At 33.0% G+C, this 144,179-nt stretch overlaps 5 protein-coding genes across 11 annotated transcripts; 3 read left to right on the top strand and 2 right to left on the bottom strand.

The window, feature by feature from the left end:
* The first annotated feature begins 41,936 nt into the window (after positions 1 to 41,936).
* LOC119605892 (serine-rich adhesin for platelets) lies at positions 41,937 to 63,936 on the top strand. 6 transcript variants are annotated; one of them, XM_037959235.1, is made up of 6 exons: positions 41,937 to 42,532; positions 48,065 to 49,102; positions 50,329 to 50,544; positions 50,846 to 51,642; positions 61,957 to 63,107; positions 63,199 to 63,936. In XM_037959235.1, the coding sequence occupies exons 2-5, from the start codon at positions 48,168 to 48,170 to the stop codon at positions 62,001 to 62,003; spliced, it is 1,995 nt and encodes a 664-aa protein (XP_037815163.1). In that variant the 5' UTR covers positions 41,937 to 42,532; positions 48,065 to 48,167; the 3' UTR covers positions 62,004 to 63,107; positions 63,199 to 63,936. The 6 variants fall into 6 exon arrangements, with proteins under 6 accessions (XP_037815163.1, XP_037815160.1, XP_037815161.1 ...); XM_037959232.1 differs by lacking the exons at positions 61,957 to 63,107; positions 63,199 to 63,936 and having other exon boundaries at positions 41,938 to 42,321; positions 42,437 to 42,532; positions 50,846 to 52,584; XM_037959236.1 differs by lacking the exons at positions 61,957 to 63,107; positions 63,199 to 63,936 and adding an exon at positions 51,777 to 52,584 and having other exon boundaries at positions 41,939 to 42,532.
* Positions 58,431 to 59,951, bottom strand: LOC119605895 (Bardet-Biedl syndrome 5 protein homolog). The gene is made up of 5 exons (XM_037959239.1): positions 59,768 to 59,951; positions 59,561 to 59,709; positions 59,316 to 59,505; positions 58,998 to 59,235; positions 58,431 to 58,934 (listed from the first exon to the last, which is right to left on the bottom strand). The coding sequence occupies exons 1-5, from the start codon at positions 59,833 to 59,835 to the stop codon at positions 58,470 to 58,472; spliced, it is 1,110 nt and encodes a 369-aa protein (XP_037815167.1). The 5' UTR covers positions 59,836 to 59,951; the 3' UTR covers positions 58,431 to 58,469.
* Positions 63,937 to 64,034: 98 nt separating the features above from the next.
* On the bottom strand, positions 64,035 to 68,314 carry LOC119605894 (mannose-1-phosphate guanyltransferase beta). Its single transcript, XM_037959238.1, has 4 exons — positions 67,960 to 68,314; positions 67,607 to 67,879; positions 67,006 to 67,540; positions 64,035 to 65,031 (listed from the first exon to the last, which is right to left on the bottom strand). The coding sequence occupies exons 2-4, from the start codon at positions 67,781 to 67,783 to the stop codon at positions 64,631 to 64,633; spliced, it is 1,113 nt and encodes a 370-aa protein (XP_037815166.1). The 5' UTR covers positions 67,784 to 67,879; positions 67,960 to 68,314; the 3' UTR covers positions 64,035 to 64,630.
* A 1,679-nt stretch (positions 68,315 to 69,993) lies between these two features.
* Positions 69,994 to 75,050, top strand: LOC119605891 (checkpoint protein HUS1). 2 transcript variants are annotated; one of them, XM_037959229.1, is made up of 2 exons: positions 69,994 to 70,125; positions 73,964 to 75,049. In XM_037959229.1, the coding sequence occupies exon 2, from the start codon at positions 74,004 to 74,006 to the stop codon at positions 74,853 to 74,855; it is 852 nt and encodes a 283-aa protein (XP_037815157.1). In that variant the 5' UTR covers positions 69,994 to 70,125; positions 73,964 to 74,003; the 3' UTR covers positions 74,856 to 75,049. The 2 variants fall into 2 exon arrangements, with proteins under 2 accessions (XP_037815157.1, XP_037815158.1); XM_037959230.1 differs by having other exon boundaries at positions 70,008 to 70,125; positions 73,984 to 75,050.
* LOC119605890 (E3 ubiquitin-protein ligase TRIP12) lies at positions 69,997 to 140,934 on the top strand. Its single transcript, XM_037959228.1, is given in 11 exon segments — positions 69,997 to 70,125; positions 113,905 to 114,806; positions 116,523 to 118,238; positions 130,883 to 134,694; positions 134,774 to 135,113; positions 135,180 to 135,460; positions 135,462 to 135,986; positions 136,057 to 136,716; positions 136,785 to 136,973; positions 137,038 to 137,239; positions 139,408 to 140,934. Coding segments are annotated over 10 exon segments (8,688 nt in total). The 5' UTR covers positions 69,997 to 70,125; positions 113,905 to 114,301; the 3' UTR covers positions 139,866 to 140,934.
* Positions 140,935 to 144,179: the final 3,245 nt, after the last annotated feature.

Genomic DNA, 144,179 nt, shown 5'->3' with positions numbered 1-144,179 from the left:
CTAGTTTCTGTTCTAGTTCTGTTCTAGTTCTGTTCTAGTTCTGTTCTAGTTCTGTTCTAGTTCTGTTCTAGTTCTGTTTCTAGTTCTGTTCTATGTTCTAGTTCTGTTCTAGTTCTGTTCTAGTTCTGTTCTAGTTCTGTCTAGTTCTGTTCTAGTTCTGTTCTAGTTCTGTTCTAGTTCTGTTCTAGTTCTGTTCTAGTTTGTTCTAGTTCTGTGCTAGTTCTGTTCTAGTTCTGTTCTAGTTCTGTTCTAGTTCTGTTCTGGTTCTGTTCTAGTTCTGTTCTAGTTTGTTCTAGTTCTGTTCTAGTTCTGTTCTAGTTCTGTTCTAGTTCTGTTCTAGTTCTGTTCTAGTTCTGTTCTAGTTCTGTTCTAGTTCTGTTCTAGTTCTGTTCTAGTTCTGTTCTAGTTCTGTTCTAGTTCTGTTCTAGTTCTGTTCTAGTTCTGTTCTAGTGTCTAGTTGTGTTCTAGTTCTGTTCTAGTTCTGTTCTAGTTCTGTTCTAGTTCTGTTCTAGTTCTGTTCTAGTTCTGTTCTAGTTCTGTTCTAGTTCTGTTCTAGTTCTGTTCTAGTTCTGTTCTAGTTCTGTTCTAGTTCTGTTCTAGTTCTGTTCTAGTTCAGTTCTAGTTCAGTTCTAGTTCAGTTCTAGTTCAGTTCTAGTTCAGTTTTAGTTCAGTTCTAGTTCAGTTGTAGTTCAGTTGTAGTTCAGTTCTAGTTCTGTTCTAGTTCTGTTCTAGTTCTGTTCTAGTTCTGTTCTAGTTCTGTTCTAGTTCTGTTCTAATTCTGTTCTAGTTCCTTTCTAGTTCTTTTCTATTTATGTTCTAGTTCTGTTCTAGTTCTATTCTAGTTCTGTTCTAGTTCTGTTCTAGTTCTGTTCTAGTTCTGTTCTAGTTCTGTTCTAGTTCTGTTCTAGTTCCTTTCTAGTTCTTTTCTATTTATGTTCTAGATCTTTTCTATTTATGTTCTAGTTCTGTTCTAGTTCTATTCTAGTTCTGTTTTAGTTCTCTTCTAGTTCTGTTCTAGTTCCTTTCTAGTTCTTTTCTAATTTTGTTTCTGCTTTTGTTCTATCCGAATTCCATTACAGGTCCATTATATGTAAAACGTATCTAATACCTTCCGCCATTTTTTTGACTTTTTGCTCTAAACATGCTTAAGTACATTTATCTGCTAAATATTAGCAACAACTCCTTTCACAAAGCATAAATAGTAATACAAATTTTTAGACACCTTTTCATCAAATTTACAAAAAAGCGGGCTGGCAAAACATGAAAAACAAAATGTAGAAAAAAAATTGAATTTTCAAAAATTTAATAATGTTTATTAACACCACAGGACACGTTACTCCAAAAGAATTTTACGCCTCTTTAACGAAAATTTATTTAAAATAACTTTTTTCATTGTTGACGCCATTTTTTCAAAAATTTAACAAAAAAAATTGCAGAAAATCTCAACATATGTGAGGACACACAGTGAAATTTCGCGCTCATAATTTCAAACAACAGAATTGAAAAAAAGTACACAATAATGCAGTTGGTTGGGTTGGCTGATTATTATGGAAGCTATAATTACATTTTATAAATAATAACAAAAACAACAATAACAAAAAAAATCTAATGAAATTCAGTTGCCACCACAACGGTTACTTCTGTGTTATCCCTTGTATATAGTGTTTGGTTTGTAGATGTTGACTTTATGTCAACATCAATAACTACTATAGTAACAACATCTGAACAATTGTTGCTGCTACACTAGTGGAACGAGTACGAAAACTCATATTAACATCATCATAATCTTCATCATTATGTTTATCGACTTCATCATCATCGCCATCGTCATCAATGCCAAACCCCCCATTGATGTTGCTAAAAAAGCATTTCAATGTTTTGCCAGCCACCATGTAAATGTTCACTGGGGCGTTCACAAAACTGAACAAAAACAAAATGTTTAAGAACAATTTTAGTCCGTTTATGAAATAATTCATTCCCTTTACTTACCAATTCATTCGCATGTTTAATATTACTTCGAATCCTTTTTGTTGTTACTAAAATCTAATGAATTTAAATGCCCTACACTTCTATTTTATTTACTGATGCACTTGTGAAGTAGAACTTTACTTACATTGAACAGAAATCAGGAACCGAGCTAGAACTGAACTAGAACTGAACTAGAACTGAACTAGAACTGAACTAGAACTGAGCTAGAACTGAACTAGAACTGAACTAGAACTGAACTAGAACTGAACTAGAACTGAACTAGAACTGAACTAGAACTGAACTAGAACTAGAACTGAACTAGAACTGAACTAGAACTGAACTAGAACTGAACTAGAACTGAACTAGAACTGAACTAGAACTGAACTAGAACTGAACTAGAACTGAACTAGAACTGAACTAGAACTGAACTAGAACTGAACTAGAACTGAACTAGAACTGAACTAGAACTGAACTAGAACTGAACTAGAACTGAACTAGAACTGAACTAGAACTGAACTAGAACTGAACTAGAACTGAACTAGAACTGAACTAGAACTGAACTAGAACTGAACTAGAACTGAACTAGAACTGAACTAGAACTGAACTAGAACTGAACTAGAACTGAACTAGAACTGAACTAGAACTGAACTAGAACTGAACTAGAACTGAACTAGAATAGAACTAGAACTGAACTGGAATAGAAGTAGAACTGAACTAAAACTGAACTAGAACTGTACTAGAACTGAATTAGAACTGAACTAGAACTGAACTAGAACTGAACTAGAACATAACTAGAACTGAACTAGAACTGAACAAGAACTGAACTAGAACTGAACTAGAACTGAACTACAGCTAAACTAGAACTGAACAAGAACTTAACTGGAACTGAACTAAAACTAAACTCGAACTGAACTAGAAAAAAATTAAAATGGCTTAAAGATAGGGTATAATAGATACGCTATTACCAACAACTTTTTTTATGATATTAATCCCCCTTTATTACACTTTTAAGAGTTTTTGTTGCTTTTATTGTTACAACGTGTTGCATTATTTTGTTTCTTTCTTCTAATAACAGATTTTTAATACTCTTCTAGTATAGAATAAATGAAATAATTTGGTTTGTGGCATAATTGACTGACTCGACTCCTTTTACCTAATAATGTTTTGTTATGATCTCAGTTGTTTTTATCAAGGTTTTGATAATAGAGGACCTCTTGACTATGTTATTATTTGTTCAATAACTTTTATAAAATTTTAAACAATAACTGAAAGTATTTGTTGAAATTAAAGTTTTTAAGAGTTATTATTATCTAGTTGACTAATTTTTGAAGTGTTTCAAAAGATTGTTGAAATATTCCTATAAAAGAAAGCTGCACAAAATTAGAAATTTTATTAAAAACCCGAAATAATTGAAAACCTAATAAACTTTACTAGTAAATGAAAAACCCATTATGCCACAAAAACCAACAAGAGTTCCATAGAACTTAAGACTCCTACTCCTTCTCATTCCTTGTCGAACAAATACACTTCTCTGCTAAAAATCATTCAACATAAATCTGAAGAGTTTAAACATTTAAAATGATTGCATTTAATCGTTCAACGTCACATTTTAATAATTTCATGTGTGCGATCAGTGACCAGCCCCCAATGGCGCCCTTTGGCTAAAACTCATCAATAAATCTCAGGCTAAACTAACAGCGACAACAACTACTATAACAGAAGAGTAAAAAGTTTTTTTATTTTCATCTTGCAATTCTTTTAGACGCAATGACCAAATGGCTACAAGAACAACACGACCAGAGTCTTCGGCCAGACAAGAAGAATGTTTGCAGGCTGGATGCTTTGGCTGGTTCATTTCTTTGGAATCTGTGCATTAGTTCTCATCAATAGTCAGTGAAAGAATTAATGTATGTACTAGAAGACTATAGGGGTTTCAAGTCAGGGAAAATGTATTTGAATAGTATTAGAATTAGGGAACAGAACTACAACGACAACGAAACAAGACAATAACTAGAACAGAACGAGAACAGAACTGGAACAAAACTGGAACAGAACTAGAACAGAACTAGAACAGAACTAGAACAGAACTAGAACAGAACTAGAACAGAACTAGAACAGAACTAGAACAGAACTAGAACAGAACTAGAACAGAACTAGAACAGAACTAGAACAGAACTAGAACAGAACTAGAACAGAACTAGAACAGAACTAGAACAGAACTAGAACAGAACTAAACAGAACTAGAACAGAAACTAGAACAGAACTAGAACAGAACTAGAACAGAACTAGAACAGAACTAGAACAGAACTAGAACAGAACTAGAACAGAACTAGAACAGAACTAGAACAGAACTAGAACAGAACTAGAACAGAACAGAACTAGAACAGAACTAGAACAGAACAGAACAGAACAGAACAGAACTAGAACAGAACTAGAACAGAACTAGAACAGAACTAGAACAGAACTAGAAACAGAACTAGAACAGAACTAGAACAGAACTAGAACAGAACTAGAACAGAACTAGAACAGAACTAGAACAGAACTAGAACTTAACTAGAACAGAACTAGAACAGAACTAGAACAGAACTAGAACAGAACTAGAACAGAACTAGAACAGAACTAGAACAGAACTAGAACTAGAACAGAACTAGAACAGAACTAGAACAGAACTAGAACAGAACTAGAACAGAACTAGAACAGAACTAGAACAGAACTAGAACAGAACTAGAACAGAACTAGAACAGAACTAGAACAGAACTAGAACAGAACTAGAACAGAACTAGAACAGAACTAGAACAGAACTAGAACAGAACTAGAACAGAACTAGAACAGAACTAGAACAGAACTAGAACAGAACTAGAACAGAACTAGAACAGAACTAGAACAGAACTAGAACAGAACTAGAACAGAACTAGAACAGAACAGAACAGAAAAACTAGAACAGAAGTAGAACAGAACTAGAATAGATCAGACAGACAGAACTAGGACAGAACTAGGACAGAACTAGAACAGAACAGAAACAGAACTAGAACAGAACTAGAACAGAACTAGAACAGAACTAGAACAGAACTAGAACAGAACTAGAACAGAACTAGAACAGAACTAGAACAGAACTAGAACAGAACTAGAACAGAACTAGAACAGAACTAGAACAGAACTAGAACAGAACTAGAACAGAACTAGAACTAGAACAGAACTAGAACAGAACTAGAACAGAACTAGAACAGAACTAGAACAGAACTAGAACAGAACTAGAACAGAACTAGAACAGAACCAGAACTAGAACAGAACTAGAACAGAACTAGAACAGAACTAGAACAGAACTAGAACAGAAGTAGAACAAACTAGAACAGAACTAGAACAGAACTAGAACAGAACTAGAACAGAACTAGAACAGAACTAGAACAGAACTAGAACAGAACTAGAACAGAACTAGAACAGAACTAGAACAGAACTAGAACAGAACTAGAACAGAACTAGAACAGAACTAGAACAGAACTAGAACAGAACTAGAACAGAACTAGAACAGAACTAGAACAGAACTAGAACAGAACTAGAACAGAACTAGAACAGAACTAGAACAGAACTAGAACAGAACTAGAACAGAACTAGAACAGAACTAGAACAGAACTAGAACAGAACTAGAACAGAACTAGAACAGAACTAGAACAGAACTAGAACAGAACTAGAACAGAACTAAACAGAACTAGAACAGAACTAGAACAGAACTAGAACAGAACTAGAACAGAACTAGAACAGAACTAGAACAGAACTAGAACAGAACTAGAACAGAACTAGAACAGAACTAGAACAGAACTAGAACAGAACTAGAACAGAACTAGAACAGAACTAGAACAGAACTAGAACAGAACTAGAACAGAACTAGAACAGAACTAGAACAGAACTAGAACAGAACTAGAACAGAACTAGAACAGAACTGAACAGAACTAGAACAGAACTAGAACTAGAACAGAACTAGAACAGAACTAGAACAGAACTAGAACAGAACTAGAACAGAACTAGAACAGAACTAGAACAGAACTAGAACAGAACTAGAAGAACTAGAACAGAACTAGAACAGAACTAGAACAGAACAGAACTAGAACAGAACTAGAACAGAACTAAACAGAACTAGAACAGAACTAGAACAGAACTAGAACAGAACTAGAACAGAACTAGAACAGAACTAGAACAGAACTAGAACAGAACTAGAACAGAACTAGAACAGAACTAGAACAGAACTAGAACAGAACTAGAACAGAACTAGAACAGAACTAGAACAGAACTAGAACAGAACTAGAACAGAACTAGAACAGAACTAGAACAGAACTAGAACAGAACTAGAACAGAACTAGAACAGAACTAGAACAGAACTAGAACAGAACTAGAACAGAACTAGAACAGAACTAGAACAGAACTAGAACAGAACTAGAACAGAACTAGAACAGAACTAGAACAGAACTAGAACAGAACAGAACTAGAACAGAACTAGAACAGAACTAGAACAGAACTAGAACAGAACTAGAACAGAACTAGAACAGAACTAGAACAGAACTAGAACAGAACTAGAAACAGAACTAGAACAGAACTAGAACAGAACTAGAACAGAACTAGAACAGAACTAGAACAGAACTAGAACAGAACTAGAACAGGAACTAGACAGAACTAGAACAGAACTAGAACAGAACTAGAACAGAACTAGAACACTAGACCCTAGAACAGAACTAGAACCATAATGGAAAAGGATACGGTTAGTTAGGAATTAATTTTTCCTTGTTACAGAACCCCTATTTGGATAGTTATATGGCGTCTGAGAAACTAAAAATTATGATTTGTTTCCTTTTTTTGCTGGAAACTGGTATTAAAGGCAAACAGTAAGTAGTTTTTGTCCATTCGCAAAGTCTTGTAAAACTTAAGTGTTAAACAAACAAGTCCCTTTTCTTACGCTCCTTTCTCGTCGTTGCCATTATGTGATGTCTTTGTGGCTATTAAAAAATGCTGGCCAGTGTATTTCAAATGTTTACGATTACTCATTTCTCTGCTCTGGTTTTGCAAGCAGTCATGGATGGTACTTTGGCTAAATGAAAAAATCCATAACAGACTTTTATGTTTTTCCTTACGATGTATTATTTATCATTTCTTTAAGCAATTTTTCATGTGATATACATTTATATAATAAGAAAAAAATGAGAAAAAAATTCTCACTACAACAGCATCTTGGTCCAGTTCCAATATTAACATGAATATTTCATATGGAATATTAAGGATTGCCAAGTGTTCTTTTAACCTTCTGCAGATTTAAAAATGATATGAATTCCGCGAAAAACTTACGGAATAGTCTACTTAAAAAAGCAAAGTATAGAGTTTTTAGATGAACATAAATAGTTCAAGATTAATTATTTTATCTAATTTAGAATTATGTTTCCCACGTAACTAAACAATTGTGTATATTGACAACTCTGTTTACAAACATACACTTATTTTTTACGTTGGTGGTCTACTACCATCCTGTTTCCTCAGGATTTCATTATTTCAAATTCCTCTATGTTTTTTATGGTGAGAATGAACTCATAAAACTTAACGTATTGTTTGTATTTTGTTACGAATAGTATGTGATAAATATATTCCAAAAACCAACAGCAGAAACTCCATAAAAATCGAAATGATGCATAAACATTGAAGACACTACTTCTTATTCCTCAAAAAAAGGAAAAAAACTTTTGTTTCTTCGTTTATTTGTTTATTTATACATATAGTTGCGTGTTTATGGCCCATAATTCACTATTTCGTTGATTTCACCATACAATTCATACGGTTCGGGGTGAATAAATATAAATGTCAAAAATTGCCAAGTTATTGGCAGAACTTGGATACGAGATGTATTTTTTTCTTTAATTTTCTTAAAATATTAAAGATGTATTTTTAAAGAGTAAAGTGAATATCATCGCATATAAGACAGTTTTAGAATCTTGAGTTTGCTGGTAGTAGACCTTTAGATGGTACCACCGATTAAAGTAGTGCCATTATAACTGAACTAGATCTGAATTAGAAAGAACTAGAATACAAAAAAAAAGAACTAGACTTGAAATAGAACTGAACTAGAACTGAACTAGAACTGAACTAGAACTGAACAGAACTGAACTAGAACTGAACTAGAACTGAACTAGAACTGAACTAGAACTGAATTAGAACTGAACTAGAACTGAACTAGAACTGAACTAGAACTGAACTAGAACTGAACAAGAACTGATCTTCAACTGAACTAGAACTGAACTAGAATTGAACCAGAACTGAACTGAAATAGAACTGAACTAGAACTGAACTAGAACTGAACTAGAACTGAACTAGAACTGAACTAGAACTGAACTAGAACTGAACTAGAACTGAACTAGAACTGAACTAGAACTGACTAGAACTGAACTAGAACTGAACTAGAACTGAACTAGAACTGAACTAGAACTGAACTAGAACTGAACTAGAACTGAACTAGAACTGAACTAGAACTGAACTAGAACTGAACTAGAGCTGAACTAGAACTGAACTAGAACTGAACTAGAACTGAACTAGAACTGAACTAGAACTGAACTAGAACTGAACTAGAACTGAACTAGAACTGAACTAGAACTGAACTAGAACTGAACTAGAACTGAACTAGAACTGAACTAGAACTGAACTGAACTGAACTAGAACTGAACAAGAACTGATCTTCAACTGAACTAGAACTGAACTAGAATTGAACCAGAAACTGAACTGAAATAGAACTGAACTAGAACTGAATTAGAACTGAACTAGAACTGAACTCGAACTGAACTAGAACTGAACTGAACTGAACTAGAACTGAACAGAACTGAACTAGAACTGAACTAGAACTGAACTAGAACTGAACTAGAACTGAACTAGAACTGAACTAGAACTGAACTAGAACTGAACTAGAAACTGAACTAGAACTGAACTAGAACAGAACTGAACTAGAACTGAACTAGAACTGAACTAGAACTGAACTAGAACTGAACTAGAACTGAACTAGAACTGAACTAGAACTGAACTAGAACTGAACAAGAAACTGATCTTCAACTGAACTAGAACTGAACTAGAATTGAACAGAACTGAACTGAAATAGAACTGAACTAGAACTGAATTAGAACTGAACTAGAACTGAACTAGAACTGAACTAGAACTGAACTAGAACTGAACTAGAACTGAACTAGAACTGAAATAGAACTGAACTAGAACTGAACTAGAACTGAACAAGAATGATCTTCAACTGAACTAGAACTGAACTAGAATTGAACCAGAACTGAACTGAAATAGAACTGAACTAGAACTGAATTAGAACTGAACTAGAACTGAACTAGAACTAGAACTGAACTAGAACTGAACAAACTAGAATGAACTAGAACTGAACTAGAACTGAACTAGAACTGAACTAGAACTGAACTAGAACTGAAATAGAACTGAACTAGAACTGAACTAGAACTGAACAAGAACTGATCTTCAACTGAACTAGAACTGAACTAGAATTGAACCAGAACTGAACTGAAATAGAACTGAACTAGAACTGAATTAGAACTGAACTAGAACTGAACTAGAACTGAACTAGAACTGAACTAGAACTGAATTAGAACTGAACTAGAACTGAACTAGAACTGAACTAGAACTGAACTAGAACTGAACTAGAACTGAACTAGAACTGAACTAGAACTGAACTAGAACTGAACTAGAACTGAACTAGAACTGAACTAGAACTGAACTAGAACTGAACTAGAACTGAACTAGAACTGAACTAGAACTGAACTAGAACTGAACTAGAACTGAACTAGAACTGAACTAGAACTGAACTAGAACTGAACTAGAACTGAACTAGAACTGAACTAGAACTGACTGAACTGAAACTGAACTAGAACTGAACTAGAACTGAACTAGAACTGAAGAACTGAACTAGAACTGAACTAGAACTGAACTAGAACTGAACTAGAACTGAACTAGAACTGAACAAGAACTGATCTTCAACTGAACTAAAACTGATTATAATTGAACCAGAACTGAACTGAAATGAACTGAACTAGAACTGAATTAGAACTGAACTAGAACTGAACTAGAACTGAACTAGAACTGAACTAGAACTGAACTAGAACTGAACTAGAACTGAACTAGAACTGAACTAGAACTGAACTAGAACTGAACTAGAACTGAACTAGAACTGAACTAGAACTGAACTAGAACTGAACTAGAACTGAACTAGAACTGAACTAGAACTGAACTAGAACTGAACTAGAACTGAACTAGAACTGAACTAGAACTGAACTAGAACTGAACTAGAACTGAACTAGAACTGAACTAGAACTGAACTAGAACTGAACTAGAACTGAACTAGAACTGAACTAGAACTGAACTAGAACTGACTAGAACTGAACTAGAACTGAACTAGAACTGAACTAGAACTGAACTAGAACTGAACTAACTGAACTGAAGAACTGAACAAGAACTGATCTTCAACTGAACTAGAACTGAACTAGAATTGAACCAGAACTGAACTGAAATAGAACTGAACTAGAACTGAATTAGAACTGAACTAGAACTGAACTAGAACTGAACTAGAACTGAACTAGAACTGAACTAGAACTGAACTAGAACTGAACTAGAACTGAACTAGAACTGAACTAGAACTGAACTAGAACTGAACTAGAACTGAACTAGAACTGAACTAGAACTGAACTAGAACTGAACTAGAACTGAACTAGAACTGAACTAGAACTGAACTAGAACTGACTAGAACTGAACTAGAACTGACTAGAACTGAACTAGAACTGAACTAGAACTGAACTAGAACTGACCTAGACTGAACTAGAACTGAACTAGAACTAAACTAGAACTGAACTAGAACTGAACTAGAACTGAACTAGAACTGAACTAGAACTGAACTAGAACTGAACTAGAACTGAACTAGAACTGAACTAGAACTGAACTAGAACTGAACTAGAACTGAACTAGAACTGAACTAGAACTGAACTAGAACTGAACTAGAACCAGAACTGAACGAGAACTGAACTAAACTTAACTAGAACCTGAACTAGAACTGAACTAGAACATAACTAGAACTGAACTAGAACTGAACTAGAACTGAACTAGAACTGAACTAGAACTGAACTAGAACTGAACTAGAACTGAACTGAACTAGGACTGAACTAGAACTGAACTAGAACTGAACTAGAACTGAACTAGGACTGAACTAGAACTGAACTAGAACTGAACTAAAACTGAACTAGAACTGAACTAGAACTGAACTAGAACTGAACTACCAACTGAACTAGAACTGAACTAGAACTGAACTAGAACAGAACTAGAACTGAACTAGAACTGAACTAGAACTGACTAGAACTGAACTGAACTAGGACTGAACTAGAACTGAACTAGAACTGAACTAGAACTGAACTAGAACTGAACTAGAATTGAACCAGAACTGAACTAGAACTGAACTACAACTGAACTAGAACTGAACTAGAACTGAACTAGAACTGAACTAGAACTGAACTAGAACTGAACTAGAACTGAACTAGAACTGAACTAGAACTGAACTAGAATTGAACTAGAACTGAACTAGAATTGAACTAGAACTGAACTAGAACTGAACTAGAACTGAACTAGAACTGAACTAGAACTAGAACTGAACTAGAACTGAACTAGAACTGAACTAGAACTGAACTAGAACTGAAGTTGAACTGAACTAGAACTGAACTAGAACTGAACTAGAACTGAACTAGAACTGAACTAGAACTGAACTAGAACTGAACTAGAACTGAACTAGAACTGAACTAGAACTGACTAGAACTGAACTAGAACTGAACTAGTAACTGAACTAGAACTGACTAGAACTGAACTAGAACTGACTAGAACTGAACTAGAACTCAACTAGAACTCAACTAGAACTGAACTAGAACTGAACTAGAACTGAACTAGAACTGAACTTAGAACTGAACTAGAACTGAACTAGAACTGAACTAGAACTGAACTAGAACTGAACTAGAACTCAACTAGAACTGAACTAGAACTCAACTAGAACTGAACTAGAACTGAACTAGAACTGAACTAGAACTCAACTAGAACTCAACTAGAACTCAACTAGAAATGAACTAGAACAGAACTAGAACAGAACTAGAACAGAACTAGAACAGAACTAGAACAGAACTAGAACAGAACTAGAACAGAACTAGAACAGAACTAGAACAGAACTAGAACAGAACTAGAACAGAAGTAGAACTAGAACAGAACTAGAACAGAACTAGAACAGAACTAGAACAGAACTAGAACAGAACTAGAACTGAACTAGAACTGAACTAGAACTGAACTAGAACTGAACTAGAACTGAACTAGAACTGAACTACAACTGAACTAGAAATGAACCAGAACTGAACTACAGCTGAATTATAACCGCACCGTTTTTGTTTTATTATAATTAAGATAAACTGTAGAAAGTAAATACATACAGATTCTTTTGAATGATTCGTTTTATACCAGGAAATCAAGTTAAAATGATCATTGTTTATGTAACAATTAGTCGCATGTGGTACCAAATTAATTTTTCTAAATAAATTTGTTAGCAATTGTCATAGAATTTATATTAAGAACCCTAATAATTGTGCAACAAAAGAAAGCTGAAAATTTGTTTGCCATTCAAATTTATGATCTTAAAAACAGCTGCTAATTTAACTATCGTGCTGGGCTTTTTCTAACCCAATACAAATCCAAATCACAAAAACTGTGACTTATTTTTGACTACGTACTCAATTGGCCGTAAAATCAAAAAATAAAAACTACAAAACAACAACAGTTTCAATTTAAAACAAATTCCATTTAACACTTATTGAAGATTTCCGGTTTCCTGTTTGGTATTTAGTTTAGAGTGTTTTGTATTTGAGACAATTTGGCTCATTCCAAGATAAATTCCAGTTAAATGGCCTAAATATACTATGTTTGTTGTTGGTGAGATTGTAGACAAAATTTTGACACCTTGTTAAAATTGTACAACCAACAGGATATTTTGCACATGCCACAAACTGCGCAATTATGGTTTTGTAGTTATTAGCCCACTACCACCACCAGCATACAAACGCTTACCAGCAAACGGACGGACCCTCTTGCTGATGGTGTGCGTGTTGCAAGAATAACAAAGAATGGCCAACCAAAGTGATACATAAGCAAACCGGCCGGCCATCCAGTCAGATGAAGTAACAGCCAACCAAGATTCATAAACATTTTCTTTTTAGCACGCCTCTGCAAAAACACTCGCACACACACTTTGTTTGATATCATCATGTGGCTCCGTTTATAGCTCATACCCATTTGAAAAACCAGACTGACTATGCGGCCAAAAACGAAGAAACACAATAAAATAAAGAATGCAAACAAACACCCCAGCTAAAGAAGCTGTCTTCTTTCTTTACGAGCACATTTGTTGGATATTTTGCCAAAATGGAAATTTTCTATGTGTTTTGTCTCGTTTCTCATGTGCAAAGACGACGCACGCGTTTCATAGCGGGTGTTTTTTTATTTTTGTACTTTTCATGTTGTTTCATTGTATGCTGGTGGAAGTGTGCGTGTGTATGTTGGTGTTTGTCAACTCCTTGCAACAAATCCTTTTTTTGCGAGTTTTTAATTGAGGGGCATTTAACCGATGTTTTGTTCGTTGTTAAACAAACCTTTAAACAACAATTGTTTTATTTCCGTTTATTCTGTTACCATGGCCTTTAGTGTATCATTGTCATTTGTCATAGGTTTTGTATAATTTATCATTTTCTTTTGAAAACCCCTGTTAGTTGGTTTATTATATTTAGAAATCCATTAGATAAACTCGATTTTATTGAGTAATTTAGTATGCTACTTTTACTGACACTTCAATATACATGCCCTAGTCGGCAGGGCGGGAAGTAATTAGAAAGTAATGGATCTAGCTTCCAACTTCACTTCACGTTTCTATGACTCTAGCTCCAGCAGAAACAATAAAATGAATTTCACTACCAAGATCCACATAACAGATCATCAGTAGGTATCGGTGCAATCATTGAACCTACATATTAAATACATAACCATTCTCTTTACCCCTCATTTTCCAAAGAACGGTAACAGGGTTCCTACACTTTAGCCATTAATTGCCTGAGTTTTTAAATGTCTGAGTGTTAAAGATCTAAATCATACTAATTTAAACCTACTTGTTAGGAAATGTTAGGAGACTGCTTAATCTCAAAAACAAGGAATCTCGGTTTTTACTTAAAATTCCAACTTGGTCCGAAACAGTTCTCAACTAAATGTTAGGATGAAATATTACAACCCATTTAAGAATTAACGGACAATTGTATCTTCACTCTCAAATGACCCGAAATTCAATCAGCCAAATATTGTCAACCCATTTATAATTCTGAACAATATTGAACAAGAATTGAACTAGTACTGAACCAGAACTGAACTAGAACTGAACTAGAACTGAAGTAGAACTGAAGTAGAACTGAAGTAGAACTGAAGTAGAACTGAACTAGAACTGAACTAGAACTGAACTAGAACTGAACTAGAACTGTACTAGAACTGAACTAGAACTGAACTAGAACTGAACTAGAACTGAACTAGAAACTGAACTAGAACTGAACTAGAACTGAACTAGAACTGAACTAGAACTGAACTAGAACTGAACTAGAACTGAACTAGAACTGAACTAGAACTGAACTAGAACTGAACTAGAACTGAACTAGAACTGAACTAGAACTGAACTAGAACTGAACTAGAACTGAACTAGAACTGAACTAGAACTGAACTAGAACTGAACTAGAACTGAACTAGAACTGAACTAGAACTGAACTAGAACTGAACTAGAACTGAACTAGAACTGAACTAGAACTGAACTAGAACTGAACTAGAACTGAACTGAACTGAACTAGAACTGAACTAGAACTGAACTAGAACTGAACTAGAACTGAACTAGAACTGAACTAGAACTGAACTAGAACTGAACTAGAACTGAACTAGAACTGAACTAGAACTGAACTAGAACTGAACTAGAACTGAACTAGAACTGAACTAGAACTGAACTAGAACTGAACTAGAACTGAACTAGAACTGAACTAGAACTGAACTAGAACTGAACTAGAACTGAACCAGAACTGAACTAGAACTGAACTAGAACTGAACTAGAACTGAACTAGAACTGAACTAGAACTGAACTAGAACTGAACTAGAACTGAACTAGAACTGAACTAGAACTGAACTAGAACTGAACTAGAACTGAACTAGAACTGAACTAGAACTGAACTAGAACTGAACTAGAACTGAACTAGAACTAAACTAGAACTGAACTAGAACTGAACTAGAACTGAACTAGAACTGAACTAGAACTGAACTAGAACTAGAACTGAACTAGAACTGAACTAGAACTGAACCAGAACTGAACTAGAACTGAACTGAACTAGAACTGAAGAGACTTTCGGCTAATGCTGTATTTACACGAATCAATTATATTCTGTAGAGATCTCTTGCGATCGTCTGATCAGATTTCATGGAATGGTGGCATATTACATCTTCATTTCCAGTCGCCCCTTTTTAAACGAATCTCAGAATGACTAAGTCTGAGGTATACAGGCACGACTATACAAAAATGTGCTCTATGCAAAGGTGGAACATGCGAAGGGGACATTGGAACGCTGAAATTTTTTTCTCTATCATTAAAAGTCTTTCGCAAAAATTAGATCCAAATAACTTTTGAGCGATATTATTCCTGATATTCCCTCGGGAATACTGATTAGAAATTTAAAGGAACTAATTCCAGGAAACTAAATGTCTGAACAATGAACGATAATTTTTTTCATAGATCGCTATCTGTTATTATGCAGGATCGTTAAGACCCTTTCTAACATTACTAATAGAAAAGCATCTATATATTCGTAATCTTTAGAACTAAGATCTTGATTAATCAGATTTGTACTTCACAACTTTTCTCACCTCTTGAAGGAAAACAATTTTGTGGTTAATTTATGTTTCTGCTCTGGAATTGAAAAAGTAGAAATAATAATAATAAAAAAACAATTAAAAACATGTCACCCAAACAAATAAACAAACTTGTCAACCTTTATGCTAATAATTATCACATCTTATCTACTACCTTCACAAACAAATCTGCATATCCTTTTAATGCTTCTTTTTTAATTTTTCTCACTCTTTCTCTTTTGTAAACCTTTTTTATTTCCTTTTATCTTTCACTCTCTCTCTCTCTCTCTTTGCCTTGGCTCTTCCTCTTTTCTTTCCTTTGACGCTTGCTGTTTATGAGTTTTGCTTAACCCATGTTTGCGTTGACATATTTATTGCTCAGCATGATCTAATATTCGCAGTTTTGCAAGTTTCTTTGTGTCATCTTTATTATTGTCATTTATTACTTTTTGTTCTTTTTTTCCCTTTAACTTTTTTTTCCTATTTGTGTGAGTGATTGTATCCTCTTTTGTTTGAGTTATTGTTGTTGTTGTCTCTTGTAATTTGTCGCTGTGGGATGTTGTTTTGGCTAAATTTGTTTTTCTTTTTGTGTCATGACATTTGGATTTCTTTGCAGTTGAGTTCAATCCCATGTCCTTTTCCTTTGATGTGGGGTGGGAGTTATATTCTAATACAAATGTAATTAGTTTTCCATGTAATTGTAATTAAGGTTTAAAAAAGGATATTAACCTTGGGCTTTCCAATTGAAAATTAAATTTTGAAAAAGGAATATGTGTGAGAGTATTTATGTTTAGGAAGTGGTTTAAAGATAATTACTAGAATTGCATTTGAGAGTACAATGCTGGAACTTCCATATTTTGGAATATTCAAAAGTTGCTACTCCAAATCCGCAGAAGATGTTTGTCTTTATAATAACGAAGGCCATTTCGGTGTTTGCTGAACTAGAACTGAACCTGAACTAAACTAGAACTGAACTAGAACTGACTAGAACTGAACTAGAACAGAACTAGAACAGAACTAGAACAGAACTAGAACAGAAACTAGAACAGAACTAGAACAGAACTAGAACTAGAACTAGAACTGAACTAGAACTGAACTAGAACTGAACTAGAACTGAACTAGAACTGAACTAGAACTGAACTAGAACTGAACTAGAACTAGAACTAGAACAGAACTAGAACTGAACTAGAACTGAACTAGAACTGAACTAGAACTGAACTAGAACTGAACTAGAACTGAACTAGAACTGAACTAGAACTGAACTAGAACTGAACTAGAACTGAACTAGAACTGAACTAGACGACTAGAACTGAACTAGAACTGAACTAGAACTGAACTAGAACTGAACTAGAACTGAACTAGAACTGACTAGAACTGAACTAGAACTGAACTAGAACTGAACTAGAACGGAACTAAACTGAACTAGAACGAACTAGAACTGAACTAGAACTGAACTAGAACTGAACTAGAACTGAACTAGAACTGAACTAGAACTGAACTAGAAACTGAACTAGAACTGAACTAGAACTGGAACAGAACTAGAACTGAACTAGAACTGAACTGGAAACAGAACTAGAACTGAACTAGAACTGAACTAGAACTAGAACTGAACTAGAACTAACCTAGAACTGAACTAGAACTGAACAAGAACTGAACTAGAACTGAACTAGAACTGAACTAGAACTGAACTAGAACTGAACTAGAACTGAACTAGAACTGAACTAGAACCGAACTAGAACTGACTAGAACTGAACTAGAACTGAACTAGAACTGAACTAGAACTGAACTAGAAGTGAACTAGAACCGAACTAGAACTGAACTAGAACTGAACTAGAACTGAACTAGAACTGAACTAGAACTGAACTAGAACTGAACTAGAACTGAACTAGAACTGAACTAGAACCGAACTAGAACTGAACTAGAACTGAACTAGAAACTGAACTTGAACTGAACTAGAACTGAACTAGAACTGAACTAGAACTGAACTAGAACTGAACTAGAACTGAACTAGATCTGAACTAGAACTGAACTAAAACTGAACTAGAACTGAACTAGAACTGAACTAGAACTGAACTTGAACTGAACTAGAACTGAACTGGAACAGAACTAGAACTGAACTAGAACTGAACTAGAACTGAACTAGAACTGAACTAGAACTGAACTAGAACTGAACTAGAACTGAACTAGAACTGAACTAGAACTGAACTAGAACTGAACTAGAACTGAACTAGAACTGAACTAGAACTGAACTAGAACTGAACTAGAACTGAACTAGAACTGAACTAGAACTGAACTAGAACTGAACTAGAACTGAACTAGAACTGAACTAGAACTGAACTAGAACTGAACTAGAACTGAACTAGAACTGAACTAGAACTGAACTAGAACTGAACTAGAACTGAACTAGAACTGAACTAGAACTGAACTAGAACTGAACTAGAACTGAACTAGAACTGAACTAGAACTGAACTAGAACTGAACTAGAACTGAACTAGAACTGAACTAGAACTGAACTAGAACTGAACTAGAACTGAACTAGAACTGAACTAGAACTGAACTAGAACTGAACTAGAACTGAACTAGAACTGAACTAGAACTGAACTAGAACTGAACTAGAACTGAACTAGAACTGAACTAGAACTGAACTAGAACTGAACTAGAACTGAACTAGAACTGAACTAGAACTGAACTAGAACTGAACTAGAACTGAACTAGAACTGAACTAGAACTGAACTAGAACTGAACTAGAACTGAACTAGAACTGAACTAGAACTGAACTAGAACTGAACTAGAACTGAACTATAACTGAACTATAACTGAACTATAACTGAACTAGAACTGAACTAGAACTGAACTAGAACTGAACTAGAACTGAACTAGAACTGAACTAGAACTGAACTAGAACTGAACTAGAACTGAACTAGAACTGAACTAGAACTGAACTAGAACTGAACTAGAACTGAACTAGAACCGAACTAGAACTGAACTAGAACTTAACTAGAACTGAACTAGAACTAGAACTGAACTAGAACCGAACTAGAACCGAACTAGAACTGAACTAGAACTGAACTAGAACTGAACTAGAACCGAACTAGAACTAAACTAGAACTGAACTAGAACTGAACTAGAACTGAACTAGAACTGAACTAGAACTGAACTAGAACTGAACTAGAACTGAACTAGAACCGAACTAGAACTGAACTAGAACTGAACTAGAACTGAACTTGAACTGAACTAGAACTGAACTAGATCTGAACTTGAACTGAACTAGAACTGAACTAGATCTGAACTAGAACTGAACTAGAACTGAACTAGAACTGAACTAGATCTGAACTAGAACTGAACTAGAACTGAACTAGAACTGAACTAGAACTAAACTAGAACTGAACTAGAACTGAACTAGAACTGAACTAGAACTGAACTAGAACTGAACTAGAACCGAACTAGAACTGAACTAGTACTGAACTAGAACTGAACTAGAACAGAACTAGAACTGAACTAGAACTGAACTAGAACTGAACTAGAACTGAACTGGAACTGAACTAGAACTGAACTAGAACTGAACTAGAACTGAACTAGAACTAAACTAGAACTGAACTAGAACTGAACTAGAACTAAACTAGAACTAAACTAGAACTGAACTAGAACTGAACTAGAACTGAACTAGAACTGAACTAGAACTAAACTAGAACTGAACTAGAACTAAACTAGAACTGAACTAGAACTGAACTGCACTAGAGCTGAACTAGAACTGAACTAGAACTGAACTGAACTAGAACTGAATTAGAACTGAACTAGTACTGAACTAGAACTGAACTACAACTGAACTAGAACTGGAATAGAGCTAAACAAGAACTAGCCTAGAACTTAACTAGAATTTAACTATGTATAACTGAACTAGTTTAATTAATCCACCATTTTCTCAAGATTTAATTGACTGATTTATTTTATTAACAAATTAATTTCTTTACATAAAATTCACACTATTTAGTAGTGATTAGTGATTGTCTCCTCACTCCCCACCTCCTCCTCCTGGTTGCAACCCCTGATCAAGCGTTTCTTTCTATTTCCTACTTTTATTAATTAATTTTTAACCATATTTCTGGTGTTAACTGGTACTTTTTTAATTATTATTTTCAAATATAAATTGTAAACACACATTTTTTTTCGTCATAATTTATTACATTTTCTAGCTTATAATTTTTCATTAGTACACCATACAGCCAACAACATGCTCTTGCGTCGCAGCGGCCAACTAGGAACGGGGGGGCTTATACATAGCTACGAATGTATGCAAGTTTAATTTTGTTATGATGTTCCATTTAAAATACGAAAATTATTTCCATGAAACCCTAATAATTGTCTACGAAATGAAACGGCAAATAAAAGAAAAAAACCTAAACAAAAGTTTCAAACTGTGAAATGCATTCTTATTTATGGAAAAATATTAATGAAAAGAATGAACAACAACAGTTCGGGAAGATGGAAAAACATGAAAACTATATAGAATGAAGAAAATACATAATAACAAGAATTTTAATGAAAATGATAAATGCATACAAATTGAAAATATGTTTTATTTAAATATTATGTAATTACATTGATATTTACATTCTATAGAAAATGTAATTAAAAAATGTGTTTCTTTTTTTTTTGTCTGAGTAAGATGATTTATAATTTTAAATGTAGAAACTGTTGATAATTTAAGGAAAAAAGGTTCCATGGACCAAATGTGTTCTAAAATGCTCAGGCTAATAAACTTGCGACTTTTTTAAGGAAATTGTTTGAATTTGAATTTTTTTTTTAGATAAGAGAAAGTGGATTGTAAAAAGGGATCGGGTTCAAGTTAGATTATGTATAATATATAAAATTGGCCCCTTATTGGGCCTGTTATGCGTTCCTTCAAATGGAAAATGTTGGTGGAAAATACGATGTTCAGAAAATCAGTGTCCTGGACGAGGATCTTTAAAATTTTCCAAACAGTATTCGTGTGGAATGTTGCATCTGTAATAACATTGCAAGTTGGGCAATAACTATGACCGTATTAAAAAGTTACGCTATCCTCTTGGCATGTTCTATATTCACCTGAAACCATTCGACCAATTTTGAATAGTTGTGCCCGTAAGCCTACGTAATGTCCACTCAGAATATGTATCATAGTACTAACTTCAGACTTTCTTATTCGGTAGACGATTCTACATAGGGTTAACCCATATGATCTTGTCGGTTACACCCACTGTTTCATTATTGCAAGTGGCCGTATGGGATTCATCCCTCATTGTGTCGAACGATTTTGCAGTTTATACACTCTTTTGTTACCCGATTATTCCCGAGTGGTCTGGTACCCGTACCCTTACCTCTGGAAGAGTATAGACCTTAATAACTTTTGTTTCTTAGTTTACAATATAGACCCGTTAGTCCTCACAGTTTAGATCTATCTGTGCGACAATGGATTCCTTCAGGTATTTGCTCTAATGATTCGCTTAACCATGATATTCTATCTGGAAGCAGTGACTGAAAGTACTCAACAAAATTTGTCTTACTCTTCGCGTAGTGGGGCGCCAGTATATGTTGGGGAAGTTCTCGGTGCTGTTGCCATCACAACAGGATGCATATGGTTTCATGCTACGCGACTTTTGGTTGAGGTGCACCACTCAACTTGTCGGGCAATTATTGGGTTCGAATTGACTTTGGAAATTCCTACATCCTTTGTCATATTATCTGACATAAAGATGGATCCTGATTTATTGGCGTGGTATTTCGGTGTACCAAATACGTCTCTAGGTGCAATTGCTGAATCAACAGAGTCATCGCAGTAGTGTGGTTACGCGGGCTTTAAAAGGTTAAGGAATGTACTGGAATTGGTCATTAGTTCATGGGGATTGCATTTTAAATAATACAATCTTTCATGACATCAAAGGATTTCACCTGATGTTGGCGTAATCTCAAATTCTATTGATTTTAGACCAGTGATTGATTTTTTCTTGTCGGAGTATGCATTAGGATTGATCCCACCCGTTAAATAAGGCCATCAAGGCAGGTGTTCACGTTAAGCACATAGAAATCTCTATATGATGTCTCCATTTCAGTTTTCAGTCAAGGATACATCTAAATAATGAACTCTGTCGGTCAGCGATATCTTCTTGCCCAGGAAATTAGGGTTCAAAGTAATCAGGAATTTTATCATTCTTATGAAAAGAAAGATTTCGATCTTCGCCGGCTTAACATTTATCTACATATATCGGTTGATCCCAGCCGTTCAGTTATTATGACATCCTCTTCATAGCAGACATGTCTAATTAATCGATCTCTTTGATAATTTTCTGATTGTGTTTCGCATTTTCAATCAAATCACGACGAAATAGGCCTGTTGAATTTCCACGGGTGCAAAAATTAACCAAATAAAATCTTACGACTTTCGACCGTAAAACTTTCAGAGAATCTAAGATGACCAACGAGAACTCTATTTAAAGATTCGATTGAATAACGTACATTGAAGAAGTCGGGAAAATGTAAGTTTAGTTTGGAGTTTGTGCCAAAAAAAATGTCCACCGTTGGGGTTCAATAGATATACGCATAGTTAGAACGATGTTAGCAAATCCAACTTTCAGATAATATAAAAGCAGTTTGAAAAATATTGACTAAACTAACAAGGATAAGGCATTTAGAAGCAGTATAAGAGATGATTGATCTGCCAACCATAGTCTTCGTGATAATAAATACGATAAACGATCGTGTACACTGAAGATTCCAGACTGTCATAAAGACTTTTTACCAAAAGATCAAAGAAATGAGTGTTACAAATCTAGATGTCAAGTAGTTTCTCTAGAATCAAACCTCTTGCTTATATAGTTTGTTTCTGAACGCCGTTATTGCAATTCTATTCCACGGAAATTGTGGGTAACTGATTAAGCTGCTTTCAATATAACAACAACGAGTGTGGGTGGGGGTTATCAACTACGTGATCTAGGTGCCAAGTAGTTTCTCTAGGATCAGACATCTTGCTTACATCGTTTGTTTCTGAATGCCGTCATTGCATCAACAAAGATAAAGTACACTGATGTAACTTTGGAAAATTGTCTGAACATACAGGGATCGGAGTTGAAATTATTATCGAAGTAACCGATCTCTTTATTTCTGCTTCTTGAATATCCATAGTGTGAGTGGACTTCAAAGCAGATGCAGTGAGAGTATTAAATCAGCGTTTGCATAGCAGAATAGCGAGTTCTACAGAACGCTGTTTCGGAGATTATATAAACTTATTACCAACATAGAGTTTGTTAGATCTATGGACCTCATCAGTTGCGCCATCTTCCCACAAAATACTACTAACAGTGAGAGTCGTAAATCAGCGTTTGCATAGCAGAATAGTGAGTTCTACAGGACGCTGTTTCGGAGATTATATAAACTAATTACCGACGTAGAGTTTAGTAGATCTATAAACCTCATCAGTTGCGCCAGTTACGCCCACAAAATACTACTAACAATGCTGTGAGAGTTGTGACATTGCAATCTCACTCGAATTGTACGACATGGATTATGTGAAAGATACCCTGATAAGATTCCAAAATGCTAACCGAAATTGCGACACACGTAGCTTGCCAATTACCTCTTCACAATGAAACGAAGATTCTTCTAGTTAAGGAACTTAAAATTTTCCTAACAAAACATTTATCTTGTGCTGTCATAAAAGTGATGTAAGTTTCACGAAGAATATGGGGAAGGATTTTCTATTCACGAAGAAACATACAGAGGACTGTATATGATCTTTTTTAATGATATTATTCTCGATTATTCTAGCTGTTGGTGATACTTGGAACCTATCTATCCTCCTATGACAGGAACAGGTGAAGAATATCAGCTACGAAAACCTATTAGTAGTTTTAGCTCATCAGAGGTCTAAATAAATATTGATCGGTCAAGTATATTTCATGGAATTTATGACGTCATAACAACCTTAACGAAAGTATCTAAACAAATTTGTCAGATGTGGAGATATGTTCTTAGTGGATCCACAAAATGCATTCGAACGACTAAATTAAAGAGGCTAAATACGTTCATAGTATTTACATTAATTTCAACCAGATTTGAAAGATAAGAATCGCAAGGCTAAACTACCAGAGCAATTTAAAGAAGAACACATTTTAAAATGAAAATCGTAAAGATGTAATCCGTTTCATTTTCGATAACCTTGAATTATAGAATGTAAAAAATTAAAACTAGCTAGAAAAGCACAAAAAAACAACAATTTATTCAAGCGGAATTCAAATCAATTTAAAATAAATCAACTCTGCTAAAAAGAAAGAAAGAACAAACGAAGAATGAATGACTAACTAACTAATATGAATGACGACTGACTGATTGCTCACCACGGTTTTGCGTATTTATATATGTATGTGTAATCGAAGCCCTTTCTACGGTATGCATTGTAAACTTAATAATTTTTGTTCACTTTGACAAACCAACTTAACTGTCATTTTGACAGTTCTTTTGAATTTGTTTTTTACAGTCTTTTTTTTTTTGTGTTAATAACTGAAGTATGTTCTTTAAGTGTTGTTATTGTTTTTGTGTTTTTTTCTGTGACTAAATAAAAACAAAACAATCATAATAATGAAAATACAAAAGAAATTTTTATTAAAAAAAAAAAAACGCATTTCTAACTGCGCTTTTGTTTGTTTTCATTAAACTTTGTCGAGCTTTTTCTAAACTCAAGTACTAAAACACTGAAAAAACACAACAAACAAACAAAAACATACGACTCATAACACATTCATGCAGTCGTTCATTCATTCATTCATTGAATTCACTTCACTAAATCATTCATTCTTTCATTTATAGTATTTGCCATTCAAACAATAAAATTTAAACCAAATCATATATAAAACCATCAAACACAAAAACAACAACAACAAGAATAACATATTATGAACTCGTATATAGAGTAGACCCCCAGTGTTGCATTAAGTTCACACGATTTATTTATTATAAAACCGATTATTATTTATTTGCCTTATTGCTGCATAACGCTAAAATCATACGCTACTTATTTCATTATTTAATATTCGTTATTTGTTTATTTATAAGGTCAATTTACAAAAATTAGACTTATAAATAAATTTGTATAAAAAATAAGAAATTTCTAAATGTTTGGGAAAATTTTTATCATGAAAAACTTCTTTTATCACAAAATTACACTTTAAGGTCACCGATGAATTGCATTATACTTAATGTGATCCGATATTTCGAATGTTAAGCTGATCATTTATTGGCATTTTCTTGTTATTTGGATTCTATTTTATCACCCAAATTTGTTTCTAGGTCATTTCCTATTACCTGTCCTATGACCGATCTAACTCATAGGAAATCAGTGCAGATACTATATTGGTTATATCATGATATATGTCTCATATATTCTTGAGAAGTAGGAGTAAATGGACTGGGTTATGCAAACCGAATTAATCTCAGTTCACTCCCGTTCTTTGCCAATCATTGAAAACCTATTAGATAAGCGGTCATCACTCTAAATCATAAATTTGATCATGCAACTCACTCCACAAAAACTTCTCTAAAGGATTAATGTCGAAGTGCTTTCTGTGAACACCTGCCGTGTTGGCCTATTTCACGCTGGTCTTTTTCAGCGACTCACCACCGCCCAATAGTGCTTCTTACACGCCGATGGCAATTTACGTATATTGAATTTCCGGTCCAGTATACGTGCACATTACTCGAGTGCTCGAGCTATCTAATATCTGACCATTACAACCACGTAGATGGGATGGCCTCTGTTGAGTCGGCAACAACACCTAGAGACGTAACAGGTAGACCGAAGTGCTTACAGTGACAAACTGTGGTAAATCTGGTATGAACAGAGTTTACTCTGAACATACCTGGACAAGGAAGGAAAATTCAATGGTATCAACCCAGCAACTTATTTCCAACACTTAGTCCCACAGTCACTCCTCTGTGGGGTATCGGTTGTCAATCGGCAACAGCACCGAACTTATCCCGAAATATAGATTTCACCGTACATCAGTCTTTTAACCAAAGTAACTCCTCCCGCGAATTTGGGTTTAAACCACAGCCGCTACGTGGATCCCGAAGGAACCACAACCCAACTGAGCAGCCAGGACAAGTTCTGCGTGCACTTGGCACCCGTAGTACCAGATTATGTGGTTCTCTGGTTAGACCCCATGTCAAATCATACCAAGGACTAGCCGAGGAGGGAAGTGACATCACCAGTTTATAGTCCCGGCAGACTAGAGGTACTGGTAGCATCTCTTTACCCCGGGATTGCAATACACCAAGTTGAGGGAGGATCTTTCTTCAAGGAAACATGCCCGGGGGTTGTGGTCTCTAAAGGATTGTATAAGATTTACACTGATAGCGAAACATTCCACAATAGGACGGTACTGGAATTCAGGTCATCAACAGATACCTGGCGATATCACTGTGAACTCTCTTGCGAAAGTGTTACTTCACTAGCAAGAGAAGTCAACGATACTTTTCTCAGCATGCCAACTGTAAACGCACGTTTCCTGATAAGCTCCGTCGAGTATTAAGTGATCGACTTACAACCCTTTATGAGCACAAGCCTCGTTATATCTTCCGAGAGCACAGCTACGGAATACAATTGCAGTGGTAGTTGGCTACTGGTGTTTTTGGCTTAATTTCAAAATATTGAATCGACTAAGTAACGACTTCTTCTGAAGCTGGTCAAGAAGAGAGCAGGACTCACTTTCATTATCAATACCTGGCTCTAGCGGGACACAGATTCAATAAGCTTTTTATATACGATTTATCGGATTTATGCGAGATGAATAACCCAAAGATAAAATCTTTTGTTCATGTGGTAAACTGGTGTGGACAGGATTCAGAGTAACTACCCAATCCAGCCAAGCCTCGCTATATCTTCCGAGACCACAATTGCAGGGGTTACCACTGGTCTTTTGGCTTTGTGCTAAAATCTACCAGGTAACTACTTCTTCTAAAGCTATTAAGAAGAAGAGGATATCACTCACTTTTCTGTCAATATCTAGCGGGACACTGTAACAGTAACTAGGTCAAAGTACCTCTCCTTCTCTTATCAAATATCACTTAAGTATCAACATAATGGAGTGAAATAAATACATGGACAAACTGCTTATCTAACCTAACTTTGAACCAGCCATAAGAACAATACTTTTCTAAGGAGTAAATCCTCATACAACAAGGAGTTTTTGAACGATATCGAAGAAGTCTCTATTCACGCTATTGAAGTTGATTCGAAAAGACTATTGGAGTGGATTCGAACAGACTGTTGAAGTGGATTCTAACTGAAAACTAGCAGTGCCTAACAGGAGCATGGTCCTATAAGCCCTACAGCCATCCAAGCATTACAGCTGAGATATCTGATAATATAGACTACTGTACTTCCAAACTCTGTTTCATTAGAAGTAACGGTTTTGAAATTGGAGAGAAGTACCTCTCCACATAGCCTTTCTGTGTATACGGACTGCTCGAAAAGTTTAGAGCAATAGGGGGAGAAGCATATTATTTTAATCTCACAATATGCAACTAGAATCATATTCCGACGTAGGAATGAATGTATCCCATTAAGAAGAACGGCAAAGTGTCTGGATACAGGATATTAAATAGAAATATTCGAGTAATAATCGACAGTCAAGCTGCAATGAAATGACTAACATCAATCAATATTGGTCCAGGGCATACTTAAACACGATGATAAGACATTCAAATATATATGAACGAGGACAAGGAGAGTCCATTGGCAACTTTATAGCCTTAGAGCCTTATTTACCGATGAGAATACCGATTACTTTTGCATAATTCTACTGAATAAATGTAAGAATATAAAAAAAAAAATTATGAACTATTGGATGGAAAACGTCGGGATATCTTCTGAAACTAATACGTTCTCTACTCAGCAACATGATTCATGCAAGATTCATCCATCAGCGATGTATTGCTTTAGTATTCTTAACCGAAAGCATCCGAATTTTTCTTTACTTTGTCGTAGTTCAGCCGATTGAAAAACATTCGTTATCTTAGTCGGGATCAATAGCACCCGTATACTTCTGGACTTCCTCATAGTTTGGCCGATCGCTTTGCATTCTTATTTTAAACAATATCTAGAGCTCCTGAGTTCTTCTTGACTTCATATTGTCTAGCCGATTTTAACTCATTCGTCTTAGTGTAACCGATTGTAGCACATTCGTATTCTTCGACGAGATCAAAAGCTTCCGAATTCTTTTTGATTTCGTTGTAGTTTACCGATCGTTTTGTATTTGTATTTTAGCCGAGATCGCAAATTCGTCTTTATTTCGTTGTATTTTAGGAAATAGTTTTGCATTCGTTTTTTAGCTCAGATCAAGAGCCCCCGAAGTCGTCTTGGTTTCGTTGTATTTTAAACGATTGCTTTGTAAGAGAACGATTTCCGATAGTTCCTCCATTTAACCAACCAATCTACTAGTAGGAGTAGAAATTCTATAATTAAACGAGACATGTCTCCGAAGTTACAGCAAAAACCTTGTTTTTCCCCTCAGCCAACTCACCAGTTTCTACCTATCACTATCAGCTGCGCAACTCGACCATTAAACACTCTACTCCTTAAAATCATCCTTTAACACTCAACTTCCGAATATCATCGCTTATCCCTAAATATCATCGTAAATTAAGGGAGACTATAAATAAGTAGCTTACAGTTTTCGTAAAGCTAAAAAAACGCTTTAAAAGATAAAAATAGCGAAAATCCGCGATCACAAAATCTCAACACTCAATCGGGAAAATAAAGCAAATCACTTTATAGAATGAGCATTTTCATTTTCCACCAAAAATGGAATCTTATATGAAAATTGTAAATTCGGCTGTCGGTCTTTAATCACGCTCCAAATGAGAAAAACAGAGATCTCTTGAATTTTCCTTCAGAAATGGTCCTTAATACGAAAAACATAAAATCACTTGGAAATCCTTAAATAATGCCTCAATTGAGAAAATGTCGGTTATAGATCCTTAAATAACGCCTTAAGAGAGAAATATCAAACAACTGCGATCACTTCAGTCTTCCAACAAAAAAGGCTTTTGTATGAAAAACTTAAAATAGTTTTTAGAGCCTTAAAATAACACTTCAATTTGAAACATAGTAAAAATCCGCGATCACAGTGTGTCAACATCGGGTTCAACAAGAAGATAATGTACTAAAAGTGTATTGTTTTTCAACTTACTTATGATGAATATCTAGATAGAGGTCCCATTACAAAGAACTTCCAATGTGAAGTATTAAAACGGGTTTGTACCCAAAACAAAAAAATTAAAATAAAAATTCCATATTCACAATAATTCCAACATTAATTTATAAACGAATTTATGAACAAACTAAATTAAAAATACAGCTCAGTAATCATAATTTTATGAAAACGTCTGTTGTATTTAAATCTATAAAGTCCAACATAAACGAATGATTAGCACAGCTTGAGTGAAAATTAAATTTAGTTTAAATAATACGTTTAAAAACGCAGGCAACTGAAATACAACCCTGAAATGATCATAACGCAAGAGTCCTTACACGCTCGTTTGTTCGCTCATAACGCATCCGCAAACGCACAAAAGTATGCAAAACTGTGAAGGTTGCTTAAACCGCAGCACACACCGGAAGGAAACCATAAGGTGGTAAATTCAGTTGAAGAGTTGTTAATGAGCACTCAGAGCACGTTTACTCTGTGTAATAAAGGCACGAGTGACAGTTGACACCACAGATGACAGCAAGAAACCAAAACTTCATTTGTGAACAAAAACAAAAGGTACAATCAAAAAATTATTAATATTATTTGTTAAACTATGGATAAAAACAAAAAAAAACAGCCATGTACTTAACTAGTTGGTTAATTCATTCGAAAAAAAAAAACATTCATGGAACATTTATGGCAAACTCTCTTTAATAGAGAGAATTTATTTCAATATTATGCACACACTTTTTGTTTTCCACTTTTTTTTTCTTTCCAGTACGTGAGTGAACTGAAATGTATGCAATCAAAATGGGTACTTTGGGTTTTTATATTTTTATATATTTTTTTTCATATATCGGTTAAGGCGCGTGCTGCGGTGCCTCTATGGGAGGGCAAACAAGCACAAAATCATGTAAAAACCTCAACATTCAAGTTGACGATTTGATGTCCAACGGAGCTGTGCTTCTGTTAACCATACCATCGTAGCAGCTATAACCAAAAAGCAAAATAAAAAAAGTTAAATGCAAAACCAGCAATATTAACAACAACAAAAACGTTAATACTTGTAGAAGTAATCTACATACAACAAAAATATGAAAATTTATTGTAAAATTGTACTTGAAATCAAATTTTCCACTTTTTACTTCAAAATTCAATGTTTAACAGAGTTAAATTAATCCTAGCATTTTTTTCTCTCTTACATTAAAACTTCTCTGCACTGTGCCAGAGTTTAGCTTTTTTACGAGGGCATTGCGAAAAGTTCTTTTAAATGAATTTCAAAACATCCAATAGTATCCGCGTCAGATATTACCTTCTTCACATATAATTTTTTATGGAAAACTGAAGTGATGAATTTACTAGTCTATGTATAAACAAGGAACTAGCATATGGATTCTTGAGTAGTCTATGAACAAGTCGCTCAACTAGTCTCTGAACTAGTTTTTGAACTAGTCCCTGGTCTTGCCTCTGGACTAGTCCCTAGACTAACCTCTAGACCAGTCTCTGAACTTCTCTGCACAGTGTTAGAGTTTCGCTCGACTAGTGTCTGGATAAGTAAATGGACTAGAATTAGAAGTAGTCTCTGGAGTAGTCTATGAACTGAATTCTATGAACTAGTGACTAGACTAATCTTTCGGCACAGTGTTAGAGTTTCGCTCGACTAGTGTTTGGAATAGTCTCTGGTGTAGTCTATGTTGTTAATACAATACTTAGTCTATGAACAATCCGCTCGACTAGAATCGGGACTAGTCCCTGGACTTGTCTATGTACTAGTCCCTGGACTTGTCTATGTACTAGTCTCTGGACTAATTTCTGGACTAGTCTCTGGAGTAGTCTATGAACAATTATATACACCAGTGACTAGAGTAATCTCTGAACTTCTCTGCATAGTGTTAGAGTTTCGCTCGATTAGTGCCTGGATAAGCAAATGGACTATAATCTGGACTAATCTATGGACTAGTCTCCGGACTAGTTTTTCGACTACTGTCTGGTCTAGTCTATGAACTATTGAACTAGTGACTAGACTAGATGTTTAGGTTCTTCACGACAGATATAAGGTGCTTCGCCTACAAGTTTGTCTGGGGAAGTAAATTGATAAATTTACTAGTTAGTTAGTTAGTTAGTTAGTTAGTTAGTTAGTTAGTTAGTTAGTTAGTTAGTTAGTTAGTTAGTTAGTTACTTAGTTAGTTAGTTAGTTAGTTTAGTTAGTTAGTTAGTTAGTTAGTTAGTTAGTTAGTTAGTTAGTTAGTTAGTTAGTTAGTTAGTTAGTTAGTTAGTTAGTTAGTTAGTTAGTTAGTTAGTTAGTTAGTTAGTTAGTTAGTTAGTTAGTTAGTTAGTTAGTTAGTTAGTTAGTTAGTTAGTTAGTAGTTAGTTAGTTAGTTAGTTAGTTAGTAGTTAGTTAGTTAGTTAGTTAGTTAGTTAGTTAGTTAGTTAGTTAGTTAGTTAGTAGTTAGTTAGTTAGTTAGTTAGTTAGTTAGTTAGTTAGTTAGTTAGTTAGTTAGTTAGTTAGTTAGTTAGTTAGTTAGTAGTTAGTTAGTTAGTTAGTTAGTTAGTTAGTTAGTTAGTTAGTAGTTAGTTAGTTAGTTAGTTAGTTAGTTAGTTAGTTAGTTAGTTAGTTAGTTAGTAGTTAGTTAGTAGTTAGTTAGTTAGTTAGTTAGTTAGTTAGTTAGTTAGTTAGTTAGTAGTTAGTTAGTTAGTTAGTTAGTTAGTTAGTTAGTTAGTAGTTAGTTAGTTAGTTAGTTAGTTAGTTAGTTAGTTAGTTAGTTAGTTAGTTAGTTAGTTAGTTAGTTAGTTAGTTAGTTAGTAGTTAGTTAGTTAGTTAGTTAGTTAGTTAGTTAGTTAGTTAGTTAGTTAGTTAGTTAGTTAGTTAGTTAGTTAGTTAGTTAGTTAGTTAGTTAGTTAGTTAGTTAGTTAGTTAGTTAGTTAGTTAGTTAGTTAGTTAGTTAGTTAGTTAGTAGTTAGTTAGTTAGTAGTTAGTTAGTTAGTTAGTTAGTTAGTTAGTTAGTTAGTTAGTTAGTTAGTTAGTTAGTTAGTTAGTTAGTTAGTTAGTTAGTTAGTTAGTTAGTTAGTTAGTTAGTTAGTTAGTTAGTTAGTTAGTTAGTTAGTTAGTTAGTTAGTTAGTTAGTTAGTAGTTAGTTAGTTAGTTAGTTAGTTAGTTAGTTAGTAGTTAGTTAGTTAGTTAGTTAGTTAGTAGTTAGTTAGTTAGTTAGTTAGTTAGTTAGTTAGTAGTTAGTTAGTTAGTTAGTTAGTTAGTTAGTTAGTTAGTTAGTTAGTTAGTTAGTTAGTTAGTCCGCAATCTCGCCACTGATTTTCAAAATTTCCTAATACCTTTCCATCCCAACCTCGTCCACTTACCTCAAACTTTTACCAAAACGTTGAGTACTTTCATTTATCCACCGTTGAATTGTAAAAAGCACTTGGTGTCATAAAAAAAGGAAACCTTAACATCCAAACCAGGAGCAAATCTCGACGCATTTGTAACATGCCGTTTGACATGCCTTCAAAAGTGCTTCTGCAAGCGAATATTCTACGTTCGTGTTCTCAAAGCCCCCCTAAAGAGTTCAACTACTTTTTAACAAATCACCGAGATTTTAACCACAGTCGTTAAACATTTAATTGTACTAGTTGAAAACTTGTGCTGCGGTGGCTAATGGTTTGCGATCCTTTTGTCCTTGTTTAACACTGTCATTTAAATGTAGTGATTAAATTTCGTAAATTATTTTATTGTTTGTTGAAATGCGACAAATATTAAATGAATGCGTAATACTAATATGGTTTCAAGGTTAAATGCGGATGTATTTGAGAAGTAGGGTTTTAAGTTCTGCCTGGGACACAAGAATATCTCGAAAACTTAATGTGATTGAGAAATTAGGAGTTATGTTTTACAAGAAGTATGCAAACATAACAAGAATAGACTTTTTTTGTAGCTTCATAGCAAAGATCCAAATTGATTGTTAGACGAAAAATACTGATCATTCCGATATGTATAAATGTTCGATTTAATTTTGCTAATAAATCAAATAATAAATTAATGATTACCAAATGACTACAATATGAAAGTTCATTAATTTTTGTGTTTTGTTTTCTTTAAAGTAATAACATAAAAATTCATTAAAATTAACTATCAATGATGGAATCTAATGAAGTTTCATCAACCTTTTTCACAAACAAAACAAAAGCAAAAAAAAAATAATAATAAACTTTATAAGAAAAAGAAATAAATGTAACAAATTTGTACATAAAAATATTGAACAAAATAAATGATATTTTATTTGAAAAATAAAAATTAGTTATTAACAAGAAAAAAAACAAACAACAAATACCACAACAATAAAGAAAACAAAAATAGTTTTTTTCTATTATTCTTCTTTCACTCCTTCTATCAAGACGCAACCTATTGAAACTTCAAAATCTTGGCGAAGAAAATTGAAAAACAATAAAATAAATAATAATAGAAATAAACAGACAGACATGCAGACACATATTTGAGGATACATGAGGAAAGAAGAAAAGAAGAATAAAATGATAATAATAAATATCATTTATTATGTATTTGTTTGTCTGTCCGTCCATCCATCCGTCTGTCTGCCTTAGGTCTCAGCATAAGTGTTGAATATTAGTGCCAAGTGTCCCACTGTGCCGCGCCTACAGTATTAACAATAGCAACAACAGCAAAACCCCAAAATCAACATGGAATACCCTTAAAATTTCATTGAATAGTTATTAATCTACTAATGATTTCAGTCGTTTTCATTTTATTATTATTCCTATTTTTAACAAATTTTTAAATTTCTGACAAGAAGTAAGAAAAAAAACACATCAATTGAAAAATAAATTAAGTTTTAGGTTCATTAAAAAATCTTAAATAATACTTAATCAATGTTACACTTTATAATAAAAATAATATGTACAAAAAAACTACAAAATTTTTTTTTTCTCTTAATAGAAATTTGTAAAGTTTTGTTTTGATAATTACCAACGTAAAATATTCGTTCATAAATTGAACAAAATTTTATTCCCCCCTCTCTCTAACACTTTAGCAATTTGAGGAAATATTTTTGTTTTTTTTTTTTTTCATTTAAACATCTATGATTTATGATCAGTCATTTAAATTCATTAAAAATTTATTTGAAATATTGTAATTTTTCACACCTGTAAATTCAATTATAATAAACAGAAAAATTAATAAACATTTAAGGGGGAAAAAAAGCGAAAAATTATTTGAGTTTATGGCAAAATGTTTAAGTGCCCTACCAGCGGTTAGTGGGGTTAATTTGTTTGTTTGATGGACTTGGTTATTGGTTACTAAAAGTACTTGTATAATATTTGTAAACCTGACACATGTTCATCCCAAAAAGATGCCACTTCGGGACCTTATTAAGGAAACGTTTAGGACAGGATACTTTTCAAGACCAAAGTAAAGTTAAAGTTGGACAGTTGTCGTCTAAGGGAGCGGAACTTCAGAAGTTCTTATAAGCGAAGTTCATACTTGAAGAGTTTCGAAAGAGCATTCCACCTCAGACCACCTCTGCAAAAGATTCAAAATACTACGGCCACCGCCGAAGCCGATTAAGTAACAGAATGAAAATATTTGAATAATGTTCGGTACCTTACAAGGAAACACTTTGCAACATCGAGATAAAGATGAAGTAGAAACGTTTTCAAGAGCTCTGGTTGAATCGTTCGAAAGTTCCACTCATTTAGGACATTTAGTACTGGACTCTTTTCAACATCGTAATAAAGACAAAGTAGAAACGTTTTCAAGAGCAGAAGGTAAAGTTAACATGGCGCTATTTTTGGCAATTATCATGGTAAAGGTGGCAATATTGTCTAAGTGCTTAACCTGCACACCTGCCTTGGTGGACTTATTTCACGGTGGTCTTTTTCAACCACTGGGTAGACTTGAGAACGATCTACCACGCGCCCCTGAATCCTTCTATGAAAAACTCAGGTGGCAATTTTTGTACATGGCTGTGCCGGTCCATGTACAAACACTTTGTTGAAGTACTCGAGCTATCTAATCTCTTGCCAAAGTAGCCCGGTTGCGGAATGACAGGCAGTATGGGTTCAATCCCAATGCACCGGAAGGTGACCACCCTTTAGATGTCATGAGAGATTGCATCATTTAAAATACAATCCCCATCAACTAATTACACATTCCAGTACATTCCTACTGGATGACTCTGTTGGCAACAAACAACTCCTAGAGACGTATTTGGTAGACCGAAATACCCAGCAAATTAATCAGGATCCATTTGTATGTCTGATAATATGAAAAACGATGTAGGTATTTACAAAGTCAATTCGAACCCAATAATTGCCCCGACAAGTTGAGTGGTGGGCCTGAACCATATATCGCGGAGCATGAAACAATATGAATCCTGTTGAGATGGCAACAGCACCGAGAACTTCCCAGAAGTAAAAGGTCTACTAAATCAGTACTAGTCTCCTGTCGGGCAGAGGAGTCTTTCCCGATCGTTCACCAACCAACATCAGTTCCATTCTCAGACGATGGAATAACAGGCAATTACCAAGTGTCAACCTTAGAATTCCCCAACCTATACAGGCGCCCTACTACGCGAAGAGTAAGAGATACATAACGGGTTCAGGAATCCAGCATAAGTTGCTCTGTCACATTACCCAGTGACATCTGTTGAGATGATGTCGTAATACTTCTAAAGGGAAATGATCCAAATCACTTGAGTAGAAGAGCTAAATAGGCTTTAAACATGACCCGGGAAAGACTAGAAATCTGTCTTTTCATAAATCACATAGAGAATAGGATCAACAGGCACATCTAGGAGATAATTAAGGAGATATCAGATGATAAGATTAAATGTAAGACCGTATTAAACTTTATGAGAGCTTTGACCAAATACTCTTCCAGAGGTATGCTAGGATCATATGGATACTAGCCTACACGGGGATAGTCGGCAAGGAACGAGAGAATGTACTAACTTTGAAGGGAATGATTAATGGGTAGAACCACAAAGATCCTATGTGGTAACCCTAACGAGAACATGGAATGGTACGAATTCAAAGTGGACACACATTATTACGAGAACAACTATGGACGTGTGGATTCAGACGAATGTAGAGCATGTAGAGAAGATAGTGAAACTCTGGAGCACTTATTAAATCTGAACTAATGATTTCTCTATCTTTATGAAATTAAATTTTAAGGGGCCCTTTTCGAAAATTTACTTCTTTGGAAACTCGACTTTTCATTGTAGAATTCTATAACCTAACTTTATGTTATTGGAAATCCTTCAAAAATTATTTTTAAGTAATTTAGTATGAAATTATTTTTTCCAAAATTCCCATAAATTCAAATATCCTTAAACATAAATTCTCACAAGTAGCTGGCTATACACCGCAGTATTTTGTACATAAACTAAACTAAACTGAAAACCAAATAACATTGAAATAAATTTTAAATTAAACAATAAATATGAGAATGGCGCTACCAAAAAATTTTATGTACGAATGGTACTAAATGACCACTGGTCAACATAATCAATGACAAACAACTACATGATTATGAAAAATGCATTAAAAATGCGCAAACACAAACTGACCAGCAACATACAAACGAAAGGGGCAATGGAAACCACCTTCAACATGTACTAGTCCAACAAAACAACTAACCAACAGCCAAGCAGCCTACCAACTGACCATCCACCACCAGCAACTGAACATGATAATGGCATAAAAACCTCAGACTTTTAAAAAAGCAACACACATATGTATGGTGGAACGAACGAATGGATGAACCAACGAACGATATATGATGACATATCGCATCATAGTTCAAACGGCAGGGAATACTTCGATCAATTTTCTACACAGCAGGCGCCATCTTTGTATAATACTCCAAAAATACATAATTTTGCCAAGCAAACCAAACAAAAGTATCCATGAGAGTTTTTGAGTACTTTTAATGTACAGGTATGGAAAATTTATATTTTGATATAATATTATGTAGTTCCAACTTTTTCTGAAATGAGTACTCTCTTTGGAAAATCGGGTTTTTTTTTGCCGATTAGACCAGTCTACAGACTAAACCTTTGACTAATCTAAAGACTAGATCTTTGACTATAGTATAGACTAAACCTTTTACTAGTCTAGAGACTAGACCTTTGACTAGTCTATAGACTAGACCTTTTACTAGTCTATAAACTAGACCTTTGACTAGCCTAGAGGCTTGACCTTTGGCTAGCCTATAGACTAGACTATAGACTAAACCTTTGAGTAGACTATAGACTAGATTTTTGACTAGTCTATACACTAGATCTTTGACTAGTTTATAAACTAGACCGGCTATACCTTTGACTAGTCTATAGATTAGACCTTTGACTAGTTTACAGACTATACCTTTGACTAGACTATATACTTGACCTTTGACTAGACTATAGACTAGACCTTTGACTAGTCTATACACCAAATCTTTGACTAGTTTATAAACTAGACCGGCTATACCTTTGACTAGACTATAGACTAGACTTTGACTAGTCTATACACTAGATCTTTGATTAGTTTATAAACTAGACTGGCTATACCTTTGACTAGTCTTTGATTAGTCTATAGACTAGACTAGTTTATAGATTATACCTTTCACTAGTCTATACACTAGACCTTGGATTAGTCTACAGACTAGACCTTGGATTAGTCTTCAGACTAGACCTTGGATTAGTCTTCAGACTAGACCTTGGATTAGTCTTCAGACTAGACCTTGGATTAGTCCTCAGACTAGACCTTGGATTAGTCCTCAGACTAGACCTTGGATTAGTCTTCAGAATAGACCTTATACATGACCTTTGACTAGTCTATAGACTAGACCTTTGACTAGTCTATAGACTAGACCTTTCACTAGTCTATAGACTAGACGTTTGACTAGTCTATAGACTAGACCTTTCACTAGTCTATAGACTAGACCTTTCACTAGTCTATAGACTAGACCTTTGACTAGTCTATAGACTAGACCTTTCACTAGTCTATAGACTAGACCTTTCACTAGTCTATAGACTAGACCTTTGACTAGTCTATAGACTAGACCTTTGACTAGTCTATAGACTAGACCTTTGACTAGTCTATAGACTAGACCTTTGACTAGTCTATAGACTAGACCTTTGACTAGTCTATAGACTAGACCTTTGACTAGTCTATAGACTAGACCTTTGACTAGTCTATAGACTAGACCTTTGACTAGTCTATAGACTAGACCTTTGACTAGTCTATAGACTAGACCTTTGACTAGTCTATAGACTAGACCTTTGACTAGTCTATAGACTAGAACTTTGACTAGTCTATAGACTAGAACTTTGACTAGTCTATACACTAGAACTTTGACTAGTCTATACACTAGAACTTTGACTATACTAGACCTTTGACTAGACTAGACTTTTTTCTTGTCTATAGATTCGACCTTTGACTAGTCCATAGACTAGACCTTTGACAAGTCTATAGACCTTTGACTGTCTATAGATTCGATCTTTGACTAGTCTATAGAATAGCCCTTTGACTAGTCTGTAGAATAGATCTTTGACCAGTCTATAGACTAGACCTTTGACGAGTTTATAGAGTTTATATTATTATGTGGACTAGTCCACTGACCAGTTTATTAATTGGTGCAAAAGGTTTTAGTAGGAAAAGGTTCTTAATATATCGTGTGACAACTGCAGTATATTTCGCTGTCAAAAAGTACACTAAAATAGAATTTTCCATCCCTGACTGTACAATTCGTAACAAGTTTTAAGGAAGGATGAAACACAATATAACATCGATGCGATGAATGGCAGATGAATGAATGTTTGAGGTTTCCAATAATAAAATGAACTTAAGTGTAATGGTTATTTAGTACTTTGATGTTTTTAATGAAAAGTACTTTTTAGGAGATATTACCAGAGGAATGACGTTTAGATCAACGTTTGGGAAGGGAAATTCTCGTCGACAATTGATCAATAATATATTTCAGATTATCAGATTGCAATATTATACACAACTTTTTAGGACATACGGCTACAGTTATAAACTTCTACCGTCTGTGTTATCGCTATAGTAATACCACAGATCCACTTTATATAAACTCTTAGTATCGGTGCCTACCCACAGTGAACCAATCATGTCACTAGTTCTATAACATTTAATTCTCCTTCAATTCGTAGTACTTTTGGTTTAACAAAAATATCCCTAACCACGTTGTTTCTGTGCTTAGTACTTTTTTTACAAAATTCCCCTTCTGTACCTTCAGGTTTTATCTCTCTGACAAATATTAAATTCTCTTGTATCCTTTGATATGGTTAAACCACAGAAAGCGCCAACCGAGTGGGAGGAGATGAACGAAGATGTGATAATAAAAAAGAAAAACCCAAAAACCAATAAACGTGACAAAGTACTCACTGTTAGAAATATGTATGAAAATAAACGAAAAAAAACAAATATTCAACACAGTAGACAATGTTTTACTATATGAAGGTAATTTTTCATAAAAAGAACAAATATTGTTGATTGTTTTTTCTCTGCTGTTTTTACAAGTGATAATTTTTAATTTTCTTCCTGCCAGTTGTAAAAGCAAAAGGATGTTTATTTTTAAAAAGGTCCTTAATAATCGATGGAATACATTTAGCAGTAAAGAACTTTTTATTTCAAATTAAAAATTTAATAGAAAAAATACATAAATCTTACTTTATATAAAATAGTTGTAGAACTAATAAAATTTTAAAAATTTACATTGTTTTTTTTCACAAATAAATTTATGTATTATTTTAAAACCGCAATTAAAAATGATATTTGTGGTTTTTGTTTCTTTTTTTTTTTGCAGTTAATATTGTTTTAATTGCAAATGTGGTCATTATTGATGTGTGTTTATTTGAATTGTATCTAGATAATTGAAAATTGTGGTTGAAAATCATGTAAAAATTGTTTATGACAGTTAAATTAATTATAAATTTATAAAAATCGAAAGAACTACAGGAAAAATTTAGTTAGCTAGCTAGCAAGCTTGTTAGTTAGTTAGTCAGTTAGTTAGTTAGTTAGTTAGTTAGTTAGTTAGTTAGTTAGTTAGTTAGTTAGTTAGTTAGTTAGTTAGTTAGTTAGTTAGTTAGTTAGTTAGTAGTTAGTTAGTTAGTTAGTTAGTTAGTTAGTTAGTTAGTTAGTTAGTTATTAGTTAGTTAGTTAGTTAGTTAGTTAGTTAGTTAGTTAGTTAGTAGTTAGTTAGTTAGTTAGTAGTAGTTAGTTAGTTAGTTAGTAGTAGTTAGTTAGTTAGTTAGTTAGTTAGTTAGTTAGTTAGTTAGTTAGTAGTTAGTTAGTTAGTTAGTTAGTTAGTTAGTTAGTTAGTTAGTTAGTTAGTAGTTAGTTAGTTAGTTAGTTAGTAGTTAGTTAGTTAGTAGTTAGTTAGTTAGTTAGTTAGTTAGTTAGTTAGTAGTTAGTTAGTTAGTAGTTAGTTAGTTAGTAGTTAGTTAGTTAGTTAGTAGTTAGTTAGTTAGTTAGTTAGTAGTAGTAGTTAGTTAGTTAGTTAGTTAGTTAGTTAGTTAGTTAGTTAGTTAGTTAGTAGTTAGTTAGTTAGTTAGTTAGTTAGTTAGTTAGTTAGTTAGTTAGTTAGTAGTTAGTTAGTTAGTTAGTAGTTAGTTAGTTAGTAGTTAGTTAGTTAGTTAGTAGTTAGTTAGTTAGTTAGTTAGTTAAGTTAGTTAGTTAGTTAGTTAGTTAGTTAGTTAGTTAGTTAGTAGTTAGTTAGTTTAGTTAGTTATTAGTAGTTAGTAGTTAGTAGTTAGTTGTAGTTGTTAGTTAGTATGTAGTTAGTTAGTTAGTTAGTTAGTTAGTAGTTAGTTAGTTTGTTAGTTAGTTAGTTTAGTTTAGTAGTAGTTAGTTAGTTAGTTAGTAGTTAGTTAGTTAGTTAGTTAGTTAGTAGTTAGTTCGAGTTAGCTTGTAGCTTGTTCATTCATAACTTTTAAAACCATTACATACTCTTAGGAGCAACTTAAATTATATAACGGATTTTGTGGTGGGTTTATTTTGAATATTGTTAATATTTATTACTTAAAACTACTCTTTCCTTCAAATGCTTTCATAAAGACTACGATTTTATTTTTTATGAAATAAAGTTTTTAAAAAAGCTGAGTTAAAAATTTGAAAAAATCAACTTCTATAGATGTTTAAACTTAGGCAAATCATGTTAAATCTTGTTTTTCTCTGCTGGCAATAACAACATGTTAAAGTCAACATTGCCAATATGTTGGTGTTATGTCTAAAATAACTAAAAAACGTTATTGTGTTAACATTTTAACAAAAAAAAAATGCAGATGTTAAATAATAAATATGTAGATTATCGTGATTATTTTATCATGACTATTTATCGTCATTATTTTATACAAATTGTAAAATTTTAAATATAGTATTTAAATTAACAGTTAAAGTTACCACTTCATTTAAATTCTTAACTTGGCAGCACTTTTATTTATTTGCCTGAAAGAAACATATGGCCACCTTATGTGAGTTCACCCACAACAACTCTTCAAGGAGTACAGATATTTAACGTTTTTAAGCTTTAATCCAAAACAAAATCATCAACAATAGAAAAAGTAGTTAAAAAACTATTTATAAACAATTATTAAATGTTAACTCTTAAAATGTAGTCAAGTTTTTTTGCATTAAACAAAAACACATATAAAATCGCTCATATTTGCTGAAAAAATCGCTTTAATTCAAACATTGTTTTTATGTGTGCCGTTGTGTATATCAGCTGTTATACCAAACTTTGGCGAAAGAAAAAACTAAAGCAGAAACACAATTAGAAGAAAATCTCTTCTACTCAGTAATTTTTTTTTCGCAAATCAATTAAAATCGTATTTTAAGTGAAAATATAATTAAAAATAAAACTTTAAAACAAAATTCAATATACAATCTTCAAAATAACTAAAAAATTCAAAAGAAATAACAGAATAAAAAAGGTAAAATATTGATGAGATGAAAATTTTTGCATAAACAATTTCGTTTTTTAATGAAAACAAAGAAGAACAAGCAACAAACGTAAAAGCCACAAAAATTGTATAGTAAACTAGAAGACGAACAAGTAACAAAAAAACCTACCAATGAGAAAAAATCGTATCGTATGTGTAGTAGTGTAAAAAATAGTAAACTAGAGTAAAAGAATGGAATAGTAATTGAAAGAGTGAGTGAAAAGAACAAAAAAATTACGATATTTTAAATGTAATCGCAGAAAGCTATGAATGAATATTTGTGTTGAAAATAATTTTTGTTTTAAAATTTCGAAATTTCTTCCAAAGAGTTTCTTTGGACCAGCAATTGTGATACATATATTTTCGAGAAAAAAAAAGGAAACCGGTTCCGGCTTTCTTCTAAAAGGACGTACTAAAATTGTGGTAAGATGGTCTTAAAATAAATTAAACTAATTGGTGTTGCCAGATATTTGTTAATGTGCTGAAGCCCAATTTATATTTGAAAATGTCTAAAATTAACAAATTTTATGTAATTAGTTTAAAAGAAGGATGTATGTGGACCTAGGCCTCCATTGGGTCTGGTGTCAAGGTACGGGCCACAATTTTAAAGATATTTTGATGAGATTTGAACCATACATGTTTTTCAACACAAGGACAAAGCATATTGGTTTAAAATTGGTCCAATATTTTACATATTCCCCATACAACTGGACTTTCTGATTTATAAATTTTAGCTCATTACAATGACATCTCTTCAGAAATATACAAAACTACGTTTTATATAAGCATAATTAACACTGTACAAAATCTGAAAAGGCCTTAAATGCGACGAAATTAAAATCTAAATAAATTCCCCCGAGATTTTGGTAGTATCGACCAAATATAAATGCTCTTTCAGAAAATTAGTTTTTCAATTCTGAGATTGGTATCTTTATAAAAATGTGGGAACTTTTATGTGAATTTCATAAATTTATGTGAATTATATAGTGGGATTACGTAATTTTATGCATTTGATAGCCAAATTATGGACCCACTTTAATTTTGTTTCGAAATTTTACTTGAAATACGGGATAGCTCCCATGTTCTACGAAAAATCTAATCAGAATACAACGCCTTTTTTTATTAAATTTCCAATAAGAATTATTAAAAATGACTATTCCCAAGAAATTTTTTACTAAATATACGATAATTTCAAACACGTTTCAAGCTCGCGATCACAACTTGAGTTGTCAATAATTCGATATTTTTGATCTCTGTAAGGAAAATTGTATATTTTATAGAATCTTCAACTCTACTACTTCTATATTATACTTGTTCTAGAATGTATGATTATATCGAATCAGAAAGTCCTTGTGAAATATAAATTTTGAGTATTACAAACACTAGCACATACGCTTTAACATTTTCTGTTATGTAGAGTATACAAATACAACATAAACCAACCCAGTTTTTGGTGTAACGATTCCGAAAATGATAAAATCAAAGTCGTATGTTTCATCCACATTTTTTCGGTATTTTTCAGCCGTAGTGGTAGCATACTTGATCCTTTGTTAATTAATTCGGAATATTACTTGTACTATGGAATAGAAAAATACTTTAACAAAAAACTATAGCGATACGACTACCTGATAGGTTTACATCTTAATAAGATAAGATATAAGATATAAACCCAGGATGCTTTCAGGATGACGTAAACCTTTTCTACTATTTAAAAATTCTAAATTTTTCTGATGAAATGTACCATTTCCTCAAAAAATCGAAAAAATCAAGAATTTTACCAATTATAACAGTGAATGTGATTAAGTGATTTTCGGGCTTTATGACCAATTTGGACTGATCCGGAAATCATTCTGCAATGATTTGCATTTGTATATAGAAAGCATAATAGTATTATTGTCGAATTTTGTCCCGATATAATTATTAGTTCATGAATTATTTCAGATTAAAAGATCTTCGGAAGTGGACTGCATATAAGAGCTACTTCGAATTGTAAGCCAATACGGGAAAAAATTCATGGAATGATTTGTTTATGTACAAAACATATTCGAGACGAATTTTATCCCGATACAATTATTAGTTCATGAGTTATTTGCGGTTAAATGATTTTCGGAAGTGGACTTTATAGGGGAGCTATAACCAATTATTAGCCGATCCGGAAAGGTGAATAATTTGTATATGTAGAAGACATATTTGTGTTGTATCCCAATATCGTTATTTCTCAATTAAATATGTATATATGGTTAAGAGATTTTCGTAATTTTTTCATCAATAGCTATTATTATTTATGGACCGATTTTACTGAATTTAAATAGTAAAGTTTCTCGAAAGCATTTTTGATTGATTTGTTGAAAATCTTGATCCTGAAAATGTGTAGGGACTACAGAAAATGTAATTCAACAATAGACTGATGAGCTATTTAATTAGTAAAGTCTGTAGTCGACTTGGCTATCTAAATGTGTACGGTTTACAGAAAATGTTATTCAACAATAGACTAATGAGCTATGTCCATCTGTCTGTAGTCGACATGGCTATGTGTAAGGATATATGTATATATTTAATAGGATCAGAAAATTATATTGTAGAAATTACAGCAATTATATTATATGTAGACTATTCTATAGTCTAGAATATGCTCTAATATATGTTCTAGTCTATAGTCTAGTTTATAGTCTAGTCTATAGTTTGTTTAGTCTATAGTCAAGTCTATAGTATACTCTATAGTATACTAAATAATCTATAGTCTAGTTTTTAGTCTAGTCTATAGTCTAGTCTATAGTCTAGTCTATAGTCTAGTCTATAGTCTAGTCTATAGTCTAGTCTATAGTCTAGTCTATAGTCTAGTCTATAGTCTAGTCTATAGTCTAGTCTATAGTCTAGTCTATAGTCTAGTCTATAGTCTAGTCTATAGTCTAGTCTATAGTCTAGTCTATAGTCTAGTCTATAGTCTAGTCTATAGTCTAGTCTATAGTCTAGTCTATAGTCTAGTCTATAGTCTAGTCTATAGTCTAGTCTATAGTCTAGTCTATAGTCTAGTCTATAGTCTAGTCTATAGTCTAGTCTATAGTCTGGTCTATATAGTCTAGTCTATAGTCTAGTCTATAGTCTAGTCTATAGTCTAGTCTATAGTCTAGTCTATAGTCTAGTCTAGTCTAGTCTATAGTCTAGTCTATAGTCTAGTCTATAGTCTAGTCTTAGTCTAGTCTATAGTCTAGTCTATAGTCTAGTCTATAGTCTATTCTATATAGTCTAGTCTATAGTCTAGTCATAGTCTAGTCTATAGTCTGTCTATAGTCTAGTCTATAGTCTGTCTAGTCTAGTCTATAGTCTAGTCTTAGTCTAGTCTATTAGTCGAGTCTATAGTCTAGTCTATAGTCTAGTCTATAGTCTAGTCTATAGTCTAGTCTATAGTCTAGTCTATAGTCTAGTCTATAGTCTAGTCTCTAGTCTAGTCTATAGTCTAGTCTATCGTCTAGTCTATAGTCTAGTCTATAGTCTAGTCTATAGTCTAGTCTATCTAGTCTAGTCTAGCTATAGTCTAGTCTATAGTCTAGTCTATAGTCTAGTCTATAGTCTAGTCTATAGTCTAGTCTATAGTCTAGTCTATAGTCTAGTCTATAGTCTAGTCTATAGTCTAGTCTATAGTCTAGTCTAGTAGTCTAGTCTATAGTCTAGTCTATAGTCTAGTCTATAGTCTAGTCTATAGTCTAGTCTATAGTCTAGTCTATAAGTCTAGTCTATAGTCTAGTCTATGTCTAGTCTATAGTCTAGGTCTATAGTCTAGTCTATGTCTAGTCTATAGTCTAGTCTATAGTCTAGTCTATAGTCTAGTCCTATAGTCTAGTCTATAGTCTAGTCTATAGTCTAGTCTATAGTCTAGTCATAGTCTATAGTCTAGTCTATAGTCTAGTCTATGTCTCTAGTCTATAGTCTAGTCTAGTCTATAGTCTAGTCATAGTCTATAGTCTAGTCCTATAGGGCTAGTCTATAGTCTAGTCTATAGTCTAGTCTAATAGTCTAAGTCTATAGTCTAGTCTATAGTCTAGTCTATAGTCTAGTCTATAGTCTAGTCTATAGTCTAGTCTATAGTCTAGTTTATAGTCTAGTCTATAGTCTAGTCTATAGTCTAGTCTATAGTCTCGTCTATAGTCTAGTCCAGCGGTTTCCCACCGTTTTTTACTTCGCGGACCCCCTTGAGGAATTTATTTAATTTCACGGACCCCCATACATATTTTGATATCTTATTGTTATAAATAATTGTTCATCCGAAAATTGTCTTAGTCCTGGTCCATAAACCCTATAAAATATTCCCGTACATTGAGAATATTTAGTATTTCGGAGATGTTTTCAATTGCATGGTTTTAAATATAGAATGACTTCTAACATGATGTTTAATTTTATGATCGTGAGAGCTTTTATGTTCATTTCTCGTCAAGGTAGCGAAAAGGTTTCTTTATCAAGTATTGTCGACATGTGCTTAAAGAGTCATGTTTCTAAATTTTTTTGCGATTGCATAGGAGTGAGCTGAGTATGTAAGCGAAGTTTTCGAGAAAATATGTGAATGTTAGACTTCTTCGATGTTGATGCGGAATGCGTTACCCACATAAAATATGACCTGAACTCTTTGCGAATGTACTGTGAATTTGGATCTTAAATTTGAATTTTAAAATACCTACGAATTATTTTACTGCGTGGTTTTGACTATTTACGCAAAACGCTATGAATTTTCTGATGTTGATTTAATAATATTGGACAACAAAATGAAGTTAAAATCTATGTAACACGTCGGAATGGAATATTTATATTTAAAATTAACTAGATTAACACTTTTGCTTACAATTAAAAAAAATATTATGAAATGTGACCTAACTTCATATTCCGGGATACCAGTATCAGTATTTAATTCTAAGGCAAATCATTATCCGTCTGATATAAAAACATTTATTTCGATACATATACATTTATAAAAATTACAAATCACGTAATACTTTACTTTATAAAAGTGAAACAATAAATTTGTAGGACCTAGCTTCATCCTGATAAACGACCGAAACAATAAAATTCAAAAAGTCACCAACAAATCTGGAGATATTTTTAATATTTTCTAACATATAGAGAATATTTATTATTCATGATTTTTTTCTTTTGTCTTCGCGGACCCCCTAGGATTGTGCTACGGACCACTAGGGGTCCGCGGACCCCCTTTTGGGAACCGTAGGTCTAGTCTATAGTCTAGTCTATAGTCTAGTCTAGTCTATAGTCTAGTCTATAGTCTAGTCTATAGTCTAGTCTATAGTCTAGTCTATAGTCTAGTCTATAGTCTAGTCTATAGTCTAGTCTATAGTCTAGTCTATAGTTTAGTCTAGTCTATAGTCTAGTCTATAGTCTAGTTTATAGTCTAGTCTATAGTCTAGTCTATAGTCTAGTCTATAGTTTAGTCTATAGTTTAGTCTATAGTCTAGTCTATTGTCGAGTCAATAGTTTAGTCTATAGACTAATACATAGTCTAGTTTAGAGCCTAGAGTCTGGTCTATAATATATTCTAGTCTAGTTTAGCGAATAGTTCTTTAAAAACTTTGCATACCTGGTAAAGGGTATAAAAAACACTGTTGTTTAAATACCCATTTTGTTTATCAATTAAAAATCATCCGGCAACATCATTGCATAAATTTAGTATGTATGAGTGAGTAGTTTTCAAATGCGTACATACGTGTGTGTGAGTGTAATTTTGCACAAAGAAGAGGGAGTCTGCAAAGTGGGGGTGTTCGTGTTTTGTGTCTGTTTTTTTTTTTAATTTTACAAGAATTCTTTACAAAATTTCAATAAAACAAGACAAAATTTTGTGGTAAACGTAACAGGGAAACTAAACTAAAACATAGAATAAGAAAAGAAAAAAGAATTGATCTTTCCAAGTTGCAAATGAGAGTGAATTTTTTATTGTTTCTGTTTAAATTGCAGGCAAGACGACTAAAAACCAACAATAACAACGGAAACAATATGTGTAAAGTATAAATATTATAAGAAAAACAAAATTGTTTTATATTTAAAACTTATTGTCATCATGTTGGTTGCAACACCGGGACAGACAACAGCTTACAGTACAATACACAATAATAATAACAACAACAGTAGTAGTAATGGTGGTGGCGTTGGCAGCAACACAGTGGCGGCTGCAACTACAACCAAAAAGTCCAACAGCTTAAACTCCACAAATACAACAGCCTCGGGTACACCGAAATCTTTGAACAACAATAATAGCCATACGGCAGCGGTGGTGGCAAATAAAAATTCTCTTAATTCCAATACACAACAATCTTACCATAATCATACAAATCTCAAACATGACAGCATAGTATCCCATAAACTTCAACAACAAAACAAAATGACAGCCACATCTTCCAGAGAAGCAATTTCATCGAACCTTACAGCTGCTGCAACAACTCATTCCTTAAAAAACGAAAATTCCACCAGTAACACAAACACTACCAACAATACCACCACCACCAACATCATCACCTCCAACTCCTCGAGCAAACAACAAAGTTTTATACAAACTCTTAAAGATTCTGTACAAAAAGCTTTAATTACCACAACCGGCACTAGTGGCAGCGGCCACAATTCCATTGTCACTAAACTTTCCACTGATAATAAATTACCAACAAATAGTAATAATTTGACAACGTCCATACACAATGTCACCTCATCTTCCGCAGCCACAACCCATAATGCAACTAAAGTCTCTACGACTACAACATCTACCAATTCGAGCAATTCAACAGCTGCTACTCAGTCCTTGTCGTCGTCAACATCATCGTCAGTGTCTCTGGTTCGTAGTAAATATTTTTCATGTTCATTGTCTAAACTGCATACGGTGGCGCCCACTATAATACATCGTTATCCGGAAGAGCGCCAGCATGCTAGCAGTACTGATAGTCTGCAAAAGGAAATGTGCCATTTTAAACCGATACGTATAGTGCCCACAACTCCATGGAAGAGGTGAGTGTTTTTATGGAAATAAATTTCGAACTATTCGACAGGGGAAAAAAGCTCTTTGAACAGACAACTTCCTTCTAAATCAGTTTTAAAAAATAGTTTTTCATAAAGAAAAAGCTGTTGAAATTTCTTTTAAAACAGCTTTTACTGAAAAAAAAACTTCACAAAAACTTTTTCTTTTCACAAAAGTGTTTTCTTGAAAATCAATTTTTGTAAAAATACTGTTTTAAAAATTTGTATTCTTTTTATAAAAAAAACTACATATTTTCACAAAAAAGCTTTTCTTAAAAAGAGCTTTCTTGAAAAACCTTTTTTACAAAAGAGCTTTCTTGAAAAACCTTTCTTACAAAAGAGCTTTCTTGAAAAACCTTTTTTACAAAAGAGCTTTCTTGAAAAAGCGCTTATCACACTGGAGCTTTCTTTAGAAATATGTTTTTCGCAGAGGGGCTTTCTTAAAAAAGCTCTAGTTTCTCTCTTTTTTTACGTTTTCGTTTACATTAAAAATTATTTTTAAGCTTTTTCTCAAAAGATCTTTCTTAAAAAAACGTTTGTCATAAAAGACTTAATTGAAAAAGCTTAAACATGTTTGCAACATTTCTTTGAAAGGGCTTAAAGAGCTCTAAAAACTAAACTTTGAAAGCACTTTTTCACAAATAACTTTTTTTAAAGCTCTTCCACACAAAGTTTTTTCAAAGCTCTTTTTCACAAAAATCTTTGTCAAATGCTCTTTTTTACAAAAAAGTTTTGTTGAAAAAGCTGTTTTTCACAAAAAAGTTATTTCTGCAAAGCAGCACTCTTGAAAAAACAGATTTTTATATAAGAGCTTTTCTGAAAAACTTTTTACGAAAGAGCTTTCTTAAAAACTGTTTTTTTTTTTTTTTTTTTGAAAAACCTTTTTTGAAAGAGCTCGAAAAAGCTTTCCTTAAAAAGTTCATTTTACAAAAAAGCTTTCACAAATATATTTTTGAAAAAAGCTCTTTCACAAAAATATTTTTGAAAAAATATAGCATATTTTTGAAAGCTCTATTAGAAGAAAATTTTGAGCAATTTTTCATGAAAAAAGCTTTCATTAAAAAAACCTATTTTAAATATAATTTCCTTTTAAATTCAAAGCTTTTTAAAAAGTTTTTTTTTAGCATAATCTCCATCACAAATAAAAGAAGAAAACTTTTCCAAAACTCACTTCCAAACAGAGCTAAAATATTTTTTTTAATTTCGTTTCTTTCCAGCGGCAGCAAATCTCGTGGCAATTCATTGCGTTTTCCCAAAGCAAATCTTGCCACTAAAAAAACTGAATTTGTTTTAAAATCCAACTGTGATGTTAATAATAGAAAGAAGAGACAACAACAAAATCGTACACAAACTGATAAAATCAATTTGGATAAAGATGATGATAATGAACAAGAAAATAAAGAATTTCATGGAATCTATAAACCAAAGCCAAGGTAATGTTAAAGAACTGAGTTCAAAAAACTGTATAAATTTGAATTTAAAAAAAATTTCATAAAAATGTTGGAATATTTATTAAAAAAAAAGTAAACTATGGAAATTCTCACAAATATGTGTTGTTATATATTGACAAATATAAACAATTGGGAAATAAAAATGTAATTTTTATTGGTGAAAAATTTTTTTTTGAATTGAAATTTTTAAGAAATTGTTTTAAACCAAATTTATAAAATGTAATTAATAATATCTTAACTGCAGAGTAAAAATTTACTAAATTAATTATAACTTTTATTAAAGCTTAACTTGTTTATCCACCTCCGTTACCACACCAAATCATCAATCGGCTTTTGTGTGTTTGGTAGCCCAAATGAAGAGTCTCGTAAATCTACAGTCCAAAAAACAACAAACCCCTAATGTTGTAGAGGGAGGCAATAATGAAACCATCAAAGAATTATATGTAAGAAAAAAACCAGCCAATAGAAAGTCTTTGACGGCCAGGGAAATAGAGTCAGCAAAGGAATTGTCCAAGAGTCGCACAACTCGTCTGACATTAAATAAACGTGTCTCAAATAGCACCACCAACAACAAAACCACCACACTAAACACTTCAAAAGAAAATGTTAAACGAACAAATGCCAAATCAAATAATAGTATTTCCAAATCATCAACGGCGGCAATAACAAAAGCCAAATCACGCAGAAAATTAGGACGTGCCAAATCGAAAACCATTAACCTGGTTAACTTGGCCTCCACAAGAGGCAAAGGAAAATTACAAAATAGTGTGTCTATGCCGGCGGTAGTGAGTAATGAAGCCACGGCCACCGCCACAGTGAACAAAAGATCACGTAAACGTAAACTAGATCCAGAAGAAGATGAAATAACTTCACCCAATAAAATCACTTCCAGTAAATCTCTAGCCCTAGGAGCACGTAAAAGTACTAGACTATCTAAGGATATGACTAGCAACACATTTAAATCACCCATCACTACTACTAACCTCAAAACATCTCAAAGAACACGCAAGAATCCCACAACGGTTGTATGTTTTTCACCACCATTAACACGTTCCCGACTGAAGCATTTAGCCGAACAGGGTAAGATTATAACAACTAATACAACAGCAACAACAGAAGTTAAAAAGCGTAGAAATTAAGTGATAAATTTTGTAATAATTGTTTTTTTCTTCCTTTCTTTCGTTTATGCATGTTTCTTTGTGGTTTTAAACAAGATCTCTGAAAAAGAATGAACACATTGTAACTAAATGTGATGGCTTAACGAATTTCTTTAATAATTTCCCATTTTATATTCTTGTTTTCTTTCTGTATCTCATTCCCTAGTATGTTTTGTTATTAAAAACTTATTAAAATCATAATTAAAAATATTCTACAAAAATTTGTCTTCATTGTTGCGGTAATGTTTTTGGCCACGAATTAAGTCACTAGCAAGCCAATAGACTTCTTCATAGAATCAAAATCAAAATAAAATATCATTCCTAAAAGCAAATAGTACCCAAAATTTGCTATTCTTATTTGTACTTTTATTGTCCAAAAACTGTAATATGTATGAAAAGCTATAAAACAAATGAATGTCATTTAAATATGAATTTCCCTCCAAAAAATTGTTCGTACTCGTCTGATTTCCATGTAAATGCCATTCCCGTGTTCCTAATATCAGTATGTCAGATTTTTGTTTTCACCTTTTTGAGAAGTTTATGTATAACTTTGTTATTCCGTTTATAATTTTTACAAATACACTGAAACCTAATCTATTGGACATGCTTTCGAGAATTTTGCTACTAAAAATCAGCTAAATTGTTACATATATAAAGGAGATATGAACAAAATTCCGAAAAACCAATAATACAAGCCGACAAATTTTTAACTCAAAGTATACAATTTCTAGAGAAAGAACTAGTTCACTAGTTTTGGTTCTGTTCTAGTTCTAATCTACTTCTGTTCTAATTGTAGTTCTATTTTAGTTCAGTTCTAGTTCAGTTTTAGTTCAGTTCTAGTTCAGTTCTAGTTCTAGTTCAGTTCTAGTTCAGTTCTAGTTCAGTTCTAGTTCAGTTCTAGTTCAGTTCTAGTTCAGTTCTAGTTCAGTTCTATTCAGTTCTTATTCAGTTCTTATTCAGTTCTAGTTCAGTTCTAATTCAGTTCTAGTTCAGTTCTAGTTCAGTTCTAGTTCAGTTCTAGTTCAGTTCTAGTTCAGTTCTAGTTCAGTTCTAGTTCAGTTCTAGTTCAGTTCTAGTTCAGTTCTAGTTCAGTTCTAGTTCAGTTCTAGTTCAGTTCTAGTTCAGTTCTAGTTCAGTTCTAGTTCAGTTCTAGTTCAGTTCTAGTTCAGTTCTAGTTCTAGTTCAGTTCTAGTTCAGTTCTAGTTCAGTTCTAGTTCAGTTCTAGTTCAGTTCTAGTTCAGTTCTAGTTCAGTTCTAGTTCAGTTCTAGTTCAGTTCTAGTTCAGTTCTAGTTCAGTTCTAGTTCAGTTCTAGTTCAGTTCTAGTTCAGTTCTAGTTCAGTTCTAGTTCAGTTCTAGTTCAGTTCTAGTTCAGTTCTAGTTCAGTTCTAGTTCAGTTCAGTTCTAGTTCAGTTCTAGTTCAGTTCAGTTCTAGTTCAGTTCTAGTTCAGTTCTAGTTCAGTTCTAGTTCAGTTATAGTTCAGTTCTAGTTCAGTTCTAGTTCAGTTCTAGTTTAGTTCTAGTTCAGTTCAGTTAGTTCAGTTCTAGTTCAGTTCTAGTTCAGTTCTAGTTCAGTTCAGTTCTAGTTCAGTTCAGTTCAGTTCAGTTCTAGTTCAGTTCAGTTCTAGTTCAGTTCTAGTTCAGTTCTAGTTCAGTTCTAGTTCAGTTCTAGTTCAGTTCTAGTTCAGTTCTAGTTCAGTTCTAGTTCAGTTCTAGTTCAGTTCTAGTTCAGTTCAGTTCTAGTTCAGTTCTAGTTCAGTTCTAGTTCAGTTCTAGTTCAGTTCTAGTTCAGTTCTAGTTCAGTTCTAGTTCAGTTCTAGTTCAGTTCTAGTTCAGTTCTAGTTCAGTTCTAGTTCAGTTCTAGTTCAGTTCTAGTTCAGTTCTAGTTCAGTTCTAGTTCAGTTCTAGTTCAGTTCTAGTTCAGTTCTAGTTCAGTTCTAGTTCAGTTCTAGTTCAGTTTTAGTTCAGCTCTAGTTCAGTTCTAGTTCAGTTCTATTTCAGTTCTAGTTTAGTTCTATTTCAGTTCTAGTTCTGTCCTATTTCAGTTTTAGTTCAGTTGTATTTCAGTTCTAGTTCTGTTCTGTTCAGTTCTAGTTCAGTTCTGTTCTGTTCTATTTCAGTTTTAGTTCTGTTCTATTTCAGTTCTAGTTCTGTTCTGTTTTAGTTCTGTTCTAGTTCTGTTCTAGTTCTGTTCTAGTTCTGTTCTAGTTCTGTTTTAGTTCGGTTCTAGTTCTGTTCTAGTCCTGTTTTAGTTCTGTTCTAGTTCTGTTCTAATACTGTTCCTCGAATTTTTCCATCACATCTGGGATTCGTGTCCTTCAACTTCAACTAGAGATATATCCGAAAATATGGGTTCTGGGAATTTTACTCATATTTGAAACATTTATGGGCAAAATTTGAGAATTTTTTGTAAAAGCTAAAGAAAAATCTAAAAATTATAGATCTTTTATTTAAAAATTTGTAGCGAAATTTTAGAATTTTTGTTACAAAAATACTAAATTTCTAAATTCTATTTATTTATTAATTATTAATTTTTTATTTTATTTTTTTTATTAAAATTTTTTTTTACAAAATTTTTATCTTCAACCAACAAAAATTTTAAAATCGTACTGGGGAAGGAATGATATAAATGATTACAATATAAATAAATGTATTATTACAAGAAAATTTAAAATTATACATTTTAAACTTAACAAAAACAAAAAAACTCAATTATTTATAAGAAAACTATATTAAAAAACAAAAACAAATTAAATTAATTATTAGTAGACATCAAAGTTTATACATGTGAAAGAATTAAAATTAAAACAAAAAATAACAATGTTTAAGCAAAACAAAAACCCTTAAATTTGCAAAAAATATATAAATAAACATTTCCTAATACAAAAAAAAATAACTCTTAAAGTAATAAAAATAAAAATTTAAAATAATATCTATAAGACAAATATTTAGTCATTATAAAAACAAAAATAAAGATATTTTCCTATAATTTATTTAATAAGTTCGAGGTTTTTTTACGATATTTAAAATTTCAAATATAAAAAATTAAATACTTATTTTAAACATAAAACATTTGTGTTTTTAAAAAACCATTTAAAAACTTTCTATGAAATTAAAAAAAAAGGAAACAGGAAGCGTAATAAAACTGTGTGTTGTGATATAAAATTGAAAAAAAATTATAATTTTATTCGTTTATAATTATAATTTGTATACAATTAATTTATTTTCTTTAGTTATTTTAACTTAAAAATGCACTTTATTCATTTTTATTTTTTAATTATTATATTGTAAGTTTAGAAAGTGCAAAACCATGTTGTGTAAGTGTAGCTTGTGCGTCGAGATATTTGAATTTTATTTAATTTAATTAATTTAGTAAGATTTATAAATTTTATGTTTAATTTATGTATTTTCTTACAAAAAAGAAAAAAATTGCAAAATTTAATCTAGTATTTAGTATAACCTAAAAAAAAGAAATATCAAGGCATATTGTAAAAGTCAAATAAAAACTAAAAAATAAAAAAAAAACACAAGACACAAATTACACAATTATTACAATTTAAATTATTATAAACAGAAAAATTAATGAGCCACTAATTAATATAAATAAATAAAAAATTAAGTAATAAAATTAAATGTTTTCGTAGTTTAAAGGAATTCACTTCAAGATAAAATACAAAAAGCTAAAAAATACTATAGAAAATACCACATAGCACATGGAAAATTCTGTACTTTAGTACTGTCATAAAATACCGCGGTACCTCCAAAACATTTTCGGTATTTTTTTCTAACTTATAAACATTTGATAAATAATTCACTTATTAGGTAATATAGTCTAGTCTATAGTCTATTCTATAGTCTATTTTATAGACTAGTCTATAGTCTACTTTATAGTCTATTTTATAGTCAAGTCTATAGTGTAGTCTATAGTCTCGTCTATAGTAGTCTAGTCTATAGTCTAGTCTATAGTCTAGTCTATAGTCTAGTCTATAGTCTAGTCTATAGTCTAGTCTATAGTCTAGTCTATAGTCTAGTCTATAGTCTAGTCTATAGTCTAGTCTATAGTCTAGTCTATAGTCTAGTCTATAGTCTAGTCTATAGTCTAGTCTATAGTCTAGTCTATAGTCTAGTCTATAGTCTAGTCTATAGTCTAGTCTATAGTCTAGTCTATAGTCTAGTCTAGTCTAGTCTATAGTCTAGTCTATAGTCTAGTCTATAGTCTAGTCTATAGTCTAGTATAGTCTAGTCTATAGTCTAGTCTATAGTCTAGACTATAGTCTAGTCTATAGTCTAGTCTATAGTCTAGTCTATAGTCTAGTCTATAGTCTAGTCTATAGTCTAGTCTAGTCTATAGTCTAGTCTATAGTCTAGTCTAGTCTAGTCTATAGTGTAGTTTAGTCTAGTCTATAGTCTAGTCTAGTCTATAGTCTAGTCTAGTCTATAGTCTAGTCTAGTCTAGTCTAGTCTAGTCTAGTCTATAGTCTAGTCTAATCTAGTCTAGTCTATAGTCTAGTCTATAGTCTAGTCTAGTTTAGTCTATAGTCTAGTCTATAGTCTAGTCTATAGTCTAGTCTATAGTCTAGTCTATAGTCTAGTCTATAGTCTAGTCTATAGTCTAGTCTATAGTGTAGTCTATAGTGTAGTCTATAGTCTAGTCTATAGTCTAGTCTATAGTCGTCTATAGTCTAGTCTATAGTCTAGTCTATAGTCTAGTCTATAGTCTAGTCTATAGTCTAGTCTAGTCTATAGTCTAGTCTATAGTCTAGTCTATAGTCTAGTCTATGGTCTAGCCTATAGTCTAATTTATAGTCTAGTCTATAGTTTAGTCTATAGTCTAGTTTGTAGTCTATAGTCTAGTCAATTGTCTAGTCAATAGTCTAGTCTATAGTCAGGTCTATAGTCTAGTCTATAGTCTAGTTTGTAGTCTATAGTCTAGTCAATAGTCTAGTCTATAGTCTAGTCTATAGTCAGGTCTATAGTCTAGTCTATAGTCTAGTCTATAGTCTAGTTTATAGTAGACTAGACTATACTATAGCCTATTGTCTAGTCTATAGTCTAGTCTATAGTCTGGTCTATAGTATAGTCTATAGTCTTGTCTATAGTCTAGTCTATAGTCTAGTCTATAATCTAGTCTATATTGTCTATAGTCTAGTCTATAGTCTAGTCTATAGTCTAGTCTATAGTCTAGTCTATAGTCTAGTCTATAGTCTAGTCTATAGTCTAGTCTATAGTCTAGTCTATAGTCTAGTCTATAGTCTAGTCTATAATCTAGTCTATATTCTAGTCTATAGTCTAGTCTAGTCTATTGTCAAGTCTATAGTCAAGTCTATAATCTGGTCTATGATATGGTGATAATCTAATCTATAGTCTATAGTATAGACTATACTATAATAGTATAGACTCATATAGTATATGGACTATAGTGTAGCCTATAGTCTAACCTAGAGTCTAGTCTATAATCTGGTTTGTAATCTAGTCTTTGTCTAGTCCGTAGTCTAGTCTAGGCTATAGTTTCACTCATGGGAAGATAGTGAGTCATTGGGTGATAAGTGTGGTGATGGATGGACTGTTGCAATACTATCGAACCATGGCACTGCCTAAGGAGGAGTGCTATTTCCTCTTCTGTGGAATGTGACTACAAACGCCCTACTGATGGAATATTAAAACTACTGCTTACACTGACGCCGTTACTCTATTGATATTAGGAAAATTCATTGTATGAAATTAGTACTCAGATTACTGAGTATAAGAAGAAATGGGTATCACTCCTGCGATGTTAGTTTTCAACCGATTTGAGTACCTTACAAAAGTCCTCAATTTATCGATATCAACCCTGATAATAACCGAGGTCTGGAAATTGGGCAAGGTTGTTTCCTTACTGAAACGAAAGAAAAGTGCAAACCAGGGAGAATGAAACAGGCCAATCCCCCTCCAGTCACCAATTGGCAAGACACTTGAGGCCCTACTCCTCCAGGAATTACAACAACATCTACATCCAGCAGATCATCAACATGAATTTCGTTTAAAGCACCGCACAACAAGTTTTAACCGCCATCACCACACAAGTTTGCCACGCCTTGTGTGGCAACACCAAGAGTTGGCTAGTGAATTGCATGTGTGGACGACAGTAATTCGTGGAGTTTAGAAACCAAAGATCCAAGTCTAGTAAAATTAAACAGGGAGAAAAATCCAGACGGTAAATGATCACAAAATACTTAGTGTCACATTCGATAGCCTCCCTATGTCCTCCGCGCACACCACTGCAATCAGCAACTAGTCTTGGAATGGATAAAGAAATCTTGTAGTTAACCTACTAAACGATTGGCCGGTCGATGGCAAACTACACAGCGCCAGTGTGGATTCCGAAAGTTTGCGACCCACAATAGAAGAAGCTCCAAAGATGTCAAAGCGTAGCCCTTAGAACAGTAACAGACTGTATTCAAATGACGTCAAAAGAACACCTACATGACGAGACGAAGATGCTTTCGGATATGAGACATAACACCATGCTATCAAAGATGTTTTGTCCAACCGATTTAAATGGTGGTTGTGCATAACTTACCCTTTATCTCTTTATAATATTGCCTCTTATTCCCCTCCAAAAAAAAAAAGAACAATGCCGCAAACGTTTTCGAGCTTTGGGATATCCTTTCGATATAACCTAATATGGATTTCCATTATCATAAATAAAAATCTCTAAAAATACCAATAAAATTCCTATTTTTTATTGTTTCTTTTTATTTTTCTTTAATAAATCATTCCTCTTCCACCAATATCATTTGCTGCGGCAAAACATCCCATAAATCTTTCAACTTATAACCATCGCGTATACGTTCCATGGCAAAACCCAATTCCTTACAATAGACTGGCTCCCGGGGCGGTTTCTCCTCACCCACCGACAAACTACCTTCGGCCAAATAAGTATTTAACTTAGAATTGATTTCCTTCTCCTGACGTTCGTCGATTTCTTGAAACTCCTCTATGCGTATCTCCTTGCGTTGAGCATTTGCCGAGGCATTTTGTTTTTCCAATTCTGTGCTTTCATAGGCAATACCAAAATTAGGATTTTCCGTAAAGATCGAATGCAAAGAAATAAGTTCTTGAAAAATTTCCGTTAAACGTTCGGGAGGATCAATGCGAAAGCCTAAAACGTAACCACCTCCCGTCTCAGCGGTTTGTACTACTAAGGCTGGTCCATATTTAGATTCGCGTATGCGTATCTGGGTATAAAGAAGAAGAAATTCTTTAGTTTGGGTTCGTTTAGTTTTCGGAGATAAACTTACATTAGCTATTTGCATATAGGGTAAACTTATATTGAAGGTCTCATTGGCATCAGCATACCAAACCACACGTATATTGCTGACCACAAAACAACCCAAATTACCTTGATCACTCGATAAATTCCAAACACCTTCGACTTTATTGAATACCTGTTCTTGGGGTAAAATAATCAATTGACCGGATTGTAAAATGGCACCACGTAACTTTAAATCGCGATACAAATAGGTGCGTTGATATAAGCTGGATTAAAACAAGAATTGGGAAATTAAGATTTGCATTTAATTATAAATATGGAGTTTGTCTTCAACGTTTTTACTCACTGATATATATCAAAAACACTTTGGAATATAGGCTTATGTTTTCGCTCCGTTTCCCCTGATACATCCGTAAAAAGGAATTCAAATCTTGTGCTGCCGCCTATAGCCAAAATATATAAAGCCAAACAATTTCCCCGGATTTTATTGGTCACAGTTTTGGTATTAATATTGGCAATACGACCATAACCAATGGCTAAAAATCAACTATATAGTTAAAAATTCCAAGAACTTTGAAAACAAAAACTTACAAAGATTAAACTTCTTATGGACCAAAGAATACCAAATTAAACGCAAATTTGTAGCCAATAAACGTCCCGAATCTCCGGGATTTCCTTTAGTATCCTCAATGTAATAGATGGTGGATAATACCTTTTCACCATTACGTAGACGTTTTTGACTAAAATTGTATTTAATAATTAGAGTTTTTGAATATTATTAATGATTTCTAGACCTACACATGGGCTGTATCAAATTTGATTTCTTTATCCTCCCACAATAAACTGAATGGTTCAATGGTTTCCATTTTTTCGGTAATATTTTTTAATAGAATTTCTTTTCCCTTAAGTGTAAATCAGCCACTTGTTGTGGCCATTTGGTTTAATTAAATTTGTATACAAGTTGCTAGGATACGTAAATTCATCAAAACAATGTTGTCAATATGGTTGGAATATTAAAAAAATGTTACTAAACTATGGACAGGATGAACTATGATTGATACATCTTCCTTTAATCGAGAACATTCGATTGTTACAATCATTAATCTTCATTGATCAGTGATGAATTATAATTATTCATCACTGATGGACAATGTTTAAAGGAATCGCTGTAAATAAAGCAGAAACTGAACTTGTTCATTTGAACAGACGATATAATATGTACAGTGTCTCTCATAATTATTCGAATTTGGGTAAACTATAAAAAGAAACCAAATTTAATAATATATTTTGTGTGTAAAATAAATAAATTAATTTGTTATATTGTCTAGATAGTCCTTATGTTTGATATCACGCTTTTTAAAACTTGAAAAATTTGTATTGACTTAAATTAATTGTGCTTTTTTAAAAAAAGTCCATGAAATTGCCTCACAAAAGTATACGAATTTTTCCTGTATTTCATATTTGATCATATTATACGCAACACAAATTTTAGAATCGAATGGTTTTTATGCGTAATATTGTTTTAAGGGGTTACTATCCACGGAAAGGATATATTTTTGGCCCATTTGGTCCACAATTTTGGGGAATTTGTACCCTTTTTTCATGTAATATCATTAAAATAGCGATTTTTTACCATAATTGTAAATTTTTCTCCTTTTTTCCAGAGATAAAACAAAAATTTGATATTGGGACTCAAAAGACCCCTTGGGGTATCTAAAAATAATATCTTTTGTTACAAGAATCTGTATTTAAACGTTCCAAGATAAATTATTCGGATCATTCTTCTTTCGCTAATTCAATATATTGGAACTTAAGTCCATTTTTATAATACTAGGATCAACTATTTTCGGGGAAAGTTTTTTGGCATATATTCTTTTAGATATCAGCTTTTATACATTTTAAGTTTTCAATGTGTTGTGGAAGTGTACAACTCCAAAACATGCCTCGAAGAAACACCATTCAAAATAGTAAAATCATTATTTTTATATAGCAATGGCCTCCATGCTGCATGGCACGATATCATTATGATCACATCAAAAATGTTGATATGTGTTTAAATATTATTTACTATGATCAAATTAAAACCAAAATTTAGGACTTACAGTGTTATTGTAACGGGCAACATAAGCGTGAAAGTTACGAGTAGTAAAAACTGAAATCTACTATATAGGATGACGTTTTGTTAAGGCATGTTTTGGGGTTATATACCGCTATAATATATTGAAAATTTAAAATACATTAGTGCCAATATGTACATGAATATACACTAGACAACTTTGTCGGAAAATATCGTCCCTAGAGGTACGAAAAGGGACTTATGATCCAGATAATTCAATTAGAAAATGCAAAACGATAGCAAAAATACATCTTGGAACGTTTAAGTACAGATCCTTATAACAAAAAATATTATTTTTAGATACCCTATGGTTTCTATTTAATTCCAATATTAAATTTTGGTTTTATCTCTGGAAAAAGGGTGAAAACATTACAAATATAGCCAAAAATCGCCATTTTAATGATATTACATGAAAAGAGGGTACAAATCCCCCAAAATTGTGGACCAAATGGGTCAAAAATATATCCATGCGGTTGATAGTAACCCCTTAAAACCATATTAAGCATAAAACCATGCGATTCTAAAATGTGTGTATCGTATAATATGATCAAATATGAAATACAGGAAAAATTCGCATACTTTTGTGAAGTAGTTTCATGGACTTTTTTTAAAAAGAGCATAACTAATTTAAGTAAATGTAAAGTTTTCAAGTTTTAAGGGGCGTGATATCAAAACTAAAGACTATCTAGACAATATAACAAATTTATTTATTTATTTCCCACACAAAATATATTATTAAATTTGGTTTCTTTTCATAGTTTACCTAAATTCGAATACTTATGAGAGACACTGTATATGTAAGTAGATAACATCAGTCAGCCTTCGTTAGTTGGCATCGAGCTAAGTTTATATAATGGAACTGTGTTTTTAGGTTCCTTCCTTAATGGCAAATTTTCATCGAAGGACAATACTCAGTAAATAATGAAGAAGAAACTCAACGTATACTATATGCGCTGTAATTCAAATGGTAGCCCATTCTAATGGATGTATTGTCTGGTGGGAGTCTTTGAAAGCAGACAAGTATAGAAAGCTATTCAATAAAGTCCAAATATGTGTCTTTTTGGGGATTACAGGTGCTATAGAAAGTACACTACAAACGGCATTGGTTATCCTACTATATCTTTCCCCTATTGAACACTATGTAGACGGTGTGGCATTCCTGTTCATGGAATATTTTTGTATGTCGGACAACAAAGTTTTCGAATAGAGACGATTGATTTGGATTCGATAAACTGTTCACGGGATTTCAAGGGAAATTCCCAACAATCTGGGAAGCAAAGAAACTGATACGGGATCATAGAATTTCAACTGTCAGACAGCACTCAGGCTATTGATATGACATACAGTACATTCTTGCAAGACTCGGAGGGAAGGGGGTAAAATCACACTTTTGCACTTTTAATGCATTATTTCTGAAAGATTCCGAAGCATTTCTCTACTAGTTCTAGATCATTAAAATGGATTGCAGAGAATCTAACGCTTTATGGCCAAAACTTGTTGCAAAGGTTACCAATATACTTACGGAACTTGGCAAATGTAGTAGAAGGTTGTGAAGGTGACATTGCTCCATTAGAGCTTTTTTTTAGTAAACGGAACAATAACCTACCGGGCACGCCATTCAGTTTCTTGGGCTGTTGGAATCGCGAATTCTAGCGTCCTTAAGTGCCATAAAACAGAAATCATGAAGCTTACTAAATTGTCCTGTTCATATCAGACTGACATCAACCAGATCCTTAAATTTGCGGTCTTTAGTTGAAGAAAATATAAATCCGTTAGATGGTGTTTTGGGAGGCCCCTCCGTTAACATCCCAGTAGGAACTGCTTTGATAGCTTGGTGTTATGTTCCATAACCGAAGATCTTCATCTCGTCATGTATGTAGGTGTTCTTCTGACGTCATTTGTATACAGCCTGTTACTGTTCTAAGGGCTGCATTTTGACAGCTTTCGAACTTCTTCCATTATATATCGCTAACTCTCGGAGTCCACACTGGCGTAGTTTACCACTGTCCGAGCAATCGTTTGGTATGTAGTTAAAAAAGTTTCTATATCTATTCCCCAAGTGCTGCCAACTAAAGAGTTGAGTATCTTATTTCTACTTCGCATTTTGTTGCAGATTGCAGTGGTGTGCGCGTAGGACATAAGGAGGCTATCGAATTTGACACCAAGTATTTTGGAATAATTTACCGTCGGGATTTTGGGATTTTTTCGCCATCGACTGTCGCATCCAATTCTAGAACTACTTCCTTTGTCCAAGCAGTGAAGATAGGATTTTGTCGGTGATATTTTCAAATTCCTCAAATGGAAGAAGCTGGAAAGATCACATAAGTAAATGTTTACAAACCGCAAAGGCCATCAATACTATTGCCCTTATCCGTGCCCAATATCGAGCCGTCATCGGCGTACGATGACATGTTTAGAAATATAGAAATTAAACAGGACTCGCGAAAGGACCTTGGGGAACTCCCATTTAAATTCTACGAGACTTGGATCTCTGGTTCCTAAACTCCACGAATAACTGTCCTCCAAACATTTAATTCACTAGCCATCTCTTGGTATTGGCGGAGAGATCTGTTGTAAAATATCTCTGAAGAGAATGGCGCCATTGACCATATCAAAAGCTTTTGATAGATCGAGTTGAACAAGGGCCGTACGTTGACTTAATGGGGCCTTATTAAGGCCGTGGTAAGCTTGTGTGGTGATGGCAGTTAAATCTGTTGTTGTTCTGTACTTTGCACGGAATCCGTGTTGATGTGGATATTGTTGTAACTCCGGAAGGAGTAGTGTCGAACGATTGTAAACCAAGTTGTTTCTACAATTATATTCCAGTCAAAGTATCGAAAATACATGGGCTTATATTTGTTCTGAGGGTTTAACGGTGTTGGTTTAGGACTTTGTGGATCCATATCTTCGACGAAAGTAAAATTATTTGTACATCTTTTTATTTAAAAAAAGTTCAGCTTTATTTTTACGTCTTATATAAAAAGTATTTATAATTAAATATATATTCTTCCAATAGAAAAATATTCTTACAAAAAAAAATCAAACAGAAAAATGCTGGGCACTTAAAAGATTTTCATAAATCAAAATCATTTAAAGGTCTTAGAAAATAAAAATCATTTAAGGCAAATAAAATATTATAAAGAACTGATATTAAAGCTAGCAAAGCTATATGGAAATGTTAAAGATTTTTCTTTAAAGATAAACACAAATAGAGTTTGTTTTATAAAATAAATTAATAGAAAGATTTACAAAAATTTAACTTAAAAACGAAAATAAAATTAAAGATAGAGGGGGGAGGGATTTAAAGCCAATATTAAGTGAAGTTATAAATATTGCAGATAATTTAACAATGATAATGAAGACAATCCTTACTTGTAAGCAAGTAAAGATGTTTTTTAATTTTATAATAAAAAAAATATAATTTAGTTACAAACAATTTAGTTTGTTTACGTTATATAAATAAAAATATTTCCCTCGGCAAAAAGTCTTGCTGCTGGTTTTCATATTGTTGTTGTTTGTTAGTTATGTTAAGGTATTTTACAAATTTACATAATAATTTGAGGTTCTGGTACACTGGCAGCAATATTTTTATGTGGCAATACCTGACCACCATTTATATAGATTTCATCTTTGACAATAACATCTTCACCCAATACCGTGGTACCCTCTAAACGCACCCAACGTCCTACAATCGAACGCCAACCCACAATACAGGAATCTAACCAAGAATGTGACTTAACAATGGCACCTTTTAATATCGTTGAACGTTTTATACAAACACCATCTTCAATGACAACATCTGGACCGATTGTGACATTGGGACCAATGCGACAACCTTGACCAATTTTAGCACTGGGATCAACTAGAACGTTGCCAACAACCCCAGGACCGGTGTAAAGATTCGTTGATTGTTTTTGTCGCAAAGACGAAAGATAGAGACACATGCCTGAAAGATGATAATAAGAACAAATTTAAATAATTGGAGGAAATATTAATCTTAACAAACAATTTATAGGAAGTATAATCTTAACGAATAATAATAAATCTTTTTTTCAATATTTTATAAGGGAAAAGAATTTATAGAAGAAATAAGATAAGCTTTAACAACAATTTAGTAGAATTTTATCTGAGAATATCATAAATTTAAATGTTTGTAGCTAATCTTTTTCTATAAATATGTTTTGCTATCAGATGATAAAAACTAGCTTGTCATTGGCTAATATTTTTGAATCTCTAAAAACCAAATGAGTTTTGAAATCAGAAGTATTATTTGGAAAAACTTTTATACAAATCGGACAATTCAGCGTAAAGTTTAGAACAACTCTTTAAGTTAAAAAGCTCTTAAAAACTTTAAGTTAAGAGCTTTTTAACTTAAATTAGCTTTTCATGGAAAGCATAGCATCTTCCACCAAAGAAAATACTCTCTCTTTATAAAAGTAGAAATTTATAACCGATTATGGCCTATATAGGCTAGGTTATTGAAATAAAGAATTTGAAATTGAAAAAAAATTGAAAAAAAAAGGAATTATCTCTTTACCAACAAAAGCTGTTTTCTCCAAAAAGGGCCGCCAAAAAACAAAAACAAAGTCATCAAAAAAGACTTTACAAACGATTTTTTTTAACTTTAAACAAACAAATATGTTTTTTATCAAAAACATTTTTTAAGGTTTTTTAACAAAAAGATTTTCGAAACTTTTTTATCAAAAAACATTTATTTTGTCAAAAAGCTTTTTGCAAATATGTTGTTTTTTATTAACAAACTTTTTCCTTAAAACAGAAAAATTAAGCTTTTTTATCTAAAAGCTTTTTATTAAGCTTTTATAAATTTGCTTCTTGATTTTTTTAACAAATAGCTTTTTTAACAAAAAGCTTTTTGAAATTTAATAAAAACAAAGATTTTTAACATTTTTAACAAAAAGCTCTTTTACAAAAACTTATTATAAAGCTTTTTTTAACAAAAAGTTTTTTTTAACAAAAAGCTTTTTTTTAACAAAAAGCTAGAGCAAATCTATTTAAACAACGCAAGCATTATAACAAAAGTTTTTTTCATCAAACACGTCAATGATTATTTCACAAAAAAACTGTTTAAACAAAAAAGCTTTTCAACAAGAAACTGATTCTGTCAATAAGTTATTTTTTCTATTTTTTCCTACATGGAAAGCTTTTTTCAAGCTTTTTTCAAAAAGAAAGTTTTTTTTAGGAAAAAGCTTTTTTTCATAAAAAAATAACATTTTATTCCAAAAAAGCTTTTTTCAGCAAAGAAAACATTTTATTTTATCAGAATAAGTTTAAAAATACAAAGTTTCACAAAAAATCTTCTTTTTAAAAAAAAGCAAAGGTTTTTTTTAGCTTTTAAAGCAAAAAAGCTTTTTATGTATTAACCAAACAAACCTTTTTCACAAAATTTCAAAACAAAAATAAAAAGCTTTACCTACATAAAAACTAAGAAAATTGGTTTTGCAAAAAAGCTTTTTTAACAAAAAGCTAAAGAGATTTTTTTTAATGAAGAAAAATAATAAAAGCAACGGTTAACAAAACTTGCTACAAAACTTTTGCCAAAATTTCTTATCTAACAAAAACAATGTAAACCTTACACTTTTTTTAGCAACACCCTATAGCTCTACATACATTGTATGCAATCAATAAAAAATTACAACATATTTGTATTACAAAATTCATTATTATTTTTTGCTCTTAAAAAACCTGAAAAATCATTTCATAGAGCTTAAAAAACAAAAGATAACACAAGAAGCATTTGGCTGAAAACTTTAGAAAAAAAGTTAAAAGTTCTTGTGACTCACGCTAATCAATTTTTTTAAGATAAGAAAAAAAAAGAACGCACACACACATAAAAACACTACAAAACATTAAAAAAGATAATTTTAAACATAAAAAATAAGAAATTGAAAAAAATATTCACCTGTTAGAAAATCTTTTGGTTGTCCAATATCCATCCAGAAACCGGGCAACTCCATGGCAAACAATTGCTGCTCTTCGGCCATAACGGGGAAAATTTCCTTTTCAATGGAAGTAGGTTTCACTTCAATGCGATCCAATACCGAGGGATTGAATATATAAATGCCAGCATTGATTTTATTACTAACAAACTCTTGAGGTTTCTCTATGAAACTCTTAATGCAGCCTTGGTCATCATATAAAACAACACCATATTTAGAGGGTTCCTCTACTTTGGTCACCACTATGGTGCCCTCTTTGCCATGATTACGATGATACTGTTCCAACTGTTTGAAGGGAAAATCACAGATAACATCTGAGTTGAGTACATAGAAAGGTTCTGAGCTGGCATTTAGTATGTGTTTGGCTAAGGCCAAAGGGCCAGCAGTGCCCAAAGGTTCTGTTTCATGGGAAAATACCAATTCAACGCCCAGTTTTTCAGCCTCGATTTTAAGTTCTTTTTCCATTTGTTCGGCGCGATAGGAGACAGCCAAAATTACCTTAAAATTTTAAAGGGATTTTCTATAAGAAGATTTATTATGAATTGCTAATCTGTGAATTGTTACCTGTGTACAGCCAGCAGCCACCAAAGCTTCCAGCTGATGCAATAGAATAGGTTTGTTGGCGAACTCCACCAAAGGTTTGGGTGTACTCAATGTTAAGGGCCTTAAACGGGTGCCATAGCCTCCCACTAGAATCAGGGCACGGGTGCCTTTTGTTACGGGCGGATTAGAACCACACATTGTGTTGATATTTTTCTTATTTTTAGCAATTTAAACAAATAAACGACACGTCAAAATTAATTTTTCTTTTACAGCACACCCCGCATGAGAATTTTCCTGGTAATTAATTGTTTTCAACTTGCTCAGCTCTTAATTAACTAACTGGCTTTTTGGTTAAATGGGATTTTTTTACTTACTTCACTCCTCCCAATAATAATAAACTGATAAGAATGAAAAAAACTAAATTATTTGTTTTACAACAAAAACAACGCTATGAATAAGATTTCTTGAAAACACCAATCAACTTGCAAAACGTCACGTAATTTTTTGTTTTCTTTACAATCAATTATTTATCATTGGATTTTGTTTGTTTGCTATTATTTCGTATTGTTTTAATAATGTTTTTTCTAAATTTATTAATTATTTTATTTAAATTTTGTTACAATCAGATTATATTCTAAATGATGAAATGCAGCGAGAAGAATTCTTGTGACAAGTGTGTGTAATTATTCTTTGTAAATAAAACACTTTTTTTCTGTTTGTTGTCAGAGTAACAAGCCGTAACGGCGCGACCGGCGGCTAGCCGAACAGCCGGTAATTTTTTTCAAGCCGCGCCGCCGCCGAAACCATCGGCTCATCAGCGGCTTATTGCAGAGCTGATTTAATCGGCTGAGTCGATTTTTTCAGTACAAAAAAATGCGACTCAGCCTTTTACATTTTCTTTTACTACATTACTATGTGATCAGTGGAGCTTGCTTTTTATAACGGTTCCTCAAAAAAAAAAAAAAAAAATGAACACGCTAAAAAATTATTTCTTTAATATTGATAATGGTGATGGTGTTGTTGCTGATGGCGTAGGTGATGGTGTTGCTGTTAAAAACAAAAATCAAGTTTTTCAATGAAAACCCCAAAACGCTTTGTTAAAACACGTTTAAAAGACGTCATTAAAAAATCTATATCACAGGCTATACAGAGGCGTCACGAGCAAAAAACTATTTCCCTCTCTTTCGCACAAAACGAATTCAATAATTTTTTTTAGCTGTATTTTATATACCTCTTTTCACCAAACAATTTCAAAATCAAACAAAAGCTGATTTTAGACTTTTTTAAATGTCAAAAGTGACAGCTCTGTATACTTTGTGTCTATATTTTGGTTGAAAAACTATCGCCGCTGATTACTCTGTTTTTATTAATCGACTTTCAAACAATCGACTTATCGAAAAATTTCAAAAAAATCGATGTTGACAATGTTTCAAAAAATCGGTAAATATTCGATTTACTTGTAATAAAAATGTCGCAAAGTAGTCTTTGTAAATAAAATTCGAATAAAGTCGAAAAAATACAAATTAGGGTTCTTTTATCGAAATCGAAATTTTGTTCAAAAAAAATCGGCTAATTTGTAGGAAAAATGTCGAATTTGTAAACATTGAAAAAGAAGACAAAATTTAAAAAAGTCTTCAATAGCAACTTTCGTCAATTTAAAAATTGTAAAAGGTCAAAAATCGAAATCCTACAAAAACACGTTTTCAAATCAAACGAACAAAAATCTTTTGTAAAAATTAAAAATTGCGCATGATTTTTAAGGGATGGAAGTTAATAATAAATATTTCCAGGGCTAAGTTCTGACAAAATTTGAAAAATTTTATTGAAATATTTTTTCTTTTTGCTATTCGCTAATATTGAAAAAAATCACTAGAAATGTCAATAAATAAATGAAAAATCGCACAATAACAACACTTAATACAAGTCTGTTGCAAAAATACAACTCTGCGCAAAAAAATATATACGTCAGGCATGGGAAAATAGTTTTATTGTACTTTTTTCAGTACTTTTTGACATCGAAAAATATTGACATAGATTTTACTCTTTCATATTATTATTTTACAAACATTCATAAGTTGTATCTTAATCTATAGATTTATATTTTGACTAGAGCATAAACAAATTCGGAGAATAGTGGGCAGACTGGTTTTTGAAGAGTCAGTCGAGCAGTTCATAGAATAATCAATAGACTGGTCAATAGACTATAAATTAGCCGAAAGACTCGTGCATAGTAATTAGTATAGTAGACAATAAACTTGTCAATAGCCTAGTCCATAGTTAGTCAATATATGTATTTGTAAACTTATCAATAGATAAAAATATATAGCCGAAAAGTATTTTAGTACCTTTAAACCATAAAAAGTACTCTTTTTGATAAGTATTAGTACTATTTATAAATGTAAATTTTCCATACCTGATTTAAGTGTCGCATGCAGACGAGTGTGAATTTGTGTCTGCCGTGAAAGATTTTCATTTTAATAATTAAAGTGTTAATTGTTTAATAAATCGCCCAAAAACTATTAAAAAGTGTAGTTAAAAAGGTAAGTTATAAGAAATTATAAAAATATTTGCGAAAAATTCATAAGAAAAAACAATTTTCAAAGGAAAATTTTTACTTATATCGAGTATATTTTTTTTGGTATAACTACAAGACGACAGACATATTGGAAACGTTTTAAGAAAATTAATTAACACAGCTGTTTATTTGTTGCTAATTTTCTAGAGCATTTAACAATATTATGAAAATTATACTTAAAAAAGTTTTTTATTTTGGAAGACTCCTTTGAATTTCATCACTTTTTCGCCATCTCATCTGTTTTAACAAAATGTCTTCTTGATTTTTTTTGTTGTTTTTTTTTCTTGCCTTTCGTATTGTGTTTTTTTGCTTTTGCTTTTCTACACCACAATAATTTTCCTGAGAAATACATATGTAAATTATTTATCATATGTTTTGTGTTTAGGTTTTAGTTTTAATGTGGTTTTTTATTATTAAATATTCAAGTGGTTATTTATTTAATATAATGAAACACAAAATTAATAAATTTTATTCTATTTAGTGGAATTTTTTGTTATATTTTCTGGGGTTTGCTGTGTTATTATTGTACCCTACGTCTCTAGAGTAGGTAATACCCAAGTTTGTAATACCCAAGTAGATATGTTCATTTAGTATCCACCAATCGTTGTTATAGAATCACTTCCTAGGTCCACCATCTGCCTGTTTTTATCTAATAATAGTTCGAAATCTAATCACTATAGTTAAACCTTGATAACATACTTTGCCATTAAAATATGTACTACCCAATCACTGTAGGGTATAACAGAGTCAATACATTTTTAATTGTTTCTTAGTTTATTTTAGTTTTCATGTGCTGCAATTTAATTACAAGTGAAAATTAATGCAAAAAACCTTGAAGTGACGTACTATTTTCTTTAGCATACAAAAATAACAAAAACAAAACATTACTGCAAACTGATGCAGCAGCAGCAGCAAGTTAGTTATTATTGCTGTTGCTGAACAACAAGGTGGATGGATGGATACCAAAGTTATTCGTTTGGAATTAATTTGTTTGTCAATTGATGGGACGTTTTGTTGGTTATTGTTTTCAAGTTGTTGTATTTTTTCTCCGCTTGCTAGTGGGAGAGAATTTTTTCTAATAGAATAAATATAGTACCTACTTAAATTGTTTCATTGTATGAGCTTGTTTGTTGGAAGAGAACAAAAAAAGAAAAAAACGTGGCGTAGATTTCTATTGATTTTTCTTTTCATTGGAATACACTAGTTGAGTGTTAATCGAATAATTAAATATAAATTATGCGTAATAATTTAATAATTTCGGAAAATTATTGTTTTCTTTAATGGATAGGGATTTTTAAATTCAACATATAAAATATAAAAATGTCTGAATTCTTATTAGTTATATTCCATCTGAAACAAAAAAGTTTATTAACAGCTAAATCCCTGGACTTACTCTGACAAAAAAGTGAATATCAAGAATATAGAATATCCCTGAGACATCCTGTATCTCGCTAAATCGACATCAACTCATTGTCAACTCGTTCGACCCACAATCACTCCTTTGAGAGGTATCTGTTGTCTAGGCAATAGTACCGGAATATTTTTTTCTATCGTTTGTAACTGTATGCAGAAAAGTAATCGGAATGCAGAATTGGGTTGATTCTCTTCTTAACTAACACGTGCAACTCGAAAGCACCTACTTAATAACTGGCACAAGACAAAATGCGAAACTCTGTCCTGAGCACAATTGGTTCCCGTAATGCCAGATAGGTTAGTACTCTAATCAGACCGCGAGTCTGAGTATAGTTGTCTGGCAGACTCTTGAAAAAGTAATGAGATATTCTGTGCTTTTCATGACCGGTGCACTAAGAACAACTCCTTGAAAGGCTTTGTTTACAATGCTTACCTGGCCTCCAGTTGATCTTCTGGCCAAATAAATAGATATGCTCACTATTTATTTTCAAATGGAACAATTATTCCATGGGTCACGCGAAAATCATGGTTTTTCTACCGAGACCCCAGTACGCTTTTGATTATTGTATCCCGGAACCGTGTCTAGTAAGGCAAATCCAATACGGAGTCTCAAGTATCTTTTCTTTCGTTAAATAATTGTTTCCGTGTGTTTACAGACGGATCGAGGATGACGAAAGCGATTGGTAGGGGCATCTTCATTGAGGAATTTGGCAATAAAATCTCTTTTCGACTTAATGATCTTTCAAGTTGAAGTAACACATAAAAAAAGGGTGTCGACTTGGCTAAGTTACCATCGGATATCTAACAGAGTTAACAAAATTTATAGCGATAGTAAACAGACGTTTCTCAATCAGATGACGATACATTCGAACATTATGGGTCAGAGGACACAGGAGTACGTATGTCAATAATATTGCTGACACATTGCTAAGAGCTGGAACCACGTTAAACGAACTGAAAATAGATCAGCTCTGTAATGTTCCACAACTTGCAATAAAAAGACTGATTATTCATAATTGCTATTCCACTGCTCAAGATCGATGGTCATTTGAGCACACTTGCTCGATAGCTAAAGCACTGTTGTCTCATATGGACCCACGCAGGTCTAACTATCTCCTAGGGGTTAATATACTAAAACTAGGCAAACTGGTGTAGATCGTTACTGGCACTTCAAATTTGGTAACCATGCTAGACGCTTCCGTTTAACGGCGTCTGTAGGAGTTGTCAATATGAGGATGAAGATGAGACTTCACTATTCTTCTCTGTAAATGTCCTGCATTGACAGCTGCTAGAATTCGAACGCTTGGGTCCGCCCAACTTTGGCAATTTATCCGAGATAACGAATATTCAATGTTTTATAGTATTTCTAAATTCGACAGAATGGGTCCGAACTTCAAATTCTCACTAAGTAGAAAGACATTTTTATAACAGGTCCTTATTATATGACCATTGTGTCTGTTTCCTCTCTAGTCGGTTTTCCTCACTCTTCTTGTCCTTCACTTTTCTCTCTTCTTAGAGGTATTTTCACAAAGGAATAAGCTTTGGACCCAAGAAAAGCTTCATTTGGCTAACTGGGACAACCTTAAATTGGGTAGTGTACTTTGATGGAGAAACTGTTGGAGGAATATAAATTAATTTTAATTTTTGCAGTAGATCAAAGGGGCTCCACCAGTTAGTTTTAAATAAGATTTCAATTCTTCTGAAGAAAAATATTTCAGTCGAAATTTAGCTCATGATGTAACATTTCACTCTTAGCTCCTTTTCGTTTATATAAGGAAAATAAAATCAACCAGTTAGTGACCTTTTCCATTATTGATTTTATTCTTAGTTTTGTTTTCATTTACTTTCTAAAAGAAAATGCATAATCATGCAAAAAAACCAAAAAAGCTTCAACGTTTGCCAATAACAGAGAAATAACAAAAGAAAATTTCTAAAAAATATCAAAAAACCTAAATTAAGAACAATATTTCAAAGCGATTTCCAAAAAAAGTAATTTTTACAAAAACCCACAAACCATATTTTAATTTGGCCGTTTTACTAAAAAAAGTTCTTTGTCGTCTGGCTTTAAAACAAATAAACCAAATGCACAAGAAAAAAGAGCTACAAAAATATTGCAATACAACTCTTTCTTTAGTTTTTTTTTTGCTATTCCTAGAGTATAAAAACCAACTTTAGTCAAGTTTATTTTTTTAGTTTTGTTTGTTTTTTTCTTTTTTTCTCCTCGTTTCATTTCCTTTTTCCTTATGCGATGCCATGATGTTTGATGGTGATGACGATAATATTGGGTTTGGTGGTGTTGATGATGATTTTCATGTTGTTCATGCTGCGCCGCCATTGCATGTTGCTGTTGTGTATTGTATTGTATTATTGTGAAACACGAATGTATTTAGTGGCTTTCCTTCCCTTAAAGTTAAAACTTTAGTGAACAACATGAAATTTCGTGCTCTGATGCAAGATCCTGAATATATGAAAGAATTTCAAAATATTATTTTAACACTGTCCAAATTAACTAAAGAATGTGTCATTGATATAACAACAGATAAAATGTATTTTATAGCCAATGAAGAATCTGGCACTACAGCACCTTTGGTATGGGTGGAAATAGAAGCTGGCTTGTATTTTCCCGAATATGAATTAAAACTGCAAGACGAAAGACATGCTCATATTATGTTGGCCATCTCACCAGCAAATTTAAGTCGTGCCCTAACACATTTACGTTCGAATGCTCGTACTTGTAAAATGAATTTAATCAATATACAATTCTCCTGTTTACGTATAGAAATTGAAGTACCTTCACAAACCTCCAATAATACCACCAAAACAGTGCATGATGTGCCGGTTAGTATTATACCACGCTCGGATTGGAGTTTCTATGAAGTACCACAAAAACCCAAATCGAAATTAATATTAAATGTACCCTCGAATCGTTTGATGCGTGGCCTCATCGACAAAGTTAAAAATCTCTCACCAACTATTATCTTTTATGCCACTTCCAATGGTGAAATGAATTTGGTAGCTGAAACTGAAATGGCTACAATTACCACTCATTATAAACAATTGGAAATCAAGGAAATCGATTCATCTGCCTCATCAGGCTCCAATCAACAAGTTGAAGCTTCCTGTTCGGTGGATTGTAAGAAGGCTTCTCTTTTCTTTTCTGCACTACAAGTGCCCACTTTAGAACTATCATGTGGCATCGATGATGATCGTCTCATACATATGGAAGTGGATGTACGACAGGGCATTGCTATACATTCCATTTTGCCAGCCGTTTGTATTTAAGTTTTCTACACTCTTTCTCTTCATCTGACATTCAATTGGCATTTCCTATCAGCTATGTATACTTTTATGGCTTTTTCATTCTCTGTCTGTATGTGGACATTTATTTGTTTACTATTTTTTTTATATACATACATATTTATCAATATCAATAAAGTGTAAAATATATTTAATATTTACCTAAATTGTTTATTTTACTTTTTTTGTGTAGTATTGGTTCGTTTTGCAATAGTTTTTTTCTCACTTTTTATAAGTGTCTACGTACTAAGTCTATATCACACTAAATATTAGTAAAACGGCCTTAAATTAAAATTAAATTTTTTTGTTAAATTATTGGAATTGTAGACCAAAGTAAGGGAAATTGTCATCTATTAAAGTTTATATATTTTGTGGTTTAACTTTGTATACAATTCGTTAGTGTAGTTAGTAATGTTCCCTAGAATTTTCTCTTTGTTTGAATTTTACATTTTATTTACAAATAGTCTAATTGCGTATTTACATTTTTGTACACCTAGTTGCTTATGACGGCACTAACAACAAATATAGTTAAGTCTATAATGTCGAAAAAAGTTCGGATATGGGAAATGTACTTAATAACTGAATTTTCAAAATTGGACAAAAAAGTTTTAACAAATGTATATTGTTCTACACTCTTCTAGAGTCGGACAGTCACATCAAAAGTTCTGTACTCTTCTTCGTCTAAACAACTTATAGGAAATAACATATGACTAATCATACAGTGTCCACTAAGTGTGCTTATAAGAAGCTTTAAGGAACTTTTATCAAGGGTCTATATAATCAAAAACTCTTTTCTGTTTTAACGTCAATCCATTTTAACCATCCTCTTACCACTTCAATAATGGTTATGTTATGCTGTTAAGGCAATCGACAAGAGAGTCGACTTGGGTTCATGCACTGTTGACGTTGTGGTACGCTGAAGCGGAGTCAAACCAATCTGGTGCACGAACAAAATATTCTATACTGAACTTTCAAATGTCCGGGTGTTTAGAGTAATTATAGGTTAGTCATCTCCTCAAGAGATGCCCGACATTCGCAAACCAGTCTGGTTGTTATATAGACTCCAGTTAAAGATTTTATAGCAGATTTACTGTCAGAACAGATTCGAATATTTCTGTTGAATGCCTTACAGAAGCTTATCCTCTTTAACGGTCTTTTTAGGGCTGAGTTTTCAACCTGTAATATATGAAACAATGGGATATAGAATTTACCTCTCACATCCTTTGAGGATCCATATAATCAAAAGTTCTTTATTGGTTGTAAAGTCAATCTAGTTAAACCATGTGATACCCTGAAGCGGATCACGCCTCGAACAACCCATGGGATATTACATGTCCTTGTTCAACACGAAGTCAAACCTATCTGAGTCACTAACAAACGATTCTATCCTAAACATTCGAATGTCCGTGTGTATAGAGTAGTTCTAGATTCGAATGATTCACCATCTCGTCAAGAGATACCCTACATTCGCGAACCAGTCTGGTTGTCGTATAAACTCCAGTTAAAGAATTTATGGCAAGTTTACTATCAATACTGAGTCTGATATTCCTGTTGCATATAGAAGCCTATACGGTTTAACGGTATTTTTAGGGCTGAGATTTCAACCTGTAATATACTGCATTGGTTGTGTAGCTTGAAAACTGACCCTTTTATTTAACAAGGGGATATAGAATCCACTTCCCACCCCGTTTTAGGTCTTGGATCCATCAGTGTAGATAATGAACGAAATGAGTCAGTCGTTACTCACACTGTGATACTCTCGTCCAGAAGGAGTATGTCAGTAGTAGTCGAAATTGCCGGGTATGTAGGTCGTATTACCCAAAATAGATGCATGGTCAAACCCGTTAGACATCCACATGCACGCAGCGTTTAGTCTAACTGCTAAATTTACGGCAAGTTTCTTGACCATAATATAAGCTATTAGCCAGTAAATGACTAAACCTAGATCCGAAGATAGTGCAAAAGATCTAAGGGTCTAAGAATTTATTTTCCCGGAGATGAAAGATCCCATCTTGGTTTATTACAATTCCGGGGAAAATCGGTGCTATCAATACCTCTAGTCTACCAGGACTCTAAACTGATGATGATCAAATGTGTCCTCGGCCTAAGTTTCTGTTACTGCTCCTAGTTTCTAGGTATTACAACATAATTTTGACTATTAAAGAAACAATTCTCATGAGCTATCTCGATTGATTCCAGTTGGATTTTGCTAGAGTTTTGCATTCGAATTAATATTTCTAACGTGTCCTACATAGCTTATCCCTAGTAATTTAGTATCTTTTGATTTGTTGAAGGCCAAAAGTTTCAGTTCTCCCTTTGTTCGCAATGTTGCTTTCAACACAATTCTCCTGAGATTTCCAGGACTTTTCCGATCGTAGCCTTTGAGCATTTTTCACGTTTATTCATCAAATCGATTGTACAAATTCCTTAAATTTAATAATCAAGAAGTACGACACATGACGAAGGAATGAATGATTTTTGGGATTTAAATCTTCCAAAGGCCATGTTAACATATTACTAGTATCTGACCGGAAATCGAAAGTGCTAACAAACCTCCAGAATTTAATTCGAAAAAAATATGTATTTTTGGAAAATCCCGTTTTTTTTTGCAGGTTACAACCATCCATTTCAACAATATCAGAATAAAATACATGCAAATTATAACCTCATTTAAAAATATTGTTGTTCTTTGTTATTGTAAAACTAGGTAGAGTTTGTCCTAATTTATGCCTACATAACTCGTTGTCGTCGTATAAGAAGCTTTGCATTACAATGTTATTTACTGTGGCCTCTTTTTCCTTTTGTCAACTCGATATAAAACGAATTACAATGCTCTTACACTCGTTCATTCGTAAAAAAAATGAGTGGTCGATCCTATCTTTATGGGTATGGAATGGAGGTGGTGGTGTGCTGTTGTTACAATAAAATTGCATTACATGAGCCCTCACTTGTGCTCTCTTGAGTGCTATTTTTTGAGTGATTTTTCTATTTGCAAAAAATGAGAGAAATATCTTTTTTTTTGCTAACTTTGCAATTTGTGGTAAATTTTTCTTTATAAACATGTGTTTGCTTTATTATTATTTTCATTTTTTAATTCAGATTTTCTTGTGGTTTTTGATTTTTTCTTATTTTCATTATTTTATTGCAATCTGTGCAAAAAAATGGAATTGAGCAAAAAAGTAATTATGATTTGTTTGCAGAAAACCAGAAATAAAACGAGTATTATTTATTGTTTTTATCACCGACATTTATAAAACAAACATATGCTCAATTTTTTAGGAATTATTCAGATTCTCCTGGTTTCTCTCCACGCAAAAAAATGTCATTTTGCATTTTTTGCGTTGTATATTGAATCTCAACAGAGTATCGCATAAATACTCCTTGTATAGATACTTTACACTTAGGGAAATTTGTTAAAGGCGAGGTGTTTTAATAGCTGAAGATAGTTTGACAAAACAGGACTAGAACAGAGCTTGAGCAGTACTACAACAGAACTATAGAACTAGAACAGAACAGAATTAGAACATAACAGAATTAGAACATAACTAGAACAGAACTGGAACAGAACTAGAACAGAACTAGAACAGAACAGAACTAGAACAGAACTAGAACAGAACTAGAACAGAACTAGAACAGAACTAGAACAGAACTAAACAGAACTAGAACTAGAACAGAACTAGAACAGAACTAGAACAGAATTAGAACAGAACTAGAACAGAACTAGAACAGAACTAGAACAGAACTAGAACAGAACTAGAACAGAACTAGAACAGAACTAGAACAGAACTAGAACAGAACTAGAACAGAACTAGAACAGAACTAGAACAGAACTAGAACAGAACTAGAACAGAACTAGAACAGAACTAGAACAGAACTAGAACAGAACTAGAACAGAACTAGAACAGAACTAGAACAGAACTAGAACAGAACTAGAACAGAACTAGAACAGAACTAGAACAGAACTAGAACAGAACTAGAACAGAACTAGAACAGAACTAGAACAGAACTAGAACAGAACTAGAACAGAACTAGAAAAAGAACAGAACTAGAACAGAACTAGAACAGAACTAGAACAGAACTAGAACAGAACTAGAACAGAACAGAACTAAACAGAACATAACTAGAACAGAACTAGAACAGAACTAGAACAGAACTAGAACAGAACTAGAACTAGAACAGAACTAGAACAGAACTAGAACAGAACTAGAACAGAACTAGAACAGAACTAGAACAGAACTAGAACAGAACTAGAACAGAACTAGAACAGAACTAGAACAGAACTAGAACAGAACTAGAACAGAACTAGAACAGAACTAGAACAGAACTAGTCAGAACTAGAACAAAACTAGAACAGAACTAGAACAGAACTAGTGAGAACTAGAACAAAACTAGAACTAGAACAGAACTAGAACAGAACTATAACAGAACTAGAACAGAACTAGAACAGAACTAGAACAGAACTAGAACAGAACTAGAACAGAACTAGAACAGAACTAGAACAGAACTAGAACAGAACTAGAACAGAACTAGAACAGAACTAGAACAGAACTAGAACAGAACTAGAACAGAACTAGAACAGAACTAGAACAGAACTAGAACAGAACTAGAACAGAACTAGAACAGAACTAGAACAGAACTAGAACAGAACAGAACTAGAACAGAACTAGAACAAAACTAGAACTAGAACAGAACTAGAACAGGACTAGAACAGGACTAGAATAGGACTAGAACAGGACTAGAACAGAACTAGAACAGAACTAGAACAGAACTAGAACAGAACTAGAACAGAACTAGAACATAACTAGAACAGAACTAGAACAGAACTAGAACAGAACTAGAACAGAACTAGAACAGAACTAGAACAGACTAGAACAGAACTAGAACAGAACTAGAACAGAACTAGAACAGAACTAGAAAAGAACTAGAAGAGAACTAGAAGAGAACTAGAAGAGAACTAGAATAGAACTAGAACAAACTAGAACAGAACTGGAACAGATCTAGAACAGAACTAGAACAGAACTAGAACAGAACTAGAACAGAACTAGAACAGAACTAGAACAGAACTAGAACAGAACTAGAACAAACTAGAACAGAACTAGAACAGGACTAGAACAGGACTAGAAAAGAACTAGAACAGAACTAGAACAGAACTAGAATAGAACTAGAACAGAACTAGAACAGAACTAGAACAGAACTAGAACAGAACTAGAACAGAACTAGAACAGAATTAGAACAGAACTAGAACAGAACTAGAACAGAACTAGAACAGAACTAGAACAGAACTAGAACAGAATTAGAACAGAACTAGAACAGGACTAGAACAGAACTAGAACAGGACTAGAACAGGACTAGAACAGAACTAGAACAGGACTAGAACTGAACTGAACTAGAACTGAACTAGAACTGAACTAGAACTGAACTAGAACTGAACTAGAACTGAACTAGAACTGAACTAGAACTGAACTAGAACTGAACTAGAACTGAACTAGAACTGAACTAGAACTAGAACTAGAACTGAACTAGAACTGAACTAGAACTGAACTAGAACTTAATTAGAACTTAACTAGAACTGAACCAGAATTGGACTAGAACTGAACTGAAATAAAACTGAAAATTAATATTTCCCTTGTCAGAAAAAAATGACTTTATTATTTTCATCTCTACTCAGTTTTTTTTTTAACTACATATAACTCGTTAATTAAATTTGTATGATTTGAGTATTTCCTAATGGAATTTTCATGTTTTATATGATTTAGTTTCTCATACTCGAATGTTAAGACCACAACAAAGATTACATTCATGGTTTAATACTATATAAGTATTAATGCCATTAGTAAAATTTTGCACACTGTTATCGCTGCATGACAAATTAACGGACAGACATAAAGACCGACAGACGCACTGCTATGCAGCAGCAAGTCAGGCAGAGAAAGAAACATAAGGGAAGACATTGAATTTTTGCCTCTGGTTATACATTCTTTATGGTTCACCCTTAGAATATTGATGTATTATGGTATGGATTTTATTTTTTATTTTATTAATGCCTTTTCATTAGGAAAGGCATAAAGGAACACAACGGAGCACTGTTTTTGTTGATGTTAAACAAACCTGTGTATGTCTGTCGTCGACTGCAATATGGAAGACTCTCTAATGGAGAAGTCTGAGTTTAACATTGTTTTTATTATATGTGTTGTTTTTTTTTTCTTTTCATTTATTCATTCGTCTGCCTGTTTAATGATTTTTTGCCTTTTGTATTAAAATGTGTGGATGAGTTCAGTTCGTTCATTTTATTTTACAGAGTTTGCACTTTCAATTCTTTCAAACTTTTCGTTTTTTTTGTTATACCCTTCATCTTCGTGTGAAGGGTATATATAAAGATTGGCATTGCGTTTATTATTTCTACAATATATGAACGTTATTTCCTGATCCTGTAAAGCGGTGTTGATTTAGCCAGGTCTGTCTGTCCGTGTGTTTGTTAAAATTTGTTTTCAGAAGACCCAGATATTTGCTATATCCGAATCTTCACAAATCATTCTGTGAAAGTTTTTCCCCATAGACCCAATTGACCAAAGATCCCATATACGAATATGTTTTGTACATATGCAAATCATTCTGTGCTACATTCTGAATTGGTCCATAATTGCATGCAATACTTATAATATCGGGATATAACTCTATTCCAAGTATTATATAAATATACCAAATGAAGGGTATCTAAGATTCGTTAAAGACGATTATAGTACTCCAACTTGTTTGTTTATTTATATTGTATTTTTATCGAGTTCTTTGTCTTTTGATGGAGTCACTCTCAGACACAGACTCGCATTAAAGGGAATTGTTAGTCTGTCTGTGTGTGTTTTTTTCTCGGTTACTGTAGATTTATTTTTAAAGTCTGACTTCCCCAAAAAAGTTTGTTGTCATATCTCTTGTTGATTTCTGTTTTTATTTTTCATTTTCTTCATGAGTTCTTTTTTGTTGTTGTTTGATTTTTTTATGTTTGTTTATGTTGTTATTATTTTCATGTTCTTCCTCCATTTTTCTGCTTCCTTGTGTGCAATAAAAAACCAACTAGTTGTTTGGTATCCAAACACTTTAGACATGGAGCAAAGATACATAATAATTGTACATTGAAAAATGTTCAATATTTTAGTTTTTTGATTTTATTAATCTTTTTTTTTGCTCAAACTTTAAACTTGTTTCTCTTGTTTTGTCTGTAGGTTTTCTTTTTATTTTTTTCTTTGATTTTTTGTTGCCTTTTTTATTTAACTTTTCATGTTTTGAGTGTTTTCAATTTGTTTTATTTGTTATTTATTTTCGTATTTTGTTTTGATGTTGATTTTTCACTTTGTTTCTGTTTCACAGTGGTTGAATTGTTAAAAATGAAGTTTCATTTTGGATTTTTACTTTTTGGAAAAATCATTAAAGCTGAACTGTTATTTAAATATGATGATTGTAGTGTACATGAAAAAAAAATCAGCCATTGAACAAATAATAATAATAATAGCACCACCACGATGACTTCCACGACTTGCCATGTGGACTCGTTTATTGTTACCATTAATGTTGTGTGAAAGTTCCCCCTGTTATCAAAGAAAATTTGTATCTACATACGTATTTGAACAGAATGTACATACATACATATGTTCAAAAGAGGGGGGAAACTGTATAGATAACACAGGCAAATAGAAAGTAATCATAACAAATTCCTTGAAATAGATCATTTCTAGGGTTATATTTTAGTATTATATAGGTACTAGTAGTTTGGCAAACTTTTCATTGTTATAGAAATTACTACGGCAAACTGCAGCTCGTTGAAATATCAAATCTCTCTCTATTATAAAAAAGAAGTATTCATTAGCTTCAACATTGTGTCATTTTTAAAAGAGCAAAATTTAGGTTTACCCGGTTGTCAAACGAGCGTCAAATCGAACGAAAATCATCGCCTTAGCTCAAACCATGAAGAACATCCATACACCTGGGAAGCAGAGTATTCTGTGTAGACTTCGAGAAATCGTATTTTTCGGAACTTAATTGTTTAAATCATACAAAAGAACCAAGGTTTCACAGATAAAGTCATTTGTTCCAAGTGTTTTTGGAATTTGTAGTTGTATACAAAGAAACCGCATAAATGTCGAAATCAACCAATACAAAGTTCGCCAGATAGCAATATCTCCACAAAAATGTTCTAAATCTTTGCGAATCTTGGCTATTTAGGTTTAAAAATCTAATCACTATTACAAGTTGTACGACTGAGAGAAACGTTCAAATGACAAAACTCGCGACATTGAGCGAGAACAGAGAAACTGCCGGTATCCTCTATTTCGCTCTACGAACTCTTACTTGGCATGTTCTTTGCATGTTAAAGTAATGCCAGATTGAACTAGAATATAATAATGGAAAGAACCTTTTATCACAAACACTTTTTGATTTGTGCGAATCCTGACCATTAATATTCAGTTGCTGAAGTCTAATCAATACGAAAAGTTACACGAGGTAGCGAAACGTTCAAATGATAAAACTCGCCACTTTGAGGGAGAACATTAATCTTTGTAATCCGCTATAGTGTGCAGAGGAACTTCCAGTACAGAGTCTCATTTGGCGTGTTCTTCGCATGTTAAAGGGACGCCAGATCGTACTAGAACATAGGAGATGTAAGATAATGGAAGGATGAGAATCGAGGGCAAATTCTTCGCATGAAAATGTGCTGATGATCTTAAGTTAGACTCTTTTTCGCTATACATATTCTCACTTGGAGTATTTTTCGTCTGAACATTATCCGAGAGTATCTTCGCCTCGTACAACCTCAAATATAGTAGCTAAGAGTTACCGGAACGAAATACTTGGAACATCAAACAGACCACAATATGGTGAAAGTCAGAATCGAACCAGAACATCACGTTGTTCGTGAGGATCGAGAGCACATTCTTTGCTTTGCAAACTGTTTTGTCGTTTGTAGGAGCGGAAATATATAGGGGTTTATTTGCTAATACCATTCGGAGTTTTTGGAAGAACTCATAAATTTTGGTCATTCAGTCACTGAAGCATACCAAAGAAACGTGAGATCGAACGAGAAACGTTATACCTTGAAATGTGCTGAGGATTGAGAGCATATTCTTCGGTGTGAAGATTTCAATTTTGCATATATTTTTGCATGACCTTAAGATAACGGGGTTGATTCACTGATTTAATTCGATGGCCATTCAATGTAGTTGCACCAACATTTGGTACTCCGAGCCGAGTTCGATAAACAATCGATCAATGTTGATGGCATGACAGATCAAAAATGTGCAGAATATCTTGGACAAAGTACTCAGACAACTGCTTTTGTTAGCTCACACACCTTCAAAGAGATTAGAAGAATATCAGTCCCTGATTTTTCGTAATATGCAGAATACTCCGGACAAAGCACATGGATCAATCCGTTTTTTTATCCGAAGACATGATGGCCATTCAATACAGTCTCTCCAACATTTGATACCCCGAGCTTTAAAGGAATGAAGGATCAACAATATATGAAATATAGCGGACAAAGCATTAAGAAAACTGCGTTTTTACGCTGAGTGATATTCAAAGAGTTTGGAAGAATATCAGTCTCTACTTCTTTGGAAAAGTCTTTAATGTGATCTTTACGGTTCACGATAAAGATCTCTCTACAGATCTCTGATTACTAGTTCCAAAAGAATTTAACCATATGGACCGATAGAACATTTACCTATGTGGTTTCATTTTTGGGATAGATTCTATTATAAATAAGTTGATTCGAATAATAACACTCTTTGAAAATTGATTTAGATTTATCCAATTGCAACTTTTTCCTTCATGGTTTCTATTAAAAGTTCAAGAGTTTCCCAACAGTTTTGAAATCAAATTACAAAATTTATGAGGACCGTTGTAAAAATTTAGCTTTGTAAAAATTTAGCATTATTTTCCAAAATGATTTAAAGAAATAACAAATTTTTAAAGATTTCCTTTTAAAAAAAATTAAATTTTAATTCTTTATTTATAAACATTTAAGATAATACCTATGACTCTGTATATTACTATATAAATAATCTTCTTTTTTCATACGAATATATACGAATATGTATTTGAATTACAAACATTGCAAAATCGATTTAAATGACACACTTACGACGATCGAACAAAAATTACATACGACGTAAATAATGTTCATAAACAACGTTTAAGGCTTTAGGAGCTAAACCTGTCAGTTCCACCTTATTTTTATTTATTTATAATTTAGACACAATAATTTTTTGTTTTTCGTAAAAAAAAAAATTGAGTATAAGAAATGTTTGTTTTAACCATAAACTAGTTCTTGTATTTCATTAATGCTCCTCCAAGTTAGTGTTGTTGTTGATGTTGTTACTGTTGTTGTTTTTGTAGTTTTTATGCATGTGTGAACTTTATATATTATATACAGTTGTATGTACATATCTATATACATATTTTATAAGGTTGACTTAAGGTATGTACATAATAAAACTGCATATTATTATACATACGAGTAGTTTATATACATACATATGTATGTATGTACAACAAGTATATGTACATACATATGCATGTTCAAGTAATATGTACATATTTATAAAGATGTGTATGTAGATGCACATGACATACATACAAAAAACCATTGAAAATTAAAAAAAATCTATATACAACAACCTACATGCGAACAACAACTGAATATCACCAATTCATATATAGAAACAGTGTGAACGATATTTGTGGTATCAAGTAATGAAGAGGTCTAGAGTGTTTTGCTATTGGTATGGCGGTTTAAGTATGATATCTGTAGGACTAACCTATTCCCGATTTAATTATCATAGGATGCTACCGACCCTAATGTGTTGTCTTTGGAAAATTTGGTGGATGACCATCATCTGATGGTCAAAAACTCCGTTTTTTTAGACATAATTCCTTAAAATGTTCCAATTAATGTTCCTGTAGATGTTATATCTGATATTCATCCCTCCCAAGTTGTTTAATAAAAGGTTGGTAGTAGCAGAGAAGGAAAGGTAACCTTTCCTTTTTCCTATCGCTTCGGAATGGTAGTCTGATGCTCAAAAGCTCAATATATAATAATTTTCCAATTAATTTTGCCAAGAGCAAAGGCTTCCAAGGTTTTTGGATCTAATTTTGACAAAGGCTTGATTGAGAAAGTATTTCAGCGTCCAATATAGTTTTAACCATAGTCCTTTGTGTCCAGTCCGAATACCTAGCATCTAACTAAACTCGCATTTGCACGCACGGAGAAAACTTCTCGTTCTCCTTTCGTTTGGTTACCGCTGTCGTACCTAATGTGTTGTCTTTGAAGGACTTGGATGAACTCAAAGATGTATCGTCTGATGCTCAAAAACTCAGTTCTCTAGACTTATTCATTCCTCCCAAGTTGTTTAACAAAGTTTTGGTAGTAGCAGAGAAGGCAACAAAACTTCTCCTTATTCCTTTCTTTCCAATCTGATGCTCAAAAGATCAGTATTCTGGACATAATTTCCTAAAATTTTCCAATTAATGTTCAAAAGGATCTTATACATACATTTATGGTATAGCAAGGTTCTCAAGGTTTTTTTGGATCTAATTTCGACAATGGCTTGTCCACCATTGAGAAAGTATTTTAGCGTTCGATGTAGTGTTGCCCATAGCCCTAAGTAACCTAACTAACCTCAAACTCGCACACACTGAGAAGACTTTCCGTTCTCTTTTCGTTTGATCACCCCGTAAGATTTATGTGAAATTACTTTGCCCACGCTTTTATATCCGCTCTCGTTGTCTCAAAAACTATCTATTCTGGACGTTAATCCTTAAAATTTTCCAATCTATGTTTTTTGGATCTAATTCCGACAAAGTCTTGACCACGATTGACAAAGTGTTTCAACGTTCGATATATGTATTTGTGCCCATAGTCTTGGATGTCTACTCAGAATACCTAGCACATAACTAAATCCGATCTCGTTGCATCTTTTGCAGGGTTAGCTGCCTAAAGTTCCCTATGGTTTTCTTATATTCTAAAACATCTCATCAGTTGAAAACACCTTTCACTTTAGCTATCGGATAATAAGTTAACATCTGCCTGCGCCATATTTGGTCAAATCCATTTTAAACAGTCAAACTTCCGCATGGAAGCTACTGTTGTAATCTGAAAGGCGTTAGAATACAAGATTTTCTAATTTTCAATGTAGATCCTTATATCTGTTGTATCTTTTACCTTGGAGCGATCTGTGTAACAGCAGATACCCGCATGTAAGTGATCTAATGTTCCATTTGATCCTGATCCTCTGTTTGAAATTAACGTCTCGCAATTTTCGATATCTTTTCTCATTTGTATTTGATCGGGTACGTCGTCGATATACAACTTATCGCACTAACAAAATACATGGGAAAACTCACTCCATTGTCCTAGGTTCATCTAATAAGGCGGAAGAAAGTTTCCCGGATATATGTATGTACATTGCGCATTCCAAAGATACGCGATCCAAAAACGCAATTTGCATTTGCACCGACTTGTTAGAATCACATCTCCTTCGGTCAATATTAATCAGTTTAACCCCCATTTTCGCGATGTTCAGTTATAATTTAACTTTAAGATATATTGACAGTTCTCATATAAAAATTGCCTTAACTGAAAGAATAACTACCAGTTAAACGATAACTGGATGTGGTGAAAATGGGGGTAAGTCCAAAGAAACCCAAAGAATCAAAAAGAGTGATCATGTTGCCAAATCACATCAGCTCCGTACAACTACGTACAGTATACATACCGGGTGCTTAAATAATTTGTTAGAATCACGTCTCCCCTGATCAATATTAATCAGTTTAACTCTTTAGATTACTCAAAAGCAATTGGACCAAAACGAGTGAGTCATGTTCTCAAATTACGTCCACTCCGTACAACCAGGGAACTAAAAGAATTTCTTCAAAACAATCTCTCAGAATTTCAATTTTCTTTTCAAAATAATTTCCTTTATTTTACGAATGACTCGGTTGCCATAAGAAATTAATGCAACTCCCTGGAACCAGTCATAAAATCTGATTTGTATACAATTTTTGAGTTATTATTTTGGATATTATTCGGATATCTTTAAAGACTTCCTAGGAAACGGACACCAAATTGACAATAGTTTTACTAGAGATTAATAATCCAAAAACTTTTGTAATTCAAAATTTTTTGTATACAAACTAAATTCTCACCCTGTTCTCTAAACAGTTGCATACACGCGTTTAGTTTTGCTGTATAGAAAATTAAACACAAAAAAAAACTAGAAAAATTTGTAGAGAGAGAACAACAGCAGTGAATTAGAAATTGTATATAAGAACAAACAATTAGAATTATTATTGTCGCGTTTTCAGTTCGTGTCATATGGTAACTGCTGTTCACAACAGAAATTTTAATTGAAAATACATTTGCTGGAAAAAACAGCTGAAATTTTTTTAACAACAATTAAATACTCTCACTACCACCACTAAAACTAAAACTGCCATTAGTTACTATAAGTCTAAACGTCAGTCACTCATTTACAGCAAATGTTTTTGTTTATTTATTTATTCACCAACCATACGTCAATTATCCAACTTTAAGTATCTCATACACGATCAGCTGATCGCATACTAGATGTATGTATATAATAGAACACAAATAAAGAACTTGTCTAATAATAGTTGATGTTTTTTTTTTTTTTAATTTCCTCTCATTTTTCTTTTCTTTTTTTGTCATTACAGGTAAGACTAGAGAAGAACAAAGACTACTTACTACATTTACTACTCGTGTCATAGAGAATAAGGGATAGTAGAATACAAGTAGTAAGACAATAATAACAAAAGGTAAGCAGCGAGTGCAAAGTGGAGGGTTTTTTTGCAGGAAGGGTTAGGTTATAAGTACTCTGAGTTTCTTATATATATTACGAATGCGGGCGACGTTCTCATTTGAGCATTTTTCTATTTTACGCTCATAGTTCATCATGTAATTTGAGTGAAAATTTTGCTATACTATATGTATATGTATTTTAGTTGGTTTTCATTTATTTATTCGTCTATAACGAATTTGTAGCCATATTTTTTTTTGTAATTTAAACAAAATTTATAAATGTAAAATATTTACAACGTAATACGTATATTTATTATAGAAACAATTCAATAAGGTTAATTTCTAATGGATTCCAGACTTCCAATACAACATAAATTTCTCAATTCCGAGAAATTTTGTTATTTTATATACCTCTCTGAGGGAGTCTTCCCAAGAAACTTTGTTTCATAAACCTTTAATATACAAATTCGAAAATTTTGATATTCAGATAGAGATACTTTATTTATTTGAAAAATTCCTATAATTAATACCAATATCGCTTTAACCTCTTTTGAATTGAGTTCCTGAAAACTTAAATTTTCTACGTCTTAGGTATTTTTTCCTCCACCACCTTTATCAATTTTAAATTATGTAATTGGGTCAAATTTTAAAGGTTTATTCCAAATTTGTATAACCACCACCTTAATAAAATTTTTGTAAAAATTTCAAGACAGGGATGAAAATGTTACTTAAATCTTACTAGAAGTTTGGAGCTAAAAGGCAAATAATAAAAGGCAACACTAATTTTGAAACTCTATAGAAATTGAATGACACCCCGATGAATAGAATATAATTTTTAATAGGAACTGAAGATTGTTTTTATAAAGTTTTCGTTTAGATATTAATCCATTACAAGTAAACTTCTGAATCCATAGTTTTTTTAAATATTGATTTCATTATAAATCGGAATAAAGTATTCTCAATTTCTTAAAAATTAAGTACCTTTGCGTTCCGTCGGCATTTTCTGAGGAGCGTTAACGTTTTTCCGATATGTGAAATAAATGTTCTAATAATTATTGTAATGCATTGTTGTAAGTTGAAAAACTATTGAGCTTGATTTATGTAAATTAAAGACTTGAGTCGATCATGTTTTGACCATATAATCTTTGACATTTTGCAAGTGGACTCAGATAACAACCCGTTCTGCTCAAATGTTTAGAGTCTATCATTAATCACCCTTATTCCCTTAACGTATCGGCCTGAAATATCAGTACTGAAGATGCTGTTTTCGTGAGACAATTCACAATAATGGCCCCAGATATCTGGCTGGTTTCGCCATTTCAATTAGAGATACTCGATATTAAAGGACTATATCGGGCTAATAATGGCCCTAGTATACTTCATAAAACCTTAGCAAGTTTAAAATCATCTTAATAGCCGATATTTTAGAACTACGTTGCTTGGGTAGTTTGAAAGAATACGTCATACTTCTTGTCTTTGTGTGACATTGAAGCCCCATGTATTTGTAGACTCTATAATATATCATGGCTTTACAAAAAGAATGTGTTTTTCCAAAAACGTATCGGTCTGCAATAACGGATATGTCAGACAAAGATGCGAATCGTGGGTCGAATCGGAATTTGCTCACCACTGGGAAGCTACAACAGGGCTTAGGCAGACAAATTGTGGTCTCAGATATCATCAATTCATCCTAGGAAACGCCATATCGAAGCTATGTAGATTTTATGGATGTTAGGAGGAAACCTCTGAACACATATTATGCAATTATTCAACACTAAGGACTCGTCGAGAAAGAATCTAAGGTGCTGCATCACTAGCCCCGAAGGATTTATTCTACCTCTCACCAATCAAACCCGTTATTTTCATACGTGAAAAACCTGTTATGGTGAAACCACCGGCTGCACAAAATATCCAAAACAGAGTCGCAGGGTCCACTCTAATCTAACTTCTTAATGACCGATATTTCAGCATTGCTTTTGGGAGTTTGAAAGAAATTATAACCCTATTTGTGCATAACTGACGAAACCTGTTCATTGAATTTTTTCTTTAAGTTTGTAATCAGCTTTCATGGATGGCTGATTCGGTTTCATTTGGTTTATATCTCTGTCTGAAAATGATCCCAAACTTTGTTCCACGCGTTCTTTCTATTGAGACTAATTGCTACGCAACACCTCCTTTAGTAGATCCACAGATAGCCTCTTCATTTCAGCGAAATACGTCCTTGATAAAGTAATTCGTTCACATAAGTGTTCTAGTCTGAATATTACCCCAAAAGACCCACGATGGTTAGATATTGGTATACTTTTCTCAAGGGTGGAATTACCGCAACAACAAGTTAGTCCCATAAATGGGACTTTGGGTGTAGGTTTCTAGTTTTTACTATATATTAATATAAAAAGAATCTGATACGATTGCTTATCATAGGCATTATGACACAACATCCATTAGTTAGTCCATATATCCAAAAAAAAAACTTGAGTTCGATAAACCGACGTTCAAAATATCTCAGAGTTTGAAATCCTTGCGTCTTTTATGAATGTCAATGTCTATGATGTGACATTATCGAGCGGGAAGAAGTATGGAAGTAGTTCCATAACTGGTACTTTGGGTGTAGGTTTCTAGTTTTAACTATATATTAATATAAAAAGAAACTAATACGATTGCTTATGATAGGCAATATGACACAACATCCATTATTTAGTCCATATTTCCGAAAAAAAAACTGGAGTTCGATAAACCGACGTTCAAAATATCTCAGAGTTTGAAATCCTTGCGTCTTTTATGAATGTCAATGACATGCCACCATTTGTGACATCATCGAGGGGAAAGTTTAGGTCTAAAATATATACAGCTTGTTTCGTTTTCGGATGTCGAGGCTCTGATCTTGGCGGAATATTAGGTCTCCTTGCGTCTTTATAAAGGTCAATGTCCATTATATGCCACCATTTGTGACGTTATCGAGGGGGAACTTTAGGTCTTAAATATATAATGTACAGTTTGTTTCGGTTTCGAATGTCGAGTCTCAGTTCTTACCGGAATATTAGGTCTCTTCTAGTTTGGTGTGATTACATTCGAAGTCCAGCTACCAGCTAAGCATACACATTTTTTTTAAGTAAAGATCGATAATAGTAAAGATAACTGGAATATAAAAACTACAACAGTAAAGGCGACCTTAATATTTACACATTTCATGCTGTATGCTTTGATTCTTTCCTGCACTTATTATATTTTACTATAGGTTAAGTTATCACCAACTCAATGATAAAACGAGTTTACCTTCTTTTCTCTTATAGAGAACCTAATAATGTGATGATTTATTTTTAAAAATGTGCATCACTAACATATCTAATAAACATTAAATTCTAGTTAAATATCTAAATGCAAAAATTCTAAACAAAAGGGAGCTTCAGAAAAATTTAATAATTTATTTAAACCTTCTTCTGCCCCACCAAAACATTACGCATATTCGAGTCTCTAGTCAACTCAAATCTCACTCAGTACTCATTTAAATTGAGCAACTAAAACAATTTCTACTCAACATTTGCGTTGGTTTCAGTTTATTACAGATATTTCTGTTGTCAGTCTTGATTTGGTATTGCGTGGAGATACATCGAATAAACTAAAGAAAATTAACTGAAAAATAGTGAATTTAAAAAAAAAAAAAAAAAAACTTGAAAAAACATTTTATATTAAAATGAAAGCAAAAAAAAATGAGAGAATAAAAATAAAATATACACACACATGAATCTAAAAAAAAAAACAAGTGATGAAAAGAGAACAAAGAGCTTAGAGTGTGGAATACTAAAATATCCATATACAAAAAAAAAAATGAATTGAAAAAAATCTATATTAAAGGTTTTGAAAAAAAATATATATATAAAATTAAATCTTTAAAGAAAAAAATTATAATAATATAAAAATTAAAAAAAGTTAAGCTTAAAATAAGTTCAATAATAATTTAATTTAATAAAAAATAGAAACAAATTCAAACAATTTTGAAGGATAATCAAGTACTTGAATCATAAAGGTTACATAAATTTATAGAGAAACATAATTTTTAGCTCTTTTTTGCAGTTTCAACATTAAAGGCGTGGAATTTGTAGTTTTATTAGCTGGCAACTACAATTTCTAAGATTTTTTTTTTAAATAAATTTAAAGCAAAATTTTAAAAAAATAATAAATTTTATTAACTTTTCTTAGTAATTATAAAAATATAATTTTAGTTTAATTATTTTTTTTTTTTTTTGATAATTTTTTACTTAATATTAATCATTTTTTTTTGTAAATTCTTATTTTTATACTGCTGATGATATAATACCTTAAAATTTTATTATAAAAACTTGAAAAAAAAAATAAATTTTTGTTAAGGAAAAAAAAAAATTGTGTGAAAATTACACAGAAATTTTATTTTGTTTCTTTCTTTGCATTTCTGGTATTTTGTGGTAGAGAAAATTTTCTTGTTTCATTTTATTGCTGCTTGTTTTTTCCTCTTTCATTCTTCTAATTGTCGTTGTCGACGTCTCATTTTTAATGAGTGAAAACCATGTTACAATAATACAAAAAAAAAAAAAAAAAAATCCACTGACTGGCAAAGGGTCATCATTGGCGTCAAAGTTTGTTACAAATTCATAAGGGTCTTCCGCCTATTAAATTTTCTAATTTATTCCATTCGACTCACAACTTTCTTTGATTTTTTCCTATTCAAAAAAATTTTTTTCATTGTTGTTGCTGCTGCTAAATATATGAAAAGTTACAAATAAAAAAATCTAACCCACTTCTCGTTTAAATGTCGCCTTAAAGCGTTATATACTTGTGTGAGTATCGTAAATTGTTAAACATGTATATCATTTACTCGTTGTGCAAAAAAGAGTACATTTTGTCCCTGTTAAGGCAAATTTGTAATGGGCCCTCTTTTTCAAAGACCCCCTTTTATTGCCCCCTTTTTCTCCTTCCTTAGGCCCTAGTTCTGTTTAAAATTTAACTACCTTGTTAAAGTGTAAACATTTTCTTTTTTTTATATTTCATTAGTAACAATTTTATTTAATTTATTACACATTCTTCTTTCTTTCTAAATGTTGAGATTTTACCATATGGCGTGTTATAATAATAATATCAAAGGTCTCTTTTTAGATTTTATTGATTTTTAGTAAATTTATTGGAAAATACGTTTAAAATGTCACCATAAATGGAAATTTCTTTAAGTTTTCTAATTTTTTTTATAATTTCAACACATCTTAATATTTATACCCTATAGTGGGGAGGGTAATACGCGTTTGTGCTGATGTTTGTAACACCCACCTTAAAGTATACTACAATCAGCTCAGAAACATTTTCTGAGTCGATTAAGCTATGTCCGTTCGTCTGTGTGTCCATGGAAACCTTGAGCACGCTGCGAAATTCTGAATTTCGATTTTATGATTTATTTTATCAGAATGTCGCATAGTTGCTTTGTACTAGAAAAGAACTAAAACTGAACTAGAAAAGAACTAAAACTCAACTAGAACTGAACTAGAACAGAACGAGAACTGAACTAGAACTGAACTAGAACTGAACTAGAACTGAACTAGAACTGAACTAGAACTGAACTAGAACTGAACTAGAACTGAACTAGAACTGAACTAGAACTGAACTAGAACTGAACTAGAACTGAACTAGAACTGAACTAGAACTGAACTAGAACTGAACTAGAACTGAACTAGAACTGAACTAGAACTGAACTAGAACTGAACTAGAACTGAACTAGAACTGAACTAGAACTGAACTAGAACTGAACTAGAACTGAACTAGAACTGAACTAGAACTGAACTAGAACCTGAACTAGAACTGAACAGAACTTAACTAGAACTGAACTTGAACTGATTTAGACCTGAACTGAACTAGAACTGAACTGAACTAGAACTGAACTAGAACTGAACTAGAACTGAACTAGAACGGAACTAGAACTGAACTAGAAATGGAACTGAAATAGAATTGAAATAGAACTGAACTAGAACTGAACTGCAACTAAACTAGAACTGAAGTGGAACTCAACCTAGAACTGAACTAGAACTGAACTAGAACTGAACTAGAACTGAACTAGAACTGAACTAGAACTGAACTAGAACTGAACTAGAAACTGAACTAGAACTGAACTAGAACTGAACTAGAACTGAACTAGAACTGAACTAGAACTGAACTAGAACTGAACTAGAACTGAACTAGAACTGAACTAGAACTGAACTAGAACTGAACTAGAACTGAACTAGAACTGAACTAGAACTGAACTAGAACTGAACTAGAAATGAACTAGAACTGAATTAGAACTGAACTAGAACTGAACTAGAACTGAACTAGAACTGAACTAGAACTTAACTAGAACTGAACTAGAACTGAGCTAGAACTGAACTAGAACTGAACTAGAACTGAACTAGAACTCAAGTGGAACTGAACTAGAACTGAACTGAACTAGAACTGAACTAGAACTGAACTAGAACTGAACTAGAACTAGAACTAGAACTGAACTAGAACTGAACTAGAACTGAACTAGAACTGAACTAGAACTGAACTAGAACTGAACTAGAACTGAACTAGAACTGAACTAGAACTGAACTAGAACTGAACTAGAACTGAACTAGAACTGAACTAGAACTGAACTAGAACTGAACTAGAACTGAACTAGAACTAGAACTAGAACTGAACTAGAAATGAACTAGAACTAGAACTGAACTAGAACTGAACTAGAACTAGAACTGAACTAGAACTTAACTAGAACTCAAGTGGAATTGAACTAGAACTGAACTGAACTAGAACTGAACTTGAACTGATTTAGACCTGAACTGAACTAGAACTGAACTAGAACTGAACTAGATCTGAACTAGAACTGAACTAGAACGGAACTAGAACTGAACTAGAAATGGAACTGAAATAGAATTGAAATAGAACTGAACTAGAACTGAACTGGAACTAAACTAGAACTGAAGTGGAACTCAACCAGATCTGAACTATAACTAAATCAAAACAGAACTGGTCGAAATTTAGCTTTCATGTAGCATATAACTTTTTCAGTGAGAAAGTTACTGGTCTTTTCAGAGAAGATTGCCATTATTGTTGTTGTTGTTGTAGCAGCGACATGTGTAAAGTCGTTGTAGCTGAGTTGACAATCCTTGTCCTCCCGGTACTAACAACCGAAGGTCAGCGAAACATCGGCTATTTAGACGTTAGCATTGATGAGTCTTCTAGGGGTGATATGTGGTACTGACTATTGCACGCATTTCTATAATATCGAAGAAGAAACGATCGAGTGCTTAACCATATATCAGTATTTCTATTTTGCGATTGGTTTGTCAATTCTCTTCCTTCTAGGACTATATAAATTCTAAATAACTATTGAAATGATTAGAGATAATTTATTAATTTTGTTTAGAATTGCCTGGTTCTTCTTGTGGAAAATTTGGTAAATACAGCAGACTCTGAATTAAACATTTATGCATCTTTTTTTCATATAGAAAAAATGTTTTTAAATATATTAAATTTAATCTTTCAGTAAACTATTTTTAACCCAGATTCATTATTTAATCATAAATGTCAATCAATTTACATATATGTATAGTATAACAAATTGAAAAGACTTTATTTACTGATGTATTATGTATAGTTTTTATTATATTAGGTTATAAATTTTTCATACAAATATCCTTTTATGGCATAATTGAAATGTTTTCATTCAGGAAATTATCAATAACTTGAGTTTAATTTTTTTTGCAAATCCTTGCTATTTCCTGTAACAACACATACATACATACAAATTCACATAGTTACAAAACATACAAATAAAGAAATCAATTTTATTTCAAACAATGTCATTCAAGATGAAAATTATATTACTTTTTTTTTGCTGAATTTCATTTAACACAATTGCCACAGCAGCCACAAACCATTATCAACACCATGATGGTTGTGGACTAAAATCTACTCATGCCACAGAGGTGGCATTTATAACAAACAATACAAATTCACAGAAAGAGAAAAAAGTACACAAAAGGTCTTCTTTAATTTGGAATTCATTTAATATGAATAATATATTCGTATTTCTCGTATTCTTTTCCTTCCTTCCTTTATATTATTTCCCTTTAAAAATATTTATATATTTTATGTTTGTATTTTAATATAGAGATTGAGATTGTTTTTGTTGTTGTTTCAAATTTATCGTGTATATAACAAGTCCAGCATTGACTTTGCTATGGTGATACTGCTGTTGCTGCTCTTATTCCCTGGTACCTTCTTAAACTTTGTGTATCAGTGTTATTTTTATGTAGAATTAAAATGTATGTAGATTTTAAAATTATATAAATGTCGAAGTAAAAAAAAAATAGTTTTGGCTGCTGGTATAGATGGTTGGTTGGTGGATTTGATGTGTTGCCTTAACTGCCTGGCAAGCTATACTGTGTTGGGTTGTGATGAAAATAATTTCTTTGCAGTGTCTTGAGTCCAACAATGGATCTAAACAAAACAGAAAATGTATTTGTTTACTGAACTGAATTAGAACTCAACTACAATTGAACATGAACTGAACTAGAACTGAACTAGAACTGAACTAGAACTGAACTAGAACTGAACTAGAACTGAACTAGAACTGAACTAGAACTGAACTAGAACTGAACTAGAACTGAACTAGAACTGAACTAGAACTGAACTAGAACTGAACTAGAACTGAACTAGAACTGAACTAGAACTGAACTAGAACTGAACTAGAACTGAACTAGAACTGAACTAGAACTGAACTAGAACTGAACTAGAACTGAACTAGAACTGAACTAGAACTGAACTAGAACTGAACTAGAACTGAACTAGAACTGAACTAGAACTGAACTAGAACTGAACTAGAACTGAACTAGAACTGAACTAGAACTGAACTAGAACTGAACTAGAACTGAACTAGAACTGAACTAGAACTGAACTAGAACTGAACTAGAACTGAACTAGAACTGAACTAGAACTGAACTAGAACTGAACTAGAACTGAACTAGAACTGAACTAGAACTGAACTAGAACTGAACTAGAACTGAACTAGAACTGAACTAGAACTGAACTAGAACTGAACTAGAACTGAACTAGAACTGAACTAGAACTGAACTAGAACTGAACTAGAACTGAACTAGAACTGAACTAGAACTGAACTAGAACTGAACTAGAACTGAACTAGAACTGAACTAGAACTGAACTAGAACTGAACTAGAACTGAACTAGAACTGAACTAGAACTGAACTAGAACTGAACTAGAACTGAACTAGAACTGAACTAGAACTGAACTAGAACTGAACTAGAACTGAACTAGAACTGAACTAGAACTGAACTAGAACTGAACTAGAACTAAACTAGAACTGAACTAGAACTGAACTTGAACTGAACTAGAACTGAACTAGAACTGAACTAGAACTGAACTAGAACTGAACTAGAACTGAACTAGAACTGAACTAGAACTGAACTAGAACTGAACTAGAACTGAACTAGAACTGAACTAGAACTGAACTAGAACTAAACTAGAACTGAACTAGAACTGAACTAGAACTGAACTAGAACTGAACTAGAACTGAACTAGAACTGAACTAGAACTGAACTAGAACTGAACTAGAACTGAACTAGAACTGAACTAGAACTGAACTAGAACTGAACTAGAACTGAACTAGAACTGAACTAGAACTGAACTAGAACTGAACTAGAACTGAACTAGAACTGAACTAGAACTGAACTAGAACTGAACTAGAACTGAACTAGAACTGAACTAGAACTGAACTAGAACTAAACTAGAACTGAACTAGAACTGAACTAGAACTGAACTAGAACTGAACTAGAACTGAACTAGAACTGAACTAGAACTGAACTAGAACTGAACTAGAACTGAACTAGAACTGAACTAGAACTGAACTAGAACTAAACTAGAACTGAACTAGAACTGAACTAGAACTGAACTAGAACTGAACTAGAACTGAACTAGAACTGAACTAGAACTGAACTAGAACTGAACTAGAACTGAACTAGAACTGAACTAGAACTGAAATAGAACTGAACTAGAACTGAACTAGAACTGAACTAGAACTGAACTAGAACTGAACTAGAACTGAACTAGAACTGAACTAGAACTGAACTAGAACTGAACTAGAACTGAACTAGAACTGAACTAGAACTGAACTAGAACTGAACTAGAACTGAACTAGAACTGAACTAGAACTGAACTAGAACTGAACTAGAACTGAACTAGAACTGAACTAGAACTGAACTAGAACTGAACTAGAACTGAACTAGAACTGAACTAGAACTGAACTAGAACTGAACTAGAACTGAACTAGAACTGAACTAGAACTGAACTAGAACTGAACTAGAACTGAACTAGAACTGAACTAGAACTGAACTAGAACTGAACTAGAACTGAACTAGAACTGAACTAGAACTGAATTAGAACTGAACTAGAACTGAACTAGAACTGAACTAGAACTGAACTAGAACTGAACTAGAACTGACCTAGAACTGAACTAGAACTGAACTAGAACTGAACTAGAACTGAACTAGAACTGAACTAGAACTGAACTAGAACTGAACTAGAACTGAACTAGAACTGAACTAGAACTGAACTAGAACTGAACTAGAACTGAACTAGAACTGAACTAGAACTGAACTAGAACTGAACTAGAACTGAACTAGAACTGAACTAGAACTGAACTAGAACTGAACTAGAACTGAACTAGAACTGAACTAGAACTGAACTAGAACTGAATTAGAACTGAAGTAGAAGTGAACTAGAACAAAATTAGAACTGAACTAAGAGCAAACTACCGCTGAACGAAATATTCGGAGTCCGATTTCGAAATGACTCTCTTGCCAAACCAATAACTATAGTTACACACTTCTGCTTGCAGTTGAGAGGTTTTTTTTCCTTTTTTTGTCTTTCAATATCTTACACAATATTTCTTTTTCTCACATTTCCTTTTACGAGTACAACTACAGCAAAAACATGACGATGTTAAACGCTTTTTTAGTTCCTTCATAATTGTAAACGTTGTGAATATTTTTGCTACTGCTGTTGAACATTTGCCATAAGGAATAAAAATCTATGTATGTATAAATAACTACAACAAAAATACAAGATAAAAAAGAAGAAAAATATATGTGACGTGGGAGGAAAATTTCAGTGCCAGACCATAATATTTGTTCGTTTCTTTATCAGATAAACAGGAAAGAAAATGAATGACACAGCAACGCACTGGCAGATAGATGGACAGACGAACACCACTATATAAATATATGATAACCCACTATACATATAAACAAAAGTTTGAATTTGGTTTTGATTTCTTGTTTTATTTTATGTTTTTTTTATATGTATCTTTCACTATTAAACGAACAAACGATATAAAGAGTGTGTAGCTGCATCAACAACCATCGTTTGTCTGCATTTTCTATGCTGCAGACCGATAAACGTACCGAACTGAACCGAAGCGAGCACCACTCTACGTGTAAGTTGAGTTGAGTGGTTGGTAAAGATGGTTTCAAGCAGCAGAAGAGTAAAGTGTAGGGAATTTTGTGAAAAAAAAGAAATACTTGAACTGCTTCAGTTCTCTTACCACCACCAGATTTTTGATTGCATTTTGGCGTTTTAAATTATATTAAGTTCATAATGAATTGCAATTAATTTCAACACAGGGAATAGCCATAATATCGGGTATATTTGTATTAAATACGCTTTGAGAAATAACAAAACGAAATAGAAATTTTATATTTCTTAAAAAGACATAATCTATAAAAGGGTTAATCACCAAGTCGCCTACATAACCGACATTAGTTGTCCTTTTATTTCTAAACTAGTTCGGTGTGTAAACCCAATATAAATATCAATACGTTTAAACAACCCTCGCATTTTAAAGTTTCCTGCAGTCTGGAGGAATAAATCAAAAATCTGTATAAACCAGTTGTGCCAATTGTTTTCAAAAACCTGTTTTATTTCTACAATTAAACTGTATTTCCATTATTCAATTTTTTCAACATAAATACTAAATTTTCCTTTTAATTTAAATTTATACAGATTTTTTTTGACATCTTTAAACATAATTATCATGATCATGACACAAATTATGACAGCTTGCACTAAAAATAGCATTTAAACTTCAGCTTTCCATTTGTGTGCAATTGTATATCTAAATAAATGTATTTCATGGTTAAAGAGTAGAGTTTTTTTGTTTTGTAAGTTTTTTAGCCAAATATCAAATAAAAACATTAAAATAATAAATAAACATCTTTCATAATAAGTAATAAAATTCGAATACACTTTAGTTTTTAGAATAATGCAAGCTGACGTAAGAACTATTAAAGAATTAATTAATCTATAAAAGTTTTGAAATAATTAAAAGTTCGAGTGTGAAAGAATATTCATATAATTCAGTTCTCGTTCAATTCTAGTTCAGTTCTAGCTTAGTTCTAGTTTAGTTCTAGTTCAGTGCTAGTTCAGTTCTTGTTCAGTTCTAGTTCAGTTCTACTTCAGTTCTAGTTCAGTTCTAGTTCTAGTTCAGTTGTAGTTCAGTTCTAGTTCAGTTCTAGTTCAGTTCTAGTTCAGTTCTAGTTCTGTTCTAGTTCAGTTCTAGTTTAGTTCTAGTTCAGTTCTAGTTCAGTTCTAGTTCAGTTCTAGTTCAGTTCTAGTTCAGTTCTAGTTCAGTTCTAGTTCAGTTTTAGTTCAGTTTTAGTTCAGCTTTAGTTCAGTTCTAGTTCAGTTCTAGTTCAGTTATAGTTCAGTTCTAGTTCAGTTCTAGTTCAGTTCTAGTTCAGTTCTAGTTCAGTTCTAGTTAAGTTCTAGTTCAGTTCTAGTTCAGTTTTAGCTTAGTTCTAGTTTAGGTCTAGTTCAGTTCTAGTTCAGTTCTAGTTCAGTTCGGGTTCAGTTCTAGTTCAGTTCTAGTTCAATTTTAGTTCAGTTCTAGTTCAGTTCTAGTTCAGTTCTAGTTCAGTTCTAGTTCAGTTCTAGTTCAGTTCTAGTTCAGTTCTAGTTCAGTTCTAGTTCAGTTCTAGTTCAGTTCTAGTTCAGTTCTAGTTCAGTTCTAGTTCAGTTCTAGTTCAGTTCTAGTTCAGTTCTAGTTCAGTTCTAGTTCAGTTCTAGTTCAGTTCTAGTTCAGTTCTAGTTCAGTTCTAGTTCAGTTCTAGTTCTAGTTTAGTTCTAGTTCAGTTCTAGTTCAGTTCTAGTTCAGTTCTACTTCAGTTCTAGTTCAGTTCTAGTCAGTTTTAGTTCAGTTTTAGTTCAGTTCTAGTTCAGTTCTAGTTCAGTTCTAGTTCAGTTCTAGTTCAGTTCTAGTTCAGTTCTAGTTCAGTTCTAGTTCAGTTCTAGTTCAGTTCTAGTTCAGTTCTAGTGTCAGTTCTAGTTAAGTTCTAGTTCAGTTCTAGTTCAGTTTTAGCTTAGTTCTAGTTTAGGTCTAGTTCAGTGCTATTTCAGTTCTAGTTCAGTTCTAGTTTAGTTCTAGTTTCAGTTCTAGTTCAGTTTTTAGTTCAGTTCTAGTTCAGTTCTAGTTCAGTTCTAGTTCAGTTCTAGTTCTAGTTCAGTTCTAGTTCAGTTCAGTTCTAGTTCAGTTCGAGTTCAGTTCTAGTTCAGTTCTAGTTCAATTCTAGTTCAGTTCAGTTCTAGTTCAGTTCTAGTTCAGTTCTAGTTCAGTTCTAGTCAGTTCTAGTTCAGTTCTAGTTCAGTTCTAGTTCAGTTCTAGTTCAGTTCTAGTTCAGTTCTAGTTCAGTTCTGTTCAGTTCTAGTTCAGTTCTAGTTCAGTTCTAGTTCAGCTTCTAGTTCAGTTCTAGTTTCAGTTCTAGTCGTTCTAGTTCAGTTCTAGTTCAGTTCTAGTTCAGTTCTAGTTCAGTTCTAGTTCAGTTCTAGTTCAGTTCTAGTTCAGTTCTAGTTCAGTTCAGTTCAGTTCTAGTTCAGTTCTAGTTCAGTTCTAGTTCAGTTCTAGTTCAGTTCTAGTCAGTTCTAGTTTCAGTTCTAGTTCAGTTCTAGTCAGTTCTAGTTCAGTTCTAGTTCAGTTCTAGTCAGTTCTAGTTCAGTTCTAGTTCAGTTCTAGTTCAGTTCTAGTTCAGTTCTAGTTCAGTTCTAGTTCAGTTCAGTTCAGTTCTAGTTCAGTTCTTAGTTTCAGTTCTAGTTTAGTTCTAGTTCACTTCTAGTTCTTGTTCAGTTCAGTTCTAGTTTTTTCCTAGTTTAGTTATATTTGTTTCGTTCTCCAACTTTAGGCTCGGTTCGAAATTTTTAAAGTTATTCTTGTGTTCGCTATCTCTATTTCAACATTTCATTCCTTTAAGCTTCTTTAATTTTGGTTCGTGTACACTGATGTGTATATACAACGTTATACATAAAATCACAAATACAAACACTATACAAAACTTAAAGCTGGGCTAGCAACAAACATAAAAAACTAAAACTTTGAATTTTGTTGTCATTTTGGCAATGTATGTACATACATTTGTTGAGTTTTTTTTATATTGTTGAATTCGATTTTTTCGCACACAATTTTTTACTATTATTATTTTTTAAAGCTTATGTATCGTGTCAATCTTCTAAAACACTGCTGCAGCGATACTAAGTATTAATGCTACTCATTACCACCATCACCACTAACTACTACAACTGTTAAGAACTATACTATTTCAGCAAACAGGCCTGGCTGACTGCTTGTTTACCTTATGCGATAATTGCTTGTTTGTCTACTTCACTAAGTGACTAAAAGACGGACGGATAGATAGACGGACAGACAAACGAGACTTCTCGCTTGCTTTAATGTTGGCCTGACTGACTGCTATTTACCGCTGCTGCTATTGACGACTGGCTGCCATAATCAAGAAATGAGTTCAAGGCCGTTTAAGTGGCACACAATACTATGGGTATAAAAGTCTAAAACCAAAAATACTCTATAACCAATCTACTACTGCCTTAAACAAAAAAACAAGTACAAACGAAAAAATAAACTAAAATTAGACACTGTATATGTGTAGCTTAAGTATTAGCTAATCTAAACTACTAAAACGCCAAAATTAATATTAAATATACATAAAAAACTAACAAAATTTTCGTAATAAGGTGTGAAAAATAAATCAGAGAATCATAAAATAAGCTAAATGTATACAATTGATATACAAATTCTACTTCATACTTATATAAGATTTCCATCACACCTCCAAAAATTTATACATAACAATGTTGTTTATGAAGCAGACATGAGTCAGAGATGTACAATTTTGTACTATCAGAGATGGACAATTTAGTACTGTTAGTTTTCTTTTGTATGTATTTAGTGGTTTTCAAAGATATGGATCTTTTGGCAATTTTACCGAACCTTAAGTACATAGAGGTATCATGAGGAAACGGATCACAAGCCATAGATTCCCAGCAGTTCGATGATGTCGATGCAGTCATTTCTACTAACGTTAACCTACTGGTTTGTTGTAATTCGCCTCTCGTTAAGAATGTACTCTTTGTAAACGAGAGGGGAGACTGTGGTCACATAACTGTCCGCAAGTAAACTAGAAAGTATACATTTAAACAAAACTAATGCAAAAAGGTTCATTGCCATGTATCAACTTCTTTGAACTAACTTTCTGACTGTATCTTTGTAATGTATGGAGTGACGATTGTGATCATCCTAGGATAAGCACTGAGGGTAACCCTATGATCTTTTTGGAGCTTTTCTAATCAGTTTTAGCAAAATTAATTTTTTTCACTACTATTTTCGTACGATGGTAACCACCCTATGATCTTTTTGGAGCTTTTCTAATCAGTTTTAGCAAAATTAATTTTTTTTCACTACTATTTTCGTACGATAACTCGTGAGTTCGAAATTCTATACCAACATCGTTCAAGCTGCTATAATCGACCGATGTTATTTTTACAATATTGCGGTCGGTTTCAGCACATCCAAACCTTTAGAAAAGCATAGTCTAGTCTTAGGGTTAAAAATTCAATTCATCGTTTTTCTTATAAGCCCGGTACAATTTAATTTTTTTTGGACGATGCTCATTATGGAAGTCAAATTTTCGCCATTTTCAAGCATTGCTCACGTCGGCGTAAGGGCGTTATTTATTGCTAGTTTATCAGCACTGAAGTCACTAGGACTTTACGTCGGCTCACTGTAAATAATCGTATGGTGTCAAAATGGCCACTACTCAAAAAAATATCGCGAGTTGGTGCCAAGAGCACTAAACGGAACATTTTTCTGAATGTAATGGAATTCATAGGGAAGGTTGTGAATTGGTTTCACTCTAGAGAAACCCGTAAACTCTTTCACGTATACGGTACAACGGTGTCCCAAGATTTTTTTTTAATATTTCTTGATTTAGAGCGTAACTTTGAGTTCACAGCTACAGTAAATGGTTATTTCCAAAGAAAATCAAGTTATTTTTTAGAATTTGGTGTCACTATACGCTAAAAAGGATAATCTCCTGCGATATCCTTCGAAAACAAAAATGATCAATATACATCAACATAAAGTGTGAGGTGAAGAGATATCCATAAAAAGTCCAGCGGTATAGTAGTTTTGTGCGTGAAAGGGTTAAGCTAAAAATGAGTATCATCGCTGAATTCATCAAAAAATCACGACGTCTATAAGTTCAGTCGTTGACTGATTTTCAAAGTAAATGATGCCGATAATTTGGCAGCGTTGCTCAAGCGTCAATCTATTCATGATGATTTTCCAGAGTAAACTAATGATAAATATCAAAAAGTAAACGCAGTATGACAGTTCGTTTGACATTTAAGTTCTATCGGGTTTAAGTTTCAATCATTCTGTATTCAGTATGGAATAGATTAACCCCTATATTCAGTATCTAGGAAGGCAATTAAGGACGTTGAAGTGTTGAGGGGGATTTTGTATAGGAGCTAGAGTCATAACTGGCTCGTATTCTTCGTCTTGGGTCAAAAGAGGTGTGTATGTGACAAATTCATAAAATTATCTGGCAAATTTGCGACTTGTAGTTCGAGTACAAGGTTTACTTAGACTGTCGGAGGGACAGGCAGATTCAGAAAAATTATTCTGAGTCGATTGGTATACTTTAAGGTGGGTGTAGAACCAATATTTCGTTACACAAACCCATAATATCCTTCCCACTATGTAGGGTATAAACACATATTGAGTTTTCTCGTAGCTTATATAAACTAATAACAGATTCCAACAACATTTTAAAAAAGTCGAAAATCAGAGGAGGAGTGCTGAATTCGAATGTCTCCATCACATCAGGTATTTGAGATATCGGGTCGTAAAAACTGAAAAAATCCTCTGTGTTAATTTAAATTTGTTGACCTGTGTAATTATTTATCTCTGTTTTTAGTAAAATACAAAACTGTGTTTTAGTCTAAAGTTTTGAAGAAGTTTAAAATATTAAAATTTTTGAAACTAAAAGGTAAAAAAAAAAACTATAAATTAAGGCGTTTTCCGTATAAAAAGTAAATGACAAAAAATTGCTCATGTAGGTATATTATCTGTATTTTTTTATCTTTTATTTACACATTTTCATAAAGATAAATTATAAATTTAACATTCTTCGAATAGTTCTAATTGAAATATAAAAATAGTTTTCCGTTATTGCTCTTTAAGTGAAAATACATATTTTTGTGATAGATACAATTCTATGTGTTTAATTTATATAAAATTTTTCAATTTGATTACAAAAATTGTTCTCCCGTATAAATTCTGTTATTAGAATTTCTCATACAAACATGTATGTATTTGAAGATAGATGAATTTTTGTTGTTGTTGTTGTTGTCTTTTCCTCATTTTTCTTCTTGTTGTGTATAACATCAGCTGCGAATATACATAGAAATCAAAGAATATTTGTTGAAAATAAACACAAAAACCAAAAACAACAACAACAAAATATAAACAAACTATAAAAAATATTACAACAATAATAATAATAAAAAAATAAATAAATACACATAGGCACACTTTAATATAGGCTTACACACATTTATGCATATATAAATACAAATGATAATAAAGAAAAACAGCTGATTTCAACATGTTTTTGCTGATTGTTTTCATTTTATATTCTTGTTTTTCTTTCTACTCTTGCTCTCTTTATTAGTGCTTTTGCTTAATATGTAAATGGGGGAGAGTGTAAAATACTCAATTAGATTATTTCTCAAAGTTATTTTTGTTTGTAACAAGTTTTTTTTGTTTTCATATTTTATTGAGTTTTCCTTTTACAACGTAATTTTTTTTATTGAATTTTACAACAACAAACATGTTTTGGTGAACAAAAAGAAACTCATTTATTATTGTATCTCTTTTATCACTATATATTTTTTCTCACTTCTGGTTTTGCTGCTTGTTTACCTTAGAAATAAAACTCAAATATGGTTACTCTGTATAACAGGGTTGGGAAATTTAATATGTTGGCAGTTTGTTTGAGTACTTTCTTAAGTAAAATCATTTGTAAATAATTATTTATTGGAATATATGATAGCCATAACCGAGTACACTTTTAGTGGTAAGCCCTGCATTATATGGGTGCCATTTAACTAGGGGATAATCGCCATTGAAATAGCGAATATATTCGTTATAAGGGGAAAGGAACTTGGAAAGTTAATCTGATTAAGTCAAAACCGTTTGAGGCAACGGGTGTCAAATAAAAATCATGTGCAATAGAATCCCTTTAGTCATATGGATATGGACCATATGACTAGTTGGAATAATGGAACGTTGAGTTGTCTCCAACGAGAGGAGGACAAGATCCATCCTCAGAATGAATAAGTTTGAGGTTAGTATGATGATGTTACTTACTCTTTGTTGACACACAGGTTTACGGCCACAAATATACAAAATTAGAGGAACGGATTCAGACGAATGTAGGGCACGGTGAAACGCTGGAATATTTATCTGTCATTGCAAGACTTTCATCGAAATTATATACAAATATACACCTCAAGAAATGCCTGCAGGAAACTGAGTTTCTCAAAATTGAACAACAATTTTGGTCAAATATTTGCATAGCATTTAGTACTTGATCGGTATTATATTCAGGTCAATAGCGTTACCGATACTGGGATGGGTGCCGGAGTCAATATTGCTGAAATGTACATAAAAAAGCTTTTTATATTCTCTAACGAATAAAAGATCCTTGTGATTTATAAAGCGACGGAACTGATGTGGGTTCATATCGATCTGGGGTCTGTCGTTTTGAGAGTTATTCTACAATCAGAGTATTGATATGGTATACGCTGTGTTGTTCCTTAATCGTAGAATTTAGAAATTCAGACGAATGTAGGGCACGGTGAAACGCTGGAATATTTTATCTGTCATTGCAAGTCTTTCATCAAAATTATATCCAAATACACACCTCAAGAAATGCCTGCAGGAAACTGAGTTTCTTAAAATTGAACCATAATTTTGGTTAAATATTCGCACAGCATTTAGTACTTGATCGGAATTATATTCAGATCAATAGCGTTACCGATACCAATATGGATACTGGGATGGGTGCCGGAGTCTATATTGCTGAAATGGACATAAAAAGGCGTTTTATGTTCTCTAACGATTATAATGAATACTAAGCAAAGATCCTTGTGATTTATAAAGCGACGGAACTGATATGGGTTCATATCTATCTGGGGTCTGTCGTGTTGAGAGTTAGGTTACAATCAGAGTATTGATATGCTATACGCTGTGTTGTTCCTTATACGTAGAATGTAGAAATATTCTAACCCCCGTTAACACCACCTCCGGTTATCGTTTAACCGGTAGATAGTCTGTCGGTTAAAATAATTTTTGTATGAAAACTGTCAGTTTAAACTTACGATAAAATATAACCAGACATTGAGTTAATGGGGTGTAAGTGATATATTAGATTGTATGGGACGATCTTGCAATACAGGGTTCAAACCTTAACCCATAACATTGTCTCTTAAAGATTGCGTAACATTATAAACCAGTTTTAGGAATAATCATGTAATATAAAGTTCTTATGGACCAGACAGATGCAAATGGAACGAAAATACTTATTGGGTTGAAAAGATGACATTTTCATTCATCCCTTTCCTCTTAAAAAAAACCTTACTCGTTTTACTTAAACATACATTTGAGTGTCATAACTTCTCTCTTTACGTTTAATTTGTAACATTTTGAGTTAAAAAGTTTTGAGTAGTTTCCTATTTAATTCCCTTTTTTGAGTGTCTGACTCTGTCTATCTTTTACTTCGTTTAATTTTTCAGTTGCTCTGTGGTCATTTGCTTTTTCAACCTAAACAGTTATAGATACTTTAACAATCTTGATTCTTATTGTCAAAAAAAAAAAAAAAAAATCCAAAAAAATGGAGTTCAATTACATTTGTGTTTTAAACAGTGTGTGTGAGTTCTTTTAAACAAATTTATGTTTATATTATTTTTTTTATAATTCAAGGTGAACCATATTTTGTTTAAGAAACTACTAATTATTTAAATTTTTTTAGTATTTTTAATACTGAGAAGACATTTTGTATACATATGTACTTGGGAAAACTCCCCTAAAAATTAAATTATATTACTCCATACAAACGATGTCACTGACCTATTTGTGTGTGTATGTACTTAAAGCCACAACCAATAATGTATAGATAGAAATTTTGTCAAGTTCCTTGGAAAGGGGAAATTAGTTCTATTGTATTGTATTTATGTGAAGAGTGAACAATTGGACCTACGTAAAGGGGAATTATCTTTTTGTTGTGAAATTATATTGAAGAATACAAAGTATTGGATATAAAATATTCGAAATTATCGGAAAGTTTTCATAAATATTATAATTGCATTCACTACATTGACTATATTGACTAATATATGGAGTGATCTATTGACTAGCCTATTGACTACTCTAAATCTGCTTTTCAGACTTTTCTATTGTCTACTCTATGGACTAGTGTATGAACTAGCCTACTTATTTGACTAGCCTATTGACTAGACTAGGGACTAGCATATGTACTTGTCAATGGACAGGTCTTTTGGCTACTCTATAGACAGGTCTATGGACTAGTCTATTGATTAGTTTATTGCGTTGTCTATGAACTGGTCTATTGAATTGTCTATGGACTACTCTATGGACTGATCTATTGACTAGACTTTTGACTACTCTATATACAGGTCTATTGACTGGTCTACTGATTAGTCTTTGAACAAGTCTATTGACTACTTTAAAGACGTTTCTATTCTTTACTCTATGGTCTAGTCAATCTACGTCTAAAGAATAGTCTAATAGACTGATCTATGGACTAGTTAATGGACTGGTCTTTTGATTACTCTATAGACAGGACTATTGACTAGTCTATTGCCTACTCTATGGACCTGTCTAATGACTAGTCTATGAACAAAGCTATTGACTACTTTATAGACTTTTCTATTGTCAACTCTATGGACTAGTCTATTGACTTGTCAATGTACTGGTCATTTGACTACTTTATAGACAAGTTTATTGGACTAGTTCATTCATGGTCTATAAACTACTACTATGGACTACTCTATTGATTACTCTATGGACTGGTTTATTGACTGGTCTATGGACTAGTCTATGAACTAGTCAATGGACTAGTCAATGGATTTGTATTTTGACTATCATATGAACTTGCTTATTAACAAGCCTATGGACAAGTCTATTGAGTAATCTACAGATAAACCTTAGACGAGTCTATTGTTTAGTCTTTGATCAACATACGAAAGTTTGTAATATAAGAAAACTTCTTAATATACATATACATACATACATATGTCGTGGTAGAATCGCGGTAATTTTTGATGTCAAAAAGTTTAAAAAAAGTGCAATAGCACCGAATTTCCCATGCCTGTTCGGTACTCAATTTTCTCTCTCAAAGATGAAATATAATTTTAAAATATTGAATTATAAATAATTAAATAAAGTACATAAATCTTTAAATTTTCATATAAAATAAATAATTTTAATGAAAAAGTAAAACAAACAACAAATTCCAGACACAACACGAGTTAATTTCATAAATAATGAATTATTTACTATCAACAAAAGAGACACATATAAAAGAAAGAGTCAAATTAAATGTTTGTAAACAAAACGGAAATGCGTAGTTTTTTATGCATTTAACTTTTGTAACAACAACAAATTGCAGGCATACATATAAAATGTAAACAACGTCATTTGTTGTTGTATTTTAGGGTGTAAACAAAACACTCAAAGAAATAATAATGGTGAAAAAATAAAGATAAGAATAGTATTTTAAAACTCTATAGTGATAATAGGGTAATCACAAGAAAGGATTATTATTGTTGTTGTTCTGCACACTACAAAAAAAGGACATTCAAATTTTGTATTAATGAAAAACAAAAGATTAAATGAATATGTATCAGGTACAATTCTCTATAGATATTTAAATTTAATCTACATATTTAGCTAAAACGTATAAAGGAAGTTGTTTACAAGAGTCCTTTTTTCAAAAACTATAGACAAGGAACATCTTAAACAAAGACCTGGAAGGGATGAAAATTTCCTATAAAGAACAAAAATATAGTGGTTGAGGGTTCAAGCTGTAATGTTGCTGCTTGTCTCTAATGCATTTCCCTCAGATTATAACTATTTTTAGATTAGTTACAATATGTTTTAAAAACTCTGGCACCAAGATTTTCTCTTCGAACAAGTGACGGTAGAACAAAGAAGAATTATTAGAATCTTAAAAGAAGAAAGAAAAACATATTGTCACGTAATAAACTGTGAATACAACAAATGTTGCACACGCTGCCTGCCTGCCTGTTGCCTTTTTAGCAAAAAAGTACAAAAAAGGATATTGACCGAACGATCCAAAAAATAATGTTTTTTTATACTGAGAACTTGGTATAAAACACGTTTGCTTTTTTGTTGTATATTTTGTTGATATTTTTTATGGAAACAAAGACAGAACAACAAAAATTGAGTCTTTTTGCTTCTATCGCTTTGCTCTTTTTTCATATTCATTTGAGATGATTTATTTATTCATATCAGGAATGGAAAATTTAGTACTATTGTAGGTATTTGCTTTAAATACTTTTCGACAGTGTAAAATATGACTGTAAATGCTTTACATATTCACCCTATCGCCAATTAACATTTCTCGTGAAATATGTTCCCTTTTCACTTCTTTCATTCACTAACTTTATTGTCTTAAAAAAAATCGCCTAACAGGGAGATTTGTTGATGGAATTTTGTAAACATTGAACAGCTGTTGCATACGAAATCAACTATTGTGAGTGAATTGTTCACAACAAGTTCACCATAACAATGTTCCCTTCGAGGGGAATGAAAATTTCAAGGGAACAAAAATTTCACATCTATTGGCAATAGGGGTGATTAGGTACTTTTTAGACTAGTCCAGAGGCAGTAAATGAATGGACTAGTCCACAGAGAATATACTAGTTAATATAGAAGTTTATAAACTCGTCAGTAGACCAGTACATAGAATAGTAATTAGACTAGTTATATATAGAGTAATCAATAGACTTGTCCATAGACTACTCTAAAAGCTAGTCATTAGACTATTCTATAGACTAGTTCATAAACTGGTCAGTAAACTAGTCCATAGAGAATATACTAGTTAATATAGAAGTTTATAAACTGGTCAGTAGACCAGTACATAGAATAGTAATTAGACTAGTTATATATAGAGTAATCAATAGACTCGCCCATAGACTACTCTAAAAGCTAGTCATTAGACTATTCTATAGACTAGTTCATAAACTAGTTAGTAAACTAGTCCATAGACCTCTCAATAGACTATTAAATAAACTGCTCAATAAACCATTCCATTCCAGATTAGACCATAGACTTATTAATAAACTCGATAGAGTAGTCAATATACTAGTTCATATACCAGTCAATAGACTAGTACATTGACTAGTCAATAAACTAGTAAATAGACTAGTTTATAGATTAGGCCATAGAGTAGTCAATAGACCAGTCCATAGACTAATCCATAAACAGCTTAGTAAGCCATTTCATATTCAATAGATTTGTAAATAGGCTTGTAAATATACAACTAGTCAATAGACTAATCCATAGACTACTCCACTCAAAACCCTATTCCAAAGACTAGTCCGTAGACCAGACATTAGACTAGCCCATAGTTCATAGATTACTGCATGGACTTGTCAATAGACTAGTCCATAGACCACTCCATCTACTATTTAACAGACCAGTCAATAGACTTTTCAGGCTTTTCAATAGACTTGTCTATAGAGTAGTTCATTCAATACATAGGCTAGTTAGTAGACTAGGTCATAAAAAAAACAGTTTAAAGAAGAAAAACCTTATAGGGAAAAAGTACTTTTTTTTACAAAAATTATTAATATTTCAAATTTTCCATGCCTGCTTCATACCTATATGAGGCACGTTTTTTCTTTAATATTATTATTATCATTGAGTCTTTGTTTGCTGGTAATATTTTTTGTTGTTGTAAAAATATTGAGTAAATTTTGTTGATAAGCTTGAGTGCAATTTGATATTTTAACATTATAGCTCATTATTTATGCTTAATTGTGTAGAGCTTTGTTATTGTTGTAGAATTTGTTTGATACACTGAAAAAAAATTAAATGATTTCAAAATTTTTTAAAAATTTTTAATATTATTCAAAAAATAGTGTATTCTTCTATGCCGATTACCTAGGTTTTTTAACCTTTAAGGCGTTAAATCCAATTTTGTGTTACACTGTTTAATATCAAGCTAATAGATGGTGATAATTTAGGGAATAACTATAACTTTTCCTTTCAACTCTAAGGGGACAAAAGTGATGCAGAGAATGATATTTGGAAAAACCTGGGTTTCTCCCTAGGGGCCCTATATAGCCATCAACCGTAGAGAGATTTGTCGTAGGAAGATTTTTATGCTGTATTCATTCCGCACTCATTAATAGTTTATCGTTGCTTATCAAAGCCGTTTCGTTTGTTTGCAGATTTCTGGAACGAACTATCCTTCGGTGGAGATGTATGATATTACGTTTTCGTTGCCGATTATGGCTTATGCGAAAACAAGACTTTAATAGTTCGTTGGCAACAATAAAATGTTAAAAAAATATTAAGCCTAGAATTAATCATCAATTGAAATGACTTTGAAAGCATTTTATTTCCTAACAAGTCAAATTTGTTGAATTTTTCAAAATAAATTTTATGATATTTACAAAATTATTTGTATTCCAAAATCTTAAAAATAAATGTTTAAATTATACGAAATTTTACGAAGTCCAAAAAAACTAATTTATTATTTTCAATTGTCTATTTGCAGGTCTTATTTCTACAGCAAAGTTTCTTGGAACAAGAAAAACTGATCAAGAAATTGGACTTTAATTATAAACAGAAAAAATAAACATTTCAATACAAAAAAAAAATTATATTTCATACAATAAAAAAAATATTCTTGAAATAAAAAAAAAACAAAAATAATCAAAAAAGTGCATAAAATTACTAAATTTTAAACTGCAGAAAATATTTTGAAAAATAGTGTTTTTTTAAAGTGAAAATACTTAAATTTCAAACTATAACAAAACAAAAATTCTAAATATTTTAAAATTTTTAATCCCAAAAAACAAAAAAACGTGTATAACTGATTATAAATAAACAAATTAAACGTGTTGCGCCGGGGGCATGTTTAGTGGGATTGAATGTGCGGTTAAGTGTCGTCTATGGCCGAGTCCGTTAATTGTCAATCGCTCTCTGCAGTGACGGAGGGGCACGACGGCAGCATATTACAAACATTTGCAACAAATACTACGACAGGAGTAAATACTACAACTAAAAATACGGCCAAACATAGACGTGGTGGTCGGCAACAACAACAACTACATCATCAACAACAACAGAAACAACAGCAACAAACTCATAATAACAATAATATTAGCAAAAACTTAACCGTTACTCAAACCACAACCGATAAACGTTCACGCAGCAAGTCACGCTCTTCAGCACATCAAGAACACCACCAACAACAACAAACACCTTTTAATAATAACAGCAGTAAACGTACTTCATCACGTAATTCGACTTTTAACGCTTCAACATCATCATCGTCAGCAGTTATATCACCTGCATCCCCAATAACTCCACCGCCCTCTACACGTAGTGATCGTAAACGTCATTTCGTTGAAAAGTCAGCAATAACAACAGCAACAACAACATCTGCAAATTATTGTAAGTATTAAAGCGTTATTAATTACTATTGACAAATATTTTATTAAAATTTTTTTATATAATATATTTTTATATTTATAACAGAACTAGACGAGAACTAGAACCGAACTAGAACAGAACTAGAACAGAACTCGGACAGAACTAGAACAGAACTAGAAGTAGAACTAGAACAGAACTAGAACAGAACTACAACAGAACTAGAACAGAACTAGGACAGAACTAGAACAGAACTAGAACAGAACTAGAACAGAACTAGAACAGAACTAGAACAGAACTAGAACAGAACTAGAACAGAACTAGAACAGAACTAGGACAGAACTAGAACAGAACTAGAACTAGAACAGAACTAGAACAGAACTAAAACAGAACTAGAACAGAACTAGAACGGAACTAGAACAGAACTAGGACAGAACTAGAACAGAACTAGAACAGAACTAGAACAGAACTAAAACAGAACTAGAACAGAACTAGAACAGAACTAGAACAGAACTAGAACAGAACTAGAACGGAACTAGAACAGAACTAGAACAGAACTAGAACAGAACTAGAACTAGAACAGAACTAGAACGGAACTAGAACAGAACTAGAACAGAACTAGAACAGAACTAGAACAGAACTAGAACTAGAACCGAACTAGAACAGAACTAGAACAGAACTCGGACAGAACTAGAACAGAACTAGAAGTAGAACTAGAACAGAACTAGAACAGAACTAGAACAGAACTAGAACTAGAACAGAACTAGAACAGAACTAGAACAGAACTAGAACAGAACTAGAACAGAACTAGAACAGAACTAGGACAGAACTAGAACAGAACAGAACTAGAACAGAACTAGAACAGAACTAAAACAGAACTAGAACATAACTAGAACGGAACTAGAACAGAACTAGAACAGAACTAGAACAGAACTAGAACTAGAACAGAACTAGAACAGAACTAGAACAGAACTAGAACAGAACTAGAACAGAACTAGAACAGAACTAGAACAGAACTACAACAGAACTAGAACAGAACTACAACAGAACAGAACTAGAACTAGAACAGAACTAGAACAGAACTAGAACAGAACTAGAACAGAACTAGAACAGAACTAGAACAGACAGAACTAGAACAGAACTAGAACAGAACTAGAACAGAACTAGAACAGAACTAGAACAGAACTAGAACAGAACTAGAACAGAACTAGAACAGAACTAGAACAGAACTAGAACAGAACTAGAACAGAACTAGAACAGAACTAGAACAGAACTAGAACAGAACTAGAACAGAACTAGAACAGAACTAGAACTAGAACAGAACTAGAACAGAACTAGAACAGAACAGAACTAGAACTAGAACAGAACTAGAACAGAACTAGAACAGAACTAGAACAGAACTACAACAGAACTAGAACAGAACTACAACAGAACTAGAACAGAACTAGGACAGAACTAGAACAGAACAGAACAGAACAGAACAGAACTAGAACAGAACAGAACTAGAACTAGAACAGAACTAGAACAGAACAGAACTAGAACAGAACTAGAACAGAACTAGAACAGAACTAGAACAGAACTAGAACAGAAACTAGAACAGAACTAGAACAGAACTAGAACAGAACTAGAACAGAACTAAAACAGAACTAAAACGGAACTAGAACAGAACTAGAACAGAACTAGAAATGAAAATAAAAGTGAAGAAAAGCTAAATTTATCGATATTTATTCTCTATTTTAGCCTCATCATCTATCGGTGATCATCCTACAGATTTAACATCACCTCTAAAGAAACGTCGTTATCATAATCACAACTTACAGGATATTGACTCAACACCTTTATCGACTACAAGCGGTAATAGTAGCAGTAGTAGTAAATACAATACACCTAAAGAACAAGAAGGTGATTGTGTAGCACGAAGAACTCGCTCTAAAACCGTATCACCCGAAGAACCCAGCACAAGTAGTGGTGGAGGTGGTATATATAGCAGCAGTGCATACAATCAAAGGCGGGGAAGTTATACAAAGACAGCAGCAACACAACAGCAACAATATCAAAAATTGTGTTTTGAAACGACACCACAACGCAGTACTGCGACAACAGTAACAAATAACTGCGCAGGCAGCAGCAGCAGTAGTACAAATACAAATAACAAGAATAAAGGTAATTTATTAAATTATTATCGTAAAACACGTAAAATCAGTCATAGTCGTTCTTCGTCTACAACGACAACAACAGCAGCAACTTCAAGCGCAGCAACTACAACAAACTCAAATAATACAACAAAGAGAGCGGCTGCATTGAATATTTCAATCTCTTCAATTAGCGACGAAAGTTCGGATACGAGTAGTAGCGAAACTCAACAACAAAAGCACCAGCTAAAACAAACAAAAACAAACGCCTTAACGTCTGAAGAAAAATATAAATTTAAATCGTCCACTGGATCGTCAAGACACAAGAAACGGAATTATAGAAATCAAAATAATAAAATAAATAAGAAAAAATCATCGTCAACAAATACAGCGTCGTCAGCAACAACACCATCATCACAACAACAACTATTGTCAGCGCGTAGTAATCAGAAAATTGAATGTAGTAGTAATAACGTCGTTGCCGATAAGAAACAACAACAACAACAGCAGCAGCAACAGCAAAATAAAAATTTCTTATCAATTGTGGGAAATAAAACGAAATTAAATACAAAATCAACACAGAATACTACTGCGTCTTCAACAACAACCTCAGCTACACTTGCCACAGAAAGTGCTACAACCTCTTCAAATACAAATACATTTGGCTCCAATCACGATCAGCAGGAACAATCGCAATCACCACCAACTCTACATTTAGATAAAATTTCCAAATATCGTAAAAGTCTACGAACTTATCAGAACTTTTTGAATAATTTAACAGACGAATTAAATACAGCAACAACACAAAACCAACAACAAACAAACGAAACGAACGCAGTCGTTGGTGATAATATCCACCAGCAGCAAGCCAATTCTAGCAAAAACTCTTCGAACAGCAACACTAATAATACAGAGCCACAACGCAGTAGCTCCTCATCGTATCATTGTAATATCGATAAAGAACTATTTGCTGTTCTGAGTGCTAGTATCGAATCCGAAGAGGACGAGGAGGCGGACGACAATAATACAGCCGAAGAGGAGGAAGTTGTTCAAGAAGAAGAACAGGCCGAAGAGGAAGAGGACGAAGAGAACAACGACGACGACGAGAATATTGCCGACGACGACGTTGACAATAACGACGACGTCGAGGAAGAAGAAGTCGTTGACGAAGACGAGGAAATTGAACTACTCGACGAAGACGACGACGAAGAGGAGGACGACGACGATATTGGAGACGAAGAGGAGGATATTGACGACGAAGAAATTGAAGAAGAGGAAGAAGATCTAGACGACGATATACACGATTCAGTACTTGCTATTCGAGGTAAGTTAGAGTTCAAAATTCTCATACATCTCTCTCTATGTATCTTTATTGATTATTTTTTAATTATTTGTTTTTATAACAATAACCATAACAAGCGAAAAAAAAGCAACAACAATAAAAAACAAAATAAGTTATTTAAACAAAATAAGCAAGTGTGCCTGTCTGTGACCAAACAAACTTTTGTTCTCTCATTTTTATATAATTTTTTTATTATTTTTTTTTTCTAAAAAAATTTTATTGTCTCTGTCCGTCCGTTTATGTTTTTTTTAAATAAAAACGTTAAAAAGTAAAAGAAAAACAATTTTTAATACATATTTTTGTTAAGATTTTATTTTCTCACATTCTATTTGTTATATTCGTATTTGTTTTTGTTTGTTTAATTAATTGTTGCATACTTTATAATTTAAACATTTGTTTTTCTTTCAACGTTTTTTTTTTATTTATTTATATTTTCTTTTGTAAATTTGTGTTTTTTATAAATATTTTGTTGTATTGTTGTTATATTTTTTATTCTTTTCTACATACATACACTTTAACTTTTTAATAATTGATTTTTCTTTGTATTTATTGGTATGATTTGATTCTTTTAATTTTATATTTTATTTATTATTAAATTTTATGAAATGCCCATTGATTTTCTTTGTTCTTTAGTATTTATTCATTTTGAAACGTAAATGATAAACAGATTTATTTCATAGAAGATTCTGTTAACATTTTTTGTTGCAGAAGTATGATTAATTTTTAATCAAATAGACAGTGTATTCTTTTTTAAATTGATTATTAAATGGCAAAGTATTAAATTATAGATTTTTTATAGTATTTTTTTTTCGTTCGGGGAATTTCTATGAAATTTTTACTTATTTTGTTATCCCAACCCAAATAAAAAAACTTAATAAAACCATGGAAGGAAAAAATATTCCATCCATAGAACATTCACTGTTTCAGTTCAGTTCTCGTTAATCTTCGGTTCATGTGCAGTTTTAGTTAAATTCTAGTTCTTTTCTTGTTTAGTTCTAGTTCAACTCTAGTTCAGTTCTAGTACAGTTCTAGTTCAGTTCTAATTCAGTTCTAGTACAGTTCTAGTACGGTCCTAGTTCAGTTTTAATTCAGTTCTAGTTCTGTTCTAGTTCTGTTCTAGTTCTGTTCTAGTTCTGTTCTAGTTCTGTTCTAGTTCTGTTCTAGTTCTGTTCTAGTTCTGTTCTAGTTCTGTTCTAGTTCTTGTCGAGTTCTGTTCTAGTTTCTGTCTAGTTCTGTTCTAGTTCTGTTCTAGTTCTGTTCTAGTTCTGTTCCTAGGTCTGTTCTAGTTCTGTTCTAGTTCTGTCTGTTCTAGTTCTGTTCTATTCTGTTCTAGTCTGTCTAGTTCTAGTTCTAGTTAGGTCTAGTTCTGTTCTAGTTCCGGTTCGTAGTTCTTGTTCTAGGTCTGTTCTAGTTCTGTTTCTAGTTCTGTTCTAGTTCTGTTCTTAGTTCGGTTCTAGTTCTGTTATAGTCTGTGCTAGTTCTGTCTCAGTTCAGATCTAGTTCAGGTCTAGTTCATTCTAGTTCAGTTCTAGTTCAGTTCTAGTTCAGTTCTAGGTTCAGTTCTAGTTCAGTTCCAGTTCAGTTCTAGTTCAGTTTAGTTCAGTTCTAGTTCAGTTCTAGTTCTAGTTCAGTTCATTCTAGTTCAGTTAGTCAGTTTCAGTTCTAGTTCTAGTTCTAGTTCTAGTTCAGTTCTAGTTATAGTTCAGTTCTAGTTATAGTTCAGTTCTAGTTCAGTTCTAGTTCAGTTCTAGTTCAGTTCTAGTTCAGTTCTAGTTCAGTTCTAGTTCAGTTCTAGTTCAGTTCTAGTTCAGTTCTAGTTCAGTTCTAGTTCAGTTCTAGTTCAGTTCTAGTTCAGTTCTAGTTCAGTTCTAGTTCAGTTCTAGTTCAGTTCTAGTTCAGTTCTAGTTGAGTTCTAGTTGAGTTCTAGTTTAGTTCTAGTCCAGTTCTAGTTCAGTTCTAGTTCAGTTCTAGTTCAGTTCTAGTTCAGTTCTAGTTCAGTTCTAGTTCAGTTCTAGTTCAGTTCTAGTTCAGTTCTAGTTCAGTTCTAGTTCAGTTCTAGTTCAGTTCTAGTTCAGTTCTAGTTCAGTTCTAGTTCAGTTCTAGTTCAGTTCTAGTTCAGTTCTAGTTCAGTTCTAGTTCAGTTCTAGTTCAGTTCTAGTTCAGTTCTAGTTCAGTTCTAGTTCAGTTCTAGTTCAGTTCTAGTTCAGTTTCTAGTTCAGTTCTAGTTCAGTTCTAGTTCGTTCTAGTTCAGTTCTAGTTCAGTTCTAGTTCAGTTCTAGTTCAGTTCTAGTTCAGTTTCTAGTTTCAGTTCTGTTCAGTTCTAGTTCAGTTCTAGTTCAGTTCTAGTCAGTTCTAGTTCAGTTCTAGTTTCAGGTCTAGTTCAGTTCTAGTTCCATTCTAGTTCAGTCTAGTTCAGTTTCTAGTTCAGTTCTAGTTCAGTTCTAGTTCAGTTCTAGTTCAGTTCTAGTTCAGTTCTAGTTCATTCTAGTTCAGTTCTAGTTCAGTTCTAGTTCAGTTCTAGTTCAGTTCTAGTTCAGTTCTAGTTCAGTCTAGTTCAGTTCTAGTTCAGTTCTAGTTCAGTTCTAGTTCAGTTCTAGTTGAGTTCTGGTTGAGTTCTAGTTGAGTTCTAGTTTTAGTTCTAGTCCAGTTCTAGTCCTGTTCTAGTTCATTCTAGTTCAGTTCTAGTTCAGTTCTAGTACAGTTCTAGTTCAGTTCTAGTTCATTCTAGTTCAGTTCTTGTTCAGTTCTAGTTCAGTTCTAGTTCAGTTCAGTTCTAGTTCAGTTCTAGTTCAGTTCTAGTCAGTTCTAGTTCAGTTCTAGTTCAGTTCTAGTTCAGTTCTAGTTCAGTTCTAGTTCAGTTCTAGTTCAGTCTATTAGTTCTAGTTCAGTTCCTAGTTCAGTTCTAGTTCAGTTCCAGTTCAGTTCTAGTTCAGTTCTAGTTCAGTACTAGTTCAGTTCTATTTTAGTTCAGTCCGAGTTCACTTTTAGTTCATTTCTGCTGCAGTTTCTAGTTCAGTTCCAGTTCCATTCTATTTAGATTCTAGTTCAGTCTTAGTTCGTACTTAATACTAGATCAAAGAAAATCAATAAACATTTTGGAACATACTTGAACACTTTCTTTTATATGTATGTATGTATTGTATTTATTTGTATTATTTTGTTTTTTTTATTTAATCATTTGTTTTTATTTATTTTAATATTTGTGTATATAAAACTATTGTTTGAATTTTTAAAAACGTTTTTCTTAGAAAAACAAAAAAAACCAACTGTGTGTTTTTTATATGACAAAACAATCACAGGGCCAATATTATATATATTCTCTTTCTCTAAATGAAATTTACAGTGCTGTCACCTTTTATTAAATATAATTAAAAAAAAGAAAAAAATACATTTTAGTAACATAAGTTCCCTCAAAAATATAGTTGCTATCATTAGTTGCAATATGGAATACTTAGTAAAGGTTCTAATATGTAAATACACGACACCAGCCCAATAATGAAACACCCTCTTCTCTCTACCACCCACATCCATTCAATATCATTCACTCAATCTCAACTCAAACTTATAAACTACATAAATATTCAAATATTATATCCCATGTAATTAAGCATATTCAACCATAAATATTATTACCATATCTAGAAACTCACATACAACTACATTTGAATCCAAAACTCGTATACACTTAACTAATAAATACAAAAGAAACAACCATTTGTTTTTTTATAATTTTATTGTGTTTAATTAATAAAAAGCATTAAATAAAAAGCTTGTTGCATTAATTAACCCTTAAGCATTTGTATTTATTAAAAATATAAATCTTAATGTTGTAATAATTACTTTTGAAATTCATATTATTCTAGAATATTATATTCACTTCTTTGTTTTGTTTTTCTTGTCTATATGTATACAAAAAAAAAAAAAAAAAGAAACAAACATATTTACAATTTAGTATTTAATATATTTATTTTTGAAATAAAAATTTATATTAATATTTCTCAAATATTTATAATAAATTATACTACTACTAACACTTTAACGGAGGTGGCAGCTCTGACAGTTGATGTGTTTGTTATTAAGTAATTCAATATGATACAGACAGGTTTATTGTTTTTTCTCTATATTTTTTTATTGTTTTCAAAATTATTTTTCTGGGCACTTTAGGAAGGACCTTTTTTATATATTTTTTTTCAAGGATACAAACATTTTATAATATTTTTTTATTTTGAACTAAAAATATTAATTTGCTAATTTGGTTTAAAATTTTAATATTAAACAATGCTTGTGTACAATTTTTGAATTTTTTTAAAATTTAAAAAATATTGAATGAGTTTTCATTCAAATATTCTTTTTAAACGGACAGTTAGGTATTATTTTTTTTGATGTACATATTAACATTCATTACAGATTTGTGGTCAACTAGTGAGTCCACAAACATCTGCGAAAGTTTAGTTTTTTTCTTTGTGCGAAGAATATGTCCCAAATAAAACTTGGTTCATGATTAGAAGTTGTTCCAAAATATCTAGTTGTAAAACGAATGCAAATTGAACCACACCAGAGTGCAAACTGAACCACACCAGAATGCAAACTAAACCACTTCAGAGTGCAAACTGAACAATTTCTTATATTTACTTAAGAATTGAACAATTAAGAACAGAACTGTTCTTTTTATAGAGCAAATTTCGACTAGTTCTGTTCTAGTTCTAGTTCTGTTCTGTCCTAGTTCTGTTCTAATTCTGTTCTAGTTCTGTTCTAGTTCTGTTCTAGTTCTGTTCTAGTTCTGTTCTAGTTCTGTTCTAGTTCTGTTCTAGTTCTGTTCTAGTTATGTTCTAGTTCTGTTCTAGTTCTGTTCTAGTTCTGTTTTAGTTCTGTTCTAGTTCTGTTCTAGTTCTGTTCTAGTTTTGTTCTAGTTCTGTTCTAGTTATGTTCTAGTTATGTTCTAGTTATGTTCTAGTTCTGTTCTAGTTATGTTCTAGTTCTGCTCTAGTTCTGTTCTAGTCCTGTTCTAGTTCTGTTCTAGTTCTGTTCTAGTTCTGTTCTAGTTCTGTTCTAGTTCTGTTCTAGTTCGGTTCTAGTTCTGTTCTAGTTCTGTTCTAGTTCTGTTCTAGTTCTGTTCTAGTTCTGTTCTAGTTCTGTTCTAGTTCTGTTCTAGTTCTGCTCTAGTTCGGTTCTAGTTCTGTTCTAGTTCTGTTCTAGTTCTGTTCTAGTTCTGTTCTAGTTCTGTTCTAGTTCTGTTCTAGTTCTGTTCTAGTTTTGTTCTAGTTCTGTTCTAGTTCTGTTCTAGTTCTGTTCTAGTTCTGTTCTAGTTCTGTTCTAGTTATGTTCTAGTTCTGTTCTAGTTCTGTTCTAGTTATGTTCTAGTTCTGCTCTAGTTCTGTTCTAGTTCAGTTCCATTTCTGTTCTAGTTTTGTTCTGGTTATGTTCTAGTTCTGTTCTACTTTTGTTGTAGTTCAGTTCTTATTCTAACTGTTTAAGCTTTAGTCATGATCCGTAAACTTAGTGGTGGGCATGACATCGTCAACATCTACTACTATACTTTTCTTTAATTGCCATAATAATAACACTTATGTATGACAAATATTTGACAATTACGGATGTACAACATATTTCAATTAATAGGTAACAAAATCTATCGACATATAACTACTGTTATACATATCAGTTGCTAACAAATTTCTCTACGGCATGTTGTCTTTATAATTTAAATCTAAATTTAAGATTTACCCATAATCATGGACTATGTTGTACTCTCAACTAACTTTCTTGAATTTTTATTTCTTTAATAATACTTAATTAACAAACACTATAAGCAACATTGTTTTAATAAAAAGAAATTAACAAAAACCAATTGATTTTAAAATAAAAACATCAACAAAATTTGAACACTCTCACAGTGTGTGTGCGTGTTTTTTGTTAATAAAATACATAAAACCCTAAAATTCCTTAAAACAATTTAATCAAGGTAAACGCCAACAACAACAACAACATCAACGTAGCCAACAACAGCAGCAGCAGGAACAATTAAAATTAAATAAAAAACGTCTTGCTAGAAGTGGACGGCAACAAATCGAGAAATATTTAAATCAAGAAAATTGTTTACAAAATCCCACAAAACAAACACAGCCACAACAGCAAACCCAACGACGTCTCAAGGAACGAAGTGGTGCTACACAACACAATCATAATCGTTAGCCCAGGAAGTGGCAAGTGAAGAAATAACTACTTCTGCGACGTTACAAACAACAGCTACAACGACGGGCTACAATAGAGCCCCGAATCTGGGGGCACGACAAACACGCAGCAGTGGTGGCAGCGCAAGCACCAATACCAACACAGCTAGCAATAATACAGATTACAATATTGGTGTACATCAACATCAGCAGCAGCATCATCATCATCATCATACCCAGCATCAGCACTCACATCAGACTTCAACAGGTGGAGCGGCAACGGCAGCCGGTACTAGTTCAGCGGCAGCAGGTATTGGAGTTGGTGGCAGCACACAAAATTCTACAGCTGGTCTAAATCATAATTTATTAAATCGTACGGGTGGTGTTGTCATTGGACCACCCCCCGGAGTACATTCCAATCTTCAGCAACAGCAGCAAACACAACAGCATTCTACAAATCAGCATCATACACTTATAGCGACCACAACACATTTTCCTCAACAGCAGCAACATCCCACAGCCCATTTGCTACAACATCCCAGTCAAGGATCTCAGGCTCATTATTTAAGCCAACAAACCGGACCAACCTTTTACACAGGACATCCCCAAGCCCACTTACAAGCTCAGCCCCAACAACAGGTGCATTTCTATCAAACCTATCCAGCCAGCAATTCAGCTTCTTCGGCGGCCATATTAAATTTAAACTTAAATTCATATCCCACAGCAGGCAATACAACAACAGCTGCTGCAGGTGGTAGGTGGAGCTCCGCTTATATATCAGGTGCAACCACCACAACAGGGAGCATTATTAAGTCAACAGACTACCAGTCATCGTTATCATCATCAGGTACAGCCACAATCCGCACCACCAAATCTGCATCATCAGCACCAACAACAACACCAGCATCATCAGACACAAACGCAACATTTGCAACAACATCCCACAGCAATAGAACTTACATTGGGTGGAGCACTACCAGTGGGAACACACGACACAAATATTGTCTATCAGGCCACCAACTATAGTGCCAACAGCAATAACTCTCACACGCATTCCCACGCCCATCAACATCCCCAACAACAGCAGCAAAATTCACACACTTTGAGACGCAGTTCACGTAGCAAAACGGGTTCTTGTGTCAGTTCTGTACAGGGCCAACATCACGGCAGTGCGAGCAGCAGCAGTAGCAGTGGAAATAGTAGTGGTGGTAACACTAACCATCGCTCTGCTGCCACGAACGCAGCCAGTTTATCCGTAGTTGTAGGCCATCAATTGCAACAACAACAGCAGCAACCACCACAGGCAGCACATCAATTGGCTGCTGCAGCACATCAGCATCATCAGACACAGATTGTGCAACAACAACAACCACCTCCGCCGCATCATCAGCTATTGGGAAGTCATCACCAGCATCCAGCTCACCCACCACCCAATCTCCATCATCAGCAGCAGCACCAGCATCATCAGACTGTAGCTACAGCTGGCGGTGCTGTTGTTGTTGCCATATCGCAGCAACAGCAACAACAACCGCAAAATCATTTATTACACGCTCAACCACCTCATCCACACGCTTTGCCACCGCAACGTACCACCATTGTACAGCCGGGCTTTCTTTATAGTTATCGTACTACAGTGGGTGCTAATAATAGTTCAGCATCAACGGCTAGTGGCTTGGGAACGTCGTCGTCATCTTCTACATCAGGAGCCGCTGCTGCTGCAAACTGCCACCACCAATATTGTTGCAACAAACGTTGTGCCCCCCACAAATACTTCGTATCTGGCTACGCATCAAAATTCAAACAAAACAAGTGGTAAGTGTTGACGTTTTCTTTTTTTTTTGGTGAAAACAAGAAAAAAAATCCATAGACAACGAAGAAAGAAAAAAAAAAAACACCAACACTTTGTAATAAATAACTGGCGAAAGTTATCTTTGCAGAGCTGCCCTCTGATTTAGAATTGATTTAGGTTTTGAATAATCGTAAAAGAAACATTTAGTTGGGAGTTTTATTTTGAATATCAAAAGGGAGTTTTTAAGTATTTGCGAATTTGTTAAAAAAAAAGAAATTTGGCACAAGTTTTGGAGGTTTACTTATTTTGACAAAAAGTCGTTGTAATAAAGTTTAGGAATGTAAATCTTATAAGGTGCTGGATAAACTATTAATTTTTTGTAATATCCTTAAAGTATGCTATAATCTTTTTTAAATACCCTTTGAACTTGTCAAATATTTTATTGTAAAAAAGTAAATTTTTTTAACCAGGTGTTGGTCTAGGGTTTTAAGTAAATTTTTTTTTATCAAAAAAGAAACCCCGTGATAACATTTCCCATTTGTTTTCTTACTTTCCATACAAAAATGGTTAAAAAGGTTTTTTTAAACGTGGCCTCATCCTAATCATTTCCTTTAAATAGTTTTTTACGAAAATTATTTATAAAAACTAAAATAGTTTTAAGCAAAAAAAAAAGCGTAATTTTTTCTTTGTTAATTATTTTTTTTTATTTTTTAAAGCATGTCTAATTTTGTTTTTGTTTAATGTTTTAAAACTCAGTATTAAATTTCCAAACATGTTATGTTTTTTTCATGATATTTTTTATAACGTTCCTCTACCAACTACGCCTCGCTCGTTCTAACTACTCGTTTAAATTGTTCGTTACAAAATTTTTCTGCTCACATTCGTTAAAACATATGTCCTTTGCTAACTACTACTACTACTACTGCTCCTACTCCATGAAATTCTCTCTCTATATATATATATAAATTCCAATTTATATATATATCAGCTTCTGCGGATGCCTTAAGCTATAATTTAATGGCCCAACAACAGTCCTAATACAGGATCAGTACCATCTTTACCACCACAGCCTGTAGCACTTCGCCAACTCTCATTTAACAGCAGCTGCTTCTGCTGGTGGTCTACAAATTCAAATACAGGTAATTTCTTCTTTCTACATAAAAACTAAATCATAAACCCCACACTCCACTTTCTGCTCTCTAACTTTTGCTCTAAACTTTCTTCATCCTCCACAAAAAAATTACTGAACTTATTGATCAATCGCCTTAAACATCTTCAACGTTATTTATTGGTTTTCGCTTATTTTATTTTCTTTTTTTTCCATAAAACATTTTACACACATTTTGCGTTTTTCATATTTTTTTTAACCATCAATTACATTTTTTTTTAATTTTCCACAGTTATATTTTAATGCAAAAAAAGGTGACAGCACACTGTTAATTTATTTATATTTGTAATATGTATTTTTTATAATTTTTTACACTAAATTTTAATTATATTTTTCTTTTAATTAAACAAATTAATTTTGTAGTTTTCTTTTAATTTTTGTATAAACATATTATTATTTATAGTTTTGAGTAATTCTTAGTTCTTATTTTTATTTAACTTTAGATTTTGTTGAAACCTTAAAGTAGCCACTTTTTGTAATTTGTTTTATATTAAAAGGCTTTCGATTGGAGTTACTCTTAAGTTTCGTTTCAGTATTTCTTTAAGGAAAATGTATTCTTAACAGAAATTTTGCAATGACTTACACAGAGGAAAAGAACCGATAGAAAAGTAACGAAATTGATACAATCAGTTGTCAAAAGTGAGCTTACCACGTTTGTTAACATTTAGACAAACGGATGTGTATATCACATTTGACAACCACCATTGTAATTTTGACAACACATCGTTGTCATTGCAACAAGACATTTTTTCATTTCGATTAAGCTTTGTGTCATTTCGGCATTGATTTCGTCAACAAATCGTTGTCATATCGACAACGAATCTTTGTCATTTCAACAAAGCAATTTTCTGTTTGACAACATAGCGTTGTAACTTTGGTAACACATCATTTTTGATTTCTTTGAATTGTTATCAATCCATTTCATTTTAGTTTCTTTAGATTCAACTCACTTGGATCCAGGCAGGGAAAATTTAAATTTCTATTGGCTAGTTTACAAGTAAGTCTGTAAGCTGGCATATTAACTAGTCAGTGGACTAGAATTTTGATTAGTCTGCGGATTAATATGTGGAATAGTCTATTAGCTAGTCTAAGGACAAGGCTATGGGTGGAATAATCTATGAACTAGTATATTGAGTAGTCTATGCATTAGTCTATGTAATATTATATTGACTAGACTGGAGTCTATTGACTAGTCTATGGATTAATCTATTATCTAGTCCACGAGCAAATCTCTGGATTAATCTATTGGCTAGTCTATAGACTAGTCTATTGTCTAGTCTATTAACAAGTCAATGGATAAGTTTCTGGAATAGTCTATTAACTGGTTTTTGGCAAGTCTATGGAATAGTGTATTGACTTGTCGAATGTCTAGTATATTAGCTTTCTTATGAACTATTCTACTGACTAGACTGTGGACTAATATATTTTCTAGTCTATTGAGTGGTCTACCTATTGGTCACAGCAGAATAAGCTGAGTATTTCTCTCTGCTTTCAAAATTAAATCAGTCGATTTAATTTATCAAATGTACCGAAGTGATGCTCTCTATTGTCGGTAAATGTTGGACAGTAAGAGAGTAGATGGTATACTCTTTCTCTGCTGTAGATATTGTATTCTGACATGAGTGTCTATGAAACATGGTGCAATAATTACTGATAATACTATCATTCTTATCAGCTCTCTGCAAAAGCTTATAAGTATGCTTAACCTGAGATCATCATATGTCTGAAAGGTAATTTCATAGAACCACTTGATTTTAACGAGTAACTCTGACAGAACGTCAAAGGATCTAATAATTTAAAATGAATGTCTCTTGGAGCTGGACAGTGGCTAAGAAGATGACATATTAATTCCACTCCCTCTTCGTGTTGACAACTTGTACGTTACATGATATATCTCTTAAACTGAATTCCGCTGAAGTTTCTATTTTCTTTAACTCATCTGCTACGCAGTTGCCTATTGAATATGTGAGTCCTAAAATCCACATGAGAACGACTGTTGAATGTCGTTATCATGTGAATATCTCTAATTTAATTATAACTACTATTCATATGGCCGATACTTCGACTTGAAGAGGACTAGAGTCATTCTGAATCCTAAATAGAGTTATTTTTATGCCGATTTTTGGAACGAAGATACCACTGCTACTCGTTCTCCCCGTTTAGAACCTCCTGTATTCGTGGAAAGACTAGGAGAAAGAGGACTTTCTTCATGTGTCGAGTTTTTCAATATAATTAAACCAAAGTTTATCTGGAAGAACGGTTCAGGAGACCTAATATCTACTCTGTAATACTCAAATAAGAATTTCAACGTAAAAAAAAACTAAACCAGGCGTTTCAAGATAACTCCCGGCAAAAAAACTTCCAACGATGTGACAAGAAATCCTTAATCTGAAATTCCACTGCTGAAACCTATATCTAAACAGATACATCTAAAGTAGGTGAAATCGAAGTCTGTTTTAGACTGCGAATTGGCTTTGGTTGTATTGAATATCTGGTAGGAACATCGAATCTTTAAAGATAGCCTGTCGGCTATGTATGTATACCACATCCAAAATGATGCGAGAATGTCCCTAAATGATATGGCAAGTTCTAGGTTACAGTATTGCTGATGAACTTACTAAGGAAGACTCTATGTTGAAAGATGACATTGATCCTTTCTACGAAGTTTTCCATTCATCCCTTCCAACGTTATATCTCAAATACTTGCTTTAACATTATTCAGGACATATGGTAAAACCACTTGCATGGACGCACGTGGCATACATCTTTTAAATCTGCATTTTGTGACTGAAGGTTTGAAAAAAACATAACGCATATTCTATGTACTTGTCCAGCTCTGAGAAATTTGCGTGTTCCAATTTTGGGACAATGGTATTTTCTAATAATACTCTTGACGAACTATCAAACTCATAACCTTATCAAATTGGATTTTGAATCAATTTCTATAATTTTCATTAAAGTACATCACTTGATATTATTCCTCGTTTTTTCTCGTATATGACTTATTTTACACTTTTCATATTCCATTCCTTTTCATTTAATCCCACATCACATCTGTTATTCTTCTATTGATCTAAGTTTCTAGAAATATTTCTTACAATCAACACAAAGAGAGCTTTTAGGCTTAATTGGTCTACGAAAAGAATTTTTTTTCTTGTCGTACAGTCTGTCTTTACCTAATCTGCAACACCGATCACCCGAATGATTCTTTTTCGAATACAATAGAAATTTAAAAGTATGCAGCAATTAGTTATACAAAAAAACTCAAAATTTGAAAGTTTTTAAAGTTTGCAAGAAATAAGCGTAATTTTTTCAAAAACATAAAAAGTAGTAAAAAAGTTATACCCGTTTTCCCCCAAAAACAAATTTGAAATGACTTGGTGAAGGGGCTCTTAAATAATAATAAAAAAAAAACAACTACCAAATGTAAATGTTTTTATAAAACATATTCTTTTTATAAATTGTACTAATTTAGTTTTCTTCTTATTTTCACTTTCAGCATCGTTATCCGTTGCTAACGCCTTGGGCAGCACAACGTCTTCAAATACCAATAACTCCGCTACAGCAACCGGTGCGAACGTCAATCCGGCAGCGGCTGCGAATAGCGGAGCAGGAGGTCCCAATAACACCGCTACAACGACGTCTTCAAATAACACGAATAGTAACTCACATGGTGATTCGGAAAGTGATGACAGCGAGGTGGGACGTTTGCAAGCGTTGCTTGAAGCCCGAGGTTTACCGCCTCATCTTTTCGGCGCCCTGGGACCACGTATGACTCACATACTCCATCGTACTATAGGCAATAGTTCAACATCAAAGGCCCAACAATTGTTGCAGGGCCTACAGTCACACGATGAGAGTCAACAGCTACAGGCGGCCATTGAAATGTGCCAAATGTTGGTTATGGGCAATGAGGATACCTTAGCCGGTTTCCCCATTAAACAGGTGGTGCCAGCCTTAATCACCCTATTGCGTATGGAACACAATTTCGATATTATGAATAATGCCTGTCGTGCTTTGGCCTATATGCTGGAGGCATTGCCACGTTCATCGGGTACGGTGGTGGATGCTGTGCCAGTGTTTTTGGAAAAACTACAAGTTATCCAGTGTATGGATGTGGCCGAGCAGAGTTTAACCGCTTTGGAAATATTGTCCAGACGTCATAATAAAGCCATATTACAGGCTAATGGTGTATCGGCTTGTTTAACCTATTTGGATTTCTTCTCCATTAATGCACAACGCGCAGCTTTAGCTATAACAGCCAATTGTTGTTTGAATCTACACAATGAAGAATTCCATTTTGTTTCGGAAAGTTTGCCGTTGCTAGCGCGTCTATTGGCCCAACAGGATAAGAAATGTGTAGAGAGTGTTTGCTCGGCCTTCTGTCGTTTGGTGGAGAGTTTCCAACATGATCCCAAACGTTTGCAGGAAATAGCTAGCAAGGAATTGCTAAAGAACTGCCAACAGTTATTGGTGGTTACACCAGCCTTATTAAATTCTGGCACCTTTACCGCTGTAGTGCGCATGCTGAGTTTAATGTGTGCCAACTGCCCTGATTTGGCCATTTCTTTATTGAAAAGTGATATTGCCTCGACTTTATTGTATTTATTAACTGGAAATGCTGATCCTCTACCTAAATCAGCTTCCACCCACGTGGAGCTTATATCGCGATCTCCTTCGGAATTATATGAAATTACTTGTTTGATAGGTGAACTTATGCCACGTTTGCCCACAGATGGTATATTTGTGGTGGATGCTTTACTCGATCGTCCCACTATAAATACCCAAGATCAAGTGCAATGGCAATGGCGTGATGATAGAGGAACTTGGCACAACTATTCCACCATAGATTCGCGTATGATTGAGGCGGCTCATGTGAATTCGGAAGATGAATTCAGTTTAAGTACTTTAGGTAGAACGTATACAGTGGATTTCCACTCTATGCAGCAGATTAATGAAGATACTGGCACCAATAGACCCGTACAGAGGAAAATAAATCCCAACTATCGACCTACAGCAAACACTAATGCGGCAACGGGTCAGGATTTGTCAGCTTCAGCAGTGGCTTCAGCTATTACGGCCTTAAGCACCACGGTAACGGCCACAGCTACTGGCGGCTCTACACCCTCGGGTTCACAAAAACGCCGGGCTTCGGTAGATGCCCGCATTGCTTGTCTGAAAGAGGAACGTGGTTTGGCTGCTGAATTTATTAAAAATCTTTTCAATGTCTTATATGAGGTCTACAGTTCTTCGGCAGGACCTAATGTACGTTACAAATGCTTAAGAGCCCTACTACGCATGGTTTACTATGCCTCCTCGGAATTGTTAAGTGATGTTTTGAAATACCAATTGGTCTCCAGTCACATTGCCGGCATGCTGGGTAGCAATGATTTGCGTATAGTGGTGGGTGCTCTGCAAATGGCTGAAATTCTTATGCAAAAGTTGCCCGAAATATTTGGCACCCACTTCAGACGCGAGGGTGTTATCTATCAAATCACCCAACTGACCGATCCCAATCATCCAATATGTGCTAATCCTTCGCCCAAACCGTTGGCCACGAACATGTCTGCCAGTGGTTCACAAAGTGCACCAGCTTCGGCTTCAAGTTTACAGGTTAATCCATTCTTTATGGATAATGTACCACCACAACCGGGCAGTACCTCAGCTTCGGGTACTCCAAATACCTCAAAGCCACATCACCAACATCCCTATACCATGAAGACATTCTCACATGCCATGAATGCTCTGACAGCGGCAGCAGCACAACAGGGCACCTCGCCCTCCGGTTCATCCAGTAATTCACAAAAATTACCCACATCAATGGCCATGAATATTAATACCTCAGGCGGATCGTCAGCGGCACAAAATCCCAACAATGAGATGCCACAATATCACTACAGTTCATCGGCACCAGCCCACACCCACATGGGAAATCCACAACAGCAGCAACAAAACTTCTTTGTGTACACTACATCACCGCAGCAACAACAACAACCACCCTTGCCACCGCCTGGTACAGAGTATGTAGCCTACAATCAGTTACCACCACCACCACCGCCCTCAACACATTACGCAACTGCATCTGGAGCACAACAACAGCAGTATCATTCAATGCCTTCTTCGTCAGCGTCCGCACAAGGACAACAAAACGTTAACACAACGCCCGGCACTTCTTCGACTAGTGGAGGCGCTTCATCCTCGTCGTCATCAGCACTACAAAATAAAATGAGTGATATGCTTAAACGTAAGGTCCCACCGAAAAGAAAATCACAATCTACCACCCGTTCGAAATCTCGACAAGAAGATCAAACCTCCTCGTCCACTTCAACGTCCAATGCACAGGCTGCTTCATCATCGTCCACAGTGCATGAGTTGCTTAGCAGAGCTACTAGTTTGGGAGGAGGATCAACTGGTTCGGGTTCGGCAGGTCGCAGTACACCTAGTACTTCTTCAAAGGTACGTTTTAGTGGTGGCCATCACAGTTCTTCGTCCGGACAACAGTCTTCGAAGACTTCGTCGTTTTTGGCCTCCCTCAATCCGGCTAGATGGGGACGTCAAGGATCTCATCATAGTTCGTCTTCAGCAGCCAGTAACTCAGGTTTTACCAAAGATTCTACCAGCAGCAGTAGTACAACATCATCACATCATAATCACAGCCATCCAAATAGTAGCGCCGGTTCCAGTGCAGGTCACTCTATGGCCGGTTGTTCCTCATTGGCTGCACAAAATATCAGCAAAAGTATATCACAAGCTAATCTTATAGCAGCTGGTAATCGTGAAAAAGCCCGCCAATGGATACGCGAACAAGCCATTTCGTTTATCAAGCGCTATGCTGCACAAGACACCAAGCCGGGTGCTACGGCTGACGGTTCAGCCTCGACAAATGTCCTGCAGCGTCTGACGACAGTTATAAGCAAATTGAATGGTAGTTTTTCAGATGTCTTGGAGGCTTTACTTGAATTGAAGGCCATTCTGTTGGAAAGTGACATTTCACCGTTTGAAGTTAATCATTCGGGTCTTATTAAAGCCATGCTTAACTTTATGACCGCCGAAGAGGGCATAGTGGAACGTGATGCCAGATTAAGAGCATTTATGCATGTATTTGCCGGTTTACCGCTAGAACCCATGGTTAAGGTGGGCATTTTACCCAACATAGATGCTTCGGCCTTTGGCGCCTTTGTATCGAAATTAAATGCCTGTGTTACACAACTGGAACAATTCCCGGTTAAAGTACATGACTTCCCCGCTGGACCCGGTGGAGGTCGTTCGAATACAAGTGCTTTGAAATTCTTTAATACCCATCAACTAAAGGTGAGTAAATATTTACTAATTTTTTTTTTGAAAGTATAATTATTAATTAAATTATGTTTGTGTGTGTGTGTGTTAACAGTGTAATTTACAACGTCATCCGGATTGCAATAATTTACGCCAATGGAAAGGTGGCACCGTTAAAATCGATCCCTTAGCTATGGTACAGGCCATTGAACGTTATTTGGTGGTGCGTGGCTTTGGTGGCATACGTGGCGACTCCGATGATGATTCCGAAGAAGATATGGATGATAATGTGGCCGCTGTGGTTATGTCACAAAGTGGCTTTAAGCACAAGTTACAATTTCTAATAGGAGAACATGTCTTACCCTACAACATGACCGTTTATCAAGCGGTGAAGCAATTCTCGCCTTTGGTCAATGATCAATCGGAAACAGACACTGATACTGAGACACCATTAGGTATATTTTTGTTAAACATGGAAGATTTAACCTTTTTAATGCTTTTTTACTTTGTTTATTTTTTAGGCAATGCCAGCATATGGGTACAACAACACACCATCTATTATCGTCCGGTAGAAGAAGAACCCGTGGCTGCCACCTCTAGCAGTAGTATCAATAATAAATCAAATATACCAGGAGCTGGTACTTCATCCTCTATACACAATGGTGCTATGGCTGCTTCGAGTTCTACCACTGGTGGTCCCTCCACCTCTGTGGGAAAGAAATCAAATAAATCCTCTTCAAAATTGTTGCGCAAGAAAACGGAATTATGGCACGAAGGTATTGCACCCGCTGTGGTGTCTGCTCTTAAAACCATTCCTCACTAATACACTGCCCGCCGATGTGGTTACTAGCGTACAAGATGCTTCACTCGATGCCCTCTGTATGTTGCGCATAATCAATGCTTTGAATCGTCACTGGGAGCATTTGTACGGTTGTGTACACCGTCAATCGATTATCCCACAGTCTGAATTTATTCATCCGAAAATAACGGCTAAAGCCAATCGTCAACTACAAGATCCTTTGGTTATAATGACCGGTAATCTGCCACAATGGTTGCCACAAATTGGTATGGCCTGTCCCTTCTTGTTTCCTTTCGAGACCAGACATTTGCTCTTCTATGCCACTAGCTTCGATAGAGATCGTGCTTTACAGCGTCTTTTGGATACAACACCTGATCTAAATTCCGCCGAATCATCGGAAAGAGTGGCTCCACGCTTAGATCGCCGCAAGCGGGCCATTTCGCGTCAGGAGATTTTGAAACAAGCTGAACATCTTATACAAGATTTTGGTCACTCCAAGGCTTTGTTGGAGATACAATATGAAAATGAGGTGAGTTTTTGAAGGAAAATTCCTTTACAAAACATATTTTGTATGGTATTTATCTTCTTTTCCTTTATAGGTGGGCACTGGTTTGGGTCCAACTTTAGAATTCTACGCTTTAGTTTCAGCTGAATTACAACGCAGCGATTTGGGTCTTTGGAATGGTAGCGATAGTTACAAACAAAACTCTGCCAATATAGTAGATGTGGTCAAATCTACTAGTGCCACTTTACATATAGACGAATCCCAAGATACCAATTCACAATCGGGCGATACTAATATCACCACAACAACCAATACTACAGCAAGTCCAAATACCGCCTCAACACGTAACGCTAGTCGTAATAATCGTGAGAGTTTAGGAGTAGCAACACGCAGCAGTTTGGTAGCCACAAATAATTCTATTAATAATCAACAGCAACAACATTCACCTCAAGCTGGTGAAGATGCCTTAGACATGCTAATCGAACAGCAGGGTGATTTAATAGATCAACATACGGGTGGAGATCCTTCCATGCCTTTGCTGGATAATCCTATAGCAGTGACTACCGCCACCACACCTGTCTTACAGGTTAATAACACTCCTCACCAAGCAAATGTGACATATGTGAATGCGGCTCATGGTCTATTCCCCTTGCCATTGGGTAAATCTTCAAAATTGCCACATGTCTCGAAAGTTAAATCGAAATTTAAGTTTTTGGGCAAATTTATGGCCAAGGCCGTTATGGATAGTAGAATGGTAATGATGTTTTAATTATGTCTTACAAAACATTTATTAATCTTCTGCTATTTTTGTTCACTCTTCAGCTGGATTTACCATTTTCTATACCCTTCTATCGTTGGATTTTAAATGAAGAACATTCAGTGGGTTTAGCCGATCTATCACGTGTTGCACCCGAAGTGCAAAGCACTTTGGTGCGTTTACAGGATGTGGTACATCAACGTGAAATGATTTTAGCCGATACCAGTTTAGATGCTATGGAAAAGACTGAAAAGGTAATTTAAAAGTTTTTTCCTTTTTGTTTTAGAAACAAAACTTTAATTGTATTTTGCTTTATAGATTGAATCCTTGGATCTGGATGGTTGTCCCATAGCCGATTTAGGTTTAGATTTTATTTTACCCGGTCATGCCAATATTGAATTGTGTCGTGGCGGTCGTGATACTCCAGTAACTGTACATAATTTACATCAATATATTAGTTTAGTTACATATTGGTTCCTTGTTGAAGGTGTACAAAAACAATTTGAAGCTCTTAAAGAAGGTAAGTCGAATTATTGGGTTTTTAAGATAGATAGATAGATAGATAGATAGATAGATAGATAGATAGATAGATAGATAGATAGATAGATAGATAGATAGATAGATAGATAGATAGACAGATAGATAGATAGATAGATAGATAGATAGATAGATAGATAGATAGATAGATAGATAGATAGATAGATAGATAGATAGATAGATAGATAGATAGATAGATAGATAGATAGATAGATAGATAGATAGATAGATAGATAGATAGATAGATAGATAGATAGATAGATAGATAGATAGATAGATAGATAGATAGATAGATAGATAGATAGATAGATAGATAGATAGATAGATAGATACATACATAGATAGATAGATACATACAAAGATACATAGATAGATAGATAGATAGATAGATAGATAGATAGATAGATAGATAGATAGATAGATAGATAGATAGATAGATAGATAGTTAGATAGATAGATAGATATAAATAGATAGTAGATAGATAGATAGATAGATAGATAGATAGATAGATAGATAGATAGATAGATAGATAGATAGATAGATAGATAGATAGATAGATAGATAGATAATAGGTAGATAGATAGATAGATAGATAGATAGATAGATAGATAGATAAATAGAACATAATTAGAACTGAACTAGAACTGAACTGGAATTTAACTCAACTAGAACTGAACTGAATTAGAACTGAACTAGAACTAGAACTGAACTAGAACTGAACTAGAACTGAACTAGAACTGAACTAGAACTGAACTAGAACTGAACTAGAACTGAACTAGAACTGAACTAGAACTGAACTAGAACTGAACTAGAACTGAACTAGAACTGAACTAGAATTGAACTAGAACTGAACTAGAACTGAACTAGAACTGAACTAGAACTGAACTAGAACTGAACTAGAACTGAACTAGAACTGAACTAGAACTGAACTAGAACTGAACTAGAACTGAACTAGAACTGAACTAGAACTGAACTAGAACTGAACCAGAACTGAACTAGAACATAACTAGAACAGAACAAGAACTGAACTAGAACAGAACTAGAACAGAACTAGAACAGAACTAAAACAGAACTGAACTAGAACTGAACTAGAACTGAACTAGAACTGAACTAGAACTGAACTAGAACTGAAACTGAACTAGAACTGAACTAGAACTGAACTAGAACTGAACTAGGACTGAACTAGAACTGAACTAGAACTGAACTAGAACTGAACTAGAACTGAACTAGAACTGAACTAGAACTGAACTAGAACTGAACTGGAACTGAACTAGAACTGAACTAAAACTGAACTAGAACCGATCTAGAACACAATTAGAACTGAACTAGAATAAATAAAAAACCTAAAAACTAGAACTAGTTCACTTCTAGAGCTGATCTAGAACTGAACTAGAGTTAAATACAAGTGAAAACCCTAAAAAAACTATAACTGAACTAGAGCTGAACTAGAACTGAACTAGAACTGAACTAGACTGAACTAGAACCGAACTAAAACTGAACTAAAACTGAACTAGAACCGATCTAGAACACAATTAGAACTGGACTAGAACTGAACTAGAATAATAAAAAACCTAAAAACTAGAACTAGTTCACTTCTAGAGCTGATCTAGAACTGAACTAGAGCTAAAATACAAGTGAAAGCCCTAAAAAACTATAACTGAACTAGAGCTGAACTAGAACTGAACTAGAACTGAACTAAAACTGAACTACAACTGAACTAGAATTCAACTAGAACCGATCTAGAACACAATAGACCTGGACTAGAATAAATAAAAACCTAAAACTAGAACTAGTTCACTACTAGAGCTAACTAGAGCTGAACTAGAGCTGAACTAGAACTGAACTAGAACTAGAACTGACTAGAACTGAACAACTGAACTAGAACTTACTAGACTGACTAAAACCTTACTAAAACTAGCACTCGATTCACTAATCCTATCAGAGCCCATTAGAACTAGGAACAGAACTAGAAATAAACTGAACTAGAACTGACTAGACACAATTAGAATTGGACTAGAACTGAACTAGAATAAATACAAGTGAAAAACCTAAAAAAAACGTTTTCAAAGGTTTAGAATCCAAAATGGATTCATAAATAATAATGCAGATTGTTCACCAATTCACCAAATATTCCCCCTCCCTCTTTTCAGGTTTTGATTCAGTTTTTCCTACACATCGTTTACGCATGTTCTACCCCGAAGAATTGGAGAATGTATTCTGTGGCAGTGTCAACGGTACCTATCAACGTTGGGACGTTAAAATGCTTCAGGATAGCTGTCGTACCGATCACGGTTTCAATCAAGATTCTCAAGCCATACAATTCCTTTACGAAATACTTTCAACGTATACACGCGAGGAACAACGTCTATTTTTGCAATTTGTTACGGGTTCACCACGTCTACCCACTGGCGGTTTTAAGTCACTAACACCACCACTAACTATAGTACGTAAGACATTAGATGCCAATCAAAATCCCAACGATTATTTACCCTCGGTTATGACATGTGTTAACTATTTGAAATTACCCGACTATTCGAGTCGTGAGGTGATGAGACAAAAACTTAAAATGGCCGCCAATGAGGGTAGTATGTCGTTCCATTTGTCTTAAATTTCGAAAATAAGAAGTGAAAAAAGCAATATGCGCACATAGAAGAAAGAAAGAAAGAGTATTGTTTAAAGACATGCAAATAAACTAATTAACAAACAAATGTATTTGTTCTGCTGTAGAGTTTAAAGAAAAAAAGGTAGTTTAGTTATTTGGAAAAACATATACGAAAAAAAATATAATAACAAATAATGGTGATAATTTATATGATTTAAATAATTATTTTTTTAATTTTTATTTTCTAATTGTATTATTTGTAAGAAATGGTGATGTTGCTGTTAGAGCAAATTTATATAAAAGAAAAAAAAAAAACAAATCATTAAAACAAACTGCTAAACAAAAAAACAAGAAATATTCAAACAAAAGAAAATATATAAATAAATATTAATATAAAATCTAATTTAAATGAAATTCATAATTAATTAAATTTCTCCTCTTTCCCCCCACACACACTCACATAATTAATAAATAAACTTAAACTTGAAATAAAATTGAATAAAAAACATTTAATTAATATAGAATTAATAAAAACCAGAAACGTAAACAAATTTTATGCATAAAACCTAAAATTAATTTAGAACTTTGAACTGGAATAATAAGTTTTCGTTTAAATGACTTATTTTTTTATATATATAAAACGCTTGTTTTTCAAACTTCAAGCATTCTCTGTAAAGGTATAAAAATACAACTGAAAAACCTTAAATATTCTCTTAAAAATATATTTTATGGTCTTTATGTAATAAATATAAAATTTAAAAAAAAAAATATATTGCAAATCAACTACAAACAAACACCCTTTGTATAAGACTAAAAACTAATTTAAATATTATTTAAACAAAAGGGTAATTAATTAAATAATTAATATGTTTCAATTATATTTCTTTAATTTTTGTGTAATTTTTTTAAATAAATTTTTATAGTTGAATTTCGTTTGTTATACGCTGTTCTTACGTTTAATATATTTTCTTAAAATATTATTTTTTTGTAATATTTTTTTTTTGTATTTCTTTAATCTTTTAAAAAAATTGTGAATTAAAAATAATTTGAATTATTTCTTTGAAAAAAAAAAATACTACAAAAAATATTATTAATCGCTTTAAGTTTTATTTTTATTTATGATTTATTTAATACTTTATTTTATATAAATATTTTTTCTCTTTTTTGTTATGTCGCTTTTAATTAATTTAAATTTATTAAATTCATATACTATTTTCAATTTAATTAATGTTTAGTTTAAAAAATAAACATACAAATTAATAAAAAAGAAACCTCCACTTTATATACATAATTATTACAATAAGTAACTAAAGTGTTTATTAAAAAAAATATTCAAATAATTTTTTTATTTATTTCAAAGCAAGTCATATGGTTTGATGTATTTTTTGAAGGGGGTATTGAGCTGCTTTTCATAAAAGTAGAACATTATGACTCTTAAAATCAGTCGAAAAAAGTGCTAAAATCCTGAAGATTTGTGAAATCTTTAATGAGTCTAAATCTTTTCTCCTATTGCTAAATTCCTTTGGGACGAATTACCACGTATATGATATGAGTAAACTTTCGTATGAATACACATTTCAATATCGAAATTAAGCTAAAATCTATTAGATTTCAAAATGGAAACTATAGACTGACTTTAGACTAGACTATATACCAGATTATATACTACACTAAAGACTAGGCTATACACCAAACTATAGACCAGACTATGGAATAGACAATAGACTATAGACTAGACTATAGACTAGACAATAGACTAGACTAGACTATAGACTAGACTATAGACTAGACTATAGACTAGACTATAGACTAGACTATAGACTAGACTAGACTAGACTATAGACTAGACTATAGACTAGACTATAGACTAGACTATAGACTAGACTATAGACTAGACTATAGACTAGACTATAGACTAGACTATAGACTAGACTATAGACTAGACTATAGACTAGACTATAGACTAGACTATAAACTAGACTATAGACTAGACTATAGACTAGACCATAGACTAGACTATAGACTAGACTATAGACTAGACTATAGACTAGACTATAGACTAGACTATAGACTAGACTATAGACTAGACTATAGACTAGACTATAGACTAGACAATAGACTATAGCTTCGACTATAGACTACACTATAGATTGGACTGTAGATTAGACTACAGACTAGACAATAGATTAGATTATACTCTATACTAGACTATATACTCGACTATAGACTAGACTATAGATTAGATTATAGATTCGACTATATATTCGACTATAGACTAGACTATACATTGGACTGTAGATTAGACTACAGACTAGACAATAGATTAGACTACACACTAGACTAGACTATATACTAGACTATAGATTAGATTATAAACATAACTATAAACAAGACTTTAGATTCGACAATAGATTCGACTATAGACTAGACAATAGACTAGGCGATAGACTGGACTATAGATTAAACTATATAATAGACTGCAGGCTAGACTGCAGACCAGACTATAGACAAGACAATAGACTAGACTATAGAATTGACTATAGATTATACTATAGAATAGACTAAACTATAGACAATAAACTAGACTACACTATAGACAATAGACTAGGCTATAGAATAGACTATAGACTAGACTATAGGCTACACTATAGACTAGACTATAGACTAGACAATAAACTAGACTATAGACTAGACAATAGGCAATAAAATAAACCATAGAATAGACTATCTACTAGACTATATATTATACTGTAGACTAGACAATATACTAGACTATAGACTAGACAATAGACTAGACTATAGACTAGACTATAGACTTGACAATAGACTGGTCTACAGTCTAGTCTATAGGCTAGTCTATAATACAGTCTATAGTCTATTCTATAGGCTAGCCTATATACTAAACTATAGACTAGACAATAGACTAACTATAGAATAGTTTATCGCATTCGGCATCGAGCATTTACGCAACGATCGAAAAAAGGTATTCCAACAGAAAACTGAACAGTAAGAATAAGAATAAGAAAAAAAGAAGCAATATGATCAGAATAACAGAGAGTCGAATCGGAATTCAGAATACCAAAGTTGCAAAACTGAGAAAAATTTTATTCAAATTGAAATAAAAAATAATTCTATATTTCGATTTTATATTTCGATACAAAAAGCTTTCTAAATACAGTGGACTTTTACAGTCACCCTATTCTGCATTTCAATTCGAATCGAAATTTTCTCCGTTTGGCAACTTTGGTATTCTGCATTTCGATTCGAAGCTCCGTCACTAAAATAACAACTTATAAAAACGTAGTTACGATCGTAATGCAGAATACGCACAATCGTAATGCATTAAAATACTTAATATGGAATTGCTTCTTCTTCTTACGATTCCGTTTTTTGTTGGAATATCGATTTTCGATTTTAGCGTAACTGAATGCGAAAACTTAATCGCATTGCAGAATAGGGGCGAGTAATTCCAACATTTTCGTCTTCGAATTGAGATATACCCACATTCACAGTATTCTATTCTGATCGATAGTGAAATTTTTTCAGTATTTTCCTTCTTAAAATTATGAAATTAACTTTTTAGAATGATATCACTTTAAAGTTTATATGGGGATAGGGCCAATTATAGACCAATCCTCATAAAATTTGGTAAAGATAGTTCATTCCGTTCGGTCTCTATATTGTTTTAAACAGACAGCCGGACAAGGCTAGATTGTCTTAGAATCTAATAAGGAGTCAAATGTTGTCTGATTACTAATGTTTAAGAGAATATCCAGATATAGACCGATCCGAACAAATTGTTTTAGTTTTATTTTTTTTTTTTTTGAATAGCAATTTGAAGAAAGTGAAACGAAGACGAAATGTATGACGGATCTGATAGAGTAATTCCCAATTGGATTTGGATTTAGAGGAGTTAAATATGTATTTGTAGCGAACATCTATGCGATATTAATATTTGTAATTAATGTTAGTTCTTGAGTAGGCCTTATTGATTGATTATGTATGTATATAATGATCAAGATCGGTAGAAACTAGACTTTCAGAGAAATTAAATACCAGATACTTATATAGCGGATTAAGCAGGATATACAAAGATATAGCGGAACTTGAACTTAACGCTAGAAGTCTTATCAAAATTGCTACCTCTAGTTTGATTACAAGGTTTATATGGTTAAAGTTTAAAATGTTTCTATTTTCATTATAGTCGGCCCCCGATATTCTTTACGAATTATTTAAAATATCAAAAAAAATTTAATTTTTTGCTTAACATTTTAAAAACACTTTAGTTAACTATTGAAATCTTAAGCAAATTTTGCACAA

This window comes from Lucilia sericata, unplaced genomic scaffold, assembly GCF_015586225.1.
Source record: "Lucilia sericata isolate MDLA Ls3-8-SP2 unplaced genomic scaffold, ASM1558622v1 Contig000530F_arrow, whole genome shotgun sequence".
Lineage (NCBI taxonomy): Eukaryota > Metazoa > Arthropoda > Insecta > Diptera > Calliphoridae > Lucilia > Lucilia sericata.
The sequence above is the reverse complement of the archived record's forward strand: the minus strand, read 5'-3'. Positions and strand labels throughout refer to the sequence as shown.

What these genes read in the sequence shown, in the direction of transcription:
- LOC119605892 (XM_037959233.1), top strand. Translation starts at nt 48,168, where the DNA reads ATGTTGGTTGCAACACCGGGACAGACAACAGCTTACAGTACAATACAC. An exon ending in CCCACAACTCCATGGAAGAG is followed by an intron (nt 49,103 to 50,328) that starts GTGAGTGTTTTT and finishes GTTTCTTTCCAG; the next exon opens with CGGCAGCAAATCTCGTGGCA. An exon ending in ATCTATAAACCAAAGCCAAG is followed by an intron (nt 50,545 to 50,845) that starts GTAATGTTAAAG and finishes CTTTTATTAAAG; the next exon opens with CTTAACTTGTTTATCCACCT.
- LOC119605895 (XM_037959239.1), bottom strand. Translation starts at nt 59,835, where the DNA reads ATGGAAACCATTGAACCATTCAGTTTATTGTGGGAGGATAAAGAAATC. An exon ending in AAATTTGATACAGCCCATGT is followed by an intron (nt 59,710 to 59,767) that starts GTAGGTCTAGAA and finishes ATACAATTTTAG; the next exon opens with TCAAAAACGTCTACGTAATG. An exon ending in CCTATATGCAAATAGCTAAT is followed by an intron (nt 58,935 to 58,997) that starts GTAAGTTTATCT and finishes CTTTATACCCAG; the next exon opens with ATACGCATACGCGAATCTAA.
- LOC119605894 (XM_037959238.1), bottom strand. Translation starts at nt 67,783, where the DNA reads ATGTGTGGTTCTAATCCGCCCGTAACAAAAGGCACCCGTGCCCTGATT. An exon ending in TGGCTGCTGGCTGTACACAG is followed by an intron (nt 67,541 to 67,606) that starts GTAACAATTCAC and finishes TAAAATTTTAAG; the next exon opens with GTAATTTTGGCTGTCTCCTA. An exon ending in ACCAAAAGATTTTCTAACAG is followed by an intron (nt 65,032 to 67,005) that starts GTGAATATTTTT and finishes ATCATCTTTCAG; the next exon opens with GCATGTGTCTCTATCTTTCG.
- LOC119605891 (XM_037959230.1), top strand. Translation starts at nt 74,004, where the DNA reads ATGAAATTTCGTGCTCTGATGCAAGATCCTGAATATATGAAAGAATTT.